Source organism: Sorex fumeus, unplaced genomic scaffold (assembly GCF_029834395.1).
Source record: "Sorex fumeus unplaced genomic scaffold, SorFum_2.1 ptg000128l, whole genome shotgun sequence".
Lineage (NCBI taxonomy): Eukaryota > Metazoa > Chordata > Mammalia > Eulipotyphla > Soricidae > Sorex > Sorex fumeus.
In genome coordinates, this window is record NW_026606185.1 from 762,640 (window position 1) to 892,079 (window position 129,440).

Genomic DNA, 129,440 nt, shown 5'->3' on the forward strand with positions numbered 1-129,440 from the left:
AGGGGAAGGAGAGAGAGGCCAGGGCCCTGGGCTCTGGCTTACCCTGTCGAGATGTGCTTGGAGGTCTCCCCGGGGGGTAGGCATGGAGAGCACAGAACAGTGCCCCACTCCTGTGGGGGCCAGAACTCAGGTGGTGACCCAGCCCTGTGCCCTGCAGGACAGAGGAGTCCTTTCGTTCTGGTCAGTAATAGAAGAAGGCCATTTGGTTTTGTTTTTTCGCTTTTGTTTTATTGGGGCCCCAGCAGTGCTCAGGGATTGCTTACTCCTGGTGGTGCTCAGGGGGTGCCCAGCATCAAACTGGGCTTGGCCGTGTGCAAGGTCAGTGCCTCGATCCCTGGACTATCTTGACAGGTCCAAAGTTGGCTCTCTTAAGGTAGCTCAGCAGTCTGAAGTGTATTCCAAAGGAAGTGCAGCCCCACTACTTACTCCAGAACCTTCTGCTCAACCCCAAAAGAAGCCTCCAGCCACCCCCCATCCTCATGCCCCATCATCAGCCCAACCAGCCTCACCGATGCTCTCTGTCTTGGGGGCCACACCCTGTGATGCTCAGGGATCACTCTGGGCAGTATTCGGGGGACCCTATGGGGTACCAGGATCAAACCCAACATGTAAATCAAGCACCCCATAGTATCTCTCTGCCCCCCAAAACCTTTTCCCAGAACCTTTTTCCCCCTTTTGGGTCACAATCAGCGATGCTCAGGGGTTGCTCCTGGCTCTGCACTCAGGAATTACTCCTGGCGGTGCTTGGGGGACCCTATGGGATGCTGAGGGGGATTGAACCCAGATCAGCTGCATGCAAGGCAAATGCCCTCCCTGCTGTACCATCATTCCACACCCCCCGCCCCATCACCTTTTCAAGTTGTGCTTACATGTCTTTGGAGTCTGGCTTTCATGGTAGCAGCTCCCTTCTCGGGCATTAGCATCTCGTTCCTCATCCTGTCAGACTCTCTGCGGGAACACACTATATTCCGTGCGTCCATTCACAGCTACGTCCTCTTTGCTTTGGCTCAGATCGCAACTGCAGGCCCGAGGCCACCCCTGGGAGCATTCCCTTGGGGGTTGAGTTTTTGTGTGTCTTGGTGTCCAGGCTTCTCTGGGGCGAGACTCTGCCTGGAGCTGTCAGGGTCCTGCATTTCCCTTGCTCAGGAATAGCCAGACTGTTTCCCAGGGGGGCTGGGCCGGGACTGCTTTGTGAAAAGAATATGAAAGACGAAGGAAACACGGTTTAATTAACCCACCCGAGGGTGCCAGAGGGAGAGCACAGCGGGGAGGGCACCAGGAGTAACCCCTGAACATCACTGAGTATGAGTTTTCCCTCCTTGCCAAAAAAAAAAAAAAAAAATCATTAACTCAACTGAGCAAGCCCAGTCTCTGCGCCTGTCAAATCTGCAGACATCAATGCTCTGTCTGTTCTGACCCTTCTCCATTTCCTTGTCTTGACTTTGTTGTTGTAGTTATTTTGTTTGGGCACCACCCCCAGCAATGTTCCTCCTGGCTCTGCACTCAGGAATCACCCCCGGCGGAGCTCAGGAGGACCATATGGGATGCTGGGGATCAAACCCAGGTTGGCTGCATGCAAGACAAGTGCCCTCCCCGCTATTTTACTATTCCAACCCTATTCTTCCATTTCAACACCTTTCCTGAGTTCAGATAAAGGTGTCAGACCCAGGTCCACAAGCCACTCCCCATCACTGTCCCACTGACCCCTTGGGAATCAAGAGTGCAACCATAAAGGCAGCCATTTTAGCCCAGCAGAGGAAGGGGCTGAAAGTGACTGGAGGCTGAGGATCCCAGCATGGGTCGAGAGTCCCTGGGAGTCTCAGGGGAGGTGCTAGGAAGCAGATGTCTGATGTCCCGGCCCCACAGCACCAAGGAGATCGGAGGACCACCACACACCTGCTGTCATCGGATTTCAATTAAAGCCAGGGGCGCCGCTCATCCAGCTGCAGAGAACCCCTGGGTTTATTGGGAATTTAAAGGAATTGAGCACGAGTGGTTGAGGCGGGGGTACAATTCTGCCCAAATTGCCCAAATTGAAAACGTCCTGTGATTCGGAAATCGGAGCCTATTCGCGGGGATCAATACCTGGGAATCAGTGTGTGAATGCCGAGTCTCGATCTCTGACTCTCCCCCGCCCTCTCCCCCATTCCCCCTCACTATGTCTCCCTTCCCTCTCCCTCTCCCCCTTACCCCTCATTTATTTATTTATTTTTTATTAGTGAAACACCACGAGGTACAGTTGTAGACTTACAAACTTTCGTGCTTGGATTTCAGTTATACAATGATTAAGTACCCATCCCTCTACCAGTGCCCATTCTCCATCGCCAGTGATCCCAGTAGCCCTCCTACCCCTCCCCACACCATCCCTCCCCACCCCATCCTGCCTCTGTGGCAGGGCATTCCCTTTTGCTCTCTCTTTCCTTTAGGATGTTGTGGTTTGCAATAGAGGTATTGAGAGGCCATCGTGTTCGGTCTATAGTCTACTTTCAGCACACATCTCACATCCCGAGCGAATCCTGCCTTTTCCCCTAGTATGTACTGCCCTCCCCTCTCTTTCTCCCTTGCCCCTCTTCGTTCTTTCTCCCCCTCTCTGTCTCCCCACTCTCATCCCCCTCCCCCTCCCCTCTGTGTCCGTCTGTGTCTATCTGTCTGTCTGTCTGTGTCTCTCTCTCCCCCCACCTAGCCTGGAGGCAGGTCTCAGAGCCCCAAGGGTCTGTTTTAGGGCTGGAGTGGCACCCGCACGTTCTCACCTTGGGCTGCAGATGTCTGGTCCTGACTTAGCTGTGACCTCTGCCCAGATCTCATCAGGCAGTGCTCCAGGGGTCAACAGGGACTGGGGAGGGGCCCACCCAGCGGTGCTCAAGGTTTACTTCCAGCTCTGCATTCAAGGATCCCTCCTAGCAGGGCTTGGGGAATTATATGGGATCCCGGGGGGGTGGGGGTGGTGAATCTGGGTCATCTGGGTCAGCCATGTGCAAGGCGAGCACCTTCCCTGCCAGCAGCCCTGCAGTCTGAACCTGGCAGTGCTGCTGGTCTGCAGTTCAGTGATTTCCAGTGGCACAAAAGGGGCATGATTCCTAGGGAGCACTACAACTAAAGAGATGTGGGAGCACCACTCCAGCAGGTGCAAACTCTGGCAAGCACTGCAGTGACCCCTATGTGAGCAGGTGAGGCACTCATCTTGCACATGGCTGACCTAATTCACCTCCCCGGGACCCCATTTGATTCCCCAAGCCCTGAAGGGAGGGATCCCTGAACACAGGGCCGGTAGGAAACCTTGAGCACCACTGGGTTTGCTCCATCTCCAAGAAATGCTAAAGAGCTGGTAGGACAGTGCTCAGTACATGTGAGACACCAGGGATTCGAACCCATGACCCAATGCCTGACTATCCCTGTACCTGCACACTTGCGAGGCAGTCATGCGGAGCCCTGGCACGCTTCCCCCAGCCTTATGTCCCCCAAGCACATTTCGCCTGCCCTCTTTCCTTCACACCTCTACTCAATATTCATCCCTGTCTCTCCCGAAGCACCTGCTGGGCTCATCAGCAGGACTCAGATCCAGAGAGGAAGTAGCACAGCCCTTGTGCTCAGACTGCTCACAGATGACTAGGGAAAACAGCCAAGAATGTGCATTGGATTTGCTCCTTCACAGAGGCACCACAAGACCAACTGTTGCCGGACAAACAGCATGGGGCGCCCACGTCTGTTTTCGTGCCCACCGTTTCCACAGGCGGTCACATCCTGCCAGCCTTCAAAGACAAACTCCAGGAGCAAAAAAACAAAGCTCAGGGCTGGAGCAATAACACCCGGGGTCGATTTCCAGCATCCCATAGGGTCCCCTGTGCACCGCCAGGAGTGATTCCTGAGCGCAGAGCCAGAGGAACCCCTGAGCATCGCCAGGTGTGGCCCAAAAAGCAAAAAACAGACAAACAAAAACACAAACAAACAAAAATCTAGAGCTCTAACCAACCCTGGGCTGTTTGGTGCTAACCGACGCCAGGAGCTGTCCATGGTGCTGATCCAGGTGCGCGTGCCCGGCGCTATCCGCTGAAACCGGTGCTGACCTCGGGAGGGCCCGGAGGTGGCGTGACGGCGGGGGCCCTCAGGAGGACAGAGTCCAGCCTCGCCTCTCCCTGCCCGTCCCCAGCTCTCCGGCCTCTGCGCCTGCAGGTGGGGTGGCATCCGCGTGGCACTTCGCCACATGCTTCATTTTCGTAACGACCTTCGTGTCTCCCCTCTCAGTCTCGCTTGTCAGTCTGTGACCATTAAATTCCTCATTAGCAGATGCGATCCGGACGGGCTCATTAAGATGAGGGATGGCCCCAAGGCGCGGCGGGCGGGGGCGGGAGGGTCTCCTTCCGCCTGCTACAGGAATGCACCTCACATTCCGGGCGCCCCTCTCCGGGGCCACCAGGCTCAGACAACCCCTCTGGGCACTTGGGGGCCAGTAGAAGGGGAGTGCTGACCACAGGGGACAGCAGTGGACAGTGATTGACTTACACCCTCCCCCACAAACGTGCCCGCTCAGGACCTGGGGGTTGGCCACTTCTGCTGCAGCTCAAACTCCCGGATGTGATGTTCACAGTCCTTCCCTCTGGGGCCCCTCCAGCCTCCCCTGTTGGCCTCCCTGCATGTCCCCTGGGCTCAGGGAATGGCAGGCAATCCACAGTGGCCTAGTGGGATTGACTCCGACCACTTATGAAAATATCTTGTAAAAAAACTGCATGTTGTTGCCCCAGAGACCACTTCGCCTGGTCAGCAGAGGAGGCATTTATACCACAGGAACCAGCACGTGCTACAGGTGAAGAATCATTTTTGGAAGGGGCCAGAAAGATAGTACAGTGGGTAGCGCCTTGCCTTGCACACACCTGGGTTCGATTGATCTGGGTTCAATCCCCAAGTACCCCAGATGACTTCCCTAGCTTGGCCACCTAAGCACAGAGCCAGGAATAAGCAGCACTGGGTGTGGCCAAACAATTTTAAAAGGGACTATTGTGTGGGGGGTTGGGTTGGGGTGGAGCAAAAGTACACCGGGGAGGGTGTTTGCTTGCATGCAGTCAACTAAGATTCAATCCCCAGCACCCCATAGGGTCCCCGGAGCCCACCAGGAGTGACCCCTGGGTGCAGAGCCAGGAATAAGCCCTGGGCATTGCTAGGTGTGGCCCCCAAAATAAAACAAATAATATTTTTAGAACTGGAGAGAGTTCACCAGACTGTGAGCAGGCTTTGCATGCCAGAGGTCTAGACTGGTGTTGTGATTTGGAGGAGAGAGGAGACTCCCCCTTCTAGCCCCTCCAGCATGACCGTCACTGACACAGGAAGTCTGCCCACATACTCCTCAGCCCCCCAGGTCCCTCCTGGCAGGGGGGAACCAGAGCAGGGGGGATTGTGGAGGACACCATCGTTTGCAGGCAGAGACCTGCCAGGGCCCCGAGAGCTGCCGCCTTTACGTCTCCAGGTGTCCTGCTCATGTCGCGGCCCTCAGCTGACTTCGGGGCTGCAGGGTGGAGCCAGGTGCCTGACCCAGAGTGCAGCGCAGCGGGGAGAGCTATTGATTCCTGCTCCTGTTGCGTGCAAGACCCCCCTCAACATCAGGTTGGCCCCATCCCGTGCCCCCCTGTGCGTTCTCTCCGTCCTCACACCGCAGCCAGTGCCCGGCCCTCCTTGAGCTACAGCACACGTGCCTGTCCCTTCCGCTGCAGATGGATTCTCCTGGGCCCAGATGTAACTTTTCTGGAAATCGTGGGATGCATCTCATGCACTTCCTCACAGAGCAGATGGGGTGCTGGGAGTCAGTTCTGGGAGGGCCAGTGCTGGGGGGTGGTGTCATCGTCTGTCCTGGAGGCGCCTCCTCCTGGGGGCACCAGGCCACTTTCCAGGGGTTCGAGGGGTGCTGCCACCAGCCCAGCCCCCTGCTTCCCTTGGACACCTCTGCCCTGGATGATTTTGGCAGCTCCTGCCTGGCTCAAATGTGGTTCACAGTCAGGGTCACTTGGGTGGGGGACGGAGGGGAGGTCCTAAAACTTTCTGTTTCTCCATTTTTCTAAGGCCAGGAGGACAGGGCAGCCACAGGCAGGGTCACAGACTAAATCCAATTGGCAGAAGAGCCCAGGGAACTTGGGAAGAGAGACAAATGCCCCTCCTCAATTCAGACAGAGTCTCACGGAGCCTCTCAGACAGTCACAGTTTTGAACCCAGATCACCTGGCTCCACCATACCGTGCTGCCTCCTCCAGAAAGACCTCCTGGATTGCCATTGCCCAATCTGACTGCTTCCAGTGTGTTGGAACTGCTTCCAGTTGTGTGTCTCTCCCTCACGGACCAGCATCCTCCATCATGGGCACGACCCCTGAAAGATCCTCCTGACCTGGGCTTGGCCCAGCACTATGTGGTCCCTCAGAGAAAGGCAGGGTTGGCCCTCTATCAGCTAGCCTAAGGGTTCCTTGAGATTCCACAGCTCTTGCCTCAGTTTCCCTGCCTGTCTGGAATCAGGCCCAAGGCTGGCCCACAGCACCTAGCCCACAGAAGAGGGTTACTCCCCACCCAGACATCAGACTGGGAAGCGCCGGGGTGGGGGGAGACTCAGAGCCTGTGGGAACAAGAGGGTTTGGAGGTTCGTCCCCCCCGCCTCCCCCTCAGTGGACTCAGGGCCCTGCTTCAAGCTGGACCTCACCTGGTCACCAGGAGACCAGTGGCCTGGGGGCCTTGAACCTCCCTCCAGAGCCCTCACTCTGGTGCCCGCAGAGGGTTTTCAATGTCCATTGAATGGCCAAGAGGACAGAAGAAAAGAGCAAGCTGGGAAGTCGGGGGGGGGGGGGGGTGGTCCGGCTTGGGCCAGTCCTGCTTCCCTTGGGGCTCCCAGCTCTCTTCCCCCCTTGGGTTCTGGGGAGCATCCCCTGGGTAACTGGAGCAGACACGCTGGGGGGTTGTCTCTTCAGCTGGGGGGGGGGCATTTGCCCTCCAGGCGCCCTGCCAGGAAGGAGGAGCCCCCACACCCCAGCCCACCCCACCCCCATCAGCCTCTCCTGCTGCGGGGGAAGCACCAGACCCTCCCACACAGCTGCCAGCCCCTGTGAGCCAGGTGCAGCGTGGGGAGAGCTTCACCCATCCTATGGCCTTCCTCCCCCTCCTCCCTCCCTCCTCCTTCCTCCCTTCCCTCTTCCTCCTCCTCTTTCCTCCTCCATTCACTCTCCTCTTTTCTCCCTCCACCTTCCACTGTCCATTCTCCTCCCTCCTCCCTCCCTCCCTCTTCCCTCCACCCTCCTCCTCCTTCCCCCGTATCCTCCCTCCTTCTCCCTCCTCCACCACCGTCTTCTGTCCTCCACCTTCCAGCCTCCCTCCTCCCTCCTTCCCTCCTCCATCCACTCTCCTCCCTCCTCCTCCTTCCCCCTGCATCTTTCTTCCTCCCCCTCCTCCCCCCACCCTCCTCAGACCTCCACCCTCCAGCCTCCCTTCTCCATCCTCTTTCCTCCTCCCTCCTTCACCCTCCCCCTACCTTCCAGCCAGCCCTCTCCCCCAGCCCCATCCATCCCACCACCCCATATACCACTCCCTATCAGTGCCTTCCTTCTCCATGAGGTGACCATGAGCACTGAAGGAGGAGCAGACTTTGTGACCAACAGGATCCGTCTGAACCTCTTCCCAGAGGCCTGGCAGGGAGCTGCTCCTGGCAGAGCAATGGCCCAGAAGGGCACCAGCCAGGGCTGGAGCAGGGCGGCAAGGACAGGGGGGAGCTGGGGGTGTCCTCGGTTCCGGGCCAAAGCCCTAAGACTCAGCTAAACCCCCGGCCTGAGTTTGACCTGCAGAGCTTGGGTTCTTTCAGCAGCTTTAGTCTAACAGGAGGCTTTGTGGTCCCAAGGGGCTTCTCCGCATCCTCAGCGCCCCAGGACGATGTTCCAACGGGCCCCCAGGAGGAAGCTACAGAAGAACTGATGGTCAGAGGCTCTGCTCCGTGAGCGCTGGTGCAATTAGATTCCGCGGGGCCCTTATTGCTTTGAGGGAAAACAAATAGAATAAGATGTGGACATTTGTAGAAGGCTTGAGCATAAAATAAAAGTGGAGAATTCAAATAAAATCGACAAATGCGGGTTTGGGGGGAGCCCCCAATTCCCCCCTCCCCCCACCTCCCCACCCCCCGGCAGGGACCTAGGTCCCCGCAGCCTCAGAGGAAACCAGGCGGCGGGGAGGGGGAGAGTGGGAGGGTGGGGGCGGGGGGGGTACTGCTTCTCCAGGGTACAGCTACCCACAGGAGGGAGCCAGGCCTGCAGTTCCCTGTCGCGACCTGGGCCTCCCTCAGAGGCTTGGGGGGACCCAGGTGGGTCCTGGAGACTGTTTCCTCCCTAAAGTACCAGCCCTGCTCCTCTTTGCACCCGTTTGCACCAGTTGATAGGACCCGGAAGCAGCAGGTGCGCTGACCCCATCCACAGGCTGGAGATGGGTGGAGAAGGCGCAGAGCGACAGCGAGGTCGGCTCGAACGGATTCTCGCGCCTACCTAGGCGCGTCCCTTTGGTCGGTGACAAAAGCCGGCGCTGCTGCCCAATACACAGGTCTAATGAAAGCGATAGATCACACGTGGCAGGTCTTCCAGCGGGAACGTGGGCGCCAACGCGGCCGCGGGGAGGCCGAGCTGCACTACTCACAGTGGCCAGGAGGGGGCAGATGCGTTTGCCGTAAAGGGAAAAGCGAAAGCCTAGGTCATTCTGATCCTCTGCGGCCGCCGTACTGGGTTTCCTGCGGGGGGTGAGGGCTTAACTACCCGGAACCGGAAGTCTCGTTCTTTTCCGTTCTTGCCTCTCGCGGTTGGCGGTGAGTGTCTGGCTGCCGCTGCGTGGACAGTGGGGGGTCATCGGGGGCCATCCTCGGCCGGGCACAACGTGAGGGACCGGGACCTGGGTCTGGGGGCGCGGGTACGGGGGCTGGATTGCATCGGGGCGTGTCTTTCTCGGGGAGGCCGTCGGGGAGGGGGCCCCGCACCCATCTCGATCCCCCGACCCGTGTCCCCCGCAGGTGCCGGCCCGGACGTCCCCGCACGCTCGCGATCATGGTGAGTACAGGCCCCCCCCCCCGCGGGGAGGGAGGGTTGGGCGCCCTCCTGGGGGTCCCCGACACTCACGCCCCCTCTCCCGGGACTTGCAGCCACGCAAAATCGAGGAAATCAAGGACTTTCTGCTCACGGCGCGGCGGAAGGACGCCAAGTGTGAGTGGGCTCGTGGGGGTGGCCAGGGGTCCGGGAAGCCACGGGGCCGGGGGCTGCTGGGACACAGGCCTGGGGGGGGGAGGGTCTCAGCCCAGCTTGCCGCGGGACCCCCGGACCCTTTGTCGTTTGCTTGGGGGTCGGAAGGTGCAGTGGGCAGCTGCAGGACTAGCGCCCCTTCCCCGTGGGACCGGGGGTCTCTCGCCTGGGCTCGGGGCATTTGCAGACTGGAGCCTGCAGCTCCTCTGACTGTTGCCTCAGGCCCGTGAGGCTTTTTTTGTACTCACTGCAACCCAAAGTTAGCTTTTTTGTGGGGGACCCACGCAGCGATCCGCAGAGCTTCATCCTGGCCCTGCTCAGGGGCCGCGGTCCTGTGTTTCTGGCCTTAGTGGTTCCCCCTTGCAGCATTTTTCCACGTGTGAGCCACCAGCGACCTGGCTTTCCCTCTGTTCGGTGTCTCCCGCCACCAGCACTTCACCCTCATCTGAACAGAGCTGGGGGGGGCAGCTAGACCGGTGCCTCCTGGCTATGGGGATCGCACTGCCCCGAGGTGGCAGCACCCCATCCCTGTCCACTGCGGATGCCTGGGTCGGCATCCCAGGTCTCACTCACAGCCTTGGCCTCCCGCAGCCGTCAAGATCAAGAAAAATAAGGACAACGTCAAGTTCAAGGTGCGCTGCAGCAAGTACCTGTACACACTCGTCATCACCGACAAAGAGAAGGCCGAGAAGCTGAAGCAGTCGCTGCCCCCAGGTGCGGGCTGGGCCCCTCGTGCCTCCCTCCCGGTGGGGGAGCGGGTGGCTGGGACGTGGTTCTGGAGGTTCCTCTGCACCGGCGCTGGGTTCCCCTGACCTTGGAAGACCTGACCAGTGCCCCACATACAGATTGAGCGTTTCCATTCCCAGACATGGGCTCGGTCCTATAAGCAGGAGCCCCAGCACCTCTGGCTCACACGCGTCTCTCTCTCTCTCCCCAGGTTTGGCGGTGAAAGACTTGAAATGAAGCAGGCGTGCCGGTGAATCTGTATTAAAGATGGAAAATTCCAGACCTGTGCTTTGTCTTTAAGGGGCTGGGGGCCGCGGGACGGGACTAGCAGTAGCCGGGGCAGACAGGCCGATCCCTTCCCGGCCCTTACCTCAAGCTGAGAGAACTGGGTTTCAGCAGGGAGAGGGGTGCCCCGAACATGGAGGGCTGGCAGGAGCTTGGAAACAGCTGCCTAGTGGTGCCAAGGAACCAGCCAGGGCTGGCCGAAGGCTGAGCTACTGATGACTCAGGTATGGAGAAGAGTGTCTGGGCTGGAGTTTGGGGGCAGGAATGGGCCCTGGAGATGGCACAGAGGAAAGGGAACGGCCTGGGCAGGGGCTTCAGAGTGGGAGCAGCCTGGCACTGCAGCCTGTAAGTGACACCTTTCCAGGATGGGGACTGTGGGCTGAGGGTGCCTGATTTCCCAGTCGGGAGAGTGCACAGATAGTGTGGGTGGGCTGGCTGGGGCAGGAGTCCTTTATTGGAGCTGAGGGGACCCCGAGGGACTCTCCCAGCCTAAGACCTGTCTCACCCAGAGGTGCTGGGCGCATCCTGGGGCCCTGGGCTGTCTGAGCAGCAGTCCCACGGGCAGCCACCAGGTGGCACTGTGGCCCAACTGCTCCTGCTGCTCTGGCACCTCTTCAAGGTTCCGGCCAGAGCCCTGCACAGCTGGTTGTCACCCCCGAACTGAAAACAGTTCACCCTCAAGTCAACAGAGCCTGGAGTCCCACTGTTGCCCTGTAGGGGGTTTTCCACAGTGGGAGTGTACCTGGTGCTCTGGTTTGGAGGCCCGCAGGAGGTAAGGGATGGGGAGTAAAACAGGCGGCTCCTGTTCCCCTCATTCAATCTTCAGGATTCCCAGGAAGAGGACTGGTCCCCACAGGGCCCATCTTTGTCCTCCACATAGGAGGACAGCCTTGTACCCTTGGAAGGGCCCTTGGTGTGGGCCCAGCAGGGCAGTCCTAGGACTAGCCAGTTCCCACCCCTCCCAAATCTGCGCCCACTGCCTTGCTGGGGTCTCTGCAGTCCTGCCCGCCCCTCCCTCTGCAGACGCTTCACAGCCGTTGGCAGGGAGAACATGGGCTGTCTGATCAGTGGGCCCACCCCCACTTCCTGTGCAGTGGAGGGTAACGCCCTGGCGGCCCCTGATATGGGAGGACCACACACACACACCAGCAAGGTGACAACCAGGCACTGGGGCATGTCCACATCCTTTGCATGGAGCTGTGCCACAGTGATTACACTGGGAGATGGTCTGGGTGGCAAAGCCACACCCCTTGGCTCTGCAGCCAGCCCAGAAACTTCGAATCTACCTCTTGCCTTTTCTTCCTTCTTGATCTTTTGGAGGGATGTGGGGACATACCCAGTGATGCTCAGGGCTTTTCCTGGCGGTCTCGGGGAACCGTATGTAGTACCCAGCATTGAACCAGGTAACAGCAAGTGCAAGACCAGCACCCTGCCTCTTATTTTACGTTTTTTGCTTTGCAACCACACCCAGCAATGCTCAGATTACTCCTGGCTTTGCACTTAAGAATCACTCCTGATGAGAGAGAAAAGCGCCTGCCATAGACGTGGGTGGGGGCAATGAAGGGAGGGAACCTGGGGACCCTGGTGCTGGGAAATGTACACCGGTGGAGGGGATGGGTGTTGGGAGTACTGTATGACTGAAATCCAATCACAGACGGCTTTGTAATGGGCTGTCTCACTGTGATTCAATAAAGGTTAAAAAAAAAAAGAAATCCTGGCAGTAGTCCAGGGACCCTATGGGTCCAGGGCTGATCAGGCAAATAAGTGCGTCCCTGCTGTGCTGGCCCCACCTCTCTAAATTGAGGTACTTCTATCTTAGAAATCAAAAAATACACAGTAAAGCGCATCCTTTGTTTCTTTCTGAACTCCATGCTTTTTGCCGAGATTCACCAGGGGCTTCTCCCAGCTGGGTGCTCAGGACCATGAGTGGGGTCTGGGGTCACTGTCTCCAGCCCAGCGTCTGATGTCTGTCCCAAGCTGACACCCCCTGCCACAAGGGCAGCATTCCAGCATGCACACATGGCTCCCCCTGGCCCCCAGCGCTTCCCTGCTCTGTCCATTTGTCCTTTGGCACCTGCTGGATTCCTAGGGGGCCCCTGTCCTCTGGCCCCCTGACTGCCCCTGCTCCCAGCCCCCAGGATTGCTGCTGGCAGATGGAGCCTGCCTGTGTCCCCCAGCAGAGAGGACTCAGCAGCAAGTACTCTTCCGGGAAGGACAGCCAGGAAACGCGAAGGCAGAGCCCAGCCTCAGTGCCCTCCTGCCCTGCAGGCTGGGGACTCTCGGTCACAGACTTGCCTCCGCTGTACCGGCCACGTAACAGGACACCACTTCAAGAGGACTAGGGGCGTTTGGCCTACTCTGTCCAGGCCCCACAGGTCTGCAGGCCAGCTCCCCCGGCTGGTGTCCATCCACCCGCCTACCCCTCCCCGCAGAAAACCTAGGCCCCTCTCCCTGGGTGCCTGCACTTCCCCTCCACCTGGGGCTGCCCAAAGCTCAGACCCCTGGATGTCATCTATACTGACCTCAGTGTCTGGGGCCCACACCACCCCCAGCCATGCTCAGGGCTGACTCCTGGCCCTGCACTCAAGAATCGCTCTTGGAAAGGCCCTGGGGACCCTGCAGATTGAACCAGGTGGCCGCATGCAAGGCAAGCAGCCTCCCCCTCACCCACCCCTGCCTTGGTTTCTGGGATCTGCTCTCTGCTTCCACTTTTCTCCAAAGGCCCCTGAGCACAGCTGGTTGTCATCTACATGTGCCCATGGAAGGCAGGGCAGGGCTGGGCTGGGCACCTGGGGAGGGTTGGAGGAAAGTGGGTGGGCTGGGGAGGTAGGGGCGGAAGCTGTGGTTACCGTGTCTCCCTGGCACCTGAGCTGGTGCTCAGCGTGTGGTGGGCAGCCCTCAAGTGTCCCTGCACCATCCTTGCACCCCTCCCCTCTAGACAGTTCAAAGGCCCCTTCCTCCAGGAAGCCCACAAAAGCAAAGAAGAATGGCCGAATTTGCCTCTCTCCATTCCAGAGCCGAGGCAGATGGCGGCGCGCCAGGACAGGGCCTTGTTTTGGTTGCTCCTCTGTTCTTGAGACTCAGTATCGACTGAGCAGAACAGAGAAGGAATGACCCGGTGAGTGAGTGTTGCCCTGGCTGCCCCGTCTGTCCATTTCCCGGCCTCCAAAGCCCCGAACTGCCTCCTCTCCCCCGTGACCCCCAGCATCTCCGCTCACTGCACTCAGTGCTTTTCATCCCTGCTGGAGATTAGTCATTGGCCAACCCAAGAATCCGTGTGCAGACAGACTTAGCACAATGTTGTGTGTCTATTATATTTTAATAAAATGAAAGAAAGGACATCCAAAAAAAAAAAAAGAAAAAAAACAGGTTTAGGGGCTGGAGAAATAGTGCCCCAGGTAAGGTGTTTGCATTACTTGCAGCTGACCCGGGTTCCATCCCCCGAGTCTGGAGTGATCCCTGGGCGCAGAGCCAGGAGTAAGCCCAGAGCAAAACCACACGCCCAAACTCCCAAGGAAAAGGACAAAGGAAACATTTAGAAACATCCTGGACCTGCTTAGCCCTAGGGGCCAGGACAGGTACCAGACAACTACAAAAAGAGTTGCACACACAGAAAACATAGTAAGTGTTCGAGGGGCTGGAGTCGAGTGGGGAGAACGTTTGCCTTGCTCGCAGCCGACCCGGGGTTCAATCCCCGGCACCCCATAGGGTCCCCCTGAGCCCTACCTGGAGTGATGAGTGCAGAGCCAGGGTGTGGCACAAAAAACAAAACACAAAAATAGTTGGCCAGGCAGGAGCGGGCCTGTGGTTGTACGGAACAGGGGCATTAAGGGGGAGTGACGAGCCTTTAGGTAGCGGGACCTGATGGGGCGGAACCAGTCGAGGGCGGGACCCCCCAGCAGGGATAGGGCGGGGGCTTACTGGGCGGGGCCTGCGTGGGGCGGGGCTTGTCGGGTCGGAGAGGGGCGGGGAACAGTGGGCGGGGCCTTGACGGAAGGGCGTGGCAAGGCCGTATCTGTGGGGCGGGCCGTGTCGGAGCGGCCCGGACCGTACCGTGAGGGGCGTGGCCTGTTGGTCCGGGGCGTGGCCGACGGGGCGGGGTGGGGCGGAGCTGTACCCGAGAGACGGGTCCTGTCGGGGAGGTCCGGAGCAGTGAGGGGCGTGGCCTGGCGGGGCGGGGCGGGGCGGGGCGGGGCCGTAGCCGAGGGGCGGGGCCTGCCGGGGCGGCCCGGGCCGGGGTCCAGCAGCCGGCGGCGCGGAACCCGGGCGGGCTCACTCCGGCCGACCATGCCCGCCTCGCGCGTGGAGTACATCGCGCCCTGGTGGGTGGTGTGGCTGCACAGCGTCCCGCACCTCGACCTCCGCCTGCAGCCGGTGGACAGCACCTTCCGGCCCCGCGATGAGAGTTACCAGGAGGTAAGGGGCGCCCCCGCTCCGCCCTCCGCGCCCCTTCCCTCGGGCTCGGCGCTCCGGGCCCCGCCGCCCCCTACCCCCGCCGTACCCCTTCCCGTGCCCCGGGGCCAGTCCTCGCGCCGGCGGGACGACCGCGCTCTCGGGACCGCGCGGGAGAAGTTTGAGCAGGAACCGCGTCGGAGTCCCTTCCTCCTATCCCAGGCCCCCCAGGCCCGGGGTCTCTTCCTGGCGCCCTCCCGCGTGTTCTGCCCGGCCGGGCTCGGCCCGGCCCGGCCGTCCGAGTGTCCGTCTGCTCCGGCAGACTTGGCTTCCGCCCGGGGGTCCGCACCGCGCCCGCACGGACTTTGGCCGGGCCGCCGGCCTTCTCCTTCCGGCTGCCGCTCGGGCCTGTGGGCGGGTAGCAGGGCTGGGGGGCAGCTCCGGTGTCCGCTGTCTCCCGCTGCCCCTGCTGGGGGCATCCCGGGCTTGGCGGTGCGCCCGGGGGACCGGGAGTCTAATAACCGCGAGTGACCTGTCCCCCTACCCCGCCCGGCTAGAGAAGACTCTGGGGCCCCGCTCGCGTCCCCCCTGCTGTCCTGCCCCTTCCTCTCCCGCTTAGCTCCTGGAAGCTAAGCGCTTCCCAGAGTCCGAGCTGTCTGCGAGGCCCCAGGGAATCTTCCGCTCCCAGTGAATGCATGAAAGGCGCAGGCGGATATGGTTCAGACAGCTCTGTGTGTGTGTGTGTGTATGTGTGTGTGTGTGCTTGTGCATGTGTATGTGCGTGCATGTGTGTATGCATCTGTGTGTTTGTGTGTCTGTGTATACTTCTGTGTATATGTGTGCCTGTATGTGTGTGTGCGTGTGTTTGTGTGTGTTTGTGTGTGTTTGTGCATGTGTGCACGTGCATGAGTGTGTCCCAACCGGGTGCACAGAGCCTGGGAGGTGGCGGGAGGGAAGCCCCCCAACCTGCCCCAAGATGACACTTGTCTTGCCACAGCTGGTATCAGAGCCCGCAGGACCTTGTCCAGCCCTGCCCCCTTCTCCCTGGACTCACACCCTGGCCCTGGGGCTGGGTATCCAGGGACTCTGAGCCCCTGCAGCCTTCTCCGCCTGCCTCAGCACCCCGCGGGCAGGGAGGACTTGGCAGTTAGGGCCCAGCAGGGAAGTCTGGCTGGCCGGCTGTTATTTGAGGTGACTCCTGTTTCCGTCAGTTCCCCTGAAGTCTGGCCAGGGGATCTCCTTGTGTCCCCTGTCCCCTGTCCTCCCGGGACAGGCACCTGCTGTCACAGGAAGCCTGACTGGGCCCAGCTGGGCCAGCCGGGGTGGGCAGGAGAGAGGCTAAGTCAGGGCGCCCGGCTTAGCTGCTCTGCAGTCTGCCTGGCAACCCCAGCTTGGGCCCTTGCTGGGTGACCGTGACCCCAAAGCAAGACCCTTCTTGTTTGGTCTTGGTGGTCCGGCACAGTCGCCCGCACTGCCACGCCGTAGTGTCTGTGAACCCCTCCCCAGCGTGCATGTCCTTGGGGTGCAGAGAGGGAGACAGGGACCCCAACACCACAGGGGTCCCCGCCCCACCACGGCTGGGGCCATATCACTGGGGGGCCCAGGCAGGGCTCCAGGATGGATGAGGAAGCCCCATTCATACGTCCCCCCACGCACTGAGTCACGGTCACCAGACTGTCAGCTGCCCGGCATGGCGGGGGCCCCTCCTGCCCCGCTCGCTCACTCTGATGGTGCCCCAGGCTGAGGGGCTCTCGCTGGGGCCCCGCGGCCGTGCTGCCATTGCCCACAGTCACCCCCTGTCCAGTGTCCCTGCCACACACAAGACAGCCACACCCGGAGCTGAATCTGAGGAGGAGCCAGGCTGGCCCTGAGCCCTGAGGTGGGGTTTGGGGGGCTACAGCCCCCCCACCACGCCAGGGGAGGTCCCGATGACGGGAGAGAGTGCCCTGCCATCCTCTGACCGGGCGTCGCGCCCTGGGCATTGATGGGGACACAGGTGGGCACTGCGAGTCAGGGTCAGGAAGCGGGGGGTCTGCAGAGGGGAGAGGCAGCAGCTCCCAAACTGTGAGAGCATCTGGGTCCCTCCTTCTCCTGCTGCATCCTCCTCCCTCCCCTCCCCCTCCTCTCTCTCCTCCCTCTTCCCTGCTTCCTCTCTCCCTGTCTTCTCCCTCCTCCTTTTCCTTCCTCTTCCTTCCTCTCTTCCTCCTCTCCCTCCCCCTCCTCCTCCTCCCCCTGCTCCCTCCTGGCCTTCCTCCTCACCCCCTCCTCCCATCACCACTCCTCTCATCCTCCTCAGCCTCCTCCCCATCCTCCCCTCCTCCCTGTCCTCCCTCCATCCTCCTCATGCTCCTTCCCTCCCCCTCCTCCCACCACCTCCTTGCCATCCTCCTCCTCCCACCTCTTTGCCTCTGCCCCCAGCCCCAGGGAGTCTTCTGGAATAGGTGACCAGCTGGTCCAGGGCAAGATTGGCACTGGGAGAGGTCCAGGAGGCGTAAGGTCAGGGCGGGGATGGTCTGGAGAGATGGACCCCCTCCATCCGACCCAGGGCCCTTCTTGCTGATGGGGAGCAGGGGTGGGGTGGGGGGCTACCTTCAGTGGCATGAGGTCCGGAGAGAGATGACCCTGCACAGCTGGGGCACAGTCAGGGGAGGGTATATGACCCTGGACAGGCCTTCATCAGCCCCTCCCGGGGAGCTGCATCCTTTCCCGGTCCCCACCAGAGCTTCTCTGACTGTGCCTGCACCTGCAGGATAGCGCTCTGGGCGCCTCTGAAGTGCCCCCAACATCCCCGACACTCCCTGCCAAAGTCCCCTTCATCGCTTGGCTTGCTCTCTGCAGCATCTGAAAGGTTCCGCTCCGGCATCCCCAAGGCCCCCACCTCCCCCCACCTCCTCCTCTGCTGACCCTGAGCTCTGGTTCTGCCGGGAAGATTGGAACCCACACACTGTTTCTAGGACTGAATCTCTGTGGAGGATGAGGCTGCTGCCACAGTGTGTCCCCTGGCATTGTGACACTCCATTCTGTGGGGACCTGGGTCTTGGGGTGACCGTCCCGGGACACCTGGCTTCTAGCAGGGCGCCTGCCAGGGAGGCTAGGGCCAGGCTTGGCCTTTGTGTCCTGGTTGGGGACTCCGCTGCTGGCCTCAAGAAAGCAGGGGTGCAGGACAGGTCGCCTGAGGCACCGAGACCCCTCATCCCGTCCATGCCAAGCCCCCTCCAGGCTGTCCTCACCCCACGAACTCCCGGATCTGCCCCCGCCCTGGCATCCGGGGGCATCCCTGAGCTCCCATGGGACAGAGAGGTCCCAGCTCAGCTCGGCCAGTCTTCAGGTTCTCTGAGTGACCACCAGAACACTGGGGTGTCTGGGGGACACCAGGGGGTCGGGGGGTCCGTGGAAGTCCAGGCAAGTGTCTGCTCAGGCCCAGCCCTCCAAGGCCATATGCTGCCCACCTGGCCTCGTGAGGATAGGGGGGGAGAGGGGGGATTCCGGCCTCCTCACCAAGCACCTATTCGGGGACTGTCCAGACCCGGGGCTTTGCTTTGTCCCTCTCAGGACTCAGGAAGGGGACACCGGTGTGTGTCCCACCCGTCCCTCGCCCACCATGGCACCGCCTTCCTGTTTCCGGATGGACCCCCACGCCGCAGGCCTTCCTGGCTTGGCCTGAGCACCCCCCCCCCACTTCCCGGCTGTGTGCATTGGGGAGGCTCAGGCCGTGACCCCATGCAGCCCCTGACCCCGCGCTGGCCACACTCCCTGCAGCCAGACCATGCGGGTCCCCACCCCGGGGTGCCAGCCAGGAACTGGCCCTCCCCCTCACTCTTTCTACACCCGCACCCCCCCCACCCCTGCGGCTCAGCGCCCCAGGACTGGCCTCACCCGGTGCCCAGGCCCCAGGGCTGACTCAGGCCTGTCCCCACAGTCGCTGCTGCTCCTGGGCCTGCTGGTCGCCGTGGGGCTAGGCCTGAACCTGGTCTTCCTGGCCGCCTACCTCATCTGCCAGTGCTGCCGGCGGCCGGCCCAGACGCTCACCACCAAGCGGCACGAGCCCTGCAGTGTCACCTGGACAGCCGTGCTGGTCGGGCTGCTGTGCTGGTGAGTGTCCCCCGCCCGGTCCCAAGTACCACGAGGGGACAAGCAGGGCAGGGGCGTGGGACTTGAGTTTGTATGAGCCCGAAACCTCTGGTGATGGCTTAGCCCGGGAGTGACCGTGATACCCCTTTCTCCTCCAAGCGTCCGCCCCACCCCACAAAAAAATAAAACAAAACCCAAGGGGCGGGGACTGGAGTGGTAACACAGCAGGGAGGGTGTTTACCTTGGACTCGGCCAACCCGGGTTTTATTCCCAGCATCCCATAGGGTCCCCTGAGCACTGCCAGGAGTAATTCCTGAATGCAGAGCCAGGAGTAACCCCTGTGCATCGCTGGGTGTGACCCAAAAAGCAAAACAACCACCACCACAACAAAAAAACCCAGGGGCTCATCAGCTGTAGGGCCTGAGAAGTGAGCCTATCCCCCAGGTGGGTGCACTATCCCCATCTAACCAAGGCGGCCTCACAGGCCTGGGGTGCTGACAAGGGTGAACCCCTCAGGTCCCCGTCCCCAGGCACGCCTGAACCCTACAGGGAGTTCTGTGAGCAAGCGTGCGATCCGGCCCGGATCCCTGAGAAGGAAGTCATAGTCACAGTCATGGGAGTCAGAGCGACAGCAGAGCAGGGAGGGCGTGTTCCTTGCCAGGTTCGATCTCTGGCTCTCCGAAGCCCACCAGGAATAGAGGGCTGAGCACAGAGCCAGGAGTAAGCCCTGAGCACCGCCAGGTGTGGCCCAAATAACAAGAAAGTCATGCTCACAGAGTTCCAAGGACGCGCGTCTGAGCAAACGGAAACTTGTTTTTAGTTGAGTGCCAACAGCAGGTTCTGGCACGGGAGGTCACTTCGTGGGTGACACATCCAGCCGGTCATTCAGTCACGTCCTTTCTGGGGTTTCTGGTGAGATGAGGGTGGAGTTAAGTGGGTCCCGACTGAACCCGAAGAATCCTGATTCACACAGGGAACCCCCAACTGGAGCACATGTCTGCATGTGTTCATGCATGCGTGCATGAGTAATGTTCATGCGTGCATCTGTGTGCTAGTCCTGTGATGCAGTGGGAACTTGCTGGGTCATAGCACAGTGGGGAGGGCTCTTGTGTTGCACGTGGCTCACCTGGGTTCGATCCCCAACACCCCAAAGGGTCCCCTAAACCCACCAGGAGTGATCCCTGAGCTCAGAGCCAGGACTAAGCCCTGAGCGCCACCAGGCGTGGCCCAAAAACAACAAAGAAAGTTCATTTATCTCACACACACTCCAAATTAATTTTCCCCCTTTGGTTTTTGGGCCACATCCAGTGGAGCTTATGGGTAGCTCCTGACTCTGCACTCAGGAATGACTCCTGGCGGGCTTGGGGGACCCTATGGAATGCCAGGGATTGAACCCAGGTTGGCCGGATGCAAAGCAAGCACCTAACCCACTGTACTATCTCTCCAGTTCCCTCGAATTAATGTTTTGGATAAAAACTCAGGAGACTGGGGCTGGAGTGACAGCACAGCGGGGAGGGCATTTGCCTTGCATGTGGCGGACCTGGGTTCAATTCCCAGCATCCCATAGGGTCCCCCAAGCACCGCAAGGGGTAATTCCTGAGTACAGAGCCAGGAGTAACCCCTGTGCATCGCCGGATGTGACCCATAAAGCAAACAAACAAACAAACAAAACACAGGAGGCTATGAAGCCAGTGTCCAGTGACCCCTGAGAACAGGCTGGTGACCTGGGTGAGAGCCAAGACAATTTGCTCCAGCTGGAATGTTGGACCCAAACCAGCGTGTCGGAACTCTGCAGGGATGGAGCGAATGTTCTGCTTTGGGTTAAAGTGGAACAGAAATCCATACGGCACTCTGGGAAGAGGGGAGCGGTCAGCTGCCCTTCTCCCGCAGAAACTCTGGGATATGTGCAGGTCAAGGGCAGAACCGAGGTCAGGGCCAGGAGCCAGCCAGGGTTGTCGCCTCCAGCCGGAAAGACAGGAGTGGCCTGGACACAGGCACCACGCTCAGAGGCCAAGTTTAAGCGCCATGTGGAGCCGTTGGAGGGTGAAGCCAGTGGGTGGACTTGGCCGGCCAAGGGCCTAGAGGTCACTTGGATTTGGGAGCAGAGGTGACCCGAGGGCAGGGGATATTACTGACCTGGGCTGTGGGGTGGGCTTCTGGAGGTGGGTGCACCACAGCTCACGGTGACCTTCAGGCTAAGGGCTGGAACTTACCAGAGGGGCAGGCAGCCTCGGGGAAGGAAGGCAGGGTGCAAGGGAGGCAGCTCTCAGGGAGGACTCTGCCTGCCTTAGCCACCTGGGGAACTGGTGAACCTGGGGGTCTCTGCGTCTCACCCTCCTCAGGACCCCCGCCCAGCTAGCCACCTCCCACCGGTCAGACACCACCACCAGGAATCCTGTTCAGAGCTGGTCAGCGGCCAGGGACAAACTGACCCTGAACTTGAGTCCTTCCCCACTGCCCTCTGCCCATCCCCCAGGCCCGAGTTCCTCCATTCAAGTCCAAAACACCCGCTCCCCAGAGATGCACTTGGGACGGGGGAGGGCACAGCCAGCAGTGCTCAGGGCTGACTCCTGGCTCTATGCTCAGGGATCACTCCTGGTGGGGCTCACGGGACCCTCTGGGGGTGCCGGAGATCAAACCCAGGTCAACTGTGTGCAAGGCCAGCGCTCTTCCCCGCTGTTGTTGTATCTGTCTCTGGTTGTTGTGATTTTATCCACCATCAACAGAGCTGGGAGGTAGCCCAGATGCCCCAGGGGTGTGTGAATGGGGGTATGGGGCCATCTGACAGCAGGTTCCTGTTACTCAGTGCTGGAAAAGGACAGGGAGCCTTAAATGTGGATGCAGGAGCCTTGCTGAGTGAGATCCATGCACCCCACCCCACCCCACTCTGGGTTCGTGCAAAGGGCTCATCTGGAAAAGGGAAGACAGAGTTGTGGGGTGGGGGGTAGGAGAGAAAGCGGCCCCTGTGACCCTGGGTCTCACTGCGGACGACCCCGCAGGTGGGCACTGTTGGCCATGGCACAGCAGGGCATGCTGGGATTGAAGCTTTTCAGGCGGCTCGTAAAAGGTTTGCTCGGAAATCAGGCCAGAGAGGGCCAGAGCAATAGTACAGCCAGTAAGGGGCTTACCTTGCACACAGCCGACCCGGGTTCAATCCCTGGCATCCCGTAGGGTCCCCCGAGCACTGCCAGGAATGATTTCTGAGTGCTAAGACTGGGATAACTCCTGAGCATCACAAGCAAACCAAAAACCAGGCCAGAGGGTGCTTCCATTGCATGTGGCTTCCCCAAGTTTGACCCCCGGCCCTGCTAAGAGTCAGCCCTGAGCACTGTCAGAAAAAATCAGCCCCAGAGAGGACTGGAAAGATAGGACAGAGGTTAAGGCACTGGCCTTGCCCAGGGTCCAGGAGTGATCCCTGAGCACAGAGTCAGGAGGAAGCCCTGAGCACCAGGAAAAAGGAAACAAAGCACAAAACCAAAAGCTTGTCACCTCTCACTTGGTTTGGGTTTGTCTAGCACTGCCGTGGGCGTCGGTTTCTACGGAAACAGCGAGACCAACGACGGGGTGTCCCAGCTGATCTACTCCCTGGAGAACGCCAACCACACCTTGGCCGGCATCGACGAGCTGGTGAGGCTGGTGGGCAGCGGGGCTGGCCGGGCCGGGCTGGGCTGCCAGGGTCCCTGGGAGGGGTGTCGGGAGGCCAGCACTGCACAGTGGCCCCCAAGGGAGTTGGGATGCCCCTGGGCCCAGATCCCAGCTGTCTCAGGAAAATGAAATACCCCCCTTGTGTCTGGGGATCCCTGAAGGTGCACGCCCCACCCCTGAGATTTTTGTGCTTTCCTGTGTGCAGGAGAGTACTGGGGTGTAGGAGAATTGGGGCTTCTCAGGACCCTTCCTCTGCACTCCCCTTGGGAGAGGCAGGGCAGGGATCCCCGCTTCTGTGGCGGCCGACTGGGGGAGCTTCTCCTGTCCTGGCCGTGACCCCTCCAACCTCTTCCCGGGAGCCTGCACTCCACGATTCCCCCAGGAGGGGTGGTCTCTCTGGGCCCGGTGCTGTCCGGAGTCTGTTTTGGTCCTCTGGACCTTGAGGGAACCGATATGGCTAGACATCAGGCGGGCAGCAGGTCACTGGGGATCCCCTCCATCCCAAGGTGAAGGGTTAGTTGCTGGGCCTGTCCAGGGGGTACCTGGAGATCCGACTGTGTCCACACAGCCCCCGGGGCCAAAGTTTCTGCAATTAGGGGTCAGAGTGAAAGGACAGTGGGGAGGGCGCTTACCTTGTATGAGGCCAACCCAGGTTTATCTCCGACACCCCAAAGGGTCCCCCCAGCCCCACCAGGAGTGATCCCTGAAAGCAGAGCCAGGAGTCAGCTCTGAGCACCACCAGGTGTGGCCCCCAAACCAAAAACCAACAAAAATCAAACAAAGGTGTGAGGGCACAGGAGTGTAAGGGGTGCCTGGGGGGGTCTTGGGTCCACACCCAGTGATGCTGGGGCAGGCGGGGGTGGGGGTGGGGGTGGGTGGGCGGGGCTTGTAGCGGGCAAGACTTGTATGTTACATCTCCTTTACTACATCTCCGGCCCCCCCCAACACACGTACACACACACACACACACACCCATAGTTTTTTTTTTTGTTTGGTTTGGTTTGAGGGCCACACTAAGCAGTGCTCAGGACTGACTCCTGGCTCTGTGCTCAGAGATCAGTCCTGCTGGGGCTCAGGGGACCCTATAGGGTGCTGGGAGTCAAACCTCGGCCTGCTGCATGCAAGGCGAGGACCCTCCCCACTGTACTATGACTCCAGTCCCCTTCAGTGCTTTTTTTTTTTTTTTTTTTTTTTTTTGCTTTTTGGGTCACACCCAGCAATGCTCAGGGGTTACTCCTGGCTCTGTACTCAGGAATCACTCCTGGCAGTGCTTGGAGGACCATATGGGATGCTGGGGATCGAACCCAGGTCGGCCGCATGCAAGGCAAACACCCTACCCGCTGTGCTATCGCTCCGGCCCTTCAGTGCTTTTTTAATACCCGTTTGCTCTTTGCTCGAATGTAGGAAGATGAAAAATGTCTCCCAGACACCATTTTATTCCTGGGATTATCATGTAACCAGTGCTCTTTTCCTTTCTCTTTTTTTGAGGGGGGGAGGGGGTGTCAAGGGGCAGGGGGATAATCACACCCAGCAATGCTCAGGGGTTCCTTCTGACTCTGCACTCAGGAATTACTCCTGGCAGTGCTTGGGGGACCCTATGGGATGTCAGGGGTCGAACCCAGGTCAGCTCCATCCAAGGCAAAGGCCCTCCCCTCTGTACCCTCTGTACTATCGCTCCGGCCGCTCCTTTCTTTTTCTTTTTGGTGGGGGGGAGGGGCATGGGGGCACACCCAGCGGTGCTCAGAGCTTATTCCTTCCTGGCTCTGCATCTGTGATCCTGGTCGGGCTCGGCGGTGCTGGGGAACCAACCCTAGCCAGCCTCACGCAAAGTCAGCTCCCTGCCTGCTGTTCTGTGGCTCCAGCCCCTTCCCAGCGGTGTTCTGGAGGGGTGATCCGAGTTACCAGGTTTATTCTGACCTGTTCTGCCACGTGGAAAGCCCCACCTGGCCAAGTCCCTAGGAAATTCTCCTGACCCCCACCCCCACCGGGAAAAAAAAACCACTTTTGTTTATGGTATCACTTAGTCCGGAGCCAGCTTCTGGGGACCAGGAACAAACCCCAGAGCAGAGCCAGCCGAGACACTGGGTACATAAGGCCGAGCAGAACAAAGAAGGCCATTCTGTGCCCCGGAGCCAGCGACTCCTGGCGCAGGACAGACGGCACAGATGCCCCTGCAGCGGGGCACCGCGTCAGCTGCGGACGGTGGATGCATCAACACCTCCCCCCCCAACCCCCCCCCCCGCCCCAGTATGACATGGGCACTGTTTGGGGGGCCGGGACAGCAGATTCCTTTTTTTTTTTTTTTGCTTTTTTTTGGGGGTAACCCGGCAATGCACAGGGGTTACTCCTGGCTCTGCACTCAGAAATTACTCCTGGCGGTGCTCAGGGGACCCTATGGGATGCTGGGAATCGAACCCAGGTCAGCCGCGTGCAAGGCAAATGCCCTCCCTACTATGCTATAGCTCCAGCCACAGATTCCTTCTTCCTGGGGGTGCCCACATGCAAAGCTCATGTTCCCCCTGAGGGGGACCTCTTCAGGGCTCCGGGCTGCATAGACCCTAACTCTGGGCATGTGGGGAGACTCCTTCCAAGAGCATATGAAAAGGCCAGTCGTTAGCACTGGGACAGATGAGCTAAGAGCCCCCAGGGAAGGGCGGGGGTGAAATGAGAAAGAAGTGGGAGTTTGGTTGTTGGTTTCGAGGGACTCTGGGATCACAGTCAGTGATGCTCAGGGCCGACTCCTGACTCTGTGCTCAGGGAACACTCCTGGTGGTGGGCTCAGGGGACCATATGGGATGCCGGGAATCGAACCCAAGTCAGCCACATGCAAGGCAAGCACCCTGCCCACTGCACTATCTCTCTGGCCCCTAAGAAGTAGGAGTTTGGTTTCTGTGAAGGTTAAGACAGGGGCAAAGGGTTGGCCTTGCCTGCGGCTGACCCCAGTTTGATTCTCTCCACTTCCTTGGGTCCCTCACACACTGCAGGAATGAGCCCTGAACGCAGAGCTAGGAGTAGCCCCTGAGCACTGCTTGGTGTGGCCCAGATCCCACCCCCACATACAAAAAGAAAAAAAGACTTTGTTTGTTTGGGGCCACATCTGGCACTGCTCAGGGCTCATTCCTGGCAGGGTTCTGGGACTGTGGGTGGTGCCAGGGACTGAACCCAGGTAAGATGCAAGGCAAGGCGAGCACCCTCCCTGCCATACTATCACTGCAATCCCCAGAGACTGTCACCCATCATAGAAAATTGTTCTCGGGCCAGAGCAATAGTACAGTGGCTAGGGCGCCTGCCTTGCATGTGGCAGACCCAGGTTCGAGCCCCATACCCCATCTTTGGTTCCCTGAGCACCACCAGGAGCAATTCCTGAGTGCAGAGCCAGGAATAAGCCCTGAGCATCACCAGGTGGGGCCCAAAAATGACTTAAAAAAAAAAAAAGAAAAAGAAACTCGCTGTCCCGGGCTCCAGGATCCCAGGCCTGTGGCCCCCCACCCCACTGTGCCCGGAGAGCAGACCAAGCTGGATGGATACCCGAGCATCAGTAGGCAACCGCCTTCCTCTTCCTCTTCCTCTTCCCAGCACACATGCATACCCGCTCTGTGCCGGGCAGGACCCGGTGGGTCTGTGTGCATTTTTATTCCAAGGACCCATTGTTCCGTGTCCCCAGTTCAGGACGCGCTGAGCGCTGGCTGGCCCACAACAAGCCCATTCTCTCTTGTAAGGGACTGGGAGAGGCGACAGTGGACACACAGGGCCGGGCTCCTGCTGGCCCCTTTCATTCCTCACCAGAACAAACGCTTCCTCCAAAGTGTCTGAAGTCGCTGGCTCCACAGCTGCTGCGGGGACTCGGGTGGGGGCGAGGAGCTGCACCCTCTGGGTTGTAGCTTCAGGGGTCACTATGGGAATGCTGCCACTGAGTCAGGGGTCAGGCTCCGCCCCATGCCCAAAGTCCCCTGCTTCTATGAGCCGTGACAAGAACCTGGGGGCCACAGAGAAAGTGCAGTGGGCAGCGTGCTGGCTCTTTGTATGGCCAACCTGACTTTGGTCCCCGGCACCACATAGGGTCCCCCGAGCCCCAGCAGGAGTGATCCCTGAGCACAGAGCCAGAAGTCAACCATAAGCACCACCAGAAGTGCCCCCTCCTCAAAAAAAAAAGTTTTGTAAGAATCTCCAAGGAGGAAGTATAGCATTGGAGACAGGATGAGGGTAAGGCGCTGGCCGTGCACGCAGCCACACAGGGTCACTCCCCGTCATTATGTCGGGTCCCCCCAGCCCAGCCAGGAGTAAGCACAGCCAGGAGTGGCCCTAAAATTAAAAAGATAATAATAATAATCTTCAAGGGAGAAAAATGACTTATCTGGGGCCGGAGCAGTAGTCCAGCGGGGAGGGCGTTTGCCTTGCACCCAGATTCGATCCCCGGCATCCCATAGGGTGCCCCAGGCACTGCCAGGTGTGAGTCCTGAGTGCAGAGCCAGGACTAGCCCTGATTTCTGGGTGTGACCCAAAAGAAAGGAAAATGACTTATCTTGCTGTTACCCTCACTGGGTCTCTCTCCCCTTCTTCCTCTCTCCCTTTCTCTCTCCCTTCCTTTCTCTCTCTCTCTCTCTTCCTCTCTCTCCTTTTATCCCCCTCCCTCTCTCTCCCTCTCTCATTCTCTCTCCCTTTCTCTCTTTCTACTTCTCTCTGCACCCTCTTTCTTTCTCTCTCTCCCTCCCTCCTTTCTCCTTCCCCTCCCCCACCCTGCATCCCTGCTCCCAGCCAGCCTCAGGGTCACTCTCAATAGTGCCTGGGGACCACATGTTTCTGGGGAACAATACATCACACACCCTCATGCCCCTCGCCATCCACCTCCCAGGCCCCCTGATGTCATGGGCTGGGTCCCCAGCCAGGCTGGAGCCCACTGCCCCAGGTCCAGGGGCATGAGCCATGTGGATCCCGGAGGACCTCTGCGGAGAGGCCTCCAGGGCAAAGGTGACCGGTGCCCGGTTAGAGCCTCCCCCGGCCCTTACAGGTTTTCGGCGTCACAAGGGGACTGCGTGGGGACCTGGAGCGGCACCTGGCGCGGCTCAGTGAGATCCTGGCCAGCCGCGGGGACTACCTGCAGACGCTGAGGTTCCTGCGGCAGATGGCCACTGGCATCGAGGCCCAGCTGGCCGTCATCCCCGTGTGGAGGGAGGCCACCGACGCGCTGACCGATGTGGCCCACCAGACTGACCGCGTGGAGTATTACAGGTGCCCGCCGGGGTGGGGCAGGGTAGGAAGCAGCAGTGCAGAGAGAGCCTGGACACTTGGGGTGGGAGGCGAGGGCTGGGGGTATGGGACAGACCCCTGCAGAGAGACAAGACAGAAGCACTGCAAGCCCCAGGGTCCCCGGGTGACAGGGGTGCAGCAGGGAGGGTCCCCTCCATCCCCACCCCCCCAGTCCCACTCATGGTTTTTTTGGGTTTTTTTTTCTTTTTGAGTCACACCTGGCAATGCTCAGGGGTTACTCCTGGCTCATGCACTCAGGAATTACTCCTGGCAGTGCTTGGGGGACCATATGGGATGCTGGGAATCGAACCTGGTCGTACCTATGCCCTCTGATCGTTAGAGGCTTGGCTTTGTTTATTTTTTTGTTCTGGGGCCACACCCGGCAGTGCTCAGGGCTGATCCCTGGCTCTGTGCTCTGGCTCTGACTCCTGGTGGGGCTCAGGGGGCCCTGTGGGGTGCCCAGGATTGAACCCAGGTGGGCCACATGCATGGCAAAAGTCTTACCCATTGTACTATCGCTCCAACCCCAAAGAGGCTTGTTTTTCATTTGCTGTTGTTTTATTTTTTTGTTTGGGGACCGCACTCAACTCAACTTGAGTGTGGTCTGCACTCAGGAATCACACCCAGCAGGGCTCCGGGGACCCTATGGGATGTCGTGAATTAAACCCGGCTTGGCTGTGAGCAAGGCCAGTGCCTTCCCTGCTGTGGCATCTCTCAGACCTAAGAGTTTTGTTTTTTTGCTTGTTTGTTTGTTTGTTTTTTGACTTTTTGAGTCACACCCAGCAGTGCTCAGGGGTTTACTCCTGGCTCTGCACTCAGTAATTACTCCTGGCAGTGCTTGGGGGACCGTACAGGATACTGGGGATCAAACTCAGGTCTGCCACTTGCAAGGCAAACACCCTGCCTGCTGTACTATTGCTCCAACCCCAGAGTCTTGGTTTTTTGTTTTGTTATTGTTGTTGTTGTTTGTGTTTGTTTGTTTGTTTTGCTTTTTGGGTCACACCCAGCGATGCTCAGGCGTTCCTCCTGGCTCTGCACTCAGGAATCACGCCTGGCAGTGCTTGGGGGACCATATGGGATGCTGGGGATCAAACCCGGGTCAGCTGTGTGCAAGGCAGATGCCCTTCCCGCTGTGCTATCGCTCCAGTCCTGAGCCTTGCTTTTTTTTTTTTAAAGCTTTTAGGGTCACATCCGGCCATTCGCAGGGGTTACTCCTGGCTGTGCACTCAGGAATTACTCCTGGTGGTGCTCAGGGGACCCTATGAGATGCTGGGAACAGCGAGTCTTTTTTTTTTAAGGTGGATTTATTCCAGCTGGGTGGGGGGAGCATTTATTTTAGTAGCTAAGTGAGCTCCACCTTGGCCCAGCGGCCCGCCCCGGGGTCCTGGTAAGACTCTGCTCTCTCCCCCACTGTGAGCATCTCCTGGTCCCTCCCAGCATCTCCTGGTACCTCCCGGGTCATCCCTGCAGCCAGAGTAGGTACCCGGGTGCATCTTCCAGCCTGGGGCGCGCTGGACAGATGAGTGTAGATGATTGGATGATTCTAGAGCTCAGGCTCCGCTGAGCAAATGAGCCGGTTGTTCCAAGGCCGACTGAAAAGCAGGGCTTGAGAAAGCAGAGAGTTTTCCCCGAGGCGTGTGGGGGCGGCGCAGGTGGGAGGAACCGCAGGGCCAGCGCCAAGTTCTTGGTTAGAGATGAGGCCTCTGCTCGGCCCCTGGCTCCTCCAGGGGGAAGCGCATCCGCCGGCTCAGCCGCTTCCAGGAACTCCCCGCGAGGCAGGCGGAGACTCAGCGGGGGAGGGGGCTCGGCTAGCTGAGAGGGAGAGAAGATGAAATAAGAGACTTTGGGGAGCCTTTGGCAGTGAGGCAGGGGGTTCCAGGGGGCCCGGGAGGGGCCCAGCTGCCGTGCAAGTGTGCAAGTGTGAGACCCTGGGTTCGATTCCTGACACTGCAAAGAAAATATAGCTAGGGCCTGGAGCAATAGCACAACGGGGAAGGTGTTTGCCTTGCATGCGGCCAACCCGGGTTCAATTCACAGCATCCCATAGGGTCCCCCAAGCACGGTGAGGAGTAATTCCTGAGTGCAAAACCAGGAGTGACCCCTGAGTATTATCGGGTGTGACCCCAAAAAGCAAAAAAAAAATAGAAAATATAGCTAGCCCAGGGCAGGTGGGGAAGCCCTTGCCCGGTAGAACCATCTTCGGGATGACCCTCCTGACGCCACATACAAGCTTCCAGTACCAGTAGGTGTGGCTCAAACAGAAGCAAAAAAAAAAAAAATAGAGTGTCAGGAATGGCCCAGACCTGTGGCTAATAATGACTCACAAGATCTGAGAAAGTTCTAGAAGGGACAGCAGGCTGTGGGAACCAGGGCCCTGACCCAACTCAGGGTGCAGGAATAATTTTATTATTTTGTTTGTGGGGGGGTCACACCGCGAGGTGCTCAGGGGTTGCTCCTGGCTCTGAGCTCAGGAATCAATCCTGGCCGTGCTCAGGTACCAGGGATTGAACCCGTGCCAGCAAGGCAAGCACCCCCCCCCCCCCCCACCGTGGCCACTGCAGGAAGCATCTGGCCGACCCAGTATGGGCAGCCTCTGACTCTTGATATTTAATCCAGGGCTGGAGCGATAGTCCAGTGGGGAGGGCGCTGGCCTTGCAGCAGCCACCTTGGTTCGATTCCCAGGACCCCATATGGTGCCCCTGAGCCCAGAGCCAGGAGGAAGCCCTGAGCATCACCGGATGTGGCCCCAAAACAAAACCAGTAACAACAACAACAGCAGTAGCAAATCGGTCCAGGGGCCCAGAGCTCATGTACAGGGGGTGGACACTGGCCTTGAGAGGGGCCCAGGGGCTGTGACCCTGATTTGCATCCCAGGCACCAACCCTGACTGGCCCCCTGAGCACCACCAGGTGTGGCCTCCCCAATAAAAGAAAGAAAACGTTTTAAATTAAGCCAAGCGAATTCCAATTAGATACGCATTTGCCCATGAGCCAGAGAGATTGCACCGTGGGAAGGCTGCTTGTCTTGCTCGCAGTGACCCCAGTTTGACCCAAGGGAGGAGGGAAGGAAGAAAGGAAGGAAAAAGGGAGGGAGAGAAGGGAGGGAGAAAGAAGGAAGGACGGAAGGGAGGGAGGGAGGAAGGAAGGAAGGAGAGGAATGAAGGAAGGATGGAAGGGAGGAAAGAGGGGAAGGAAGGAAGCAAGGAAGGGAGGGAGGGAGGAAGAAGGAAGGAAGGACGGAAGGAGGAAGAAAGGAAAGAGTGGAAGGAAGGCAGGAAGGAAGAAAGGAGGAAGAAAAGAGGGGAAGGAGGGGAGGAGGAAGAGGGAGCTGAGAAGGGACCTTCAGAGCACTGGACTCTGGCCTAAGGGGCAGCTCCCCTGCCCATGCTGAAGTTGGGGTGATTCCCTGTACCTGCTTCATGGCTCCCCATCCGGGCGGGGTGGGTGGGCACATGTGGGGCGTCTGCGGCTCAGCTCCGCCTGCCCCCCAGGTGGCTCTCCTACCTTCTGCTCTTCATGCTGGACTTGGCCATCTGCCTCCTCGCCTGCCTGGGCCTGGCCAAGCGCTCCAAGTGGCTCCTGGCCTCGTGAGTAGCCCCCCTGCCCGACAGGGTTGTGCGCGGGGGCTGGGGTGGGGGGAGTCACAGGGTACCTTGGGAGGTGGGGGACGGGGACAACCTGAGGTTACCCTCCACCCCCAACCTAGTTCCCAGCCAGGTGCAGACACCCAGACCCCAGCAAGGCCCAAGCTTTCCCCCCACCTCTTGGTGCCGGGAACAGCCGCTTGAGGGTCACATCCTGAACCTCCAGGCCCATTCCAAACCCCCAGACCCATCCCAACCCCCGAGGCCCATCCTGAACCCCTGGCCCATTTTGAACCCCCAGACCCATCCCAACCCCCCCCAAGCCCATCCTGAACCCCAGGCCCACTGGATTCCCCATTTCTCTCAGGGCCACTGCAAGAGTTTGGGTCTGTGGAGGGGGGCGATCAGGGTCACAGTTGCAGGGGGTGACCTGACCCCACCTCGGCTGCTGTCCCCCAGGATGCTGGGTTGTGGGGTGCTGACCCTGCTCCTCTGCTGGACATCGCTGGCTGTGGACACCGCGGCAGCAGTGGTGAGTCGGGGCGTGAGGTCCAGGACAGGAACATCTGTCTGTCGCTGCGTCCGTGCGTCTGGAGCCCCCAGGAGGGCTGGAATCCGCCCTGGATCTCCCAATGGGAGGGGTTGGGAGAACCCCTTGGCATTTAGGGGTCACCTCCCCTGTCTGCTGGCCATGCCCAGCCCCTGCTTGGAGGGACAGGCCTGGGGGAGCTCTGACTGCTCAGAAATGGGGTGCCCTAGGAGAGCACCTGATTCTTCCTCAGACTCACCCTGAGGTGTGAGCATAGGTTGGGCACCTGTTCAGTCATTCATTCATTCATTCATTCATTCATTCTCAGTGGCCGTGAGGCGCTCAGTAGTGTGTGGTTTTCTCATCATGTAGCTGCGGCCACCAAGGGAAGAATTATGGGGGCTGGAGCCATAGCACAGTGGGGAGGGTGTTGGCCTTGCATGCAGCCGACCCAGGTTCGATCCCCAGCATCCCACAGGGTCCCCCGAGCACTGCCAGGAGTAATTCCTGCGTGCAGAGGCAGGAGTAACCCCTGAGCATCGCCGGGTGTGACCCAAAAAGAAAAAAAAAGAGGGAAGAATTAGGGGTGGCTTCTGGCCAGTGCTTGTGAATCTGTATGATGGGGGTGCACAGCATACGGGGAGGGGAGTGGGTCGGGGAGCCCCCAGCAGATTGAGACCCATACACGAACGCCGTGGCTCACGTCTGTCCTTCCCGATCTACCTGGGAGCTCAGCTTTTTGAGGCTTATTTTTGTGGTTTTGTTTTGGGGGCCACACCTGGTGCTGCTCAGGGCTTCCTTCCGGTGCTGGCTCAGGGGCCACTCCCGGCTATGCTCGGGGGACCCCATTTGGAACTGGGGGTGGCACCCTGGTTGGCGGGCTGCAAGGCAGGTGCCCTATGTGCTGTACCACTCCTCCCACCCCATGTGCAGGAACCATTTCTGTGGTGGGGAAACCCAAGGGTGCAGGGGGGGCAGCACCCAGGGCCACTCCCCATGGTGCTGGGAAGGTCATGTGGTGCCGGCCATCACACACGAGGCCTGAGCTCCAGACCTTGAGGCACCTCGCATGGAGCTGGGGATAAAGGAAGTGGGTCTGCTGCAGTGGGGGCTGGCTGGTCCCTGACCCAGGGTGGAGTAGGATGGGGCACACTCGGAACACGCCCAGATGCCTGGAAGCTGGAGGCATGGCTGCTGGCCGGGGGCTGCCGACACCCCGTATGACCCACTGCCGCTTGAGGGGGCAGGGGTGGGGGCAAGGGCAAAGGCGGGGGCAGCCCACACAGCCCCTCAGAGCCCCTCATGCCCCCGGGAGCTGCAGGAAACATGGATGGTCCATCACAGGGGCTGACCGGGTGTGGGTGTGGGGGCGCCCGTGAATGGGCCTTTGATGGGGCTGTGGGGAGGGGGAGGGGGGCGCTTTTGTGCCTGGCTGCTCTACCCTCGGACCCTCCCTGCCCCCAGAAAGGGGTTCCTAGGGCGAGAGCTTTACCACGGAGACTCTTCTGAGAGTTTGGGGGTAGGGGTAGAGTCATGCCCTGGGGCTCCGTGACCCCAGCCAGGTTGGATGCCTCCCTCTGCCCAGGGATCCTTAGGGCCAAGGCAGAGTGACGGGTCAGGAGCGATAACACAGTGGGGAGGGAGGGCGTTTCCCTTGCACACGGCCAACCCAGGTTTGATGATCCCCAGCATCCCATAGGGTCCCCCGAGCACCGCCAGGAATAATTCCTGAGTGCAGAGCCAGGAGTAACCCCTGAGCATTGCCAGGTGTGACCCAAAGAGCAAAAAAAAAAAAAAAAGTCAGGGCAAGTGTCCAGGGGAGGGATAGTGGAGGGGAGGTTTCTGACACACAGAGGGAGCCCCTGGGGGGTGGGCGGCTGGGCGGGGGGGGCTTCTGGGGTGCCCCCTGACCCGGCTTGCAGTGCCCTTTTCTGACAGTGGCCTCTGGGTGGGTTTCTGGAAACCCCCAGCCCGGCTCCTCCAGCTCTGTACCAAAGAGTCCGTACCCACCTGCCTGGCCGGGCATACGTGGGCGAGTCCCCGGAGGCCAGGGGTCCCCTGGGCAGCAGCCTGGGATGCTGCCCACTCATGGCCGGGATATGAGAGTCCCAGGTCCCTTCGGACTATCTCTTCTGCTCTCAGCAGCTGCCGAGGGCTACACCAGCACCACCTGGTCTGGCAGGCAGCTTCCCCCCTCCACACACAGGCCCCTGGCCACCCCCTTGCTCCCCATCCCTGGCCCGGGGCAGAAGGTGGGGGGGGCGATGAGGGCAGTCAGCATTGGGTCTCAGACTTATTGGGGTTAACCAGAGACAGAGATTCCCCCTCTCACACACAGACTTCCTCATACCTGCTCAGACCCAGACTCCTTCCCTCCTCTCCCGTGACCCACCCGGCTCTGATGGGTGGGTCCCTGGGGGGGCGGGGGGGGGGGAAGCAGCCCCTGGGGCAGGTTGTGGTCGGGCCGGAGAGTGAGAGTGTGTAGGTGCAGATGTGTATGTGGAGGGGTGTGGGTGCAGGTCTGTGTGCATGCACGTGGGTGCAGGTGCAATGTGGGTGTGGGTACAAGTGTATGTGTGTGTGGGGGGGGGTGTGGGGTAGGGGCTCATACGGGTATGGGTGCAGGTGTGAATGCAGATGTGTGGGGGTGCAGGTGTGTGTGCGTGTGCATGAGGGTGCAGCTGTGAATGTGCGTGCAGGGAGGGTGTAGATGTGTGTGCGTGGGCATGATTCTCTGGTGTGCATGTCGGCGTGACACGCACACACACCTGCCCCCAAGCCTGTCTAGGCCCTGCCCCAGATCCCTCCAGAGAGGTGGGGCTGCACAATGGTTAGCGCCACGCAGAGCCCACTCTCCGCGGTAGGGCAGCCGTGGACACCCGGTGCTGAACCCCCGATATTCCAACTCACCTGCACCCCTCTCCCTGGCTCAGGCCACCAGTGACTTGTGCGTGGCTCCCGACACCTTCATCTTGAACATCACCGAAGGACACCTCAGTACAGGTAACCCCGTCCCTGCCTCCCACCGGGCCTCTGCGCGGCTTCCCAGCCCTGCCTGACTGAGCCTGGTCCTTGCCTTGCAGAGGTGACCCGCTACTACCTGTACTGCAGCCCCAGCTCCAGCAGCCCCTTCCAGCAGGTACAGTGCCTGGGCCAGCCTGACCCCTGGGGCCGGGGGTGGGAAGCAGGGACAGGTGGTCCTCCCAAAGGGGCCACGCACTTAGAGGCTCTGGGTCAGCATAGACCCACGTGCCTTGTGCAGAGGCTGGGATGCACCCCGTGTTCTGCGCTTGGCATCAGTTCTCTGAGGGGCACAGGCCGGTGGCTCCTGGACATCCCCACTGACTGGGCCACGCCCGTCCTGCACAGGCACTGACCATCTTCCAGCGCTCACTGACCACCATGCAGAACCAGGTGGCCGGCCTGCTCAAGTTCGCCCTCCCCTTCTTCCCCACAGCAGAGGTAGGTGCCAAGCCAAGGGTGCCCCCGCCGGAAGGCCCTGCCACAGAGCCCGGAAAGTTCCAGAACTTTCCTTCCTTCTCCCCAGAGGAGTTGAGCCCCTCCCTTTGGCTCTCGAGGTCTCGCTGCGGGAGCTGAGCTGCTGTTGGGGTTCCATCCGTGCCCACCCCCCATTCTCTGCCTCTCTGTCTCCCCTTCCTGCTTCAGGACGACCTGCTGGCCATCCAGTTCCTGCTGAACTCCACTGAGGCTAGCCTCCACCAGCTGACCGCCCTGCTGGACTGCCGCGGACTCTACAAGGTGCTGAGGGCTCTGAGGGGGGCAGGGGAGCTCATTTTCCTGTGGGAAGCAGGAGGGTCATGACCTGGGCTGGACAGTGGTGGCTAGACCACAGGAAATGGGAGAGGGATCTTCTCTTGTGGTTCTAGAGGCTGAGGCAGAAGGCTCTGGGGAAGGTGCCAGGAGGTGGGGGGCAGGGGTAGGGGACGCAGGAGGGTCAGATGAAGTTGCTGTTGGGCACAGGGGACCCGGCTCCCATGAGCAGGCCACGTCCTGTAACCTAGATTCCCGGCCATCTGGTCTACCTGACTGCATGTGCTCCTGCCTGCCCCCTTACTCCCTCCAGGAGTTTCCCTGAAGCCCCTCCCCAGGAGTAAGCCCGTGGGCAGGGGGGCCTGTGCCCACATACCTGGGCTTTGGGGGAGTCGCCGTGATGATGGTGGCAGGCCCTGAGCTCCTGTTCTGGGTCTTTGGAGCCGGTGTCACCCAGCACTCAACCCCCTCTGGACAGGCCATGTCAGTTATTTCAAGGGGCCCGTGTGTGTGTGTGGGTGGATGGACAGGCAGACAGATGGATGACTAGCAGCGGGTAGGTGGATGGGTGATAGAAAGTAAACAGCACGCAGGCAGGAAACGCGCAGGTGTGCCTAGGTGGTCTGTGCCTAGGTGTCTGTTTTCTGACCTGGCAAGACCAGGCAGTGAGTTTTGTTTTCCTGTTTTTGTTTTTGTGGTTTGTTTCTGTTTGTTGGTTTGGTTTTGGTTTTGTTTTGGATTCTACCCGGCCATGCTCAGGGCTTACTCCTGGCTCAGTGCTCAGGGATCATTTCTGAAGGGTACGGGGAACCATATGCTGAGCCAGGGATCAAACCTGGGTCACCATGTGCAAGAGTCCTGCTCACTGTGCTGTTGCTCGGGTCCGAGTGCCAGATGCAGCCTGAGCCATGCCCCTTTCTCACCCCACAGCTGTCCCCGTGGAGACTCGAACTTCCTCCCTGCTCCCCCACTTCCTCTGTCCCCTTCCTGCCTACGACCCATGACCCTTATAGAACTGGATCTGACTGGGACTGGAGCCATAGTACAGTGGGGAGGGCGTTTGCCTTGCATTCACCTGACCCGGGTTTGATTCCCAGCATCCCTCATGGTCCCTGAGCACTGCCAGGAGTGATTCCCTAGTGCAGAGCCAGCAGTCAGCCCTGAGCACCATGGGGCAAAAAGTAAAGTAACAGCAAAAACCCTGGATTGGTCCTTTGCACCCTCCACCCCTCTGCGCGTAGGCTCAGCACGCCCTCTGCCCAACTTCTCCTGGGCCTCACTCACCCCCACTCTACCCTCCTCTCACTAGTGGCTGCCCTAAAGGATCCCCAGATTCTTTTTTTTTTCTTTTTGGGCTGTAATGGTAGCACAGCAGGTAGGGCGTTTGCCTTGCACGCAGCTGACCCGGGTTCGATTCCTCCGTCCCTCTCAGAGAGCCCAGCAAGCTACTGAGAGTATCCCGCCCTCACGGCAGAGCCTGCCAAGTTCCCCGTAGCGTATTTAATATGCCAAAGACAGTAACAACAAGTCTCACAATGGAGACGTTACTGGTGCCCGCTCAAGCAAATCGATGAACAGTGGGAGTGCAGTGCAGTGCTTTTTGGGTCACAGCCGGCGATACTCAGGGGTTACTCCTAGCTCTGCACTCAGGAATTACTCCTGGCGGTGCTCGGGGGACCCTATGGGATGCCAGGGATTTAACCTGGGTCAGCCTGCCCACTGTGCTATTACTCTGGCCCCCCTTGACTGTGTCTGGGGAGGGGTCGCCGTGCCCCTCGTCCCCCGCCACAGCCCTGTGCCTCCCCTCCCCCCAGGACTACCAGGACGCGCTGGTGGGTGTGTGCTACGACGGCATCGAGGGTCTGCTGTGTCTTGGCCTCTTCTCCCTGCTGGCCGCCCTGGCCTTCTCCGCCATGACCTGCACAGGGCCCCGGGCCTGGGCCAGCTTCGCTTCCAGGTGGGCTGCCTAGCAGGGAGGGGATGCGTCTGTGGTCTGTGGGGTGCAGGGTGGGGCAAGCGCCAGGGTCTGCTCCGAGACCAGCGCGGGAAAGAGGGGTCAGAGGGCCTCACGCCGTCTTTCTGCGAAGGCTTCCCTGAGAGTTCAAAAATACCACCCCACAGGAGGGTCTGGAGTTCCGGGACAGGAGGTGAGAGCTGTTATGCCCACAAATGCAAGACTCGCGTGTCCTTCCTGCATGGGAGAGGTGGGAAGGGATGACCCTGGGAGCATTGGGAAGGAGCCACGGTAGCCGAGCAGGATGGTGTGCATGTAGTCAGCATGGAGGGCTGCCTGGAGTAGGTGGCCACAAAGCTGGACACAGGCAGAGAGATCTGTGTTGAGGTGGAGCTGAGGCCCAGATTTTCGCCCCTGGAGATTCATCTGCCCTGGAGGAGCTCAGAGGAAAGATGGGGAGGACGGCCAGGCCCCCACAGGCCTGCCTCAAGCCATGTATCCCTTTGTGACTTGGTCTCTCCAGGGACCGTGACTATGATGACATCGACGAGGACGATCCCTTCAACCCCCAGGCCCGGCACATGGCTGCCCACAGCCCGCCTCGGAGGCCTCTTCACAGCTTCTGCAGTTACAGCAGCGGCCTAGGCAGCCAGACCAGCCTGCATCCCCCTACGCAGACCATCTCCAACGCGCCCGTGTCTGAATACATGTACGGCGGGACCCCCACCCCCAGGCCTGGTCCCCAGCCCTGGGCAGCAGGTCTGGGGGATTCCAGGGCTGGGCGGAGGAAGACGCTGGTCCCCAAGCCCACCCCTGCCTCCAGAGCCTGCTTGGAGGAGGGCAGGGACCCCAAGTGAATTTGGGAGGGGCTTATGCCTCGAGCCTGCCCAGTGGTCACTAGCTCCCACCCCACGGCAGTACCTGCCCCCCTTCCTGCCCACCCGCCCCCACCTGAGCCCCCCTCTCCCCCGCAGGAACCAGGCGGCGCTCTTCGGAGGGAACCCTCGCTACGAGAACGTTCCGCTCATCCGACGGGGCTCACCCCCTCCCACGGTAACCTGGACCTCCAGGGCCAAGTCCTGGCTGTACTCCTGGTCTGGGAAATAATCCCAGATGGACCCGCCTTCCCGGGACTGCCCTGTCTCCCCAGGAGAAAAATGAAACCGCTTTATTTTTTTTTTTTTACTGATCGGATACGCGTCAAGTCCATCTGTGAGCACTTGGCAGGCGTGTGCAGAATCCTTGGCCAAGGGGGCCGGGAGATAACACAGGGCTCAAGGCGCCTGTCTTGCGCGCGACCGCCCCAAGTTGAATCCCATAGCATGACGGGAGGGGGGGGGTCCCCTGAGCTCCGCCAGGAATGATGTCTGAGCACTGAGCCGGGAGTAGCTCCTGAACACCATCAGGCCTGACCCTCCCCACCCCCGCCAGACCTGTAGCAAAGCCCCCCCCAACCCCAGTAGCAGTAGACACGCCCAGCTCTGGCCTGTCCTCAGCCTGGGTACCCCCCACACTCTCCCAGATCTGCCTGGGGATGTGGGGCTGGTGTCAGTGTTGGTTCCCCACTGTGAAGAGGATGGGTGAGTTTCCCGGGGGCTCCATTCCTGGGCTTTTGGGGGCAAACTCTTGTGTGGCCTTTATTGGGCTCAATTCATATCATCTCCAGACAGAGGACCCGGCCACGACCCTGCTTCTAGCAACACACCAAGGGGATGCAGGAGCTCAGACCCCTCCCCCTTTTTCTCCTGGACAACTTTGTTCCCCATTATGTGAGGTCTGGGGGAACACCGGGGTTGTTCTCCAAGCAGTCTGGTGCAGAGAGGGTTGGTGCCCCCCCCAGGAGGCTGAGCAGGCCAGAGGAGAGGAATCTATCTCAGCTGGAGAAGCCCAGAGCCCCCCAGAGATCAGACAGGACCAAGCTACGGGAACAGTCGAGGTGCAGACTCTAGTGCCCAGTGCTTGGGTTCAAATCCCGGCTTAGAACAACCTGTGTGGCCTTGGACGAGCATTTCCGCTGCGTGCCTAGGTTTCCCCAGCTGCAGAAAGGTGCACAGCCCACTGACCTCCAAGCGGCTGTGAGCCCCCCGCGAGAGTGGGTCTGGCTATGTGCAACCGGGAGCACTGTGAGAGTGAGCAGCTAGCTCTTCCTTCCCACCCCCCTAGCTTTTGTTCTCATGCTCGGTGCGCCCCACTTTCTCCCCGGGGGGTAGCTGCAGCAGGAAGTGGGGGTCTGTGGTGGGAGTGGGCAGGCAAGTTCGTGGCTGGGTCCCTCTGCTTCCATGGGACTGTCCAGCTGGTGAGTGACAAGCCGTGGAGAGCTCAGGACATGGGATTCAGACCTGGGCATCGTTTGCACCCATGGGCCCTTGCGTGTCTATTGTGTGCCCGGACCCCACGCCCCTTCACCTTGTCTGTGGGGAAGAAGACTCCGGACAGTTAGTAAGTGCCACTTGGGACTTCGGAGGCGGGACAGGAGCCTTCCTGCTGCCCCTCAGTACCTGAGGAGCTCCCGCAGAAAGGGGATGTTGGAGCCAGCCCTTGGGTGCAATGGGGTGGGGGGGGGTCTCACCTGATGTGATTTTGCCACCTGGGATATGTGGCCACTTCCCGGGGCATTCCTGGTGTCTGGGGGGTTGGGTCCCCCTGGAATCCAGTGGGTGGAGGCGAGGGGTGCTGAGAAACATTCTGTAGTACGAAGGCTACTTTTCGACACAGGCGTCAGCCCCAAATGTCCAGAGTGTCTCAGGGAAGAAGCTGACCTCCGCTGTCCCCGCCACAACCCTGCCACTCTGAGTGGTGGCCAAGACGCCCACCTGCTGTCCCGTGAGAACCAGCACCAGTCGGAGCTGGGCCTTGCCCACTGGGGACAGAGAGAAGGCAGCCCAGCTGCCAGGGGTCCCGGGAAGGCTGACCGATGTCAGGATTCATCTGAGCGTGACGGAATGTGGAGGGTTTGGCCGTGAAGGAGGAGAGAATCGCTCTGGGCATGCATTTCCCAGCGGAAATGGCTTCCGGATGCCCGTCTGTGCGGAAGATGCAGCCCTGCCGGAGAGAAGGAAGACGAGAGGAGGCGCAGACTCACCTTCCGTCCGGAGCAGGGCATCTGCCAGACACCCCAATGGCTTTGCCATCCCTGTGTCTCGCCCTAGGGACAGCTGTCCACCCTGTCCATCAAGACCCAGCATGGACAGTGAGCCCACCCCCTGCACGCCGGCTCTAACGCCCACATTCGACGTGTGTGGTCTCTCCCCGTGGCTCTGTCGGGACCACAGCTGTTCCGCCGAAGCGTGCCCCCTGCCCTGCCCCCCCCCCCCACACACACACAGCATCGGAAATAGCAACTCCCCCGGCTGCCCCTCCACTCCCCCCCCACCCCCCCCCCACTCGCCTTCAAGGAATCTCCCTCCCCCTCCCGCACCGTGTCCCAGACTCTGTATGGCCCTGAGTGACCCTGAGCCAGTGGGAAGGCACCGGAACTTCAGGCCACGAAAGGGCCACCCCCCCTAGTGCCCAGGGAAGGCGCCTGGGATGTTCTGAGCATCTCCAGCCCTCCTGTGTGACCTTCAACTTCAGGCCGGGGGGGGGGGGGGGGCCTGCCCAGGGGAGTGTATGCAGCCCTGGGGGGACTTGTCCTGTGCCTAGTGGGCTGTGGAATTTGATTGTCCATCTCGCACTGGCAGCAGGTGTGCATGGACCAAAGCTGCTGGTCTGGACACACCCCAGCACCCCCTACCCTCCCCAGGGTACTTCGCCCACCCAGCTGGATCTTCTTGGGGTCGGGGGATTGTTCCTGGGAGTCAGAACTGTCCCCCGATCCTCATGAGAAAGCCTCACCCAATAGCTCCCGACCCCGGCTGGTAGCCTCTGGGCCCCACTCCTGCCTGGAGATTGGATTCTGGCTCCCTCAGGCCAACACTGGGGATGGGCCGGCAATAGCGCCCCCCAGAGGGACCCGTGTGAAGGCTCCAACCCGCTCCCTGGGCTGCTGAAGCAGAGGAGAAATTCCCAGCTGGTGTGGGGTCTTTCCCGATCCTGGTCGCTGATCGGGCCTGGCCTTGAACTACCCCGTAGCTGTTTGGCTGTTTGTCTTGCGTGACCAAACTTGAGGTCGCCTGTGGAGAGACTCAACCTGCTTTATTTATTTATTTTGCTTTTTGGGTCACACCTGACGATGCTCTGAGGTTACTCTGTGCTCTGCACTCAGGAATTACTCCTGGTGGTGCTTAAGGGACCCTATGGGATGCCAGGGATTGAACCCGGGTCAGCCGCATGCAAGCCAAATACCACCACCCCCTCCCCCCACAAGGGCTGTCCTATCACTCCGGCCCAAAAGCGGATTTCTTGACTCCTCCCAGGCCCTTTGGCATGAGGGGAGACAGGCTTGGAACAGTGGCGGACCCCCTGAGTCACAGTGCGTGTTGGGAATCTGGGTGTCTGGCCTGTGTCGAGGGGGAGGGCTCAGCCCACCCCCCAATCAGTGCATCCTCTGTGCCATGCGCATCTGGGCACTGTCCCAGCGTTAACTGCTGTAGCCGTGGCACTGTGGCAGAGGGAGCATGGTGGCAGGGGCATGGGCGTCTGCACCCGGACCTCCAGGCTGCTCGGACCCCCTGTCACCCAGGCCCCCGTGCAGCCAGGGACTGAGTCTTCCCCCACCACAATGCCCAGCCTGGCTCCCACTCTGACCGTCCCCTCCTCTGCCCGCAGTACTCTCCCAGCATGCGACCTGCCTACCTGTCTGTGGCCGAGGAGCAGCACCTGCGACACTTCGGGAGCGATTTTCCAGCCTAGCGCCCGTTGGGGCGTCGTGCCTCGCCATCCGCCCTTCCACCACGTGCGGCTTCGGCCACGACACGTCAGGAAGAAGCCGAGAGCATCGGGGCCTCATGCAGACTGCCAGGGCTGAAGACACGGGGGGACCGTCTGGGGCTTGGGGAGAATCAGCCCCACAGATGCAAGTCTCTCCTGCCCACCTGGCCCACAGGTTCCCCCCACCGGGCACCAAGCTGTTTCCCCCTGGAAGCTGGACATCAGGGCAGCTCACGCCTTTGTGCCCCCCCCCATTCTGGGAGGCATGGCAGGGAGCGGGGTGCCGCTCAGACCCCTGTGGGTGGACGAGGGGGCTCAGCGGAGATGCGCGTGTGGAGATGGAAGCTGACCTGTCCAGTGAGTCTCCCAGGGCCGGCGGATCATCCTGAGAACAGCGGGGGCAACCGAGGGCTCCGCCACCATCTGACTTGGCAATGCCACCCTCGGCAGGAACATGGGCCACCGGCAACCCGCAGTTGCAGCCACTCTTGCCCCAGCCCTGCAGCTGGGCATGTGCTGCGGCCACCCAAGACTCAGGTATCCATAGACACTTTGGTCACCAATTTAACTCCAGCTGTTTTTTCCCTTTTCGCAGTGTTTTTCAATATTTTAATTATCCAAAGAATTGGCCCTCTCGCTCCATCTGGTTTTCACACCCAGCTTGGCTTTCTGTCTTGGGCTGGTAAGAACAGACCCTTAACCGAGTCGAGTAAGCCAGAGACCAGAGGGGCAAACCCCCAGTTCCTGGGGAGAGGCCCCACAGCAAGGACAGATCGAGAAGGAAGAACTGAGAGACTGGGGCTGGAGCGATAGCACAGCGGGGAGGAAATTTGCCTTGCATGCAGCTGACCCGGGTTCGATTCCCAGCATCCCATATGGTCCCCCAAGCACTGCCAGGAGTAATTCCTGAGTGCAGAGCCAGGAGTTACCCCTGTACATCGCCGGGTATCACTCAAAAAGCAAAAAAAAAAGAACAACTGAGAGACCCCTGGGCCATGGCCACTTTCATTGACCAGCCCCATCTCGTGTCTCTGGGCAGGTGTGCCCTCGGAGGTGTGGGCACGCCATCACTCCCAGGCTCCCCGGAACACACTGCACCTCTCGCCCACTGGCAAGTTCCTGGGCAGCGGGAGGTGGTGAGGAGACCCGCCCCCCCAGGGTTGGGGTCTTTGGTGCTTTCAGCCTCCCGCCGACTCGGGCACGGAGCCCACACTCCAACTCCCCATAGGTGGGGACGCTGACCCCTCCAGGCCGCACAAGCACATCTACACGTCTCGTGGCCCGCTGCACTCAGGGCAGGTTTTGCTTCCTAACACCAAGTCCTGGGCTACTGGTGCGATCCTAACGCCTGTCAAGCACATCGCACCCCAGGTGCAGGAATAAACCCTTTGCCTCGTCCCTGCCCAGCTCTGCCTCTGAGAGTTGTGGGGGGGAGTGGGGCAGGGGCCCCCAGCTGGGCTCTGTCAGTGGAGACTGGCAGCCAGGGAGGGACTTAGCAGGCCTCTGGCGGGGTCTCTAGTGCCCTCCTCCCCTTCAGCCCCGCCATCTTTTTTATTTTTATCTTCTCACACCTGGAGGTGCTCAGGCTTTACTCCTGGCTCAGTGCTCCTGCCTCTGGGGCTCTGGGCTCACTCCTGGCAGGCCTGGGGAGGTCCTAGGAATTGAACCCAGGTCAGCGGTGTGCAACAAGAAACCCACCCCCTGTCCATCTCTCTGGCCTCCTACACGCCATCTTCAGACTAAAGACAGGCCTTCCTTCCGCCGTAGTCATTTAAAAGTTAATAAATGCAGCTTAATAGAACAAACTAGCAATTCTGTTTCCCCAAGGGTTGAAAGCAGGACCTTTTTGTTTACTTGGGGGCTGTGACCTTGGCTGTCTGTTAAGGGGGATGGGGGGTAGTCACTCCCAGCTTGGAGCTATGCAGTGCCCAGAGAGCAGAGCCAGGGCCACGTGCAAAGGCCCTCCGGCTCTAAAGCAGCGTCTTGGAGAAGTATGTGTACGCCAGCATTATTCCCAGGCAAAGGTGGAGGCGAGGGAGGGCTGGAGAGAGAGCAACACTCCCCACACAGGCACGAACTTTCGCACAGTTCCTGGAAGCATCTCCTGGAGGGATCCCCGAACCCACAACCCCCCAAAAGACTAAAGGCAACTTAGACCACTCAGCAGTGGGACGATCAGTGAACTGATTGAGTCTCTCCATATGTACTCGGGAACATTCTTCGGTCTCACAAAGGAAGAACATGCATGATGGGCTGCCATGTGGGGGGACCTAATGGTGTCGTGCTCAGCACATCAGCCGACCGCTGACAAGTACCAGGCCAGTTTGTGGACACGTGGTCTTCAGTAGCCGAACACAGGCACACAGAAAAGGGGGTGCGGGGGAGGGGAGCGGCACATGGGTGGGAAGAGTTTCAGTTTTGCAAGAGGAAAGTGATTTGGAGTTGATGACTCTGATGGTTGTGCAAGACCATGAATGTCTTCATTTCCCCCAACTGCCCACTTAAAAAAATGTCAAGGTGGCCAACTTTATGTTTGTTAGGTATAGTTTGCCACTTTTTTTTGCTTTTTTTTTTTTTTTTTGCTTTTTGGGTCACATCAGGCAGTGCTCAGGAGTTAGTCCTGGCTCTGCACTCAGGGATCACTCCTGGTGATGCTCAGGGGACCATATGAGGTGCTGGGGATTGAACCCGGGTTGGCACGTGTAAGGCAAATGCCTACCTGCTTTTTTTTTTTTTAAATGAAGGGAAAGTGGGCCAGAGTGATAGTACAGCAGCTAAGCCTTACACATGGCTGACCCTGGTTCCATCCCCCACATCCCATATGGTCCCCCAAGCCCCATCAAAAATGACTCCTGAGGGGCTGGAGCGATAGCACAGCAAGTAAGGCGCTTGCCTTGCACACGGCCGACCCGGGTTCGGTTCCCAGCATTTCATATGGTCCCCTGAGCACCGCCAGGAGTAATTCCTGAGTGCAGAGCCAGAAGTAACCCCTGTGCATCACCAGGTGTGACCCAAAAAGAAAAAAAAAGGAAGGACTCCTGAGCACTGCCGGGTGTGGCCCAAGAACCAAAATAATGATAAATAGGGGCTGGAGTTATAGTACAGTGGGTAGGACGTTTGCCTTGCATGCGGCTGACCCAGGTTCAATCCCCAGTGTCCCATATGGTCCCCGGAGCACCACCAGGAGTAATTCCTGAGTGCAGATCTAGGAGTAACCCCTGTGCATCACCAGGTGTGACCCAAAAGAGAAAAAAAGATAAATAAATGGGGGAAGGGGGAAGTGTGACGGGCAGCATAGCAATTTTATGTCGGGAGGCTGGAAGAGGCTCCAGGTCAGGGAGCCGCTGTGGATACAGAATTTCAACTGTCAAGGCTGGAGCAAGATGAGATAGTCCAGAGGGAATAGCGTTTGCGGTGCACGTGGCAGACCCAGGTTCCATCCTGAGACCCACTAGGGCTCCCCCCAAGCACCACCAGAAGTAATTCCTGAATGCAGAGCCAGGAGTAACCCCTGAGCACTGCTAGGTGTGAGCCAAAAACTAAAACAAAAGAAAGCAATTCCAGTTGTCAGCTCTGCCAAGAAAACAACAATCTTTTGTTACTATTTCCCACTCCCCCCCACCCGCCACCCCTCACTCCCGCTGGACTGGCTGTGCGTGCTCCTAATTCTATGACTTCATGCAGGCTCCAGGGCGGCTGAGGGGGGTCCTGCCAAGGGGTGACGCCACCATTGTGCCCTTGGCATTGGCAGCTTGCAGGTCTGCACGGGGGTGGGGCGAGGAGAGCGTGAGAAGTGTGGGAAAATGCTGCTTCCAGCCTTCCCATGGCCCCCTGCTGAGCCGTGTGCATGCAGGGACCGAGCAGGGGGCGGAGGGTGAAGGGGGTCTCTGATTGCAGAACCACCCAGTGTGTTGGCCCTTCTGGAGCCCTTATCTGCATCCAATTCGCCTCTGCGGGGGGGGGGGGGGGGGGCGTTGTCGGGAGCAACTGTCTCCTCCCCCCCCCTTGTCCCTCTCCTTCATCCCTTTAGTGCCCACCCCAGGGCTCCCCCATTCAGATGCGAGTATCTTTTGGAGGTTGGGCAGCGTGGCCCCCGCATGAAACCTTTTATATCTGCTCTCCCCAAAAGATCAGGACACATTGCCTGAGATGTTGGGGGGGGTACATCTACTTCCTCCCATTTTACTGGTTCCCCCAAAATCCCTAGGAAGTTTCCAGGCATCTGAGACCCCTCCGCACCAACCAGGACTGACCCTCACTTCCCACCCCTGTCAAACTGTCCCCCCACACCCACACACACGCCTTCCTTCCAAGACAACTACCCCTCCCTGGCTCACCCATGACCCCCCCCCCCATCCCTCGCCAATCTGGAATGTTCTCCCACGCCTTCCCTCTTCAACTCTCAGCCATTTCTCAATCTCGGGTTCCACCCACAAACTCTGAACCCACACATTCCCTCCCCTGCCCCTGGCCAAATCCCTAGCTGGACACCTCCTCCTGAGCTCAGGCTGGCCTGCTGCCCTGAGGTAGAGGGGACGTTGACCTTGCTCTAGGCAGCTGCTCCGCCGTGGGCACCAGACTGGGCAGCCCCCTGAGGTCCAGTGTACTTCTAAGTACTTCTGCTGTGATGAGAACTGGGTCTTAGGAAAGGAAGGTCACCTGCCCAAGCGGCCACCATCAGGCGGTAACCCGTCTTCTAGCCCCCGGTAGCCATCGTTAGTTTAAATAATGATTCATTCATTGCCTTGTGTTTAGGAGACTCTCATGCTTCAATGGACACAAGTTTGCAAAGTGCCAACCGCCAGGGAAGTTACAGGATCGCCTTGCCGCCAATCTCCAGACTTCATTTTTTTCCGGGGCGGGGGGAGGGGGGTGGAGGGGGACACCCGGCAGTGCTCAGGGCTGCCTTCTGGGGGGCCTCCTGGTCAGCTGGGTTCCAGGCCACTTTTCCAGGAGTTTTAATGCAGCGTTGTCAGACTTGAGGATGTTCAGACAATGCGCAGGACATGAACAGGGGCAAGAAAATGGCCAAAGGCTATTCCTGATGGCAAGCAAGTAGCTGTACCTTTTTTTGTTTTGTTTTTTGTTTTTGTTTTTTTTGGGGGGGTCACACCCCGCGATGCTCAGAGGTTGCTCCTGGCTCTGCACTCAGGAATCACTCCTGGTGGTGTTCAGGGGACCCCTATGGGATGCCGAGGATCGGGCCCACCTCGGACAAGACTTTCCCCAACTCTTCACCCATCGGGGCCTTGGACTCCCTGACCGTGTGTCCCTGGGCCTCTGGCTAGCCGGCGCGGGCCCGACGGGCTCCGGGGTCACGTGCCGCGGTCGGCCCCGCCCCCGCCGTTCCCGGCCCGGCGGGGGTTGCTAGGCGACGAGCAGACGCCGTTGGAGCCGCCCTGGAGCCGCCGAGCCCGGCTTCGGCGCTTTCCCGCGTCTCAGCCAAGGTAAGAGCGGGCTTCGGGGTCCGGCGGCAGCACGGAGACCGCGGGGGCCGCGCCCCCGACGGGGGTCCATCAGCTCCCGGACGGGGCGTCCTCCTGGGCGAGCGCCCGGGGGTGGCCACTTCGCCGTGCTCCCGGCCGCCCCTCGATGCTGCCCCGTCCCCACTCACAGGCGCCTGCACATTCTCCGTGCTCTGCCTCCAGCAGGGAAGCGGGAGAGCACCCTGAACGCTGTGTTCGCTGCCCCAAGGGAGGTCAGCCTGGGATGGGCTGGCGACTGGCCCCCGGCGCTTTCTACGGAGATGGAGGCACCCAGACAGGTCTTCCTACGGACCTCATTTTTTTCTTTTTGTTAGTTTATTTATTTATGGGTTTGGGGCCACCCCTGGCGATGCTCAGTAGTTACTCCTGGTTCTGCACTCAGGAATTAATTACTCATAACGGTGCTCTGGGGACTCAATGGGATGCTAGGGATTAAACCAGGTCTGCCCCATGCCAGGCAAACGCCCTCCCCGCTATATTCTCATTCCAATCCATTGTTTATTTTGGGGGGGGGGCACATAGGGAGGTGCTCAGGGCTTATTCCTTGCTCTGTGCTCAGGGGTTACTCCTGGCAGGCTTGGGGAATCAGATGGGATGCCAGGGATCGAACCTAGGTCAGCTGTGTACAAGGCAAGTGCCCTACCCGCTGTGCTGTCACTCTCGTCCCAGGAATACGTCTTTGATTTGTTTTCGGGCCACACCTGGCAATGCTCTAGCACAGTGGGTAAGGCGTTTGCCTTGCATGCGGCCAACATGGCCGACCCGAGTTCGATTCCTTTGCCCGTCTCAGAGAGCCCGGCAAGCTACCAAGAGTATTCCGCCTGCACGGCAAAGCCTGGCAAGCTCCCCATGAAGTATTCAATATGCAAAAAAACAGTCACAAGTCTCACAATTTGTTGTGAGACGTTACTGGTGCCCACTCAAGCAAATTGAGTGGGAGGACAGTGACAGTGCTACCCGGCAATGCTCAGGGCTGATTCCTGGCTGTGTGATCAGGGATGACTCCCGTATGGGATGTTGGGGATCAAGCCTGAGCTGGCCACATACCATGCGAGTGCCCTCCCCACTGTCCTATTGCTCTGGTTCTGGGAATGCCTCTTTTTGAAGGTGACTCCATGAGGACCCCAAATTCCAGAAGGTTCACAGAGACACAGGTAGGAGGGTCACAAGCCTCCCCTCCCCCTGCCTCCATCTGCCCTGCCAGGGACTCCGCTAGTCTCGAGATAGGGGTTACCAGGGCTGGAGCATTAGCACAGTGGGTAGGGCATTTGTCTTGCACACAGCCAACTCGGGTTCGATTCCCAGCATCCCACATGGTCCTCTGAGCACCGCCAGGATTAATTCCTGAGTGCAGCGCCAGAAGTAACGCCGGGTGTGACCCAAAAAGAAAAAAAAATCAGATTACCCTGTTCCCCCAAGAATGCCTCCTAACACTACCCTGGGGTTCCTCGTGGCTCTGCTCGGCCCCAGCACTCTCGGAAACCCTCTTTGTTCACTGTGGGTTCTGCTTCCCCCATTCCAGCGCTCCCCCGCAGACAGGGAGGGGGGCCTTGATCCTTTGGGGTCTGACCGCCCACCGTCAGATGTACCATCTGGGGTCCCGTGCTCCCTTGAGACGCCTGGGTCTCCAGCTTCCCACGGGGTTGGGCAGGGTGCTGATCTCCCCACAAGCACCCAGAGGGCGGCGGGGTGTTCGGCCTCCTCTGAAGGGTGCCCCGCAGGCAGTCTGGAGTGCTCAGGCTTTGCTGGGGTCCCCGCGGGACTTGTCTCGCCGGGTGGGGAGTGACATGACCCCAGCTCAGCCCTGACCTGGTGATTCATCTTGGTGACCCCGCTGGTGTGTGGGAACAGTCTGTGCATGTCCTGGGGCAGGGGGCTCACTTCCTGTTTCCTGAAATGCCTTGTCAGTTGCTGCCTTTGGGGGGAGTTTCGGTCATACTTGATGGTGCTCAGGAGCTACTCTGGGCTCTGTGCTCAGGATTACCCCCAGCCATGCTCGGGGAACCATACAGTGCTGTTAATGGAATGGGAAGTTGGCCACTTATTTCCTGTACTATCTCTTTCTGGAGCATGGGGTGTCACACCCCATTACAGGGCTGATTGCTGACTCTGCACTCAGGAAACACTCCTGGCAGTGCTCGGGGACCCTATGGGATGTGCAGGATCGAACCCACGTACAAGGCAAACCCCTCCCTACTGTATTATGGCTCCAGCCCTGATTTTTTTTTTAAACCCATATTCATACTCCTGGGCTAGAGCCATAGCACAGTGCGTAGGGCTTTTGCCTTACATGCAGCCAACACAGCCGACCAGAGTTCGATTCTTCTGCCCCTCTCGGAGAGCCCAGCAAGCTACCGAGAGTATCTCACCTGCATAGCAAAGCCTAGCAAGCTACCCGTGACGTACTCGATATGCCAAACACAGTAACAAGTCTCACAATGTTACTGGGCTCGCTCGAGCAAATCGATGAACAATGGGAGGACGGTGACAGTGACATTCATACTCCTAACCCAACTGCTAATCTGAAGCCTCCCTGGAGCCCTCTCCAGGTGTGTGTGTGGGGCGGGGAGGGGTTACAGGATGCCTCACCTCAGCTCTGCCCGCAGTGCTTGGTGCCATGGAGATCGTATACGTGTACCTGAAGAAGCGCAGCGAGTTCGGGAAGCAATGCAACTTCTCGGACCGCCAGGCGGAACTGAACATCGACATTCCGCCCAACCCCGAGCTGGCCGAGCAGTTCGTGGAGCGAAACCCCATCGACACAGGCATCCAGTGCTCCACCAGCATGTCCGAACACGAGGTGTGCGGCTGGGCTGGTGGCCGGGCACATCATAGGACCCGGGGCCCCTACTGGCCTGGACGCAGGTCATGTGGACTAGGCAGACGCAGAGCGTGTGAGCACAGGGTCCCCCTGAGCTCCACCCTGGGAGAGGCAGAGGACCAGCACAGCCCTGCCCAGCACCCCTGCCCATACCGGGAGATTAGGGGCTCCTGCTCAGACCCCCTCCCCATGGGTCCTTGGGGGTGCCAGGGGAACAAAGCCCAGTCAGCTGCATGCAGAGCAAGCATCTTCCCTGCTGTGCCGTCTCTAAGGCTTCCCACCCGTCAATTGTTTTCTTGGTTTAGACTTTCTGTCCACTTAGCACAACTGAAAAATATATAGGGCCAGGACAGCAGGGAGGGCATTTGCCTTGCATGAGGTCAACCTGAGTTTGATCCCTGGCATCCCATAGGGTTCCCCACACACCACCAGGAGGCTAGGAGTGATCCCTGGGCGCAGAGCCACGAGTAACCCCTGAGCATCGCTGGGTGCGGCCAAAAAAAATTTGTTTTGGTCAAAATAAATTTTCTTTTTGTTTTTTGGAGTCACACCTGGTGATGGCACAGGGATTACTCCTGGCTCTGCACTCAGGAATTACTCCTGGCGGTGCTCGGGACACCGTATGGGATGTGGGGAATCAAACCTGGTCGGCCGCGTGCAAAGCAAATGTCCTATCTGCTCTACTCTCACTCCAGCCCCTGTAATATATATATATATATATATATATATTTTTTTTTTTTTTTTTGCTCGGAGTAATAGTCCAATGGGTAAAGTGCGTGTCTGGCATGCAGCTGACCCGATTTCGGTCCTCAGCATCCTATGGGTTTCCTGGATTCCCTCCAGGAGCGATCCCTGAGATCCTCCAGGCATGCCCAAGACCCCAAAAACAAACCAAAAAGAAAGAAAATGAAAAGAAGGCAAGGCCTTGAAGTGGGTCTGTGTTGGCCTCCCAGAGCCTTGGCCTGCCTGACCTTGCGACCTTGTGGGGTTGCGGGGGGAGGGGGCTGTCCCGAGCCCTTTCTTTAGCATATGGCCAAGAGGTGAGCCCCCCTGTCACGGGCTCAGCCAGTCCAGCCCGCATTTCCACGGGCAGACACTCCAAAGCGGGTGACACGCGGTGACTCTCCAGTGACCAGCGCCCCCTGCCGGAGGCTCAGAGTAACGCATCGTGGGAAGGGCGCCACCGAACCCTGACCGCACCTGCGATCAGCCCAGACCAGCTGTCTCGTCCATGTGGCTCTCTCTTCAGGCCAACACCGATCGGTTCGAGATGGAGACGCGGGGGATCAATCACGTCGAGGGGGGATGGCCCAAAGATGTGAACCCCCAGGAGTTGGAGCAGACCATTCGCTTCCGGAAGAAGGTGGAAAAGGATGAGAATTACATCAACGCCATCGTGCAGCTGGGCACGGTGAGGGCAGGTGGGCACGGTGAGGGCAGCTGGGCACAATGAGGGGCCTCCCAGGGGGCGGCGGGGAGGACACAAAAGAAGGTCCGAAAGGAGTGTCTCTGGGGATGCAGAGAGGAACAGGGCTGGACAGTTTTCCTTAGAAACCTGAAAGTGGGAAGAGACCCTGAGGGCCATGGACCCCAGAGGACAGTCCCCGCCACCACCGAGACTTGAACACAGGGGCCATCCAGCCCCTTCAGACCAGGCCCACCGGAAGTTGCAGGGAAGAAACTGACATATTTCCAGTGCCCAGTGGTACATGAGGGGACAGAGACAAACTCAGGGTCACCACAGAGATGCTGGGGGTGTGGGAGGCTGGAGAGATAGCACAGCAGGGAGGGCGTTTGTCTTGCACAACGCAGCTGACCCACATTCCAACCTCGGCATCCCATAAAGTCCCCTGAGCACCGCCAGGAGTGATTCCTGAGTGCAGATCCAGGAGTAACCCCTGAGCATGGCAGGGTGTGGCCCCCAACCAAAAGCAAAAAAGGAGTGGTTTTTTTGCCAACGATTTCAGTGGGGACCAACATCAGTTCTGGAGGTGAAGCGGGGTTGGGTTTGGGTATAGAGCAGGAACACACAACCCACATACACCCAGGCACTCACTTTCCATGGGGGCATTAGGACACCTTATGGGATGCCGGGGATCCAACCAGGGTTGGCCGTGTGCTCGGTAAACGCTCTCTCTGCTGTACTGTCGCTTCCGCCTCCGCCCGTGGTTTCTTGTCCTTCCCACACACTGTCTCAGCCCTGGTCAGACTGATGGAAGCCCCCCTGCCCCGCCCACTGTGTCCCTCAGATCATGGAGCACTGTATCAAACAGAACAACTCCATCGACATCTACCAGGAGTACTTTGACGATGAGGACCCGGCGGAGGTGATGGAGGAGGCCCCTTCAGCTAAGACCATCAATGTCTTCAGGTGCCTCCACAGGGAGGCAGGTGGCACCCCCTCTGGGCAGGCACTTCCAGAAGCGACAGCTCTGGCTGTCTTCCCCAGTCGCTGGGGACTGGGATGGGGGTTCAGGGGAGTACAGGGAGCCGGGCCAGGAAGGGACAGAGCATGAGGTACCCAGCCAGCACAGGCTGGAGCACAGGCTTTGCATGCAGGAGGTCCAACTTTGACCCCTATCACTGCTTGGTCCCTCAGATACCAGCAGGAGCAACACCCCTGAGCACAGAGCCAGGAGTAACCACTGATCACCACTGGCTGTGCTCAGGAAGGAAGGAAGGAGGGGAAGAAAGGAAGCGGGTGGAGGGTTAGTACAGTGTAGAGGGTGTTTGCCTTGCATGCGGCTGACCCAGGTTTGATCCCCAGCATGCCCTATGGTCCTCCGAGCACTGCCAGGAGTGATCCCTGAACACAGAGCCCCTGGAGTAAGCCCTGAGCATCAACTGGTGTGGTTCTTCCCCGCAAAAAAAGAAGAAAGGAAGATAAATAAGACTTTGGGGGAACCCTGCATTCAGTCTTCTGTTCTCTGGCTGCCCCCTAAAGGGATCCCCAGGAAATCAAGCGGCCTGCCACACACCTGTCCTGGCACCCTGATGGCAGCCGGAAGCTGGCGGTGGCGTATTCCTGCCTGAATTTCCAACGGGCACCCCAGGGCATGAGCAATGAGTCCTACATCTGGGACCTGGGTGAGAGGCAGGGCCAAGGGCGGGGCTTCAGGATAAGGGGCGGGGCAGGGGTGGGGCCGGGCTGGGTTGGTGGGCGGGGCTACATGTCCCATCTCCTCCTGCCCCCCGCCCCAGACCCTAGTCTGATCACACAGCTAACAGCCACTCAGAGACCCCCCCTCAGGGCAAGGCGGCCAATTGGGCCTCCGGAGTGGCGGCCTGGAGAAAGAGCTTCCAGAACAATCTCCCTGCCACCCCACCCTACACCTACAGAAGGGTGCGACTGTGTGACTTTGTCCTTTTCTTTCCAGTTCTGGCGGGAAGACAGGTGGACGGATAGATGAATGGGTTGACGGACAGGCCGACAAATGGAGAGATGATGGATGAATGGGTAGATGACAGCTAGATGATAGATTAAAGATGAGCAGATGGATGGAGGGTTTGCACATGGTGATAGATGATTATCAGTGAGGGTAGTAGTTTAGTAGTTGACGAATGGGTGGGCAAGTGGACAGATGGGCGGACGGATGGACAGGAGGCAGACAGGTAAACGATGGCGAAGATGCTCAGGTTCTAGGCAGTGACAGATGGTGGACGTCGACGGCTGATGGACGGTATGTGACAGCTAAGCGTAGGATGCAGAGAGACTAATTAGATCATGGGCAAACTGCTCCCCCTGCCTGTTTCTCCCGCTTTGCAGACAACCCCAACAGGCCTGAGATGACCCTGAAGCCGGCCTCCCCTCTGGTCACCTTGGAGTACAACCCCAAAGATTCCCACGTGCTGCTGGGGGGCTGCTACAACGGGCAGATTGGTGAGGGGACATCCAGACCCTACCCCTGGAGCCGAACCCCTCACGACAGTCCAGCTCCTGGGCACTCCCCCACCCCTGGCCCTCCGCTGTGTGGCCAGTGGCAAGAGTCACCGTGGTCCTGAATGTGCTTCAAACAAAACAGAAAAACCAAAACAAAGGGGCCAGAGAGATAATACGGTGGGCAGGGTGATGATCTGGCGTGCAGACCCCCAGTTCAATCCCAGACATCTCATGGCGTCTTCACGAGGAGTGATCCTTGAGCACAGAGCCAGGAGTAAGTAAGCCATGAGCACCTCTGGGTGTGGTCCCCAAACAAACAAACAAAGAAAACAAAATTAGCTGCAGAGAGAAAGTTCAGGAGGTCTCCTTGGCTCACCTCTGTCTGAACTGTGGACATTCTGACTTTAGGGCAAATTTCCTCATCCTGGGAAAATGATTCTCGTCACTGCTTGGGGCCTTCTGCTCGGGAAAAGACCATGCACTCTCTCTTCATTCCCTTTAGCTTCCTGAATAAACCTGTTTGGCAGAAAGAAAGTGAAGGAGACAAGAGGCCGAGTGAGGGGCTGGAGCCATAACACAGCGGGTAGGGCGTTTGCTTTGCACACAGCCGACCTGGGTTCGATTCCCAGCATCCCATATGGTCCCCTGAGCACTGCCAGGAGTAATTCCTGAGTGCAGAACCAGGAGTAACCCCTGTGCAGTGTCGGGTGTGACCCAAAAAGCAAAAAAAAAAAAAAAAAAAGCCGAGTGAACTCAAGTTGCATTTCCTGCAGCGTCATCTAAGCCAGCCTGGGGGTCCAAGGGTGAAGGGGCCAGGATATGGCAGGGGGGCAGGGAGGGGGACTCCAACTCAGCAGACAAAGCTGATATAGAAATTGAGCCACACCCTTGGTACGGAGCAAGCGGAAGCGTTGCCCCTCTCTGGTGTGTCAGGACAAGCTGGCAAGAAGCTGCCACGAATTCTGGTTTGTTGTTTTGGGACTCTTGCTGCATTCAGGGCTTACTCCCGGCTCTGTGCTCAGGGGACCATCTGGGGTGCCAGGAATCGAACCGGGGTCGGCTGTGTGCAAGGCCAGTGCCTTTCGCCCTGGTTGGCATCTCTCCAGCTCCAGCATAAGCATGAATTTCTCCCGTGTTCTGTGGGAGCCCCCAGGCTCTCTGCTCTTTTGGGGCTTTTCCTGAGTGCTGTTGCAAAAGTCACCAATGGAAACACTTTCAATGATCAGTTCTGCCACATTCTGTTTCTTCCCAGTCTCTTTGCCTTTTTTGAACTTCTCCAGTTAGTCATTTGTTTGTGACAACCCCGGAGAGTCGGAGTCGCTTTGGGTTCGTAAAGGTGACGGTGAAGCCCCTATTTCATTTATGATGTTTTTGGGGGGAAGGGGGTCACACCCAAAAACGCTCAGGGGCTACTCCTGGCTCTGCACTCAGGGATTACTTCTGGTGGTGCTCAGGGGACCATATGGGATGCCGGGGATCGAACCTGGGTCAGCCACATGCAAGGCAAAAGCCCTCCCCACCGCTGTACCATTGCTCTGGCCCCTGATTTCTGACTGTTTCTTTTTCCCTTGCTCAGGGGTTACTCCTGGCTCTGCATTCAGGAATTACAATTACTACTGGTGTTGCTCAGGTGGACCATATGGGATGCCGGGGATCAAACCCAGGTTGACTGCATGCAAGGCAAACACCCTCCCCACTGTGCTCCCCTCCACTCTGGCTGGCCCTTCTGACTTTGTTCCTGGTCCTTCACACTCTTGCTGGCTTTTCTGATTCTCTCTCTCTCTCTCTCTCTCTCTCTCTCTCTCTCTCTCTCTCTCTCTCGCTCACTTTTGTTAGGAGCAAGGCATGTTTTGATGTGACTGTCTTTCAACTCATCCTACTCTGGAAGTACTGAGTTCTTACATGTGCAGATTCAGGGTTTTATTCCCTCAAAGCTGGAAGCTTGGGGCTGGAGTGATAGCACAGCGGGTAGGGCGTTTGCCTTGCATGTGGCAACCTGGGTTCGATTCCCAGCATCCCATATAGTCCCCTGAGCACTGCCAGGGGTAATTCCTGAGTGCAGAGCCAGGAATAACCCCTGTGCATTGCTGGGTGTGACCCAAAAAGAAAAATAAAAGAAAGCTGGAAGCTCCTGTTACCTGTTCGCCCTGGGCCCCTCTCTTTCCCCTCTCATCCTACGACTTCTGTGGGGGGTGCACCCCTCTGCTCTCTGAAACTTTGCTTCCCCTCCTTCATTTGCTTTTCTTTCTCAGCCTGGATCATCTGCAGTGGCCTGTCACCATGCTCAGTCACTTCTGCCCTCTCAGCTACCTGCCGAGTTTGTGCTCTTGAATTTTCATTTCAGTTCCTGTACATTTTCCAACTGAGAGTTGCTTTGGTCTTCCTCTTAAAAAGAATCCCAGTGGACCGTCTTTGTTCTTGTTTGTTTAATTTTGTTTGGGGGGGCCACACCCGACGTTGTCAGGGGTTACTCCTGGCTTTGTGCTCAGGAATTACTCCTGATGGGGCTTGGGGGACCATAGGAGAAGCGCAGGATTGAACCCACGGTACTAGCTCTCCATATAGGTATTGTCTTGAACCAACATTACTTGCGGCCAGAGTGATAGTACGAGGGGAGGCATTGGCCTTGCATGCCTCTGAACTGGGTTCAATCCCCAATACCCCATATGGTCCCCTGAGCCCTGCCAGGAGTGATCCCTGAACTCAGAACCAGGAAAAAGTCCTGAGCACTGGCCAGGAGTGGCCCCCAAACAAAAACAAACAAAAAACCAACATTCCTCAGAAAAATAAGGGCAAGCATCTGTTTACAGACATTTGCCCGTCTATGCTAATTTAACCTGGCTGAACTTTTTTTTTGCTTTTTTGGGGGTTCACACCCGGCAACGCACAGGTGTTACTCCTGGCTTTGCACTCAGGACTTACTCCTGGCAGTGCTCAGGGGACCACATGGGATGCTGGGAATCGAACCGGGTTGGCCGCGCGCAAGGCAAACGCCCTACCTGCTCTGCTATTGCTCCAGCCCCATCCAGGCTGAACTTTTACAGGCGGGCAGGGAACTAAAGTGCCTGATGGGGGCAAGATTTTCTAAAGTGGATTATCACAGGGGGATTTTTCTCTCATTCGGAGAAATCAGGGTCCCCCAGGGAAGTAGCTTTCCACTTTCCGTGTTAAAGGTCCCATAAACCACCCATCCGGCCTTTCTCAGTCTGTCTGACTGGACCACCCCCCACCCAAAGTTCAAAGTCCCCTCTCCCCAATAGCACCCAGAGGAGAGCAGAGATTTGTTCTAAGTCTGTGCTCAGGACCACCCCCTGGCGGAGGTCAGGGAATTTTGGTTTTGTTTTGTTTTGGGGTCACACCTGGCGGTGCTCACTCACCGGTTACTCCTGGCTCTTGGCTCATGCATTACTTCTGGCGGTGCTGGGGCGGTGGGGGTGGGCTGGGGCCATATAAAATACAGGGAATCAAACTCAGTCGGCCACGTGTGCAAAGCAAATACCCTCCCCGCTGGGCTATTGTTCCGGCCTCAGGGGATCATTTTTGGTGATTTGCACCTGGGAGGCGTGCTCACAGCTGTGCCTGCATTGGGGATTTTCTCAGGAGCATTTCAGAGTTTCCAAGACTCCCTGGACGCCCTCCTCCAGCTCTGCCCGTCAGCTATCTGCTTAGCCTTTTGTTTTTATTTTCTTCTGGGGCCACACTCAACAGTGCTCAGGGGTACTCTTGGCACTCTTTGGGGGACAAAATGGGGTGCTTGGCACTGAATCTGGGTAAACCTCCTGCAAGGCAAGGGCCCTACCCACTGTACTACTATCTGGCCTCAGCCTACTGTTTTTGTTTGGGTTTGGGACCATACCCAGCAGTGCTCAGGGCTTACTCTTGGCTCTGTGCTCAGGGCTCACTTGTAGTTCTACACTATGGGATGCCGGGGATTGAACCCACGGTGGCAGCTGTGGAGGGAGAGGAGGGGAGGACCCAAGTCACCTCTGCGAGGAAGATTTGTCCCTGGGACTTGGGCCAGAGCTGTCATACAGTGGGGAAGACTCTTGCCTGGCTTTAATCCCTGACACTCCATATGGCCCCCCTGAACCCCACCAGGAGTGATTTCTGAGCACAGAGGTAGGAGTCAGCCCTGAGCAGAAATAGGGATGTCCTCATGGGCACTTGGGGTCCAGGTAAAGTTTCCTGTTTCCTTTCCCTGAGAGGCAGCCAACAGAGGAGCAGATGATGAACGAAGCTGAGTTTCTGCAGCAGTGAAGCTCATCCTCTGTTGGGGAGGGTTTTCTTCCTCTGCCAGGCTCCTCATGCTCCATCTTGGCTCTTCCTCCAGGAAGCCTTCCCCGACTGCCACAGAGGTTCTCTGATGGGCCAAACTTGCAGGTCCCCTTCCTGTCCCTCAACACCTGTGCCTGGCCCAGTGACTTCCCCAGGGCTAGTATGGTGGTCAAGGTTCAGCGGAATGAAGCAAGTGTCTACTCGGGAGGCTTTTTAGAGGATCAGGGAACCGGGGGGGGGGGTGGGGGGGGGGGAGCAGCGGGAAGCTCTGTTTGGGCGAATCCAACCTTGATGCTGAACACCAACACACCAACACGTTTGCACCAGGGTGGGGTCCCCCGTTCCCCCTTGAGCGGCCCACCCATCTCGCCCCCCAGCCTGCTGGGACACGCGGAAGGGCAGCCTGGTGGCAGAGCTGTCCACGATCGAGTTCAGCCACCGCGACCCCGTGTACGGCTCCATCTGGCTGCAGTCCAAGACAGGCACCGAATGCTTCTCGGCGTCCACTGACGGGCAGGTACCGGGAGGGTCGGGGCTGGGGCGGAGCCCGGGAAGGGGCGGGGCCTCAGGGACCGGGGCGGGGCCTCGGAGAGGGAGGGGCCTCGGGTGAGGGGCGGGGCTCAGGAACAGGGGCGGGGCCTCAGGGGCAGGGCAGGGGGCCAGGCTTCAGGGGCAGGGCAGGGGTTCCCCACTGCACCTACCCGCAAACGTTGCTTTTACGTTTCACTTTTTGGGAGCATGGAGGAGCACACCCAGAGGGGCTCAGGGCTGACTCCTGGCTCTGTGCTCAGGGACCAGAGGGGGTGCCGGGAATCGAACCCAGGCTGGCTGTGTTCAAGGCAAATGCTCTCCTGTCGTCCGAGCCCCCCTCCTCAGTAGTGACCATCCCCACCGCCACACAGTGACCATCACCCCGACAGTGACCATCCCCCCAACCCACACACAGCGTCCACCCCCAATCACATACAACATCATCCCCAACCCAACATACACGCTCCCTGCCTTCTGTGCCCAGGGCTGGCCCTGCACAGTGAGGGGTGTGGACAGGTCAAAGCCAGGAGAACACCCCCGTTCCGGGGCCTGCGCCTCCAGGTGGCCGGTCCCTGCAGGTCATGTGGTGGGACATCCGGAAGCTGAGTGAGCCCACCGAGGTGGTGATCATGGACATCACCCGGAAGGAGATGCTGGAAAACGCCCTGGGGGCCATCTCGCTGGAATTCGAGTCAGCACTGGTGAGTGTCCTTCCGTGTCCTCCCCTGGGTGGCCTGTGGCCCAGAGAGCCGGGGCAGGCCAAGGCCAGTGCAGAGGACGCTGATGTCCTCCAGGGGGCGCTGTGGACCAGCCCCCGTGGTGGTCATGCCCCCTCTCCAGTAGGGAGCAGCCCAGCCTCCTGGGCATGGCCCCTTTGCTCCTTCTCGCTGGTTCCTGGGGAAAAACAAGACAAGGGTCCAGAAAAGCCCCTTCTGTGAAAGAGGCCGCCAGGGCCAGCAGCGGGAGCCCAGGCCTCTGTTTGGGAAGGTCCCTGGGCTGGTGGTTTGTTTTGGGGCAAGAGGGGGAGGGGGAGGAGAGGAAGTGATGTCAGGAGACTCAGGGTCCAGCCGGAGGAGAACCCAGAGAGGGGGGATTTGGGGAACGCCCCAGCGGAGCCGGCTACTGTCCCGGAGCCCCTACCCCCAGAAAAGAGACCAGAGTCGAAAAAGAGCAATTCCGAATTGAGTCGTGATGTGAGTGTCCGAGGGAAGCTTCTGGAAGCAGAAAATAATGTGCAGTCCATGGTGCCAGGCTTGGCTGGCCCCTGGATTGCATCTTGCCAGCTGGACCTGGTTTCCCCCTTGGACGGTCACCAGGTCACATGGGCTCCCGCAGGCTGGCAGGAATCGGGGAGGGTGTGCGGGTGTGGGGAGGAAAGGCCTGAGTCCCTCTGTCCCTCATTTTTCTCGGGGATGGGAGCCTCATCAGTGCCTCGCTTGAGTGGGGAAACGGCAGCCTGGGTCTGCGGGGAGTCTGTCACCCCCGGGGACTGCAGAGGCACCTGGAAAACGCCTCTCCCGCTCAGGGAGCCCCTCCCCAGCCCCCCAGTTCTGCACGGCCCCTGTGGGCTTGGTCCTGCCAGGACCCTGGCAGGACTGGTGTGGCTGGAAGCCAAGCTGAAGGACATAGAGTGGACAGAGCCTTGTATGGCAGAGGGAGGCCACACTTGGGAATGGGGTGAGCACTGGGCAGAGAGTCTACAAATGTGAACAGAGCACCTACCAGCTGGGGAGCGTCAGGGTATCAAGAGGTCAAGGATCACACAGGCCGCAGGGGACAGAGGACCAGCCACGGCCTACAGAGCCTCATAGCTTGGCTGCTGGCAATACCTGAGCTCCAGGCATAGAGAACCCCACATGAGCCTGGTTTCCTTGTGGCCTCTTGGGTGCTGTGGATTCCCCCAGGCCAGTGAAGAGACTCTCAGGGTACAGGGGCGACAGGGGGGAGCCGCAGCGTCGGCCCTCGAGCGGCTTCTCCTAAACAGTGGGGTCTGAAAAGGGGGAGGGCTGGAGTGATAGCACAGCGGGGAGGGCGTTTGCCTTGCACGCAGCCGACCCAGGTTCGATTCCCAGCATCCCCTATGGTCCCCTGAGCTACCGCTAGGAGTGATTCCTGAGTGCATGAGCCAGGAGTAACCCCTGTACGTCACTGGGTACAACCCAAAAAGAAAAAAAAAAGGAAAGAAAAAGGGGGGGCAGCCCAAGATGGGCTTCCCTGGGGCCCCGGCCCGGCTTCTGCCTCGCGCCTCCCCTTGCCCTGCCCGCCAAGCTCCGCAGAGCTTCCGCTTGATGGAGGCCCCGGCCCGTGTTCGTCCCCTCCACAGCCCACCAAGTTCATGGTGGGCACAGAGCAGGGCATCGTCATCTCCTGCAACCGCAAGGCCAAGACGGCGGGCGAGAAGATCGTGTGCACCTTCTCGGGCCACCACGGCCCCATTTATGCGCTCCAGAGGAACCCCTTCTACCCCAAGAACTTCCTGACGGTTGGCGACTGGACGGCTCGCATATGGTCGGAAGACAGCCGAGAGTCATCCATCATGTGGACGAAGTAAGGGGGGTGGGGGGCGGGCGAGGGGCGGGTGGCCCTCCGAGTGGCTGTCCCTCCTGCAGAGCCGCACTCCTGCCCTGACGCCCCCCACCGAGGCCAGGTTGGGGCATGCAGAGATCCTCGCCCTCACACTGTCCAGGCCCCTGATGGTCTCGGTCACCACCGTGAGTCTGTGTTTAGAGGCCTGAAGGCCAGGCCAGGAGCAGGTGATGCTGAGAAGCCCCAGGAGGGAATGGAGCTCGCCAGGACCACCTTGGCTTTAGTTCCTGGGCTGAGATGTCCCGAACCAGGGCAGACCGGGTGCTGTTTCTGGTCTGGTTTGGTTTGGGGGCCACACCTGGTGGTGCTCAGAACTTATTCCTGGCTCTGCGCTTGGGGCTCACTCCTGGCAGGGCCGGGAGGCAGCTCTGGGGTGCCAGGGATTGAACTCAGGTTGGCCGCATGCAAGGCAACGCCTCCAACTGCCCTGTCCCCTCCAGCCCGATAACCTCATTAACTCTGCTGGGGGGTTCCTGCAATTCCCTTTGTCGAGTCTCACATCTGGGGGCTCCCAACATCTGGCTGGTATATGGATTAGCTGTGGAGAGGTCCCTGGCCAGTGAGTGGATGGGGCCAGACCTGGAAGGTTGTTGGAGCTTCTAGTGAGCTCTAGAGGGTCATGGGTGGGCAAGGAGGGAGAATGTTTGCCTCCTGTGAGACCTCCTGTGAGGCCCTGACTACCCCCGACAGGTACCACATGGCTTACCTCACGGATGGCACCTGGAGCCCTGTGAGGCCGGCCGTGTTCTTCACCACCAAGATGGATGGGACCCTGGACATTTGGGACTTTGTGTTCAAGCATTGCGACCCGGCGCTCAGCCTGAAGGTCCTGCAGCCACCCAGCCCCCAGGCATCGGGGTCTCCCAGGGCCCTGTACAACGGGGAGGGCGTTTGCCTTGCACATGGCCAACCCGGGTTCCATCCCCGGCACCCCATAGAGTCCCCTAAGCCCCACCAGCAGTGGTCCCTGAGCACAGAGCCAGGAGTCATCCCTGAGCACCATTGAGTGTGGCCCCCCCCCAAGAAAGAACAGGAAGAAAAGTCAATGCATGCCCCCCCACCACTTCCTTCAGCACCCTCATACAGGATTCCTGACAGCTGAGCTGATCGATTGATCCATTGATCGATGATCGTTGTATCTCAGTAACTCAGCTGCACTCAGGCTGTCGTTTCTTACGGCCAGTGCTGTGCCACTGCTGGGCTTGGGGAGGATGGACGTGGGGTGGGCAGGGGTGCAGTAAGGCTGGGGGAACCCCTGGAAGGACCTTGACAACCAGGCTAAGGGTTTGTGCTGGGTCCTGCGGGCCAGGGGCAGGGCCAGGCCCTCGGTCCAGGAGGGGTCACACCGGCCCCTCCGCAGGTGAGCGACGAGCCCCTTTACTGCCTCCGGGTGCAAGACAACGGGACCTTCATCGCCTGTGGCTCCCAACTAGGGACCACCACGCTGCTGGAGGTGTCCCCCGGACTCTCCACCATGCAGAAGAACGAGCGGAACATGGCTTCCTCCGTGAGTGCTGGAGTGTGCAGGGCTGGGGGCCTCCCTGCCAAGCCGCGGGCATGCAGCCAAGGCACAGCCCTGCCCTGGGGCTCAGCCTTTCAACCCCAAACCCACATGTTTCCGCTGCTCAGGGATTGCTCCTGCCTCTGTGCTCAGGGTTCACCCCCAGTTCTATGTTCAGAGCTCACTCCTGGCTCTGTGCTCAGGGATCTCTCCTGGAGGAGATCAGGGTCCCACCCATCCATGGACCCCGCTCAGTGCAGCTGGTTCCAGCTGCTTCTGTTTCATAGAATCCGCCAAAACAAGGCGGAGAAGAAAGATGGGCTGCCCCCAGCCCCCCACCCCCACAGCTGACCTGCCTGGAAGGGCACGTGTAGAATGGAGACTCCAAGGAAAAACCTCTGGGCTCTGGCTGAGACAGAATTCCACCCTTGAGCCGGCCCGGGGCTGCCACATGCTGCTGTTCCAGAATTTTCTGCACTCTGCAGACTTGGAGTTGCTGGTGGTGGGTGGGCAGGGAGAATCCCTGTTCCCACCTCCCACCTCTCTGGGGAGATGCTTGGAGCAGAGCTGGAGGGGACACTGCACCCAGAGCCCCCCCGGCCCCTACTCTGGCTCTCTCTGAATCCCGGAGCACGGCCCAGATCTTGTTGTTGTTTCGGGGCCACACCTGATGGTGCTCAGGGCTGACTCCTGGCTCTGTGCTCAGGGCTGACTCCTGGCTCTGTGCTTGTGGACCATGCCTGGCAGGGCTCGGGGACCCTCTGGGATGCCGGGTATTCACCCCGAGTGGGCGGCGTGCCAGGCGAGTGCCTCCCCGCTGTGCTCTCGCTCGGGCCCAACTAGATCTTCGAGCGGGAGACGAGACGTGAGAAGATCCTGGAGGCGCGGCACCGGGAGATGCGGCTGAAGGAGAAGGGCCGCGCCGAGGGCCGGGACGAGGAGCTGCGGGACACCGAGCTGTCGGGTACCATGGACGAGCTAGTGGCCAAGGCGGAGGAGGAGTTCTTCGACATCATCTTCTCGGAGCTGAGGAAGAAGGAGGCGGAGGCCTTGAAGAACAAGCAAACGCCTGTAGGGGTCCGGGGCGCAGGGGTGCAGGGGTGAGGGATGGGGGGATGTCAGGAGCGTGGGGGAGACATGGGGGATCTGGGGCATGGGGGGAGCGCTGGGGAGTGTGGGGGGACTTGGGAGGGGTCCAGGAGGAGCAGGGGGGATGTAGGGGGTATGGGAGGTCCAGGGTGTTAGGGGGACATGAGGGGCCTGGGGCATGGGTGGGGAGCCAGGGAGCAGGGGTGTGGGGGTCAGAGTGCAGGGGGACAGGGGACATGGGAGGGGCGGGGTGCGGGTAGGGGTCCTGGGCGCCTGGCTGCCACCCGCCTGCTGATCTTTAGGTCTGTCTCAGAGCCCGAGCCAGGCTCTGCTGGGGCTTCCGGGCCCCTTGCCCTGTTAAGCTCTGGGGCCTGGGGCAGGTGCCCCCCGCCGACACGACTGTGTTTTGTCCTGGTAGACGCTGGCTCATGTGGAGGAGGAGCAGGACATGCAGAGCGATGGCGAGGGGGCCTCCGAGGGCGAGGGGGTGAGCCCCCTGGGGGAGACCAACGAAGCCGAGGAGCCTTAGCCTGGCAGGCGGCGGCCGCGGCCGGCACCCCGTGCCCGGGAGCCCCCTCCCCGCCCCTGGCACCACCTGGCTTCCCCAGTGGAGGGCTGAGTCCTCTCCCCGGTCTATGTATGTTTATTGGGTTTTTGGGTTTATTTTCTGGGGAGCCACACCCAGCGGTGCTCAGGGCTGACTCCTGGCTCCATGCTCAGGAGTCGCTTCTGGAGGGGCTCTGACTTGACGTGGTGCCGGGACCCCGGGTCAGCCTGTGGAAGGCCAGTGCCCTAACCACTGTGCTATCTCTCTGGCCTCCTGTTCGATTTTTTTGTTTTTGTTTTTTTGGGGGGCTACACCTGGTGCTGAAGCCAGGCGGGGCTGAGACCAAACCTGGAGGAAGCCTAAAGTCCAGCTCTTAGAGCCACCTCAGACCCTGGGACCCTCCCTCTAAATGCAACTGGACAGAGCCAAGACCGGAGTGGGCCATGGCGGGAGGGCGGGGCAGCCCTACCCATCCCTGGCACGCCTTGGGCTGCCCAGGTCTCTCAGCCCTGGACCACTTCTCCAGGACCCCCCTCCGCCCTTTTCCCTTCGTCCCTCTCAGAGTGCCCACAGGCCCAGGGCAGGGTGCCAAGGCACCTCCCGCTTCTGTCCATTGTCTCCGGGGAGTTTCCGTGGGGGGCGGGCACTGTAGCGTGGGCCCCAAGCTGCTGCCAACGCTTCTCCCTGGGCAGACATGGCACATTAAACACCAAATTGCCTTGCCAGGTTGTCATTCTCTTTGCTAAGATTTCTCCTGTCGTTCTTTACAAAAACAAAACACACACACACACACACACACGAAAAAAAACAACAACAAAACAACAAACTCAAGCTGGAACCATAGAACAGTGAGTAGGGCGTTTGCCTTGCATACAGCCGACCGGGGTTCAACCCCCGGCATCCCATATGGTCCCCTGTGCACCATCTGGAGTAATTCCTGAGTGCAGAGCCAGAGTAATCCCTGTGCATTGCCGGGTATGACCCAAAAAGAAAAAAAAATCCCCCCAAAAACAAAAAAAAAAAAAGATGGGGGCTGCAGAGATAGCAGCTGGTGAAGGCACACGCCTGGAGATGTTGCAGACCCGGGTTCGACCCCCCAGTACCTCATAGAGTCCCCTGAGCTCACCAGGAGTAATTCCAGAGCATAGCGCCAGGAGTAGCCTCTGAGCTTTGTTGGGCGCTGCCCCCAAACCCAGAATAACAGCAAAGCCAGCAGGGGTGGAGTGATGGCACAGTGGCTGGGCGTTTGCCTGGCACGTGACCAACCCTGATTCCATTCCCCCGCATCCCATATGGTCCCCGAGCACCGCCAGAAGCCGTTTCCAAGACCAGAGCCAGGAGTGACCCTTGAGTATCCTTGGGTGTTGCCCAGAAACATAAAGCAACAAGAACAAAACCAAGAGTAAGCCCTGAGCATTGCTGCATGTGGCCCCAAAACCAAAAAGAGGAAAACAAAAACTCCTGAATCTCACCAGAGCGGGAGCCAGGGCCAGCCACACCTCTGTTGACCACAGGCAAAATATAATACGCGGACCCCGGTCCCAGCACCCGATAAGATCTCCGGGGCTCCACTTCCCGAGCCCTTGATCTTGGCAATTGCCCCAGGAGGAGTCATACCACCCTCTTCATTCCCTGGGGACAGGGGCGGCAAGGGGGACACGGAGGGAGGGAGGAAGGGAGGGAGGCAGGGGGCTGCTCACATCTGGGGTGTCGGGGAGCAGAGCCCATGGGAACTGGTGGGTTTGCACCCCCAGGGCTAGCCCCTGCGCTGCTGTGTGACCACCAGGAGCCATGAGGGCAGCAGTTTCAGCTGGTGGCAGGGACTGTCCCTGTGTCTGTCTGGGGGCTCATGATGGCCTTGGTGATGCTGCTAGTGTCCAGTGGGCTGAGGCCAGATGCCTGGGATGGACAGATGGATGGCGCTCAGGACAAAGATGACCCGGGCCCCAGTGCCAGCTACTGACCAGTGGATGCCCCACTTAGAACCTGAATTCCAAAGGAGCCTCCCAGGAGAGGTTGGCACGGGTGCTGGGGGCATCCCTTAGCGAGTTGCTGGAGTGCAGAGCTCTCAGAGTGTCAGGAGGGGGTCTTTGCCGGATTTCAGGGAAAGTGATCTGAGCCCCGTGGAGAGGGCCCATCTCTGCCCAACCCCACAGTGACCCCTTTACCCCCTCACCGGCCTCAACGGAAATGGAGACCCCACTCTCTCTGGGGGAGCAGAGCCCAGCCGCGCTGCTCCTGGAATAGTGGGGGGCTGATGGGCCCGTGGGGGATGAGGCACACTCCCCCCAGCTGTGGGGAGGACCATCCTGAGTGCCCGCAGCACAGCTGAGCCTGGGTCACGGCTGTGTTCATGTGTGCCCGTGTGTGCGTGTGCATCTGTGTGTATGCGTGTCACCTGTGAGGCATCTCTGCCCCATGTGTGTCACCTGTGTGTGCACATGTGCACGTGTATGTACATTTTCGCAGCACACCTGTGTCTATGTATCCATGTGTGTGTCACCTGCACGCACACATGTATATGTATAATACGCATGTGCATATGCATGCATGCATGTACATCTGTGTGCATCTGTGCCACTCGTGTATGTGTGTGTGCACGTGTATGCCTCTTTTGAACATGTGATTTTATGTGTTCACATGTGCACCATGTGTGTGCTTCTACCAGAGTGTCGGGAAAGGGGGATTCCAGGCAGCAGCAACATACACACTCACAACTTCTCACACACACACATATACACATACTCGTACACACATACAGACACACAAACACACATACTCATGCACACATACACCACACACACGTTCACACATTCACACTCACACGCTCACACACACACACATACACATACGAAAGAGGCTGCTGGCACCATTTGTACAAGTCTAGGGAGATCGAGGTGAGCATGGGCCCTGCAGGAGGGTGGCGATGGCCACCTCTCCCCCGAGATCCTTTCCCAAGCTCTCCTGGGTGCTGCAGGGTGGGGGGCACCGTGGGGCGCCACTCTCTGCATCCTCGCTACCGGTGTCGGGGCTCCTGGGGGCAGAGATGCAGAATGGGCTCAGGCTTAGGCAGAGCCCCCCCCGCCCCCCACCCCCGCCAGGAGTCCAGGCCCATGAGGAGTCACGTGACCTCTGATCCCTGATCTCTCCGGCATCTGAACCCCAGCCCGAGCAGCCTCCGGGAGCAGAGCCTCAATGGGCGCTGTGTTCACCCACCAAGCTCCTTCCTCCCACGTCGGGCTTCATTTGTCTCCCTGAAGCTGCTACAAAGCCCAGTGACAAGGCTGCCACCCTGCTCTGCACCGGTCCCCAGCCCTCTGCGGGGAGGGAACGCTCCTGCCCATGCCTCAGCCAGCCATGACATTCACAGGCTGTCACGAACCTGAGCTCTTGCTCCAGGACCCCCGCTTGGAACCCCCCCACCCCCAGTGCAGCCCCTGCATGGGGGCCGGGAGCTGCAGGTGCGGGGGAGGGGAGTCGAGGGGGAACAAAGCCTCGTGGGGGCCCCAGCGTCCCTTCCCGGCACCCCACAGAGTCCCCTGAGCACAGCCAGGAGTGACCCCTGAGCACAGAGCCAGGAGTCAGCCCTGAGTACCGCCAGAGAGTGGGTCTAAAACCAAAAGGAAATCTGACCGGCCGTGGCAGGAGCAGCTCCCAAAAAAAAAAACAGCCGGAGCCCAGGAGCGAGCTGGAGAAGAGACAGGAGGGACGTGCCTGAGTCCACTCGTGGCTGGAGCTTTGGAAATCGGGGAGGCAGGGGGCTCTCCCACAGGGCGTCCGGCCAGAGGCCCTGAGGTTTCCAGGAGAGATATCAGAATGGAGGCCTGGGGTCTGGCCAGGAGCAAGGAAGAGAAACGGGAGACAGAGGAAATGTGTTAGGGGTTGCTTGCCTTGCGGCCCCTGACCCCAGTTAGACCCCCAGCGCAGCACAGGGTACCCTGAGCGCGGCCAGAGCCAGGAGCAAGCCCCAAGCACCATGGGGTGAGTCTCCAAGACAAGGAAGGAAGAAACATCTTCCTTCTGTTTCTGGTAGCTTTGATTCACCCCCTTTTACCAGCTCCCTCTGGCTCCGCTAGCAACACACCTTTGCTACCTCAAGTTCAAAATTTATGTATATGGGGGCCGGAGTGATAGTCCAGTGAGGAGGGTATTTGCCTGGCATACCGCAAACTCGGTTTCGATCCCCAGCATCCCATTTAGTCCCCCGAGCACTGCCAGGACTTGAGTGCAGAGTGCAGTTAAGCCCTGAGCATTGCCGGGTATGACCCAAAAAAGCCAAAACAACAACAAAATTAACCTACAGTGCCAGCACTGTAGCTGTGAGCCTGAGCACTGGATTCCTATAACAAGCGCCCAAATGGGGAGGCAGGCTGGGCACTGGGAGGGAACCCGGGACGCTGGCAGGGGGAAGTGGACACTGGTGGTGGGACAGGGCCTGGAACATCATACTCCTGAAACCCAGCTATGAATAGCACTGTAGCACTGTCCTCCTGTTGTTCATCGATTTGCTTGAGCAGGCACCAGTAACGTCTCCATTGTGAGACTTGTTACCGTGTTTGGCATATCGAATACTCCACGGGGAGCTTGCCAGGCTCTGCCGTGCGGGCAGGATACTCTCAGTTGTGAGCTGGGCTCTTCGAGAGGGACAGGAATCGAACCCGGGTTGGCCACATGCAAGGCAAATGCCCTCCCGCTGTGTTATCGCTGCTGTCCACCGTTCAGCTATGAATAACTATAGAAATCATAGTTACATGATTATATAAATCATAGTACATTTTTGTTGGTGGTGGTTGGTTGACTGGTTTTGTTTTGGGGCCACACCCTGCAATGCTCAGGGGTTACTCCCGGCTCTGCACTCAGGGATCACTCCTGGGGGTGCTTGGGGGACTCTATGGGATGCCGGGGATCGAACCAGGGTCGGCTGCGTGTAAGACAAGCACCCACCTGGGGAAGGCTCTAGTCTATGGTGCCTTCATCTTTAGTAAAAAAATAAATTGAAGAAAGGGGTAGCAATAAAAGCATTCGACAGGGGCCGGAGCGATAGCACAGCGGGTAGGGCGTTTGCCTTGCATGCGGCCAACCCGGGTTCAAATCCCATATGGTCCCCTGAGCACCACCAGGAGTAATTCCTGAATGCAGAGCCAGGAGTAACCACTGTGCATTTCAGGGTGTGACCCAAAAAAGGTAAAAAGGTAAAGGCCCTCCCGTTGATCGTCGATTTGCTCGAGCGGGCCCAGTAACGTCTCCATTGGAGACTTTGTTGTTACTGTGTCTGGCATATCGAATACTCTCGGTAGCTTGCCGGGCTCTCCGAGAGGGGCGGAGGAATCGAACTCGGGTCGGCCTTGTTGGCCGCGTGTAAGGCGAACGCCCTACCCCTGTACTATCGCTCCAGCCCCAAAAAAGAAAAAAAAAAAGAGGGGCTGGAGCGATAGCACGGCAGGTAGGGCGTTTGCCTTGCACGCAGCCAACATGGCCGACCCGGGTTCGATTCCCAGCATCCCATATGGTCCCCCAAGCACCTCCAGGAGTAATTCCTGAGTGCATGAGCCAGGAGTAACTCCTGAGCATCCCCAGGTGTGACCCAAAAAGCAAAAAAAAAAAAAAAAAAAAAAGAGAGAAGCATTTGACAATAAATGTCAGAAGTAAACAAACCCCATGGAAATGGGGCAAAGAACAGGGCCAGAGAAATAGCACAGTGGGGGGACACTAGTATTATACGGCTGACCCAGCTTTGAGCCCTGGCACCCAGCACTCCATAGTGTCCCCTGAACCCACCCGGAGTGATCCCTGAGTGCAGAGCCAGGAGTGAGCCCTGAGCACCGCCAAGTATGACACACATACCCCCAAAAAAAGAAAAGAAAAGAAAAATGAGGGATAGGGCAGTTAATGGGGTTCAAATGGATGTCTTGGTGGGTTCAGAAAGGCTGGGAGGGCCTTCTAGAAGGACTTCAACCTCAGAACTACTGGATACTTGTGGGGAATACCCATTTGCACACCAGCCAGTCACAGGGTTCCCAGGGAGAGAGCAGAAAAAAGGCCGGTTTCGTCTTGGTGGCTGGGCTTCTCCCTTTCATCTGCCTCCTGCCCTGGTTATTAATAGCGCCACAAACAACGCAGGTTCCTGGAGCAGCTGGGGCAGCGGGTCCCAGGGCACAGCTGGCATCATGCTGTCTCTCTGGCCCTGCGCCAGGCCGTCTACGCCGGCCCTGGGGACCTGAGGTCTTCCTCCCCAGCTCCCGCCTGGGCAAAGCCCCCTCCCCCTGGCTTCGGATGGCGCAGGCCCTGCCTGGCTAAGCTTCCAAGGGACAGGAGACGAGAAAGAGGGAACATGGACCAAGGGAGGGGTCCGCGTTCCCCGAGGGGAACCCAGGATCTCCGCGTTGGGAGCAAAGCGGGAACCCAATCCTGCCTCCCGGGGGACCAGGAGAAACCTTTCCATTGCGCTCAACTCCGGGATGGGGCATCGCTGGTCCCTTCGCTCGCTCCCTCCAGGGGGTCTGGCTCCAGCAAACCCCAGGGGACGCCCTGGACCCCCCAGCTGGGCTTTGCCTAGAGGCCCGTTTGCTCGCAGGGCCCTAGGAAGTAGCCCATCTGCGACACCCTAAAAGTCATAGGGTGCTCCCCTCCCTGCGGGTTGGGGGCTGCGCTGGGCCCAGGGACCCTTCTGCTCCCTGTCCCGTGCAACAGCGGGTGGGCGCAGGCCCCCAGAGTCAGAGACACGTGACCGCTGCCCTGGAGACACGGACAGACTGGCAAGACAGACGGACTGGAGGGGTCCGGGCCGCAGGTGCGCCTGAAGCGCAGGGCGCACGTCGCCGCGAGCTGGGGGCGCGAGCGGGGGGCGCGGGGGGGGCTGCAGGGTGGCCAAACGGACGCTGGGCGGGCACCGGCGGGGGCCGGGCGGACTCGGGGCGGCGCAGGCTCGGGGGGCGGCGCGGAGGCGGCGGCGGCGCCCGCGGACCCTCCCCCGGCCCCGCCCCCGGTCAGCGCCCTGGGCCGCCCGCGCGTCGTTGGTTTCGGGTTGTCAGGCAGCGCCCGGCAGTGGGGGCGAGGCTGGGCCATGCCTGCGCTCGCGGCCTGAGCCTCTGAGCCCGCCGCCAGCATGAAGGACAGCGGGGACCCCAAGGACCAGCAGCTGATGGTGAGAAGCCCCCGCCCCACTCCGCTGCGCCCCGAGCACGGGCCCGGCTCCCCCCACCCCCCAAAGGCACTCGGGGACAGGGGCTGGGACTGTCGCGGCCACTTGCCCCAAGACCTGGAAAGTTAGTGTCGCTTCGACCCCACCCCGTCTCCCTCCACCCCTCAGTGGAGCCTCGCGACCCTAAATTTTGTGCAAATGGGTGTCTGAGGAGGTCCTCCACACAAGGAGGATGCAGAGGCCATCTGGGGGCCCGGAAGGAAGGTGAGCGTTTCCAGGGTACCCCCGGGCACTCGGGTGTGTGTGTGTGGTCACAGGTGGGCTGACCCCAGAGATGGGAGAGGCTGCCGGCGGGCTTACAGGTCAGTCCTGTGCACCAGAGCTGGGGGTTGGGAGGAGAAAGATTAAAAAGAGATAAGGGGGGGCATCAGGATAAAGACTGAATTTTAATCACGGGTGGTGCTCCCTCAAAGTGATGGGGAGGACTTGGTGTTCTCCCGCACCGCAGCTCCCTCCCGGCTGCCGAACTTCTGAGACTGGGTGGGCTTAGTCCCCAGCAGGTGTGCAGGGACGTCATGGGAAGCCTGCAGCCCCCGAGATGTCTCAAGTCCCCCCAGGAAATCTGGGCTCTGGCCTCAGGCTGTTTATTTTATTTTGGCAGTGCTGGGGGCTCACCCCCTGTTCTGCACTCAGGGATCACTTCTGGTGGGGCTCAGGGGACCCTTTGGGGTGCAGGAGCCGAATGGAACCTGACTGGCCCTGTGGAAGGCCAGTGCCCAGGTGGCACTATCCAGCGGGGTCTCTCAGATTTTCTTGGCATGCAGGCTAGGTGTCCCTCAAGGTCGCAGGTGTTTGAGGAGGTGGGACAGGGGTCTGACAGGAAGTGGGGGGCCCTCTGCAGGGGGTCATCAGCACTACTCAACCAGCTCAGCAGCAAATTCCCCTACAGCATCCGAGGAAACTCCCTCCAAAGGTACCACTGCTGGGACGGGAGCGATATCACAGTACGGAGGGCTCTGGCCTAGCACGTGGCCAACCCGGGGTTCAATCCCCAGCATCCCATAGGGTCCCCCAAGCACTGCAGAAGTGATTCCTGAGTGCAGAGCCAGGAGTAACCCCTGAGCACCGCTGGGTGTGACCCCCCAAAAAAACCCACAAAACTAGTTACCACATAGTTCTTTTCGGGGAAGACCACCACCATCTCTCCCTGGAGGGACAGGATCCCCCTTCCCCCGCCGCCCTGTGTGGCCAGGCTGCGCCCTGCCTGGCGGGCTGCCCATCATGCTCCTGGACAGCGAGTCCTTGGCAGGCAGTGCCCAGAGCACTGTTCAGAGCCCAGGGAAGCCGGGCTCAGTGGTGGCGAGATGCAGCGGTACTCAGCCCTGTGCGTCCCTGAGTGTCTCCCTGAGATCCCCCTGCCTCAGGGGTCCACACCTGCTCTCCTGGACCGGAGTGCCGCCTCCGATAAAGGAGTCCTTGGGTCAGAGACAGACCCAGTGAGATGCTTTGTGAAGGGGACGATTCCGGCTCCACAGAGGGGCCCCTTTGAGCCCGGCCAGGAGCCCTGCAATGAACGAGTGAATGAACGAATGAAGGAATGAATGAATGAAGGGGATTGCTCCCAGGAGGGATCCACTGCCCTCGCCGGCTCATCCTGGTGCTCTGCCTCCCTCCCAGGTGGCGCTCCGGGTCCGGCCCATCAGCATGGCGGAGCTGGAGGAAGGAGCCACCCTCATTGCCCACAAAGTGGACGAGCAGGTAGGAAGAGCCTGGGCGCGCAGGGCAGGGGCCAGCTTCCTGCTCCCCGACTCCGGGCAGAAAGGGCCCTGTGGTTTGCAGGGCCTCCGCCCTCTGGCCACTAGATCCTTGGCCCAGTCCTTGATGACATCGGCAAGGGAGCCAGGGATCTTCTTCTAGGAAGGCCTCCCAGATTGATCCATGGAGAGCCATTTCCCAGGCCTGGGTGGGTGGACCCTGGTCACCTTCTCCCTCCACAGACGTCCCCTAAGAATGTCCCACACCTGCCAGGGTCCGTGACATGAGCCGCCCGCCTCACGCCAGCTGTCTTCAGAGCCATTCCCACTGACTGCCTGTCTCAGTGTGTGGCCCATGTTTGCCCTTGGCCTTGCTGTCCACTCTCTGGTCAGCATGATGAGTGGACAGGCCCCTGCCCCCTTCCACAGCAGAAGCTGTCCCAGGCCCTCTCAGCCACGGGAATGGGAGCACAAACAAAGGGGACTGTGAGCCAAGCAGGGCCGACAGGCTGCGATGCAGGCCTGGGAGCAAGCAGAGCTGAGCTAGGCCTGAGGCTGGGGACGCAGCTCAAGGTGTAGAGCACTTGCTTTGGATGTGTGAAGCCCGAGTTTCATCCCCAGCAAGGCACGGCTCCCAGAGGACCTGGGCGTGGCCAGATAGCATCTGGTGTGGTCCTGGGTGCCAAGCCTCACCAGGTGTGGCCCCTACAACAAATATAAAAAGGAAAGAAACCACAAGTCCAGAGCTGAGAAGGGCTGAGCAGGAAATGTTGGCTGGGAGGCCGCATGTGCAAAGGCCCTGGGGTGGGACTGCCTCTTGAAAGGGAGCGGGCCAGGGTGTGATGGGGCTGGGCCAGGAGGCTAGCCACCCTCTAGACCCCGACAGGATGTCTGTTTGGAAGGGCAGGCGGGGACTTGGGGGGCGGGGGCTTCTGTACTACCCAGTGGTTAGACCTCTGAAGGATTCTGTGCGTGACCAGCGGCATGTGTCTGGGGCTGCTGTTCCCAGCGTCTCCTGCGGGCTGGGCAGCAGGATGTGCTGGGTGGGTCTGAGGAGTTGGGGGCTCCTATGTGACACCCAGAAAGACTCTAAGGAATTCCCGTGGGCCCTGCCAGGCCAGATGGACTCAGGAAAGAGGAGATGCCTCTGGCAGCGGGAAGCCTGGTTTGTCACGGCCTGTCACAGCCTGTCATGGGCTCCGGGTGGGCAATGCCCAGCAGAGGGAGATCAGGGTCCTCCAGAGGGATTGAGCCTTTGGGGTCTCCAGGGCATCGCCCCAGAGGGTCTTAGGCCGGGGGACCCAGTCCCTGAGAGCTGGATACTCGGGGCAGCTGAGCTAGCTCTGGAGGAGAAACCCCTTTCCCGGCCACCCACACCCTGTTGGCTGGACTTGTCCTCAAGACTCTTGTGTCTCTGGGGCCGGAGCTATAGTACAGCGGGTAGGGCGTTTGCCTGGCAAGCAGCCAGCCCAGTTTCGATTCCCAGCATCCCATATGGTCCCCGGAGCACCACCAGGAGTGAGTGATTCCTGAGTGCATGAGCCAGGAGTAACCCCTGAGCATCGGCTGGGTGTGACCCAAAAAGAAAAAAAAAGACTCTTACATCTCAATGGGGACAGTGGGGCTCCCTGCGGCTCTGAGCTGCCCTCGAACCCCTCCGCACCCCAGGCGCTGACCTGGAGGAGGGGTTTGGGGGTGCCTGGAGGGAAAGGTGGCAGCCCCCCTCCTGCCTCTCTCCTCTGTCCAGTGGTGGATGAGCCCCTGAATGCTCAGCCCTGCTGGGCTCAGGGGTTCTGGGGCAGGGGACAAGCTCCAGAACAAAGAGCTTCTTCGTTTCCTCCACGAACCCCCAGCCCTCCCCCCACCCCGACGGTTTATCTACAGGGGTGACAACACCCGATAATCTGATAATCCTGTAATTTGCTACAAGTCCCCTCCCTCACTACACACACACACACACACACACACAACAAGGCCCAGCGCAGGGGTGAGGCAGGGAGGGTGGGGAGGGTGGAGGGAAAGAGGAGGAGGAGGCTGGATGTAGGGAAGGAAAGAGGCCTGGGGACCCCTCAGGACAGGCTGCACGGCTGCTCCCCTCCCTGGCAGAACCCGCTTCCGCCTGCCCACCACTTCCCTGCAGTCACTGTTTTCTGGCTGAGACTCACTCTGAACCGTAGCCTGGAGGTGCTGGGGGTTACGGGGGTCCCCGTGACACCAACAGGAGGCGGGGGTGGTGGGGAGGGAGAAATGGGGTCAAAGGTGACACTGCCAGAAATCAGAGGCCATGGCTGGGCCGGTGCTCCTGGAGCCCACCCCAAAGAAAGGCCCACCGGGAGGACCGGGTGAGGGGCATAGAGCCCTCTCCACCTCTACACAGCAGCCCAGGGGTCTTCGCCGCGCCCCGCTGACCACCTGCCAGCTCTGGAGTCACCTTGAGTTTCCCAGAAGCAGAATCCTGCCAAGTGGGGTCCTTCGGGACAGGCCCCTTTTCTGCTTGCAGAGCGGGGGCTGCTGCCCCCACCTTTGCAAGGTGTTTCTCCCCTCTCCTCCTCCTCCTCCTCCTCCTCCTCCTCCTCCTCCTCCTCTTCCTCCCTCCCTCCCTCCCTCCCTCCCTCCCTCCCTCCATTCCTCCCTCCCTGCCTCCCTCTCTCCCTATCTCCCTTCAGCCTATTCATCCTGGAGACAACGAGATGGAGCCTTTCCTTTTTGGGGGGTCACACCCTGCGATGCTCAGGGGTTCCTCTTGACTCTGCACTCAGGAATTACTCCTGGCGGTGCTTGGGGGACCCTATGGGATGCCGGGGGGCTCAAACCTGGGTTGGTCATGTGCAAGGCAAATGCCCTCCCCGCTGTGCTATCGCTCAGGCCCCGGGATGGAGCCTTTTTAGTGACCAAACAATTATTTTCCTTATTATAGTTTTTGTTTTAGGGGACCACACCCAGCAGGAGGGGTTACTCCTATCTCTGCACTCAGGGATCACTCCTGGTGGTGCTCAGGGATGCTGGGGATTGAAACCAGGTCAGCCACATGCAAGGCAAGCACCCCCCCACCCGCCCCTGCTGTACTATTGCTCTGGCCCCTCTTAGCACACTCCTCTCTTGCTTCCTTTATAATAAGGATCCAGGGTATCACAGTTCCACCATGGAAGCTGTTAACCGGCTGTGTATGTTTTACATGAGACTCTGGACAACAGTTGACTACATTTGTGGGAGTCGGAAGTTAAACTTGGGTCAAGGAGATGGCTCCAACGGCTGGAGTGCAGGCTTTGCATGTGGGAACCCCAGGTTGAATCCCTGCAACCCTGTGGTCCCCAGGCACTGCCGGGAGTGACCCCTTTCCAAAGAAATATTTCTGGTTGTGACTCGGAGATTCCAGGGATGTGACTCAGAGGTCAAATGCATATGGTAGATCTGGATTCAGTCCCCAGCACCTCCAAAAAAGCAAAACAAAATATGAGTTACCTTGCACTCAAAAGTTATAGCTTTGGGGCCCAAAAGTAAAGCTGGTAGGGCATTTGCCTTGCACATGGCCATCCTGGGTCCATTCCCCGTAATTCCAAATACCACCAGGAGTAATTTCCGAGTGCAGAGCTCGGAGTAACCCTTGAGTATCACTGGGTATGACCCAAACAGCCAAAACACACACACACACATACACACACACACACACACACACACACACACACGCTTGTAGTTTTGATTGCCCAGGAAGTCAGTGCCCCCAAACATTGCATTGTTCAAGGGTCAAGTACATGATGTCTGCAGGGCTTATCCCCCACTGTAGCAGGTGTCAGACCCGAGCTCCTTCTGGGGCTGAGTATCCTGCCTGTGTGATGTCCGACGGGCTGTTTGCCCATTCCTGTGGCTGGGCATTGTCGTTGCTTCCCAGTTTTTGGCACTTGTGAAAAATGCTGCTGAGACCCAGTGCTCCAGCCCTTGGCGTCTGGGCGGGGGTCAGGCAGGTGTGTTGTCTGGTTGGGCTGTGGATCGGGCAGCGCCTGGGAATCTGCATTTCAGTAGTTGCTGCGGCAGGAGCTGTGATGAAGGGGTCTGAGCACCGCCGTCCCCCCGTGGCATGCCCCAGGCTGATCCGAGGGCAGTTGGCCAGAACCTCAGTGAGGTGTGACTCTGTCCCAAGTATCCCATGGGCCTTTAAGAGCTCAGCAGGGGTAGACACTGAAGCTCCTGGGTCTCAAACCCCCTTCTGGTAGCATTATGTCCCGGACAGTCTATTTCCAGCTAAAAACGTGACCTGCCAGGAATTCTCCTTCTTAGGAACATATGAATAACCACCCCCCCCCCAAGCGGCCCTATGGTGTGAGAGTCATCTGACTTCAGGTTTGGAGTTTGCTCAGATATGGAAGGGGCTGACCCCGGGCTGGAGAGGAAGTGACCTCGCTGGGCTGGCACCTTTCTGGGTTCAGATTCACCCAGGGGCATCCTGAGTAGGTAGGGAATAATCTCCTCTCCCAGGGCTGCCACCCTGTGGGGCCTCTTAGGTTTACGACTGGGAAAAAATATGTGAGCCCAGGACGGGAACGATGATACAGCAGGGAGGGTGTTTGCCTTGAGGCTCGACCTCCTGGCAGCCCCTGTGAGCCCTGCCAGGAGTGATCCCTGAGTCCAGAGCCAGGAGTAAGTCCTATTTTTACTTTTTTGGGGTTTTTGTTTTTGGCTTTTTGGGTCATACCCAGAGATGCACAGGGGTTACTCCTGGTTCATGCACTCAGGAATTACTCCTGGCTGTGCTCAGGGGACCATATGGGATGCTGGGAATCAAACCCAGGTCGGGATGCTTGCAAGACAAATGCCCTACCCACTGTGCTATCACTCCAGCCCCAGTCCTATTTTTACTTTTGAGCCTCCAATGCGGCACTGTTGGAAAGGACAAGTAAGGAGAGGCTGCTAAAATCTCAGGGCTAGGACGAATGGAGACATTACTGGAACCCGCTTGAGCAAATCGATTAACAACGGGATAACAGTGATACAGTGATACAGTGACAGAGTGTTTGGGTATGACCCAAAAAGCCAAAACACACATACACACACACACATACACACACACACACACGCACACACATTTGTAGTTTTGATTGCCCCGGAGGTCAGTGCCCCCAAACATTGAGTTGTTCGAGGGTCAAATCCATGATGTCTACAAGGCTTATCCCCCACTGCAGCAAACATGAGATCCGAGCTCCTTCCGGGGTCCGAGTATCCTGCCAGGATAATTTCTCACCACACCAGGCAGTGCTCAGGGATCACTCCTGGTGGGCTCAGGGAACCTGGTGCTGGGAATCAAGCAAGACAAGCGCCCTGCCTGCTGTTCTATTATTGCTGTGGCCCCCAGGAGTAAGTTCTGAGCCCTGCTGGGTGTACTCCCAAAAGAAACCAAAAATACAAGACCCAGAGAGGTGATATGGTTTCCCCACGGTCACACAGCCGCGTGGAACCTGGCACCCCTTTCCCCAGTGATCTTTGATGTCAGTCTGGGAGGATCCAGGAAGAATGAACATAACTCTATAACTCCGAGGCTCTCGATGGGGGGTGGTTTTGCTCCCTAGGAGACACTGACTTGGTGGGGAGGGCCAGGGTTGCTGGTAACAATGGACTGGACACAGCGGCCAGGGCGCCAGGGTTGAGAAACTTGGGGTTGGTCTGGGCGTCGGCAGCTGATCAAAGTCCCGCGGCCCAGCAGTGACCCAGCAGGCGGAAGCGCGACCTGCTTTGTCCGGGGAATTTCTCACCTAGGAGATGTGCAGAGTCGGCTCCTGGCAGAGACGCTCCCAGCCGGGCCCCAGATGCAGCTTGTCTGGCCCCAAGCTGGACAGAGGCAAAAGTCTGCACGGACCCCAGCTGTGGGGAGGCTGAAGCGGCCGAGAGGGGTCTCTGCTGGGGGGAGGTCTCTGCTGAGGCGGCAGCCTGGGGCCCGGGGACCAAGCTCCCCCACCAGGATGCCCGTCGCCCCCGTCTAGCGGGGCCAGGATTGGGGCTTTGTGAGGAAGGAGGTGCTGCTAGTGTACCCCAAGGGTCCTGAGAGGTTGAGGGAGGCTGATTGAGGCCCAAATGATCCCTGTCCCCAGCGCCATATGGTCCCCTCCGTGCTGAGGATTGTGCCGGGACAGCAGAAAGAAAGGGCGTTTCTGGGGCTGGAATGATAGCACAGCGGGGAGGGCGTTTGCCTTGCACTCGGCCGACCCGGATTCGATTCCCAGCATCCCGTATGGTCCCCTGAGCACCGCCAGGAGTAATTCCTGAGTACGTGAGCCAGGAGGAACCCTGTGCATCGCCAGCTGTAACCCAAAAAGAAAAAGAAAGAAAGAAAGAAAGAAAGAAAGAAAGAAAGAAAGAAAGAAAGAGTGTATGGAGAAAACTCATTGACTTAAAAATGATTCTTGAGGGGCTGGAGCAATAAGACAGCAGGTAGGGCATTTGCCTTGCATGCAGCTGACCTGGGTTCGATTCCCAGCATCCCGTATCGTCCCCCGAGCACCGCCAGGAATAATTTCTGAGTGCAGAGCCAGGAGTAACCCCTGTGCATTGTTGGGTGTGATCCCCCCCAAAAAAGGGGGGTGTTTCCAGACTGGAGTTGGACAGCAGAAGGGCTGGTCCCTCCCAGGACGCCCTGCTCCCGGCTCTCCCGGGCCTGCAGGCTGCCGGACCCCTCCTCTGGTGTCTGCCCCCTGGGCCTGGGCCCTGCTTCTTCCTCTCCCTGGATTGGTGAAGATCCCCCTGTCACTGCTCATCCCATGTCCCCGGGAGGCTGGCGGGGGAGGGTACCAGGAATTGAACTCAGGGCCTCGCACACACTGGACAATTCGTACCACTCCATGAGCCACGGGAGAAGCCCAGGAGTGGAAATTTCCCAATGCCCCCAACCCACCCACCCCCAGGCCCTGTGATTTTGAGTGGTCCCAAGCCCCAGCCCCTCACCTCATGGCCTGGATCTCAAGCGCTATCCTCCTCCCTCCTCCCCTCTTTCAAACTCAGGGATGCACCACCTCTTCCAGGAAGCCCTCCTAGAACAGTGGGCATGCTGGGCCAGGAGCCTTGGTGTGCCCTCGACCTAGCGGGCACCTGTTTCTAAGCAGACCTGAGTCACAGGTCGCAGGAGGGAAGCAGAGCTTGTTTTTCTCTACCCAAGGCTTTGCTTAACCCAGGGTGTGCAGCGTGTGCTCTGAATAGGCCGGGGTTCCCTGGGCTGCTGCCATGTACCCCCCAGCATTCCTCCCCCCCCCCATCCTCAGCGGCTCACACTCCCCTCACCTGGCCGAGGGGCACAAGGACAGTGTTGTCTGTGCAGTGGACAGGGCGGGGTGGGCCGGGCAGATGGAGACAAAGCCTCCTTTAAGAGGGTCCTTAAAGGACCACAATGAGCTGATTCAGGAACCCGAATATCAAAGGAATGAAATGCTGTGCCCAGAGGTCATGGGGAGGTGATCAGGGGGTGATGGGTGCCCCCGCACCCTCCCTGCCTCCTCTGCCTGCGGCCCTGCCTGGTCCACGGACTCCGTGAGTTTGTTTCCTGGGCCCCGGAGACCACAACCATGGCACGGGGCCTCTGCTCATTTTCTTTATCCTTTGTGTTTTGGGCGTCACACCCAGCGGTGCTGAGGGCCCAGTCCTGCTCTGCACTCGGGGCTCATTGCTGGTGGGGCTCGGGGATTGCACCTGGGCTGGCCACATGCCAGGCCAGTATCCTCCCCAAGATGCACTGCTCGACCTGATTCTCCTTTTCTCTGCGCTGGGCTCTGAAGTTGACCAGGGCTCAGCCTGAATTGATGGCTGGAGACTCCTGGGCACCCCAGGGTCAGAAGGATGCACCCCACACTAGCCTACAGTGGCCCAGCGGCCTCGGTTCGGCCGAGAGGGCACCTGAGTCAGCGGCCAGGGAGCCCACTTGGAGTTGCCCCCACCTTTGACTCCCCTGGTCCTCTCTGACTGGAAGGGATCAGATGGGATCAGATGGGACCAGGTGAGATCAGACGAGACTTCCGCATGCAGCTAAGAGGTCTCTGGGCCTGGGCTTCCAGTCCTGACTCAGTGGGTGCACTCAGGGGGACCCTTGGCGAGCAGATCCCTCTGCATTCTGGTGACTGCCCGTGCCTGTTCTCTCCTCAAGCCCTCTGGTGGGGTGGAGGGGGGCTGCCACCATCCTGGCCCCCTGCCCACCAGGAAGGACAGGGGCAGGGGGCAGGAGCGCTGGGCAGGACACCCCTGGGCATGACTTTGGTCTTCAACGTCTGCATCTGGGAATTAGAATCATATCTTCATCAAACAGGGTTTTGATTTCTATTTTATATTTCTATAAAAACAAATACCAGGGGCTGGAGCAATAGCACAGCAGGGAGGGCATTTGCCTTGCAGGCAGCCGACCCGGGTTCGATCCCTGGCATTCCATCTGGTCCCTGAACACCACCAGGAGTAATTCCTGAGTGCAGAGCCAGGAGTAAGCCCTGAGTATAGCTGGGTGTGACCCAAACTCCCTCTTCCCCCTGTGCAGAAAAATAAAAGGGAGGCGGAGTCTCCCATACAGTCCTCAGGGACCCAGGGGCCTTTCCCTGGGATATAGGGGGCCACATCTCAGTGCTAGGTCCTGAGGGGCCACCGGGGTCGCTCATCAATCTTGAAGACCCTGCGGTGCTGGGGATCAGCCTTGGGTCAGGTGCCTCCTGGCAAACCCCCAACAGCCTGTGCTCGAGAGGGGCTTCCTGCCACACTGGAGGAGGGCGACCTTCCATCCAGTGCCCCCCTACCCTCTGCCCCAGCCTTTACTGGGTGTCCGCAGACCCTGGGGACCCCTCCTGCCTCACAGGGAAGGGCATAGCATGGCCCCTTACCCCCGTCTGTCTGAGTGAGCCCCAGGCCTGGAGAGCAGCACTTAGGATGTCAGGGGGCTCCCGGGGGCAGCAACCAGCTCGGAGCCCCAGCACCCAGGGGCCTCGGGCTGACTGGCCTTGTGGGGGAACCCTGATGGCCCCTCAGTCTGGGAGCAGAGCCCAGGGCACGTCCCGTCCCACCTCAGCCCGCCTTTTCCCAGCACTAGGGTACGCTGGCATCCAGGCCTGCAGGTACCCCGGGGACCCTGTGGCCTGTGGCTGGGGTTGGCGTGGCTTACACCCAGCTCTCCAGGCTGCCTGCACGTGGCCTTGGGCACATCGCTCCTTTGGGGCCCGATTTCTCCATCTGTAAAGTGGGAACAATCCGGGTGTCCAGACCAGCCATCCTGGGACGGGCTCCAGGTTCTGCCACTGGATCCGCCCAAGCGTCCCAGCCGGGCTGGGAGTCCGACTCCGGGCCCACACGGGTCCCCGCAGGGCTGGTGGAGTCCCTAGGGAAGTGTTGGAAGTGTTGGCTGGATGGTTTGCCCCTTGACCTCCCGGCACCTGCTGAGGTCCCACCCTGACAAGGCCTGTGTACCCCCCCACCCCCCAGATGGTGCTTCTCATGGACCCCATGGAGGACCCGGATGATATCCTGCGCGCTCACCGCTCACGGGAGAAGTCCTACCTGTTTGACATGGCCTTCGACTTCACCGCCACGCAGGTGACGCCCGCCTCATCCCTCATGTGTGTCCCGAGCGCTCGGGGGTGCGGGGGGGTCATGGCACATGGAGGGTCTGCAGCCCATCTGGCGCCAAGAGGAGCGACTGTTCAGGAAAGCTGACACCAGGGGCCAGGGGACCCCCGCTGCCCGTCTGCCAGGGCTCCAGGAGCAGCTGAAAAGCGTTCGCAGGGCCCCGGCCCCGAGCCAGAGGCGGGCAGGGGTGTCTCCAGTGTCCCGAGGGCTCCCTCAGGCTGGCACCCCAGGCGAAAGCAGAGACACTTCCCGTTCCCACCTCCCCCCTCCAGGGACAGATGCCGTGGCCACCTGGGAGCTGGGATGGGGCGCGGGGGCTCTGCCCGCCTTGCCAGGGGCCTCGGTCCTGACCTGTCCTGTGCACCTCCCAGGAGATGGTGTACGAGGCCACCACCAAGAGCCTCATCCAAGGTGTCATCTCCGGCTACAACGCCACAGTCTTTGCCTACGGCCCCACAGGTAAGGGTGTGCCGCTGCCGCCCCCAAGTCCCCAGGAGCAGCCCCTCCCCCATCACTAGTGTGATCCCCCAGCAGGGACAGAAACCAGGGACAAGACCGAGGGCCCCACAATTAGAGAGATAGTGCAGGGTGAGGGCTGGAGAGACAGTACAGGGGTCGAGTACTGCCTTGCATGCAGGGGACAATGGTTTGATCCCCAGCACCCCAGAGGGTCCTGAACCCCACCGTGAGTGAGCCATTAGCACAGAGCCAGGAGCCAGCCCTGAGCACAGAGCTAGGAGTCAGCCCTGAGCACAGAGCCATGAGTCAACCCTGAGCACAGAGCCAGGAGCCAGCCCTGAGCACAGAGCCAGAAGCCAGTCCTGAGCACAGAGCCAGGAGTCTGCCCTGAGCACAGAGCTATGAGTCAACCCTGAGCACAGAGCCAGGAGTCATCCCTGAGTGCCACCAGATGTGGGGCTAAGCGCCTCCTCCACGGGTCTCCAACCCCCAGGGCCCAGCCTCAGGCTGGCGCCCTCTGCCCACCTCCCTGAGCCCTTGCCCCCAGCCCTCACCAGCCCATCCTGCCCAGGCTGCGGGAAAACCTATACCATGCTGGGCACCGACCACGACCCGGGCATCTACATACGGACCCTCAATGACCTCTTCCGCGCCATTGAAGACACGAGCGATGACATGGAGTACGAGGTGTCCATGTCCTATCTGGAGGTGAGCCCTGCACTGCCGGCTGAGAGAGGTCAGGCGTCCGGAACGTGGTCACACAGTAGCACGGCCCAGGGGCCAAGCAGGCATCCCTGCACCAAGGAGCTGTGGATGGGGGCCTCCCCGCGCCCCCTGCCGGCCGCCGGCCACACTGCGCGCCCTGCGGCCCGCCCAGCCGCAGCCCACCTGGGTGCTGGGCCAGGTTGCTGTGGGCAGTAGGCAGAGGCCAGCAGAGGTAGCGAGGAGCTGATAATCTCCCGGGTGATTATCACCTCCGGACGGGTGGCGAGGCACTGCTGGGGACGTGTCCACTCGGCTGGACTCCCAGACGCTCTAGGCAACGAGCAGGGCGGGCCGAGGTGAGCTCCGTCCTGGCCCCCTGCAAGGACGGGCTCTGGAGAGGGTCCGGGAGGGCCCCTGTACCTGGGCGGAGCCCCCTGGCATGCCCCGTCCACTTCTATCAGATCTACAACGAGATGATCCGAGACCTGCTCAACCCCGCGCTGGGCTTCCTGGAGCTGCGGGAGGACTCCAAAGGGGTGGTCCAGGTGGCGGGGATCACCGAGGTCTCCACCATCAATGCCAAAGAGGTGGGTCTGGGGCCGCAGGAGGATGCCTGAGGGGCAGGGTACTGCCGCTGCCCATTTTGATTGGGAGACAGGTGCAGTACTTCACTGTGGCCTGCAGGGGGCGCTTGCCCCCCTCGCGCAACTTGGGGAAACTGACCAAACTCACCTCCCCACTTCTAAAATACTGCTCTGGGTGGACTGCAGAGATGGTCAGGGGGTAAGACGCTCGCCTTGCACGTGGCCAGCCCCACTTTGATCCCTGGCACCAGCAGGGTTCCCTAGGCAGCAGCAGGAGTGGTCCAAGCACAGAGCCAGGAGTGAGTCCTGAGCACTGCTGGGCATGGCCCCCAAGCAGGACAAATTAGCACAGAGCCAGGAGTGAGTCCTGAGCGCTGCTGGGCGGGACCCCCAGGAAGGGAAAATGAGCACAGAGGAGTGAGTCCTGAGTGCTGCCGGGCATGACCCCCAAGCAGGGAAAAATGAGCACAGAGGCAGGAGTTGGTCCTGAGCACTGCTGAGCGTGGTCCCCAAGCAGAAAAAATGAGCACAGAGCCAGGAGTCAGTCCTGAGCGCTGCTGGGCAAGGCCCCCAAGAAGGAAAAATGAGCACAGAGCCAGGAGTTGAGTCCTGAGTGCAGCTGGGCGGGGCCCCAAGCAGGGAAAACTGTCTGTGGGGCCAGAGCCGTTGGGCGCTTGCCTGGCCCGTGGCTGACCCGGGTTGCGGCTTCCGGATCCCAGTGGTCCCCAGCAGGAGTGACCCCCCCCATGCCCTGCTGGCGGGGATGGAACTCGGGACCCCGCCCAGCCGCCAGCGCTGTGCCGAGTGCCCCAGCGCCCTCCTGCCGCCCCGCCAGATCATGCAGCTGCTGCTGCGGGGGAACCGGCAGCGCACGCAGGAGCCCACGGCCGCCAACCGCACGTCGTCGCGCTCCCACGCCGTGCTGCAGGTGGCCGTGCGCCAGCGCAGCCGCCTCCGCGACGTCCTGCAGGAGGTGCGGCTCGGCCGCCTCTTCATGATCGACCTGGCGGGCTCCGAGCGCGCGTCCCAGGTGAGCCAGCGCGCACCCCACCCCGCGGGACCAGGGGAGAGGGGCTGAAGGCGAGGGGCGAGGGAGGAGGGGGCAGGGATAAGGGAGGAGGGAGTCGGAGAGGAGGGGTAGGGCTGGGGGAGGAGAGGGAGGAGGGGGAGGGCTGAAGGAAGAGGGAGAGGGCTGAGGAAGGAGGGGGGAGGAGTGGGGTGGGGGAGGAGGGGAGGGAGGAGGGAGGAGGGAGGAGGGGAAGGGGGAAGGAAGGAGGGCAGGGGGAGGGGAGGAGGGGGAGGGCTGAGGGAGGAGGGGAGAAGAGTGGGGAGGAGGGAGGAGGGGGAAGGCTGTGGGAGGAGAGAAAGGAAGGTTTGGGATAAGGGAGGGGGGAGAGGGAGGAGTGGGTGAGGGAGAAGGGTAGGACTGAGAGAGGAGGGGTGAGGGAGGAGGGGGAGGGCTGAAGGAGGAGGAGTGAGAGAGGAGGGGGAAGGGAAGAGTGGGCTGGGGGAGGAGGGGTGGGGGATGAGTGTGGGAGGGAGAAGGAGAGGGGAGTAGTGCAGTGAGGGAGGAGGGTAGGGCTGAGGGAGGAGGAGTGAGGGTTTCTCCAGGGCTGGGGGACTGGGCAGGTTCAAACAGGGAGCTGCGAGGGGGGGTCAGGCACCGCTGATGAGGGCCCAGACACAACCACACCCTCACGCTCACACTCACTCTCACACACACTCATCCCCACTCACGGCCACCCATATACGTGTTCTCACACACGGGCTCCCACACATTCTCCACGCGCTGTACACACAGTTCCTCACAACTCACATTGCCAACCTGTCCGCCCTCACACACACCCATCCCCACATTCTTACACACTCACTTCCTCACAGTCACACATACGCTCTCAGACTATAAATACAGTTTATTCCTTCATGGTCTCACACATATACTGACAGGCTCACACTCACACACACTCATATACTCACACACACACTGATATACTCACATACACATACACACTCATACTAATATACTCACACACTCACACACACATACTCATATACTCACACACACATATATTCACACTCATATATACATTCATACACACACTAATATACTCATGCACTCATATACTCACTCATACATACTTAGACACTCAGACACTCAAAAACTCATACATATAGACATGCACACTCACACTCATACACACATTCATATACTCACACACATGCACGCACTCACATGCCCATACAGTCACACACACACATATACTCACTCATGCACTCACACACACACAGAGTGTATGACTGAGCACCCAGGGGAAGGGAGGGCCGGCCTGGTCAGGGGACAGTACCCTTCCTGCCGCTTCTCCCTGGCAGACGCAGAACCGCGGGCAGCGCATGAAGGAGGGTGCCCACATCAACCGCTCGCTGCTGGCGCTGGGGAACTGCATCAATGCGCTCAGCGACAAGGCCGCCCACAAGTACATCAACTACCGCGACAGCAAGCTCACACGGCTGCTGAAGGTAGGCTGGAGAGGCTCCTGTTCCCAGGACCCAGGGGTGCCCCCAAACCCAGGGCACAGCCGGTAGCCCCCCAAAACGCAGGGTGACGTGCTCAGCCTGAGTGTCAGAGAAGCGGCCACACCTTAGGGCGGCTCCAGCTGTCCCAGACACCACACGGGGGCGCTCACAGCACACGGCCCGACACCTGCATCAGATGGGGTGCTTCAGGAGAGAAGGGACCCCCGTCAGCCCCCGCCAGCCAGGGGCCTGCCCGGTGCTTGGGAGAGGAAAGGCCAGGAGGTGGCCCAGACCCTCCACTCTGAGGAGAAGAAACGGGGGTGGGGGCAGAGAGCAGGGAACAGTATCCAAGGGACGGCCACGGGAGTGCAGGCGTGTGAGTGTGGGCTGTGCGTGTGTGTGTTAGTGCGTTATCATTGTGTGTGTTCACATAGGTGGGCTGTGTACGTGCAAGTGTGTGTGTGTGTGAGTTCAAGCATGTGTGTTTGAGTGCATGAGGGAGTGTGTTTGAATGGGAGTGGGTGTGTGAACATGAGTTGTGTTTGTATGTGTGTGATGTGTGTGCGAGTGTGAGCGTGTGTGTGGGTGTCAGTGTGAGCCTGAGAGGGAGCGTGTTTGGATGTAGGAGCGTAGGCGCATGAGTGTGTGAGTTTGAGACTGTGTGAGTGAGTCCATGAGAGTGAGTGTGTGGGAGCATGTGTGTGTGTAGGGGGGGTGTTTCTGAGTGTGTGCATAAGCGTGAGTGTGAGCGTGAGCATGTTCGTGCGTATCTGAATGAGTATGTGTGTGGGGGGGAGTGTGTGTGTGCTTGTGTAACCACCAGTGTGTGTGTATGTCTGTGAGTGCGAACGTGAGAGGGAGCGGGCAGCCCCAGAGCACCCCCAAGGGGAACCAGAGCTCGGTTCGGGAGCAGGTGGGGGACAGTCCTCGTTGACCTGGCCCCTCGGTCCAGGACTCCCTGGGCGGGAACAGCCGCACGGTGATGATCGCCCACATCAGCCCAGCCAGCAGTGCCTTCGAGGAGTCTCGGAACACACTGACCTACGCGGGCCGGGCCAAGAACATCAGGACCCGGGTGAGGCACCCTCTGCTCTGTCCCCCAGGCCACACGCCCTGGCCAGGGACAGCACCCTGAACTGCTCCCAGACCCAGCCGGTTTGGCATGAGCCTCCTTCCCGGGGTGGGGGTGGGGTCACAAGGGTCTGTACCCTGACCTCCCACTGCCCTGAGGGTCTCCATCTTTCTGCTCCAGCCTGTGACCCCCAGCCTACCCACTTCCGTCTTCTATGAGTGCCTGTCCAAGCCCCTGACCAGCATGGGAGAGGGACCGAGAGGGCCTCTGAACTGCCTCTTGGCTTCACCCTTGGCAGGGGCACAAGTCACTGCTTTGACTGTGTCCCAGGGAAGGAAACCGAGGCCGATGGCAGAAGAGTGACTTCCCTGCTGGCCTGGGGAGTGGGGGTGCTGCTGGGGCTCTGGGAACGAGATCTAAACCCCCATCCCCTATTCAGAAGCCAACTTCCCTGAGTATGGGGCAGGTGGGAGTGGAGCTATCAGTCAGAGAATACTGGAGAACATTCTCCAGGATTCTGTCTACGTCAGGGTGCCAAGCACATCTCCAGTAGATTTCTGGGCAGTGGGGACAGCTGGGCAGAGCTCAGATTACTAAGAACAGGCAGATGCAGGGCAGGGGAAGCTGAGGCAGACCCAGCACTGGGCTGGGGGGGAAGGACGCTGCAATTCCATAGAACTCTTTGGTCCTGCTGGATGGCAGAACATTCCAGAAGGGATGGCAAGTTTGTGGCTGCAAAGGGTTGGAAGGAGATGGCACTTACGGCAGTGGACTGTCGGGACAGAGTAGTGGAGGTTCCTCAGCTCGACAAGCATGTTCAGGAAGGAGCAGACAAAGGCACAGCCCCCCCGGGGACCCGGGGAGGGCCTGCGGGCCACCAGCAGCCCTGGGCACTGGGTGAGCCAGGAAACTGCATTTTCATGCTGGGAAACTGCATTTTCATGCCAGGAAACTGCATTTTCATGCCGGGAAACTGCATTTTCACGCTGGAGCTGGAGAGGCATAGAGGGGCGGCGAGGAAGAGAGGGCTGCTGACAGGAGGCTGGGGTACAAGAGTAGGCAGCCTCCTGGCGGTCAGGACTGACCTGTCCACTCCCATGCGCCCCCCAGGTGAAGCAGAACCTGCTGAACGTGTCCTACCACATCGCACAGTACACCAGCATCATTGCTGACCTGCGCGGGGAGGTCCAGAGGCTCAAGCGCAGGATCGACGAGCAGGGCCGGAGGGGCCAGGCGCGGGGCCGGCCGGAGCGGGCCGACATCTGCCACATTCAGGGTGTGTGTCTGTGCCGGGGGGGGGGGGGTGTAATGAGCGGGGGGAGACACGGGCTGGGGGGACAGGCCCTGTCGTGGGGCTGGTGCTCCGAGCCTCCCCGAGGGCTGAGCTGAAGGTGCGGGGCTGGGAGGCAGGTGGACATGAGGGCCCAGATAGGTCCACTTAGGGCCCCCTTGCTCCCATCACCATGAGGGGCAGGTGCCCGCCACAGTTTTCCCAATAGTAAAAGGCACCTGTGTGTGGCTCTGGTTTGGGGGCCACGCCTGGCAGGACTCAGCGGCCGCTCCTGCACATTGCCCAAGGGTTGTTCCGGGGATCAAACCTTGGCCTCTTGCGTGCAAAGTATGCACACTTGCTTTTTAAGCTGTCTTCCCGGCCTCAAGGGCACTTTTTTGTAGCTACCACAAAGGTATTCTCAGGGTTGGTGGAAGCCCCATTCAACCAAGGGAACTGGAACCACCTTTGGGTTCTGGCTGCAAGAGGGTGGGAGGAGGGGTGGGAATTAGGAGGCCTTCCTAAAGGAGGTGGCTCCTCCGCAAGAAGTCGGGAAAGAAAGGGCAGGAAGGGCCTCACCCAAGGCCTCCGCCTCCTGGTGTGATGCATTCTCCTCCTCTCGCCTCCCCCACCTGCCTTTTTCCTGGGCAGCCGAAGTCCAGCTGCACAGCGGGCAGGGGGAGCAGGCAGAGATGGGGCAGCTGCGGGAGCAGCTCATCAGCGCGTTCCAGGAGCAGATGGACGTGCGCAGGCGCCTGCTGGAGCTGGAGAACCACGCCATGGAGGTGCAGATCGACACATCCCGCCACCTGCTCACCATCGCTGGGTAAGCCCCGCAGGAGGGCCACCCCTACCCCTGCCCCGCCCCGCCCCCTGGGCCTGACACCTCCCCCCGCCCCGCCCCCTGGGCCTGACCCACCCTTGCCGCCCTGGGCCCCCGGACCCGGACAGCTGGGAGCATGAGAAGTCCCGGAGGGCCCTGAAGTGGCGGGAAGAGCAGCGGAAGGAATCCTTCACCAAGGATGACAGCGAAAAGGACTCAGACACGGGAGATGACCAGCCGGACATCCTGGAGCCGCCCGAGGTGGCCGCCGCCCGGGAGAGCATCGCCACGCTGGTGGGCGAACAGAAGAAGCTGCGCAAACAGAAGGTGCCTGGGCTGGGGGCTGCAGCTGGGTTGGGGGGCTCAGGCCACACACACACATGTCCTGGGGGACCTGTAAATCCGCTGCCCATCTGCAGACAAGCCTGGAAAACGGATTAGGCACAGAACAGCCAATAGGATGGAGAGGATGAAATTAGCCCCGCCCCATCAAGAGCCGTGGAGCCAATAGGATGGCGGTCCGCTGGGACTCTGGCTGTACCTGCGCAAACCAAGAAGCTCTTAAGTGTTCGAAGCGCAGGGCTGGTCCAGAGTCTGACCCGAGTGCCTCGCACGTGGTCCACCTGGGTTCGATCCCGCAGGGTCCCCAGGCACTACCAGGAGTGACTCCTGAGTGCAGAGCCAGGAGTAAGCCCTGAGCACCAACGGATGTGTTCCCCTCCCCCTCCCAAAAAAAAACCTGAAACACCCAAAATATCCAGCCAACCAGAAGAGAGGTGAGCTGTAGTTGGAGTGGCAAGAAAGTGGGCATGGGGCATGAATGGCTGAGTCTGGCACCTCACAGGCCCTCCGAGCCCATAGGAGTCATCCCTGAGCACAGACCCAGGAGTAAGCCCTGGGCACTGCTGAGTACGGCTCAAAAACAAACAAAAAACCCCAAATACTCCCCAAAACAATATATCCAAACATGTAGGATGCCTTGCACACCCCCTACCTGGGCTTGCAAGAGCCCTGTCAGGAGTGACCCCTGAGCACAGAGCCAGCAGGAGACACCCTAGTTAGGGGCCAGAAAGATAGTGCAGTGGACCAGGAGCTTGCCTGGTAGGCGGCCGACCCTGGTACCCCATACGGTTCCAGAGTTCGAAGGGGTGATCCCTGAGTGCATAGCCAGGCTAAGCCCTGAGCACCGCCGGGTATGGCCCCCGAACCCAAACCCACCAACAGACCAAAAAAAACAAACCAAAAAGCCCCTATTTGCAAGCGCACGGGCCGGCGTCGGCTGGGGCTGCGCTCTGACCGCGCCCTCGGTGCGTCCGGCCCGTCTGTGCGTGGCAGCTGGCACTGGAGCAGCGCTGCCGGGAGCTGCGCGCGCGCGGCCGCCGCCTGGAGGAGACGCTGCCGCGGCGCATCGGCTCAGAGGAGCAGCGCGAGGTGCTGAGCCTGCTGTGCCGCGTGCACGAGCTGGAGCTGGAGAACACGGAGATGCAGTCGCACGCGCTCCTCCGCGACGGCGCGCTCCGCCACCGCCGCGACGCTGTGCGCCACCTGGAGAGGCACCGCAGCTTGTGCGACCACATCATCCAGGGCCAGCGGCAGGTCATCGACGGTAGGGCCGGCGCGCGGCGGGCAGCCGACCCCAGGGACGCGCGCGGCTGCCCGCGGCCGCCACTGACCCCCCTGCCCCCGCTCTCGCCCCCAGACTACAACCTGGCCGTGCCCCGGCGCCTGCAGCAGCTGTACGAGGTGTACCTGCGCGAGCTGGAGGAGGGCAGCCTGGAGCGGGCCACCATCATGGACCGCGTGGCCTCCGGGGCGCTGCAGGTGGGTCCCGGGCAGGCGCAGGAGCGCAGGGGGCCCCGCTGATGCGGCCACGGGCTGGGCTGGCCTGGATCCCAGGGGAGGGGGCGCTATTTCTGATAGGTCAGTGTCCTCAGCCAACACGAACAGAGACGAGTAAAAGTGAAGGAAATAGAAGAAGTTTATTGGGGTGCGCTCCCGGGTGGACACTTAGAACCTGGAGAGAGGCTTCGAACCTCGAGAGAGGGGGCTTTTAAGTCTTGGGCGGGAGAAAGGAACAAAGACCAGTGGACCAGCTGTGCTTGGCCTGGCCTGTTATCTGGGGGATGGGGGGGGATGCAGCCTAGCTTCCTGCCGCTAGGTGGGCGGTAAGTCCTGTCTTCCTAGCTGGGGACAGGGTACTCCAGAAATGTTGCTGTCTTATCAGCCAGTTGTCATTTGGTCCTGGTGGCCATTTTGTCCTAGCAAACCTCACAATTTCTTTTTTTCTTTCTTTTTATCTTTTGGGGGCAGGAGGGTTTGAGGCCACACCCAACAGGGCTCAGGGCTGACTCCTGGCTCTGTACTCAGGGATCACTCCTGGTGGGGCTCAGGGGACCATATGGGGTGCCTTCCCCCCGTACTATGACTCCAACCCCAGGCCCCATGGTCCTGAGCCTCTGGGGATGGCCAGGCCAGCAGGAAGGTGGGCCGGATCAGAGCCCCCTCTTAAAGCCCTCCTGGCTTCCCAGACCCCCTTCCAGCCCTGGTCACTCTGGTGCCTTTGTCCCTCTTGCCCAGGACCATGTCTTCTCACTGTGCCCTCCCTCCTTCCCCAGGACAGCTTCTTGCCTAAAATTATCCCAGGAGGAAACACACTTACCCCGGAATCGGACCCTGAGAGTGTCAAGATGCCAAGCTCAGAAACCCAGCGCCCCCCGCAGGGCCTCCTGCCCCCCCTTAGCTCAGAAAGGTGAGACCAGACCCCACTCAGGTTGGACCTGTCCCTGAGATGCCCCCAGCTGGAGCTCACTGGGAATTCTGGGGTGAGGCGGCTGGTGGAAGCTGGGGGAGGGGGGGACTGGGGTGGTTTCTCTGCAGAGGGGCCCCTGGGGTGCGGGGTAACCGCCTAGCAAACACTGCCCCCCACCCCCACTCTGCTGCCCACCTCAGCGAAGCTGACCGCGTGTTCAAGGCCAGTCCTCGAGCCTGGCAGCTGAAGGGCCCCTCGGTGCCCACCCCACCCCCCATCCAGATGGGCAGCCTGGTCACCCAGGAGGTGAGCTCAGGGCATGGCAGACTCCCGGGCAGGGAGGGGGCTCCAGGGGCTGACCCTTTCTGAAGGCATGCCCCCCAGTGCCAGCTGAGCCTGTTGGCACAAAACTTTTCTCTGCCCCCCCCCCACAGGGCCCCCTTCAGGACAGCCTGGCCAGTCCCAGCAGCCGCATTAACTCCTCCCCTGACAACGGCAGTGAGAATCTGTCAGCTGTCCCCTTGTCTCGCAAAGGTGTGTCCTGTCAGCCCGGGGTGCCTGGCGTCTCCCCTCCCCTCCCCTTCCCGTACCCTGCACAGCTCAATGTACCAGGCTGGGTTCCACTGTCCCCTTCAGCAAGGCTCCAATGCCCAGAGAATTGGGGTCCCCCTTGGGGTCCCTTTAGCACAGGGATCACAGGTACCTGGGGATACATGTTCCCACATTCTAGCCGAGGCTAAACCCGTGACCCTCACCATGATGGGGAGGGGTGGCGGGCAGGGGCATCAAAGGCTGAGTCAGCTCAGCATCAGGAGCCCTAGAGCGCCACCTGGAGTGGATCCTGAGCATAGCACTGAAAAGAGCCTCCCAGCTCCAATGGGGGCGGCCTGGATTAAAAAAAAAAAAACCAAAATGTTCTGTGGATTCCCTCCTGCCACCTTCTCCCATCCCTGTAGGGCACGTGCCTTGCCCATGGCTGACCCCACAGTTCGATCCCTGGCACCGTTCCTGAGCCCCGCCAGGAGTCAGCCCTGAGCATGGCTGGGGGTAACAAAAGCAAAGCAAAATAAAATAAAGGGTTGGGAGACAGCTCAGGGGGCTGGAGAGCATGCAAGAGCCCCAGACTTGATCCAGGCCTCCTCGAGAACTGCAGGTAGGGACCCCAAGCACTGAGCTGGTAGTAGCCCTCCGTGCTATAGCACAAAAAAGCAGAGAGAGACAGACAGACAGAGACAGAGACAGAGAGAAAAGAAAGAAGCAAAGCTTAGAAATCTTGGCTGGAGACACAGTACCATGGGTAGAGAGCTTGTCTGTGCACACCTGACCCAGGTTCGACCCCCAGCATCCCACATGGTCCCCTGAGCCCCCTCAGGAATGATCCCTGAGTGTAGAGTCAGGAGTCAGCTCTGAGCATCCCTGGGCGTGCCTCCAACCCACTCTTCCAAAAAGGAAATCTTGGGGGCAGAACTATAGGACAGTGGGTAAGACTCTTGCCTTGTACATGACCAATCCGGGTTTAATCCCTGGCACCCTGTAAAGTTCCCCTGAGCCCGGCCAAGAGTAATCTCTGAGCACAGAAGCAGGAGTAAACCCTGAGCTCTGTTGGGTGTGGCTCAAACATCTGCCCTCAAAAAAATAAAGATGCCTCGTTTTTTAAATATCAAGCATGGGATGCTGGGATTGGAACCCAGACATTGGCTCCATCGTGGTTCTGAGTTCAGGCATGGGTGGGGGGTGGTCGGGTGCAGGATGGGAAATATACATGGCCTCAAGCCTGGCCTGGAGGTGTCATCTGTCCCCTGCAGAGAAAAATGCCATCCTGACCGGGACCAAGTGCATCTCGGTGAAGGCCGCCAGGAGGCGCTCGAGGGCGCTGGACCCTGAGGGCCGCCAGCTACTGGTCCCCAAGCCTGAGCGCAGCAGCCTGTCCCTGCACTCCCTGAGTGAGGCTGACGACTCTCAGGCCCCGGCACCGCTGGCCTGCAAGCGGCCACCCAGCCCCACACTGCAGCACGCGGCCAGTGAGGACAACTTGTCTAGCAGCACCAGTGAGGCCCCGCCAAGGGCGGCTGGGCTGGGGGGCGGTGACGGCCTGGGGCTCTGGCTTCGAGGCCAGAAGAAAAGTCTCAGCAAGAAACGGGAGTCATCGCTGGAGGCAAAGAGGAAGCGAAGGTCCCAGCCCTTTGAGGTCATGAGGCAAGGGGTGAGCCAGGAGCGGGAGTCTGTGCCCCTGGGCTGCAGGTGGGGGGTCTGAGGGCTGGTGACCTCCAGATCTTGCTTGGGTCACCTCCGTCCGTTGAGTCCACGGCCAGGCTCAGAGCTAGGTGCATCCCATTTTCTGGTCCTGGTGCTGCAGCCACCTTGCCTCTGTTCTCCTCTGATGCAGATCTCCCGTCCCAAGGCCCACCCCCTGGGACCCCGTGCCACCGACAGCAGCTCCGACCCCAGAATGCCAGTGTGCGGGCACCCAACCCCGGCTCTGCGGCACCTGGGCAAGGCCACGCTGCCCTTGGCCAAAGTCAGACTTCCTCCAGGCCAGAATGCAGGTCAGTACTGGTAGGGACTGGGCCGGGCTTGGCCTGCTGAGGGCGGAGGCCCGTGGAGTGCCCCTTGCTGCTGGAATGTTCCTGGCTGGGATGGATTCTTCCAGAATATTCCTGGGACTTCCATCTTGAGTTTGTGGCTGGCGGGTTGGAGGGAGGGGCTGGGTGAAGGTTCTCCCTGAAACCCGGCTCCTGCCCCTCCCCTCCTGCAGGCCCCGGGGAGGCCTCGCCACTCGTTCCTGCCAGTGCAGCAGCTGGCGCCCCCCGACGTACTGTCCGGGGATCCCACGCGCCCCACGGCACGAGCACCCACGTCAAGGATGGTTGTTTCCGGCGTCACTGAGCGAACCTGCCTGGAACTTGGTCCTCTAGTCCCCCAGACTGAATAGCAGGAAGTGGCAGACAATGGGGCTAGGGGGTTCTTGAGAGCCAAGAACTGGGGGGCACCTGCCCCATGAGGATAGATGTCCTGACCCCCAGCCCTGGAATGGGGCCTGTTGTCAAATCCCTGCAGGGGTCAGGCCAGGCCTCAGATGTGATGGGCTGCAAGTCATCCCATGGACAGGGCTGGGAGTTCCCTGGAGTTGAGTTACCGGGGAGGGGAGGACCAGCAGCTCTTCAGGCTAGGTGCAGGGGGGTCACGGGGAGGCGGGCATCTGGGCTTGCTGTTGGCAACAATTCCCCACAAATACTTTTTAACAATAAAATTCCACTTGGGGGGGCTGGAGCAATAGCACAGAGGGTAGGGCATTTGCCTTACTGGGTTCAATTCCCAGCATCCCATAGGGTCCCCTGAGCACCTCCAGGGGTAATTTCTGAGTGCAGAGCCAGGAGTAACCCCTGTGCATCTCCAGGTATGACCCAAAAAGCAAAAAAAAAAAAAAATCCACTTGGGTCTGGAGGGAGATGTTGGGAAACAGATCCTATACAGATGGTGAGGTGACGAAGAGGATGAGATTCAGCCCACTCCCTTCTCCCCAACACCCAGGGTCTCTCTGCTGGTGGCCTCAAACCAGCCCCAAGGTTTTCCTTCAGACCCGGAGGCCTCCCAAGAAGAGGCGGGTGGACAAGGCCTATTCCTGCCCTGCTCCCCACCCAGTCACCCTTCCCCAGGAGAGACTAGAGACTTGGGAAGGCCCAGAACACAATAAACAGCAACCCCTGTAACTTCCATGCGGTCGGGAGTCTAGAGGACCTTGCTAAACCTCTCAGAATCAAGACACACAAGTTCTGCCCCATTCTTGAATCATCCTTCTCAGACTGACCAACTGGACGCACGACTCCGCCCCGCTCTTAGAATGGGTACCTGGGGGCAGGGTGGAGGGGAAGGCTAAGGAAAGTGCGGGAAGCCCAAATCTATGGAACCCTCCTGACCCCAGACCACAGGCTTCGACCACCTTTGTGCTGCTTCTCTTAAGCACTGGTTTATTCAGCCAAGAACAGTTGTCTAGCAGGCAACACAAATCAGACATCTGGTCTACCACGCTGCCTGCGCGCCTCGGCTCAGCGTCCGCCCACCGCAGGACCCTCCACGGCCCACGCTCCACCCTGCTCCCCGCCGACAGATCTCTAATTCCCATCCAGAGCCCCGCGCCTGACTACTTGGGGGTCCCGATGAGGGTGTGGTAGACGGGTTTGACGATGAGGTGCAGGTGCAAGGCGTTCTCCACCAGGTACTCAGAGTTGCGCCGCTGCAGGTCCGCGTGCGCCAGGAAGTCTCCGGCCTCCTCGCTGCTCTGGTGGAAGCTGTAGGCGTGGCGGACCAGCAGGCGGCCGTGCTGGCGCGCCCCGACCAGCACGGTCTTCTGGAAGCTCACGCCTGCCGCGTCGCCCCCGCTGCTGGCCGGCGTGACCACGAGCCGGGGCCGGCCGTCCTCGGGGCGCGCGGCGGGCAGTGCGGTGCCCGCGGCGTCCGCGTAGACGGGCCGCAGGCTGACGGGCAGCCAGCGCGGGGAGAAGAGCACGTTCCAGGTGACGCGGCGGCCTGAGTCGTGGCCGCTGGGCCCCAGCTGCGTCTGGAAGCTGGTGCTGCGGTCGTCGCGGGCCGGGTTGTGGATGACCCACGGGGCGCCCCAGGCCGGCGCGAGGTAGTTGCGGGGCAGGAAGGCGCTGCCGTTGACGTCGAAGAACTTGGCGTAGTGCAGGGGCGACGCGGCGTGGAACTGGTAGGCCTGCAGCAGGAGGTCGGCCACGGCAGGGCCGTGGCGCGCCAGCGCGGCCGAGTGCGCCTGCAGCTGGAACAGCTGCGCGGGCGGGATCATGGGGTAGCGGATGGCGCGCAGCGCACGCTCGGCCACAGCGGCGGGCGGCCGCGTGCGCCCCAGCCACGCCTCCAGCGCCTGGAACAGCTCCAGCTCATCCTGCAGCACCAGGTCGGAGCGCGGCAGCAGCTGCGCCAGTAGCTCGGGGCTCACGGCGCCCCACTCGGCGCTCGCCACCACAGCCGACAGGTTCCAGGCCAGGAACTGCAGGCAGCTGTCGCGCAGGACCTCGTCGCCAGTGCTCACGGCGTAGTGGTACCAGCCCACCGCCGGGCCTGCGCCGCCCGCCAGGTGCGCGCGCATGTAATCGGCCACGCCCCGCTGCAGCGAGGCCACGCGGTACTTGGTGGCCAGCCGGTGCAGGGGGACGGCCTGCGCCAGCAGCACCGTCAGCTCCCCGCAGTACAGGTACCTGCGGGAGAAGCACGGGGCGGGGCAGGCTCAGACGGGGCGGGCGAGGCCGCCGCTCCTGAGCACCGCTGCTGTCTGTGTCCACGAGCGCTGCGGGGTCGTGGTCAGGGGCGCCTCGGAGCAGAGCACACAGACACACACACACACACACACACACACACACACACACACACACACACACAGAGCTCCAACCTCAGGTCTGCTTTGTCGTTCTGGTATTCGGGTGGCAGCAAGGAAACAGGAGGTATTATAGAGGACTGAACTCGGTGTGGCATGTGGCCACCGGGGCCAACCCCGGTTTGATCCCTGGCACTGCGTAGGGTCCCTTGAGCACCGAATAGCCCTGGGCACCACTCCATGCAGCCCCCAAACCCAAAACCATCTCTCTGCAAAAAACAAAACTAAGGGGCTGGAGTGATAGCACAGCGGGTAGGGCATTTGCTTTGCACGCAGCCAATCCGGGTTCCATTTCCAGTACCCTGTATGGTCCCGCCAGGGGTAATTCCTGAGTGCAGAGCCAGGAGTAACCCCTGTGCATCACCGGGTGTGACCCAAAAAGAAAAAAAAACGAAAAAAACTAAAACCCAGGCTCAAGAGAGTCCAACAGGTAGGGTGCTTGTCTCGCATGTGGCCAACTGGCACCCCCTAGGCTCCTGAGTCTTGGCAGGAATGATCCCTGCGTGCAGAGCTAAGAGAAAGCCCTTGAGCGTTGCTGGGTGTGGCCCCCAAAGAAAAACAAGAACCTCCCCCAGCAAACGTGGTTCCTGCCCCTGTGGGGCTCACAATCCCGCAGCACCCATTTCCTTCCACCTATTTGCTGGACCTGACTCGGATCCCCTGGGGCCTGGAGTCATGGGCGCAGCACAGGGCTTTAGAGAGGATGCAGGGCCCAGGAGGACCAGCTCCCACTCGCCCTCTTGTGCTCCCATCTCCCCAGTGCTCTTCCCCGCCTTACTCTGCATCTCCCCATTTCTGTCTGCCTCCTCCGTGTAGACCCAGCCAGCCCCCATACTTGGGAGGGGTGGGAAGTGGAGTGTGCTGACCACCTGGGATCGCCTGCACCCCTCTTCCCTGTCTCCCTATTCTCTGGCATCTTGGCCCCAGACACCCCTGAGAAGAAGCTTCCTCACACCCCTGCTTCCTGCTAATAGACTTTTTGTTTTTGTTTTGGGAGCCGCACCAAGTGATGCTCATGGCTTACTCCTGGCTCTGCACTCAGGAAATACTTCTGGTGGTGCTCAGGGGACCCTCTGTGGTGTAGAGGATTGAACCCAAATTGGTCGTGTGCAAGGCAAGCGCCCTCCCTACTGTACTATCTCTCCGGCAACCAGCTTCCTGCTAACAGGCATGACAGTTCAAGGTGGAAGACAAAGGGTGGGCTCTGGGGAAGGCTGGTCAAAGGGAGCTGACTCTGGGTGTGGGGAAGTCTCCTTTGGGCCCTTCTGTGCTATCCCTTTTCCTGGAACTCATAAGTCATGGCTGGAATTCTGCAGCCTCTTTGTCTTATGTGGTTGCAACTCAGAGCACAGTGTGAGCAGACCCCCCACCCCCTCCTCCACCCACCACATTCAGGCTGACAAGCCCTGACAGGGTGCAGGAGATGAGACATACAGCTCTGTGTGTGTGTGGGGAGGGGGAGGGGTCCTTTTTTCAGTGTCCTCCAAAACCCGTGATTCCAGCCCAGGCCAGACACCAACCCCCAAATGGGACCTTCAAACACAATGAAACGAACAAAAACGCTGCCCAGGCCCAATTTCAGATTCGAAGCTGACTGTCCAGGGTGGGGCTCAGGAATTTGAAGATTTTCAAAGCTCTCTGGGCTTTGATGTCAGTGTTCGGTCACTGGTGTTACACCAGCTGGCATCGCTGATTACTAACACCACGGACTAGTGTCTCATGGCAGAGCTGGAGTTTACCATGCAGGATGCCTGGATTCCAGCCGGGACACCGCACAGTCCCCAGCATTGCGGGGTGGGACCCCACCTGTAGCCCAAGGCTCCCAGGGCCCCAAGGTGAGCCCCCACCCATAGCCAAAGGCTCTCCGGGCCCCGTGTGTGTGTGTGGGGGGGGGGGGGCATCTCCTCCCCACCTGATGAACTTGTCGAAGACGGCGGCGACGTCCCTGGCCTCCTGCAGCACCACGTCACTCTGGTTGTGCAGAAGCTCCCGGAAGCGCTCGCTCTGCAGCCCGAGCAGCAGGCGGTGGGCGTGGAAGACGCGCACCTCATCGGTGCCCGCTGCCTGCACCCGCAGCACCACGTCGCTGGCGTTGCCCTGGCGCAGCAGCTCCTGCAGGCGCTGCAGCTGCTGCTGCGAGTGGTTGATGGTCGTGCCCGCGGCCTCCCCTCCGACGCCAGCTCGGTGGGCTGCGGCAGGAAGGAGGAGGACGGTCTGTGGGGGGGCGGGGCCAGGGGCCGAGGGGGCGGGGCCGGGCCGGAGGGGCGGGGCCAGGGCGCACCTGCCTTCTAAGAGAACCCCAACCTGCGTAGACCCTGGTGAGGGGGAGCGCTCGGGGCAGGAAGAGGGACATGAGCTGGATGGGCACGTGATTCCCAGGACCACCTCCCCGGGGGCGACGCCCAGGCCACCGGGCAGTTATTGTCCCTGCCCCTCGCACCTGCTGAGAATCTTCCAGAAGGGATTCTGGTCCTCTCCTGAGACTCAGGACATGCTGGGAATGGACAGACCCGCTTGATACAGGCACAGAAGCAAAAGCAGCTCTTGCCGGGGACTAAGCCACAGAGCAAGGGTGGGCGGCCGAGGGGCTGATAGGAAGCCCCCCCCCCCCAGGTCCGGGCCAGAGGGAGCAGGCGAGGCTGTGCCCAGGGCCTGCCCAGAGAAAACCTGGCGGACGGTGAGCAAGGGCGCAAGGAGGCCACAGGCTGATGCAGGGCGGGAGGGGGGCTGTGTCCCTGCCCAGCTGCCCTTGGGGAGGCCTGATCTATGAGGCAGAAGTTCCAGCTGACATGCTAATGGGGCTCTGCTGTCCCTAAAGGTCAGTCCTGCCTTGTCTCACCCCTCCCCCTCGCCCCAAGGCTGGTTATGCCAGAGCCTTGTCATGCGTGAGGCCCCTTTGGTCAGCTGGGGACACGACCTCCGTCACAGACAACCCCCGCCAGCAGCTTTCCCGAGCCTGGAAGGTGTGAGGAAGCACGAGGAATGGGGGCAAGGCAGGCGGCAGGGGGCACAGATGACAACCTGCACGTGCTCAGTACACACGCAGGCACACGCATGTGCGCAACGCTGGTCAGAGAAAAAGGTCACCGTCGCACCCGAAGGATAGGCCAGAGGGGAGGGCGTTTGCCTTGCACGTGGCTGAGCTGGGTTTGATCCCCGACAACCCATATGCCCCCCCCCCCCTGCCAGAAAGGACCTCTGAGCACCACCGGGGGTGGCCCAAAGACCAAGGGAAAAGAAAGAATCGGAAGGTCACTATCACACAGCAGGACGTGTGCACCAGGGGAGGTGGGGGGAGGGGAGGTAGCGCCCCACCTCCCGCAGCTGTTGCTTTGGGGGACCTGAGCGCAGAGGCCGGCCCAGCTGCCCAGCTGCCCTGGACAATGGACAGAATGAATGAATAGAAGGCTTTGGGGGCGCCCTGCTGCCAGCCGCCCCTCCCCCCTCCCCCAGGCTGCCTCCTTGGGAACTGGCCCTAGCAAGGGCTCTGGACGCCCCTGGTCAGCTGGACTCCACCCTCTGGGAGTGGGCTGCTGGCTTGGCCCTCCCCAACCCTCCCCCCTGGCATCGCCCACTTACCCGCTCGAGTGGCCAGGCCCACCAAGGTGAGGGTGGCCCAGAAGCGGCCCCAGGAGCCCAGCCTGGCGTGGCCCAGCCTCCCCATGCTCGTGCCCTGTCCCCGAGTCCTGTGGGGACCGCCAAGCCCAGACCCCCGGCCCCCATCCCTCCTCTTTATATAGGGGCCGCACCTCCCTCCCCCCGCGGCCCTGCCCTGGATTGGTGGAAACCGGCCTGCAGTTGCCCAGGCAACCTCTTAAGCCGGAGAGCAGGCCCAGTGGCTATTGTGCTGCCCAGGCTGGAGGGGACAGATCCGGCACCGCCCCCCTGTCCCCTCCTGGGAAGGTCTTCGCTGTCCCGAGGGCAGGCCGGGCCTCCGGGACCACTGCCCCCCCACCGCCTGCACACTTTCCCTCCTCCCTGCACCCTCCTCCTGGTGCAAAGGGGTGGAGGAGAGGGTGAGGGCTGCACCCTGCCCGCTCGCAGTGGGAGGCTCGCTCCCAGACCCGAAAGGGCTGGGAGTTTCAGGGTCTTGGCACACTCAGGGAGGGTGATGGGCTTTTAGGGCCCCTCGAGACTGTTTTACCCCAGAGTCCAGGGCATCCCCAGGGGAGCAGAGCCAGGCTGGGTGCAGGCGCCTGACCTGGCTCACCAGCCCCAGGCGGGAGTGAGGGAACCACACTGCAGAGACTCTTAATTTTTCGGTGTTGGGGTCACACTCAGCCCCGTGCTCAGGAATCACCCCTGGCAGAACTCAGGGGACCCTCTGGAGTGTCGGGGATGGAACCCCGATAAACTCCATGCAGGGCAAACACCCTCCCTGCAGGCCCCAGGAGGGGTGAGCGGCCAGAGGGGTACGTCCTGCTGAGGCTCAGTGAGACCCGTCCTGCTTTTTGTGGGGGGACCCCTTGAGGCTGGTGAGCTGAAGAGGAGCGTCTGAGAGGATCAGTGCTGTGGCCAGACTTTGATTTGGGGGCTTGTATGTGTGTGTTGGGGGCAGGGGGATATCTGAACTTGCCCTCCCCACCCTCTGGACCCAACTGAGTACATAAAGGACATTGATTTCTGCCCCTAGCTAGCACTCCCTGCCAACACACACGCGCTTGCACACACACACACACACACACACACACACACACACACACTCTTCTGCCCCCAGCTAGCACTCCCTGCTAACACACACACACACACACACACACATACACACACACATTTCTGCCCCCAGCTAGCACTCCCTGCTATCACACACACACACACACACACACACACACACACACACACACACAAGCCAGGCCTGGGGTCTGCCCCTTCCCAGCTGACCAAACAGCCCCTGGGCCCATCCTCTCCAGCTGTCTGCCCTTCCCACCTGCTGGTGGACACCAGGCCCCCAGCCCTCCCTAGCAATCCCCTCCCACAGCAGGCTCAGGGCCCAGGGATGGGGTGGACGCTACCAGCCCCCTGGGGCAGGAACATTCAATGTCAGTGAACTGTGAACTGTGACAGCCAGTGTCAAAGGGAGACCCACACCTGCCTACAGCTCCTCTCCCAGACCCTCAGCAAGCAGGCAGCACAGGGTGTGTTCTCAGCCCCGTGATTGGCGGGGAGGGTATTTTTGCTTGTTTTGTTTTGTTTTTGTTTTTGTTTTTTTCTGGCGGAGGGGTGGGGGGTGGTCAGGGTTTACTATTGTCTCTGTGCTCAGGGATCACTCCTGGTCAGTTGAGAGCTCAGGGGACCAGAGAGGGGCTGGTAATGGAACTCAGGTCAGCCCAGCAAAGCATGTGACGGCCACTGAACTGTGTGTGTTTCATGTCTATTTCACGCTCCTTTCTCCCAAGGGCTCCAGGAGTCCCGCTGCCCCATCTCTCTCAGAGACACTCCCTCCTCCCCTTTCCCAGAGCTGTCTCCAGAGATTTACACACCAGCTTTCCGTTCTCTCTTCTTAGTCCAAGGGTCAGGAGTGCGTGGAGGGTGTGTGTGTGTGGGGTGGGGGGTGGAGGGTCCACCCAAACATCCAGAGCAAGAACAATTGAAAAGGGCAGAGTGCTTTTGTTACAATCAAAGTATTATCATTTGGATACAAGGATACTATCATTTGGATACAGGTAATACTAAGTGAATGATGGTTGGAGGGCTTGCTCCGGTCATGTGCTGAAAGTAGACTATGGACCAAACATGATGGCCACTTACTACCTGTATTGCAAACTGTAACACCCAAAAGGAGAGAGAGAGTAAAAGGAAATGTGTCTGACACAGAAGCAGGATGGGTGGAGGGATGGGGTGGGGGTGGCGGGAGGGATACTGGGATCATTGGTGGTGGAGAATGGGCACTGGTGGAGGGATGGGTACTTGATCATTGTATGACTGAAACATAATCATAAAAGTTTGTAAGTCTGTAACTGTATCTCACAGTGATTCATTAAAAAAAAATTTAGAAATTAAAAAAAAATAAGGATTCAGGTAGAAAACTGAAAATAAATAAATAAATAAAAACCTTGTATTCCTAGCTGTACGGACAAAGACCAGGGTGTTAGAGAGGAAAGGAGGAAGGCAGGTGGGTCCGGGAAAGGGCTGGCTACCTGGAGATGCTGCATCTCCAGAAAGGATGAGCACCCGAGGTACTTAGAGTCCTGTCTGCTGACTTCTCAAATACTGTGGGGTTTTCTTTTCTTTTTATGCTTGTTTTCCTTGGGGCCATACCTGGCTGTGCTCAGGGCTCACTCCTGGCGGTGCTCTGGGGACCCGATGGGATACCGTGTGCAAAGCAAGTGGCCTCCCCATTGGACGACCGCTTCAGTCCTGCCTCAACGGGATAACAAGACCCCCTGCTTGCTTGCTCCCTGCCCGCCAGGAAGCCCTTTTGGGTGAGCCCCCGCCCCCCAGCCTTAGCAGGTCCCAGGAGGGATGTTTGTGAGTGAAGCAGATGGAAGCCAGGACTCACTCCTCGCCCTGGGCCGTCCTTCCACAGCGGATCCGTCACCAGAAATGACCCCGCCGGACGGGGAATCTCAAGTGCTGAAGTAGCCGCCGGAAATTCGCACAAGCTGGGGCAGGGCAAAGAGTTCCTGTACCTGCAGACGGGCCCTGAGGCCCCCGGAGACCCCAGCCCCGTCTGTTCGCGCCCACTGTCCCCTACTCTAGAGTGGCCCTTTCCTGAGTAAATCTTCCCTTGGCACTGAGGTTGGAGACCAGAATCCTGAATGTCCATCTGCAGGGATAGGACAACGGGAGGGCGCTTGCCTTGCACATGGTTGACCCGGGTTGGATTCCCAACACTCCATATGGTGCCCTGAGCACTGCTAGGAGTGATCCCTGAGCTCAGAGCCAGGAGTAAGGCCTAAGCACTGCTGACTGTGGCCCCGAAACCAAGCGGGGGGAAATCCAAAAGAATCTTGAGAGGGCAGGAGAGATAGCACAGTGAGAGAGTGTTTGCCTTGCATGCGGCTGACCCGGTTAGATCCCCGGCATCCCCTACGGTCCCCCGAGCACCGCCAGGAGTGATCACTGAATGCAGAGCCAGGAGTAACCCCTGAGCATTGCCAGGTGTGGCTCAATAAGCCAAAAACACTCCCAAGTCTTGGTTTCAGAGGTCTAGCGTCCTGTCCAAGAAGGCTTCCTTCCCCAAAGTCCTGACTGACTCCCCCCACCGCCCAGTGGCAGTTCGCCATCCTACCTGGCTCCCTCCGCCATGCTGTGTTTCCCACTCGCTCCCACTGCGGCCGCTCGGGTCCCTCCTCCCAAAAGCCCCAGCCCTCAGGGCCACTCCCATCCTGAGCAAGTTTCCGGAGCAGGTTGCCCAAGGAATGACAAATGACCAAGGGACAGGCAGGGAGGGACACGCCTCACTCCAGTGCCAACTGCCCCTTCCAGCGCTGGGGTCAGTGCCCCGATGCCTCGCTTCCCTGGAGCACTGGGATGGGGTGGGGATGAGCCACAGTTATACCGAGTGGGGCTTCTGGAGGTGTCAGGTGTGGGGGCAAACTCTGGTGCAACCCATTGGCTAAAGCATCAACAGCTCCAGCTCCCGCAGAACCTCAAGGTGCAGGAAGCGTGTGGCTGGGGATGCATTTTTTTGTCTGTCTGAGAGTGGGGTCTGCGCCCCCTGATGGGGATCAGCGTGACAGTGTCCCTCTGGTCACCTTGGGTCACCACTGGGCAAAGCTAGTGGACGCTTTGGAGCCTGCAGGGTCAGGATGCCGCCACCAGGGGGCAGCAAGCACTCAGCCGTGCCTGAGGGGTGGGGATGGGGGTTAAGGATGGGGGGAGGGGCGCCGGCACACACACACACACACACACACACACACACACACACACACACACACCACAAACACACACACACACACATACCCCACCCACACACGCGCCAGATGTGGGGCCTATTTAGGGAGCCAAGGAGCCGCTGTGGGGATTGATTCCCGGTTGGCTGCCCTGGTCACCTCCCTCTGCCAAGTGACCGGCTGGTGTTTATTTACCAGCGCCTGATATTCCGGGGAGTGAGGGAGGGGTTCACGATCGGTTTCACCAGGCTCGGAAAAAAACAACAGCTTTGCGGGGGCCCTGGATGACGGTTTCCCAGCGCCCCGAGAAGTCCCTGGGGTCACGGCCACAGCTGCGCAGGACTTCATGTCCTCCTGCCTGGCCAGGGGCCCCTTGGGGACTCTCTCGCCTGCACTGTGCCCCCCCTCCCACTCTGGGAAGGAGCCTCCAACGCTCCTCCATGAGGGTTCCCTGGGGTCTGAGCTGCTCCAGCCTGAGGCCTCACCTGGTCCTGCCCCCAGCCCCCCAGACGCGCCCCCTTCTGTTTGGTACCCAGAGTCAGCTCCGCCTCCCCCCATCATTCTGCCTGTCCCCAGGCCGCCCCCCTAGGGCTGCCCCTCCTGCTCCCCACCCCCGGCCTGACCCCCTGCCCCTGTCCCGGGCACCCTGGGGAATCGGGGTGTGCTGCAGGCGTTTCTACTGTCTAGACTCAATCCCCCCCCCCACTCCAAGTCTCAGCCCCACCCCTTCCTTCCTCCTCCTCCTCCTCCCACTCTGCTTGCACTCAGAGCCCGGGAGGAGCACGGTGGGGCCGGTAGCGCTCACCCAAGCCGGGAGGGGTGGGGGCACCAGGCGATGCTGAGAGGGAGCCTCAGGGGGGCCAAGAAAGCCATAAGATGACCCCAGACTCAGGACCCCGGAGTGTGAGGCTCGAGGCACGAGAGACAGGTGAAGTATCAAGAACTGGGGAATGGGGGCCGGGGAGGGGGTGAGGGGCAGGACAAGGGGGCGGGGCGTGGGCACTGACAGAGATGGGAAGTGAGATGGGGGCACTGGGCCAGAGAGGGGCTGGGGGCTGCAGCAGAAATCACAGACTTGGGGCCAGGGGGGCCGGGCCACAGCCTCTGGGCCCCTGGAGTGCTGAGGAGGGGAGGAGAGGAGGGGAGCTTTCATCTAGAACGCAGGAAGGGGGGCCCTGTGACGTCTTTCCTTAGAGGGGCGTCCACTCCCCCCAACACCCTCCCGCTGCCCGCACGGCTCCTGAGCCCCAGTGCGGAATCTCTCGGCCCTGCGGAGCCTGTGCCGGGCTGCAGGGTGGTGGGGGTCTGGCCAGGGCCTGAAGTGGGTGGAACGGGGAGGGGGGGGCAGGGGAGACTCATGCTTCCCCCTCCGCCCCCGCACACAGCTGGGCAGCCACGCGGGGGTACTCTTGCCCACCCCCAACAGCAGCGGCCTGGGCCCCACGTTCCAAGGCTACTGGCCCGAGATCCCGGAGCAGCGGTCCCCGTGCGTGGCCGGCGTGGCTCCCATCATCTACTACAGCATCCTGCTGAGCCTGGGGCTTCCTGGTGAGGGGCGTGGGGGACGGACCTGGGGGGGATATCTTGGGGTGGGTGACAACGACCCTCTGGGCTGACCCTGAGGTCCCCCCGTCTCAGCCTCCTGGGCTGCCCTTGTGTCCCTAGAGGGGAGCCACAGGGAGGAGCTAAGGATTGGGGTTCTGTCTAGAGAACCCTCCAGAACAGGGCTCCCCTTCTCCCCTCAGCTGTGGGCACTGTCTGGAGAGGGGAGGGGCAGTCCAGAGACACCCCCCCCCCAGCGCAGGGCAAAGCTTTCAGGATCCTCCACACCTCCAGAGAGCAGAGCAGGGGGTGAAGGCAGCAAAGGAGAAAGGGGCTTGGCCTTGGGGTGTCACCTACCTGTGCCTAAGGCAGCCACCCCCGCTGCAAGGGCCTGGTGTCTGTGGGAAGGACCCCAGGATGCCCGGCAGGCTCTGTCCCCACACCAGCCAAGGGCATGGGGGCCAGGGTATGGAGTGGCTGCGGCTGCTCTGAACAGCTCCCACCCAGAGGAATTGGGGGGCCACACCCAGTGATGGTCAGGGATCACTCCTGGAGGTGCCTCTGGGGACCATATGGTATTCTGAGGATGGACCCTGGATTGGCCGTGTGCGAGGCAAGTCCCCTACCCACTGTATTCTTTTGGGCCATCAAGAGGGATTAAGAAAGCCCTAAAGGGCCCGAAGCGACAGTACAGTGGGGAGGGTGTTTGCCTCGCACATAGCAGCAGACCAGGGTTTGATCCCCGGCACCCCATAGGGTCCCCTGAGCACCGCCAGGAGTGATTACTGAGTGCAGAGCCAGGAGTCACTCCCGGGCATTGCAGGAAGTGGCCCCCAAAAAAGCCAAAAAATAATAAAAACAATAAATTTTAAAAAAAAGGCCCCCCTGAAAGTGGGAGTGAGCCCAGCCTGTGGGGCAGCCGTCAAGTTCTCATGTCTGTCACCCTCCGCCCTCTGTGCCCTGCAGTCAACCTCCTGACCGCCGTGGCCCTGGGCCGCCTGGCCGCCAGGACCAGGAAGCCCTCCTACTACTACCTGCTGGCGCTCACGGCCTCGGACATCGTCACGCAGGTGGTCATCGTCTTCGTGGGCTTCCTCCTGCAGGGGGCGGTGCTGGCCCGCCAGGTGCCCCAGGCCATGGTGCGCTCTGCCAACATCCTGGAGTTCGCTGCCAACCACGCCTCGGTGTGGCTGGCCGTGCTGCTCACGGTGGACCGCTACAGCGCCCTGTGCCACCCTCTGCACCACCGCGCCGCCTCGTCCCCAGGCCGGACGCGCCGGGCCATCGGCGTGGTGCTGGGCGCAGCGCTGCTCACGGGCATCCCCTTCTACTGGTGGCTAGACGTGTGGCGGGACGACGACCCCCCCAGCACGCTGGACGAGGTCCTCAAGTGGGCGCACTGCCTCACCGTCTACTTCGTCCCCTGCACCATCTTCCTGGTCACCAACTCGGCCATCGTGTGGCGGCTGCAGCGTCGGGGACGGGGCCGGCTGCAGCCGGGCGTGGGACGGAGCACGGCCATCCTGCTGGGCGTCACCACGCTCTTCACGCTCCTCTGGGCGCCCCGCATCATCGTCATGCTCTACCACCTCTACGTGGCCCCCGTGCACCGGGACTGGAGGGTCCACTTGGCGCTGGACGTGGCCAATATGGTGGCCATGCTCAACACCGCCCTCAACTTCGGCCTCTACTGCTTGGTCAGCAAGACTTTCCGGGCCGCCGTGCGGGGGGTCATCCACGACGCCCACCTGTCCTGCACGCTGGGCGCGCGACTGGAGGGCGCCAGAGGGGCGCCTGTGCTGAAGTCCCCGGGGTCCCCCCAAACCCAAAGACCAGGGTTGTAGGGCGGGGGCTCAGCCTGGCGGCTTAGAGGAGGGAGGTTCCCAGCTGCCTGCATGGACTGGGCATCTGGGCTGTGCCCCTTGATCGGCCCCACCTGGCACTGGGGAGACGCCCAGGCAGAAGGGGAGGCAGTCTGTCCCACGCTCCCCAAAACTTCCCAGCAACTCCTGTGCCTGCTGGATGCAGGTAACATAGACATGTCCGTTGCTATGACCAGTTCTTTGTGAGGAACACTTTACCTTGCGTTTATGAATGTGTAATATATAACTTATGACGGCCAAATTAATGGTGGTGCGATTATTTAATCAGTAAAAAAGGTGGGTGGACAGGTGAGTGATGGGTGGATGGGTAGAAAAGTGGACGGACAGATGGATAAATGGATGGATGATGAGGGTGGATAGATGAGTGGATGGATGGATGGATCAGTGGATGGATCGTGGATGGATGGATGGATCGGTGGATGGCTGGCTGAGTATATGGATGGATGGGTGGATGAATGGGTGGGTGGATGAGCGGTGGATGGATGGATGGATTGGTCAGTGGGTGGATGGGTAGGTCAGTGGCCAGCTGGCTAGCTGACTATGAACTGTTTCTAGCCTGTCCCCCATCGATGTCCACCCAGTTTCTGAGTTAATCACCCTCAAGGCCCCAGTAGAAACACCAGGGTGACAAGAAAACTATCTGCAAAATTCAAGGTCTTTCTTGGGTCACATTGTGAGGTGAGGAAAGCCGGGTTGGGGCGGGCATGGTTGGGTTGTGGTTCTCTCTCTCTCTCTCTTTTTTTTTTTCTTTTTGGGTCAGACCCGGCAATGCACAGGGGTTACTCCTGGCTCTGCACTCAGGAATTACTCCTGGTGATACTCGGGGGACCATATGGGATGCTGGGAATCGAACCCAGGTCGGCCACGTGCAAGGCAAACACCCTACCCACTGTGCTATGGCTCCAGCCCCAGTTCTCTTAAGGCTATTTGAAGCCCCAGCCCCAGCCGACACGACCCCTTGGGTGTCCAGCATCCTGGATGGATTTCCCTTAACTCCCGCCTGAAGCCAGAACCTCCTCAGACCCAGAACAGCCCATTGTTGCCGAGTTGGAGAGAGGAAATAGCTTCTCAGCCGAGCACCGGAACCAGCGCTGGAGGGGGGCACAGCGCACCCTCCCTTGGAAAAGGGCTCCTGCCCCCCTCCCCCAGGAAGGAGGTGGGTGAGTCTGTAGCCCCTTCACAGCCTCCCGGGGAGCTAGGAGAAGAGGCAGCTGGGAGAGACTGGGGGTGGGGGGTGGGGAGAGCCCACCTGCTCCTGGTCTTGGGTAAACACATTAGCCCAGTGGGTTGGGCTGGGCTCTGCTTCCAGGTCAGGCTGAGGTGACCTTTCCCTGAAACGGGAGCTGCAGACCAGCTCCCCCAGCCCCCAGTCCCCACACACCCTCCCTTAATGGGACGGGGAAGGCCAGAGGCAGCTGAGTGTAAAATAAACACTCGGCTCTCCGCCTCTCCCAGCTTTCTCCAGCGCTGGGGAGGAGGACAAGGGGGACAAGGCAGCCCCCGGTCCCTTTCAGCATCCTAAACCCCCCGGATCTCTGACACCCGGTCGGTTGGTCAGCCTGAGCCAGCCCGGAAACACGGGGAGTGGAAAGCCAGGCCAGCCCGGTGCCAGCTGGTTGGGTCCTGATGCAGTCTCCTGTGACCCGTGTTCCCTGCACCCCACGTGCCCCTCGGGGCTGAGAATGAATGAGAGCATGCTGTTCAGATTACCATTTTCCGTTCCGAAAGCGCCAGAATTACAAGGCGCAGCTGGTCCCACCGGGTTCAGAGGAAGCGCAGAGGACGTGCCCCGGTTCTCTCTAGGCGCCTGCCAACTGGGGGTGTGGAGGGGTCCTCCAGGTGGACCGGGCATGTCTGAGGGCAGGAGCGGCCGGTGCCAGCCCCCTGTGGAAAGTGGGGGCAGGGCGTTGGAGTAAGGGCGCTGCTCCAATAACGCGACTAGACAACCCCATTGGTAAGGCCCAGGGGGCTTGGGGGGAGGGAGCTTCCTCCCCCAGCCTGTAAGGAGCTGGCCAGGAAGAACACCTTCCTCGCATGCACGAGGCCCTGGGTTTGATCCCCAGGATCTGCCACTCCCAACACACACACAAAACTAAATGAAACACACACACTGCAGCAGGTCTCCCTGAATTGCCGAGGTCGGATAGTCTGGAGGGAGACAAAATGTGTCTCCAGCCCTGAAGTTCTCCGGGGCCCTAAGTTTACAACAGACAAGGCTTAGAGCAACGCCCCAGAAATGCTTCCGGCGCTTGCCTTTCCACCCGCCACCTCCAGGGGGCGCTTGGAGACTCCGGGTAGGATAGATTGGAAACCCGTAGCTTCGGGGATAATCTACCCGCAGCTTCAAGAATTCCTGCCTCACACAAAGTTTTAGAGCCCAGCTTCCAGTTTTTCTTCACTGTCACTGTCACTGTCCTCCCGTTGTTCATCAATTTGCTCTAGCGGGCCCAGTAACATCTCCATTGTGAGACTTATTGTTATTGTGCTTGGCATATTGAATACGTCACGGGGAGCTTGCCAGGCTTCATTGTGCCGGCGAGATACTCTTGGTAGCTTGCCGGGCTCTCCGAGAGGAGCAAGCGGAGGAATCAAACCCGGCTCGGCCAGGCTGGCTGCGTGCAAGGCGAACGCCCTGCCGCTGTGCTATTGCTCCAGCTCCCAGTTTTTCTTACACGAAGCATTGACTAACAATTCCTTTCTTGCAATTTTGTGATCTCTAATAAAGAGGCTAATGTCACTTTAGTAAGCATGCTGCTGAAATATAAGCAAGAGGCATGTAAGAGCACTTCTGTGTCCCTGGTCTGTATATATATATTTGGTGAGTAGGGGGCTAGCGGTGGGGCCCCCTACTCACCAAATATATATATATATATATATATATATATATATATAGTGTTTAAGAGGCCTGGGGCTCTGTTCGGTGATGCTAGCCAAGTGCCAGGACCTCCAGGGCTGCCTCTGGTGGTGGTAGCAAGTGAGAGGCAGTGCCAGGACTAGAACTTGGGCCTGGCGCATGCAAGACATGGGCCCCTAACCCCTGAGCCCTCTCTCCAGGACCTTTTGTGCATTAGCACCATTAAGCTCTCGAGGGCTTCAAGAAAAGAAGCAGGGTTTGACCGATAGTACAGAGGGCAGGGCACGTGTCTTGCATACGGCTGACCTGGATTTGATCCCTGGCACCTCATATGGTCCCTGAGCCTGCCAGGAGTGATCCCAGAGTGCAGAGTAAGCCCTGAGTACTGCTGGGTGTGACCCAAAGAGAAAAGAGGAGGAGGAAGAAGAGAGGGAGGAGGAGAAAAGGGAGGAGGAAGGAGAAGAAAAGGGAGGAAGTGGAGAAGGAAGAAGGGAGAAAAAAGAAATGGAGGAAGAGAAAGGAGTAGAAAGAGGAGATGAAGGAGGAGGAGAAAGAGGAGGGGAAGGGGAAGGAGGAGGAGAAGGAGAAAGGAAAGGAGGAGGAGGGGAAGAAGGAAGAGGAAGAGGAAGGAGGAGGGAAGTAGGAAGAGGATGAGAAGAAGGAGGAAAGGAAAGAGGAGGAAGAGGAGGAGGGGAAGAAGGAAAAGGAGGAAGGAAGGAGGAGGAAGAGGAGGAGGAGAAGGAGGAGAAGACGCTGACCCTGAGGACAGCATCGAGGCAGGTGCCCTCTGTGGAGATGTCCCGGGCAATGAAATTTCATCTGAAACTACTTCCTTGAGGCAGTTGGCACCAGCTATGACCCAGTGGCTCCACCAGCCTGGCTTTTCCGCATAGATGGGTTCACGCTTGCGCATGGGAACCCCGTAAGCACCGATTACTTCCTGAGGGTACAGATACGTGTTTTCTGCTAGTCGAGAAACGTCTTAACAAACTGTCTCCTCATTTTTCTCTTTCCTTTTAAGTTTTGGTTTGGGGCCTGCCCCGGTGGTTTGCTCCCAGTGCAGTACTGGGTGCTCAGTAGGTGGCCGACAAAGTTTCTGGAGGCTTCTGGGGCCTGTCCAGGGTAGGATCCCCCGCCAGGAAAGCTAGTGCCACTTTCTGAAACAGCTCTGAAGCCCTTCTGCCGGCCAGGCGTGCAGGTGTCTGGGGGTCTGATCCCCTCCTGCCCTGTCCACTCCGTCGTCGGCCCTTCTAGGCTCGAGCAGCAGGGGGCGCTGCAGGACAGGCGGCCGGGGCGGCGGGGCGGGTCCGGGGCGGGGCTTCGAGGTGATTGACGGAAAAGTGAAAGTTATCGCAAAGAGACTGGGCGTGGGGTCCCCGCAGCCTGGAGGGTTTCGTGGGAGAGCCACGTCTGTCTGCCACGCTGGCCGGGAGGGTCCCTGAGGTCCCCCCGCGGGGGTCCGGCGGGCCTCGGGCTCGGAGCCCGCCCCGGGTATTGGTCGGTGTCTGTGGGTGGCACTTACCCACAGGGTCCTAGTTCGCCAGGACCCACCTCTGGGCATCCTGCAGTCCACTGGAGCAGGAACCTTGGCAGCGACCCGCCCTTTCGCCCCCTGCAGGATGGGGATGGGGGGAGGTGATCCTAACCAGGAGGACTAGGGACCCCCACCCTAAATTGTGCAGGTCCGGGGAAGCCTCAGGCAGTGCCCTCCTCCCCGGGGGCTGGGCTGCAGGAAGTCATTTGGGGGTACTTGTGGGTGGCTCAGGACCATTTGGGGAAGAAGGGATGCTAGAGGGTTTGTCCAATGCTACAAGGCTGGATTGCCCCTCTCTACTCAGAAAGCTGGAAAAGGGATCCCCCGGGGACCCCCACTCCCCGCAGCCACCTGCCCGCTCCCCAAAGGGGGAGCAGTGGACAGAGCCCAGCCCCTCCTTTGACTCAGTCTCCTCCTTGGGGTGGCGAGGGTCTCCCTTTTTACAGTCTGTAGCCCCCTCCTCCTCTGGATCTAGCAGTCTGCCCCCCCACACGCCTGCAGGCATGAAAGGGTTAACGGGGCTGGAAGTTTCCTCCTCCCAGACTCCTCCTGGGTGGACTGGCCAAGGCCAGGGGGAGGAGGGGCAGGCGGCCACAGGCTTGGCCTTGGAGCCCCTGATTCACTCAGTGGAGGAGCCGGAGGGTGGGGTGCTCTGAGGAGGAATGGGGCGTGGACAGGGTTAGGGGGGGCCCTGTGAGGACAGAGATTAGGCGACCTGGGGGAGGAGGGTGGGAGAAGCATCTAGCGAGCATCTCCTGGAAGGTGGCAGGAAAGCCTGGTCGGCAGCGTTTCCTGTACACCAAAAAGGCTAGGGGATAAAGATTGAGTCCAGCGGCAGGGGCTGGGGGTGGGGAGGGGGGCGTCCAGGTGCCCAGGGGTGGTGAGTGGTGTGTCCCCTTTGAGATATCAACTTCACCCAGACATCCCTGGGAGGTGCCAGGCAGTGCTGCCCTGGGGGACACTCTGTGGGGGGTTATCGATCCCCTAGGCTGAGCCGGTGGCTGTGTGTTCCGGCCTGGAGAGGGAGGAAGGCCAGGAATTGTGAAGACAGGTCTAGGCTGAGGGAACACACAGAGGCCTCTTCCTCTGCCACAACCCTAGTTCGATCCCCAGCACCCCTTAAGTTCTCCTGCCAGGTGTGGGACAACCTTCCAAAAACAAGAGAGAGAAAGGAAGAAAGAAGGAAGGGAGGAAAGTGAAAGAAAGAAAGAAAGAAAGAAAGAAAGGAAGGAAGGAAGGAAAAAAGAAAGAGAGAGAGAGAGAGAGAGAGAAAGGAAGGGAAGGAAGGGAGGGAGGGAGGAAGGAAGAGAGAAAGTCTTTTCAGTCTGAATGACTGTCAGCCCAGGTATTGTCCCCAGGGGTAGAGACTGCAGAATGGTCCAGTGGGCCTACCCTGGGTTCGAACCCCAGCACCACAGCTTGGCGGTGGAGGGGGAGGTCAGTCCCCTGAGCCCCACAGGAATGATCCCTGAGTGCAGAGAAAACCCTGCGCATGCCCAGTGTGGCCAAAACCAAAACAGGCCAGGTCCAGCACCGATCCTGTTAACCCCCCTGGAGGCCGGGGTGCAGGCATTCCAAGCAGGGTGCCCTCTAGCCTGCAGATATTGCACACCCCTAAGCCAGCATGAGCCCTGAGCCCGCCCAGAAATGTTCCCAGGAATGTGGACCCCCAAGTGTACCAGTCACTGCTGGGATCTCTTACCGTTCCCCTGACCCGTCACCCTTTTAGAACTTTCCGTGCCAGGAACCCTCCTGGAGGCCACCCACCCAAACCCATTCCCACTCTGTGATCTGGGAGCGCTGTTGTGGGGAGACCCTGAGCGCCCAGTCGGTCGCTGGCGCCAAGGATGCGGTCTGTCCTTGAGGGGCTCTTGAGGCCTGGCGGATGCAGCTTCCGGGGAGCTCAGCTGGGCTGGTCCCTCTGCTCCTCTCCCACCTCACCCTGCAATTAACTGTCTCCATGACCCCAGGCAGGAAGACCCTCAGGGTCATGGGGGGGGGCACCAGTCGGCAAGGCGACCTCCCTTCCCTTCATGCTCCACGGAGGCCAGCAAGCACCCCTGCATTTTCTTTTTTCTTTTTGGGTCATACCCGGCGATGCTCAAGGGTTACTCCTGGCTCTGCACTCAGGAATGACTCCTGGTGGTGCTCAGGGGGACCGTATGGGATGCTGGGAATCGAACCTGGGTTGGCCACGTGCAAAGCAAACGCCCTACCCACTGTGCTATCGCTACAGCCCCAAATCCCTGCATTTAGCAGAGAACAGAGAGTGGGAGAATTTTCTAAAGGAAGGGAAGGCCCCCGGGTGATCTAGGGGCCCACAGAGGTGGCAAACAAGTTACCTGGAGTGAATCTCTGAAGGGACAGTTTAGGGGTGCACTTTTTTTTTAGGTGAGAAACAGAGACAAGAACTGGGAAGGATGGGGCTGGAGCGATAGCACAGGGGGGAGGGCGTTTACCTTGCACATGGCCGATCTGGGTTCGATCCCCAGCATCCCATATGGTCCCCTGAGCACCACCAGGAGTAATTTCTGAGTGCAAAGCCAGGAGTAACCCCTGTGCATCACCGGGTGTGACCCAAAAAGCCAAAAAAAAAAGGAGTTAGGGAGATATTTCTCTCGTCCAGGCCCTTTGGGGGTGACTGCTAGAGTTCAGGAGTGGGAGAAGCCAGGGCCAGCTCTGCTTTGACCTGTCACCTGCCCATGGTCCAGGCTCCAGTAGCCTGAGAGCTGCCCAGCACTCTGAGGGGTGACTGGCATTGAGGGGGCCACCCACCCCGGAAGTGCCTGACCCACTGTGACTCCTGTCCCTGCTCCAGGCACACGTTCCCTCGCTGTTTCTCTGGGGACAAGGCTGGAGTTCTACCTTCAGGAAAGCAGGTAGAAATGCCACGAGAGAGAGGGGGGTTCGAGTGACGTCTGTGGACCCCACAGATGGCTCACATGAGTCAGGATGAGAGAGACAGTCACTTTCTCCTGATCCGCCTCTGCCAGCCGGGACCCAGGGTTACTGGGTTCTTGGCTTGCTCACAGAAAGGAATTTCAGGAGTAGACAAACAGTGAGTAAAACAGATTTTATTTGGAGGGCTTTTGAAGGGAAGGAGGAAGAGAAAGTGGGAGAGAGTGGAGAGTAAGAGAGAACAAGTAACGCGCTCAAGAGAGAACGTGGGCTTCTCCAAAGGCGGAGAGAGCCCCTACACATACCCCAGCATTAGACAGGAAAGCATGAAATTCCCCATCTCAAGAGGGAGATGCGGGCGACACATGTGTTAGGGCACTACATGTGCTCGGCCACGTGGGCACAAACAGAATATGAGGTCGGGCAGCAAATGCTTGCCCTTCCTTTGTTCAAGGTGGCTTTTATAGGCTCTTCTCGGGTTGTCTTGGTCCGGAAGTTCTGGAGTCTTCTCAGGGCTGGATCACATTTTAATCAGATTAAGGAAGAGGTTCGAGGGTTTGAGGAACTTCATGGGGAGGGGTCCAGCCTCTTTAGGGTCTGCTGAAGGTCTTATCAGGTCTGTTTTCTGTATCCACAGGGTGGATCAGTCTTAGGATTTTCCTCCCAGAGGTTTTATTGACCTAAGTTTTATTGCCGAGGGCCTTTCCCTGTCTACCTGCCTACATCACTAGGGCCTTTCCCTGTCTACCTGCCTACCTCACTAGGAGCGTCCCTCTGCCCTGCCCCCAAGGCCCCTCTGAAGCCTCTGGGCTGGTGATCTCGGGGAGGCTGGAATAATCTGGGGCTCTCTGCCAATATCATTGAGGCATCGGGGTTCTGACGGCCCCTAAGTCAGGGTGCAGGAGGCCGCCTCCTCCCGGGAGCTGGCCTGGGGTGAAGGCTGGATCTGAGGGTGGAGCCGGGGACTCTGTCCTTGGGAACCGCTCTGGGATTCGGTGACACAGTGGCGGGAGGAGGCGGGAGGAAGTGGGGTGAGATCACCCCAGTGTGTGGTACCCACACTGGCCCCAGGCCCTCTCCAGCCCGTTTCTGCCTCTGGGAAGTGAGGTGCACCCTGAGTAGCCCAGCCCCCCCAGAGTGAGTGTCTGGCCCCCATGAGAGGCAAGAATGAGGCTCTGGGGGTGTCTCTGGGCCTGAGGGGCCACAAGGTGATGGAAAAGGGTCCCCGGAAGACAGTGGGGCTGTTGCTCCCCAAAGTCTCAAGCCCAGCTTCCCGAGACCAGCCCCTCCTCCCATCCCCCCTCCCGCCAGCTCTACCACTTCAAGGTCTGTGTCTCGGGGATGACCCCCGTCCTGGGCTGCAGGAGAGGGCTAGGTAACCACCTGTGGGGTCCCTGCACTCTCTCCTCCGCTTCCTCCTCCCAGAGACACCCAGAACCCAAAGAGAAGAGGAAGTTTTAGGGGTGGGGTGGGGAGGAGGAACGAGAAAATGTGGGGCTTGGGTGGGTCGGGAGGATGTTGGCAGAGGAGGGCGGGTGCAGCGAACCCCCAAGAGGAGGCTCCCCATCAGCTGAGCTGCCCGGCACCCCTTAGGCGGAACCAAAGACAACCCCAGTTTTCACCAAGTGAGGCTCACTGGGGCTCAAGTCCACCTTGCAGACTCTAGCGATGGGAGCCCCAGGCTCCTCCCTGTACCCCGAATTCTTTCTTCCGGTTCAGGAGGGAAGCTGGGGAGTGAGGAGGAAGGCCTGGTACCCCCCAACACGCCAGTTCCGGTTCCTGGGACCCCCTCCCCCCTTGAACTGGATTCTCCCAGGCCTGTCCCAGACATGCTGAAGCCCCCCACTGACATCCCAGCCCTGAGTGCCCGGTGTTTGGGGGGGCAGCTTATTACTACTCAAGAATCCCCTTGGGGCTGGAACTTTCCCTGGGCTTTGGCAGGGTCAACACCTCCTCTGTGCCCTGCACCCGGAAAACTTCAGAGAGAGCTGGATCCGGCTCAGGGCGAGGCGAAGGGCTGTCTGGAGCTGCTTGTACCCACAGCCCCGGGAGAGGCCAGACCACGGCTTTGGGTGAAAAGGGGGTGCAAGAGGGCCACTCTGGGACTCTCCAACATGTGGGGAGGGTGGGGGCACAAGACCCTTAGGGGAGTTTTCTGCTCCTTGGGTCCACCAGCAGCTGTGTGCTAGGAAGGCATTACCTGGGGTCACTTGCTTTCCTGGAGGATGGTTGGGGGACCTGACTTGGCCATGCTGCAAGGAACAAGAGTGGGAAGAAGCAAACCCCAGGAACTTCTAGAAAGTGCTGGAAACTTGGTGAGCACAGCCCTGGGGGGTGGGGGATGGCAGAAGCCAGCAGACAACAGGAGGAGGAGGAAGTGGCGGAGGAGGAGAAGGAGGGGGGGCAGGTTAAGGGGGGCCACAGGAGGCTCAGTGAGTGAGGAGGGGGGAGCCCCGCAGACCCCAAGGCAGGTCATCTGCGGGGAACAGGCTCAAAGCGGCGGCTGGGGCCTGGGCGCCATCTGGGTGGCCAGGAGGTGGCCAGGGAATGCCAGGGCTGCTGCCAAATGCTGCGTGCACCGTGCCCGGGCCTGCCCTGTCCTGTAGGGCTGAAGGTGGGCGGAAGCCTGGAAAATGCCGGGGGCTCCCCTGCAGCAGGAAGTCAGGGGCAGTGGGAGAGGCGGGGAGAGACGACCCCTGGGGAAGCCGGGCTTTGTCAGCTTCTCCTTCGTGGGGGTCTCCAAGGGGCTCCAAAAGGAACTCAGGGGTGGGGTGGGCATTTCCTCTCGGTTCCTGCCTCGACTCTGTGTGTGACAAGAGCTCAGCCAGGGTCCCTGGGCCTAGGGTGAGTGATTCAGTCTGCTTGGATTTTTCTTTCTTTGTGTTTGAGCCACACTTGGTGGGTGCTCAGGGATTACTCCTGGCTCTGTGCTCATGGATTACTGCTGGTGAGGATCGAGGGACCCTATGGGGGTGCCAGGGATTGAGCTTGGGTCACCATGTTGCAAGGCAAGCTCCCTACCTGCTGTACTATTTCTTTGACCCAGATTTTTTTGTCTTTGTTTTTGTTTCTGGGTCACACCTGGAGATGCTCAGGGGTTACTCCTGGCTCTGTGCTCAGGGATCAATCCTGGCGGGTTCAGGGCACCGTATGGGATGCTGAGGATCAAACCCAGGTTGGCCGCATGCTAGACAAGCACTGTCTGATCTCTCCAGCCCTTGGCCAAGATTTTTGTTTCTGCTTTGGGGCAGTGGGCAGTGTGCAGGTAAGACTGCTGGCTCTGCTCTGTGCCTGAGTCAGTCCTGGTAAAGCTCAGGGGAGCATCTGTGACACCAGGGACCAAATCCTGGTCAGTCACGTGCAAGCCAAGGGCTCCCCCGCCATGCTATGGCTCCAGATTCCCTAAGACACGTACACTTATTTTTTTTTCTTTCTTTTTGATATTTGGGCCATACTCGGCGATGATTGGGGGTTACTCCCGCCTCTGAGCTCAGGAATCACAGCTGGCAGTGTTAGGGGGACCCTATGGGATACCGTGGATTAAACCTGGGTTGGCTGTGTACCAGACAAGTGATCTCCCCGCTATGCTATGGCGCCGGCTCCATCTTATAGCATTTTCGTACCTGGTTTGATTCTGATATTGTTGTATCTTCAAAGGAGAGAGTCTGGGCCGTGCCCAGCGGTGCTCTGGAGTTACTCCTGGCTCTGTGCTGACTTCTGGTGGTGCTCAGGGAACTCTGAGTGGGGCCTGGGCTTGGCCATACACAAGGCACAGTGGCTTAGCCTCTGTATTATCATATTATCTCTCCAGATCTACTGCTGAATCTTCTTGACAAAATCAACATCTCTTCTAGCAAGCTTTCATTAAAAAAAAAAATATATATATATATATATATACATTGAATCACAGTGAGATACAGTTACAAGGTTATTCATGATTGTGTTTCAGTTATATAATGTTTCAACACCTGTCACTTCACCAGTGTAAGTACATTTCCCACCACCAATGTCCAATGTCCCCAGTTTCCCTCCCCCCTCCACTGTCTACATCTGTCTGTGGCAGGCTCTCTCTCTCTCTCTCTCTCTCTCTCTCTCTCTCTCTCTCTCTCTCTCTCCCCTCTCTCTCTCTCTCCTTTTGGGCATTGCGGTTTGCAATACAGATACCGAAAGGTTATCATGTATATCTCTTTACCTACTTTCAACACTCAGTTCTTGTCCAGAGTGATCATTTCTATTACTGTCATACTGGTCCCTCTGTACTCTGTATCCTAACTGCCCCCGCCCCCACCCCTCCTCCACACACACCTGTGGCAAGCTTCCAACCACTGACCAGTCCTCCTGGCACTATTTTAGCTGGACTTGGATATTAATCTCATACTATTTTTTTTATATCCCACAAATGAGTGCAGTCATTCTATATCTGTCCCTCTCCTTCTGATTCATTTCACTTAGCTTAACACTCTCCATGTCCATCCCGGCCAGCTGTCCCGTTTAAGACCTACTCTAAGGATGGAAGGACAGTTTAAGGGTTGAGGTGTTTTGTTTGCAAGTGTTAACCCAAGGTCAAGCTCTGGCACTGCCTGGTTCTCCAAGCACCTGCTAGAAGGGACCCCTGAAGCACAGGGCTGGGAATAGAACCTTGAGCACCCCAGGGTGTCACCCCCAAATCCAAATAAATAAAATACGACCTGATATTACTCCCCAAATGTGGAAAGAACGGCACTTTTTCTCTGGATCCCCTGACCTAAATGCCTTGATTTCATTCTGTGGTGAGCACAGTCAGCTGTCCACCAAATCTCTGCTCACCTTTACCCCTAGAGAATGGGTGCCCAAGAGCAGAAACTACATTTCCCAGAGGTCCTTGCAGCCAAGGATGCCCACATGACTGGTTGCCACCAATAGTGTGTGTGTGTGTGTGTGTGTGTGTGTGTGTGTGTGTGTGTGTGTAAGCCACCCTCCTGTGGGTGTTCTAGTAGCCCCCGAATAAACATGTCAGATATTTGTACATGGGGCACTTGGGGTGTGTGTAAGTTACTGCTTTGGGGTTGGGAGGGGCACGTTTCCCAAGCAGTGGTCAGGAGTCCCAAGGACCCCTCTGGTGACTTTGCACTAATAAGCTGTAATTCAGTCCAAGAGTCTGAGGATGCTGGGAGGCTGGGTACCCTTCCCCCACCTCCCAATCTTCTTGGCGAAATCAACATTCCTTCTAGCAATCTCTTTTATTAAAACAATTTTTTAAATAAAAGGGCCCAAACTGGCCATGCTGTGTGTGTGTGTGTGTGTGTGTGTGTGTGTGTGTCTGTGAGGGGGTGATGGGGGTGGTGGGAGGGGGGATGTGCTCCACGGCCTCATTCGACCATGCTGAACCCAGTCTGGCCAGGTGTAAGTTACCTGTAAGTCGCACACACTTGCCGGGGCTGAGCTCCAGGTCCCGGGCCACCCCATGCGGCCACTGTCCTTCCCTGGCTCCGGTCCCCTGCCTGCGCCCGCATCGGGCTGACTCAGCCGAGCCGAGCCGCCTCCATCTGCCGTCCTGGGCCTGGCACGCAGAGAAATGCACATTGATTCGCCCAAACATAGGGCTCTTTTCTTCGCCCGGCCCAGGAGGGGCCGCGGTGTATTTGGAGAGGCGCTGCCGGCCGCCGCCCAGGGCTCCTGGTTACTCTGGGAGGCCGCCAGGCCCCGGGGCTCCGCGGGGGCAGGGGGGAGGGGCGGCCGCGGGGGAGGGGGAGAACTCGAAAGAGGTGACAATTCTCTCGGAAAGCAATTAAGCATTTCTCGAGGCCTCAGGGAGAGCCTCCGCTCTTGGCTCTTGGCTCTTTTTCCCCCAGAGCCGGCTGGCTGGCTGGCTGGGTGTGGTGGAGGAGGGGAACCACAGTTCTGGAACATTCTGCCTGGGGCTGGGGTGAGGCTGAGACTCTGAAGCTTAGCTCTGTGGGCAGGGCAGGGTGCAGGCAGGGGTGCATTGCCGGGGTGCATTGCCTGGGTGCAGGCGGGGATGCATATACTTTTGGCCCTCCTGGTCTTCTGTGCCTGAATTAACTGGGCCTCCTCCTTTTACTGTTTACTGCCAAGGCCAGCGCTGGATGTGCCCTGTAGAAGGGCCCCAAGCCAGCTTGTGGCAGCTGCAGTTACCACAGCCCAGCTCATCCATAGATGGGGGGGTGTCCCGCTCCCCCCCGGGAGGACAGGAGGGTCAGATGCCCCAAGAATCAAGTGACAGCTCCGCAGCCCTGTCCTTCCAGGCAATTTCCCACACAAATTTTCTTTCTGGGTCCATGCAGAAGTACAGCGGGGAGGGCATATGCCTTGCATGTGGCCGACCTAGGTTTGGCCCCCGGCATCCCCTAGGGTCCCCTGAGCACCAACAGGAGTGATTCTTGAGTACAGAGCCAGGGGCGTGGGGAGCAAAGCTGCTCAGTCTTAAGCACCCTAAGAGCGTGGGTGGCGCATGCACAAACCCTCTGACCCGAGGACACCCCTGGGCACGTGTCCGTCCAGCACTGGGCGCTCCGGAAGTGGTGGAGGGGACCCTTCTCTGCCCGCTCACCTGGGGGCAGGGGTGCCAGACAAGGGGGCAGAGCCACCGACAGGCATTCAGACATATGCCCTGGACGTGTGGGCAAGCGGGAGAATTAAGAGTAAGGGCTGGACTGGAGGGGCCCCGTAGAAAGTGCTGGGGCCCGGGGATCTGAGATCCAGGCCAATGGGAAGGAGGGAAAGGAAGAGGTGGGAAGGGGGCTGTGGTTGGTCTCTGCAGGAGGCCAGTCCTGCCCCAACCTCCCACCCGTACCCCCCAATTCAAAGGCCAAGACTTGGTCTCTTTGGAAACTGACCAGCCAGTAAGAAGCAAGCGTGGGAAAGGTGAATACATGACACTTTCTCCTCTTTGGTCACTTAGCTGGAGACATCTTACTACTTTCCTTTCCTTTTCTTTTCTTTTCTTTTCTTTTCCAGGGGGTGGGGTTGATTGGGCCCACCCAGTGATGCTCAGGGTTACTCCTGGCTCTGCACTCAGGAATCACTCCTGGCATTGCTTGGGGGACCATCTAGGATGCCAGGGATCGAACCCAGGTTGGCCACGAGCAAGGCAAGAGCCTTACTCACTGCACTATCTCCCTGGCCCCCTACTTTTCTTTTTAAAAAGAAATTAGTAGGGGCGAGGGTGGGGGCTGTCACACCTGGTAGTGCTCAGGGCCTGTTCCTGGCTTTGTACTCGGGCATCATTCCTGGTACAGCTTGGGGCACTGCATGGGATGCTGGGGTTGGAACCTGGGTCAGTCTCATGCAAAGCCAACATCTTACCCTCTGTCCTATCACTCCAGCTCCTGCACTAGGCAGTGTTTAGGAAACTATTTGTTGCTGGGACTCCGCCCAGGTCCCTGTTTATTTTCTTATTGCTGACTTTTTTTTTTTTTTTTTGCTTTATTTGGGTCAGACCTGGTGATGCTCAGGGGTTACTCCTGGCTTTGCACTCAGGAACCACTCCTGGTGGTGCTCAGGGGACCATACGGGATGCTGGGAATCGAACTTGGGTCGGCCGCGTGCAAGGCAAACGCCCTACCCGCTGTGCTATTGCTCCAGCCCCTTATTGCTGACTTTTGAGAATGCTTTAAAGATTACGGGTATATTGGGGCCGGAGTGATAGGACAGTGGGAAGGGCATGTGCCTTGCAGCTGACCCGGGTTCGATCCCCAGTATCCTATATGGTCCCCTGAGCTCTGCCAGGAGTGATTCCTGAGTGCAGAGCCAGGAGTAACCCCTGAGCATCGCCAGGTGTGGTGCAAAAACAAAAAGTCAAATAAATTAAAAATGATTATGGATATACCTCTTTGACTTTTGGCTGGCCGGGCTGGGGGCACCGTCAAGTTCCAGGGATCAAACCCAAGGCTCCTACTCACAAAGCTCAGCCCTCTGAAGCATCTCTCTGGTCTCAGACAGATTTCTAGCCACACAGCCAGACTTTGCCAGGAGGCACAGCACTTTGGTCGTGAGGTCAAACTCTAAGGTCAGGGAAATGCTGATTTCATGGAAACTCTCCCCAGCCTGTCCAGGCCTCCTGGGAGAACAGACTGCATTTCACCTTAGCAATTTGAAGAATGCAACTTTGCTTCTTAGAAGGGAGGGGGGAATGGGGAAGGTGGGTTGGGCCCTAGTAGTGCTCAGGGGCTACTCACAGGTTGGTGCGGGTGTGGTGGGGGGTGGGGTGGGTGTTACATGTAGTGCTGACCGTCAAACTCAGACCTTTTGGTTTGTATTTTTGCTTTGGGGCCACACCCAGATGTTCTAGGGCTTGCTCCTGGCTCTGCGCTCAGGATCACGCCTGGAGATGCTTGGGCACCCTATGGGGTGCTGGGGATCAAACAAAACTTGGCCATAGGAAAGGCAAGTGCTGGACTATCCCTCCAGCACCAAACTCAGATCTTCTTCATTTATATCCCAGGTTCGGAGGCTGTTGAGCATCTCCATGGCCCCTAATTCACTGAGTGAACTCAGTACTGAGGAAACAGGCTGATGGAGTGCTGAGGAGGGAGGATCCACGTGCTGCGCTGGCCGGGAGGTCCCGGGCAGTCACCCTTGGACTAACACGAGCCAACACCAGCACTGGCTTTTTCCTGCCAGAAATTCCTGATCCCTCAGGAATCTGCTTTTCAAATACCAGGTCCTGATCAGGAGTGATCCCTGAGCACAGCTAGGAGTAGGCCCTGAACACAGCCTGGTGTGGCCCCCAAACCAAATCAAATTGCTGAGTTGCTGGTTTGTTCTGTGCCCATGGCAGGGTCCCTGCCCAGGGCCAGGGCCAGCGTGGTCACATTCAGGGGGTGCCCTTATGTGGCCATGCTGGGGCCCCAGGTACTGAAAGGTGGTTCCTCCCTTCCAGAACCCCCTTCCAGGTCCCCCATATAGGTAGGCTTCTCCCCAGCTTCCTGCCAGAGGGTGGGCACTCGCTGCAGCCAAGAACCTGAATCAGCACGAAACACATTTAAAAATCAATCGTGGGGCAGCCCCTCACCAGTTGCTGGGAGTCGGCTCTGAGGGGGCTGATGATTCAGTAGGCAGAGACCAGTCTGGGCAACTCAATTGCACGTGCCAGAGCAGAGCGGGAGTGGGGGGGCTGTGCGCCCTCACCCTCACCCCTGGCTGAGTGGGGTTACGTGGGCACCCCTGGCTGAGCGGCCCAGGAGCACAGAACTTCCTGCAGCTGGAGGCGCCCGACACCAGACCTCTGCCTGCCAGCCCCAGAATGCGCACGCCGTTGGGTGAGGTCCTGGGATGCCACGAAAGGCGTCACGCTGTATGGGACGGTCCCAGGAGGGCAGTAGCCAGATCCCCAGGGCCTGAAGGGGACCTGGGCACAGGAAGTGGGGGGCTCTGTTACTTGGCCCAGCTGGTCACATAAACAGTAAGGGGGCCGGAGAGGTAGACCAGGGCTTAAGGCGCTTGCTGTGTGTGTGCATGTGTATGTATGAACATGTGTGTATCTCTGACTCTGTGTGTCTGTGTGTGCATGTGTGTCTGTGTGTGCTTGTGTCTGTGTGTGCATGTGTCTATGTGTGCTTGTGTCTGTGTGTGCATGTGTCTGTATGTGTGTCTGTGTATGTGCATGTGTACGTGTCTGCACATGTGTGTATTTCTGTGTTTGTGTCTGTGTGTGCGTGTCTGTGTGTGCATGTGTCTGTGCACGCATGTGTCTGTGTATATGCATGTGTGCATGTCTGCACATGGTTGTATCTCTGTGTGCGTGTGTCTGTGCGTGTCTGTGTATGTGCATATGTGCGTGTCTGCACATGGTTGTATCTGTGTTTTTTTCCTGTGTGTGCATGTTTGTGTGTGAGTGTGTCTGTGTGTGCGCGTGTATTTGTGTATGTGCATGTGTGCATGTGTGCACATGTGTGTATCTCTGTGTTTGTGTCTCTGTGTGTATATGTGCATATGTGTGTTTTTGTATATCTGTGTGTATATGTGGCTGTGGCTGTATTTGTGTGTGTGTGTGTGTGTGTGTGTGTGTGCGCGCACGTGTATGTGGCTGTGTGTGTGGCTGACTCTGGTACAATCCCCAGCACCCGACACCAGACCTTTGCCCACCCCCTCCCTGGCCTGCCCTGCCAGATGTGGCCCCAAAACAAACAAACAAAGATCAAAACTAAAAAGAGTTCAGATAAGTGAGGGCCAGGCACACAGTCCCCCAGCCCCAGCCCCAGCTCCCCCTGTATTCACCTCCTGCCCCGGACATGTGTGGGGTGGGGGAGGATCAGGCCATCTGGGGCCGTTCCTCCAGCACCAGGGGTCCTGTGGCCATTGAGTGCCTGCAGAGGACTTTTATTTTGGTTTGGTTTTAATGGGGTCACAAAAGGCTGCGATGGAGCCCACGGGGCCAGAGGGACAGTCGTGCTTTGTGGGTGGGAGGCCCAGGTGGTCCCGGGCACCGTCTGTGCTCTGAACGCTGCCAGGAACACCCCAAGCACCGGGCCCGAGCCATACACAGTGGGAAGGCGCTTCCCTGGCACGTGGAAGACCCAGCACCCCGCGTGGTCCCCGGTCCCGACGCAGAGGAGGCAGGAGTGGTGGCGGGTCTCTGTTCACGATTCCCAGGTTCTCCAAAATTTTCAAGAATGAGAATATTGAGTAATAAAGATGCTCAGACTCAGAGTTGGAAAGTAGAAAAGTTTACTGGAAAGTCGAGAAAAGAAAAGGAGCTTAACATAGCACTAAGGGAGGAACTTAGTATAGGACTAAGTTAACTTTGGCTCTTTTTGTGGGATTTTATAGGAAAACTAGGACTTAGTGTCACCTAGATGTTAAAGTCAAGTTAAAGATAAGGGCTTTCCTGTAGACCCTTTTTGTTGTTGTTGTTGTTGTTGTTGTTGTTATATTTATTTATTGAATCACTGTGGGAAAAGTTACAAAGCTTTCAAGATTAAGTCTAGGTCATACAATGATCAAACACCTTTCCCTTCACCAGTACAAATTTTTCACCACCAAGAACCCCAATATACCCCCCTCCCACCCCTCCCAATGCCTGTGAGGCAGATGATTTCTACTTAACTCTCTCTCTACTTTGATTACATTCATTATTTTGACAAAAGATGCATCATTATTGCTTAGAATTTCCCCCCAACAATCAGAACTCCTGAAAAGGCATAGTGAAAAAAAAATTTGTTTGTAGATCCTTTTAAATGAAAATTGGCTCTTGGCAAACGGTCCAGAGAATGGAGGATCTAACAGCTCCTGGCCTGGCCATCTGTCTCAGGCATTCCCTGTTATCTCAGCCTCCCTGTGAGCCTAAGCTCTGGGGAAGAATTTTATGATACCCTGTAGCACTGTAGCATCTTCATCGATTTGCTCCAGCAGGCACCAGTAACATCTCCATTTTGAGACTTGTTGTTACTGTGTTTGGCATATCGAATACACCATGGGGAGCTTGCCAGGCTCTGCCGTGCAGGCAGGATACTCTCAGTAGCTTCCCTGGTTCTCCTAGAGGGACGGGGAATACAACCTGGGTTTGGGAGTGTGCAAGGCACTCACTGTGCTATCGCTCCAGCCCTGATTTAATAATGAACAATTGTTAACTCCCAGCTTATCAGAAAAAGTCCAGGGATTTCCAGAATTCCAACAAAAAACAAACAAAAAAATCCACGGGACTGCTGGCAAGGGTAAACTGAGGCCTCCTCTTTCAATTCCTAAGGCAGATCAGGGAGAAAACCTGAGCACCAACCCTCAAACCAGAAAATACAAGAATTTTTGTTTGTTTGGGGGCTACACCTGGCGGTGCTCAGGGGTGTCTCTTGGCTCAACACTCAGATCACCCCTAGAGTAAATTCCCAGGGGAATTTATGGGGTGCTGCCAGATAGATACAAGTGCATTCCGGTCAGCTTTTACAGCACTGTTACTCTTCC

The 129,440-nt window shown here is 59.4% G+C and overlaps 6 protein-coding genes across 7 annotated transcripts; 5 read left to right on the forward strand and 1 right to left on the reverse strand.

Annotated features, from left to right (window-relative positions):
* Nucleotides 1-8,770: 8,770 nt before the first annotated feature.
* Nucleotides 8,771-10,238, forward strand: RPL38 (ribosomal protein L38). 2 transcript variants are annotated; one of them, XM_056138336.1, is made up of 5 exons: nt 8,771-8,805; nt 9,007-9,043; nt 9,136-9,196; nt 9,824-9,946; nt 10,170-10,238. In XM_056138336.1, the coding sequence occupies exons 2-5, from the start codon at nt 9,041-9,043 to the stop codon at nt 10,193-10,195; spliced, it is 213 nt and encodes a 70-aa protein (XP_055994311.1). In that variant the 5' UTR covers nt 8,771-8,805; nt 9,007-9,040; the 3' UTR covers nt 10,196-10,238. The 2 variants fall into 2 exon arrangements, with proteins under 2 accessions (XP_055994311.1, XP_055994313.1); XM_056138338.1 differs by having other exon boundaries at nt 8,792-8,873.
* Nucleotides 10,239-14,475: 4,237 nt separating this feature from the next.
* Nucleotides 14,476-42,283, forward strand: TTYH2 (tweety family member 2). Its single transcript, XM_056138098.1, has 14 exons — nt 14,476-14,659; nt 18,555-18,727; nt 22,222-22,333; nt 27,360-27,580; nt 31,089-31,184; nt 31,641-31,713; nt 34,644-34,713; nt 34,794-34,849; nt 35,080-35,172; nt 35,377-35,469; nt 37,296-37,438; nt 37,959-38,144; nt 38,410-38,488; nt 42,143-42,283. Exons 1-14 carry the CDS (start codon nt 14,531-14,533, stop codon nt 42,224-42,226), a joined length of 1,608 nt encoding a protein of 535 aa, XP_055994073.1. The 5' UTR covers nt 14,476-14,530; the 3' UTR covers nt 42,227-42,283.
* A 5,345-nt stretch (nt 42,284-47,628) lies between these two features.
* On the forward strand, nt 47,629-64,942 carry DNAI2 (dynein axonemal intermediate chain 2). Its single transcript, XM_056138400.1, has 13 exons — nt 47,629-47,691; nt 50,337-50,530; nt 51,801-51,962; nt 52,801-52,922; nt 53,496-53,638; nt 54,318-54,431; nt 59,084-59,223; nt 59,816-59,938; nt 61,561-61,784; nt 62,514-62,649; nt 63,184-63,330; nt 64,168-64,395; nt 64,832-64,942. The coding sequence occupies exons 2-13, from the start codon at nt 50,348-50,350 to the stop codon at nt 64,940-64,942; spliced, it is 1,833 nt and encodes a 610-aa protein (XP_055994375.1). The 5' UTR covers nt 47,629-47,691; nt 50,337-50,347.
* Nucleotides 64,943-72,000: 7,058 nt separating this feature from the next.
* Nucleotides 72,001-96,543, forward strand: KIF19 (kinesin family member 19). The gene is made up of 20 exons (XM_056137939.1): nt 72,001-72,104; nt 73,779-73,859; nt 83,288-83,398; nt 83,803-83,890; nt 84,462-84,598; nt 85,057-85,182; nt 86,015-86,209; nt 87,550-87,696; nt 88,646-88,768; nt 89,876-90,041; nt 90,687-90,861; nt 90,987-91,185; nt 92,194-92,464; nt 92,558-92,679; nt 93,474-93,607; nt 93,808-93,913; nt 94,042-94,141; nt 95,413-95,810; nt 95,994-96,153; nt 96,363-96,543. The coding sequence occupies exons 1-20, from the start codon at nt 72,066-72,068 to the stop codon at nt 96,491-96,493; spliced, it is 3,009 nt and encodes a 1,002-aa protein (XP_055993914.1). The 5' UTR covers nt 72,001-72,065; the 3' UTR covers nt 96,494-96,543.
* Nucleotides 96,544-97,731: 1,188 nt separating this feature from the next.
* Nucleotides 97,732-102,718, reverse strand: BTBD17 (BTB domain containing 17). The gene is made up of 3 exons (XM_056137940.1): nt 102,579-102,718; nt 100,912-101,188; nt 97,732-98,823 (listed from the first exon to the last, which is right to left on the reverse strand). The coding sequence occupies exons 1-3, from the start codon at nt 102,661-102,663 to the stop codon at nt 97,749-97,751; spliced, it is 1,437 nt and encodes a 478-aa protein (XP_055993915.1). The 5' UTR covers nt 102,664-102,718; the 3' UTR covers nt 97,732-97,748.
* A 4,989-nt stretch (nt 102,719-107,707) lies between these two features.
* Nucleotides 107,708-110,217, forward strand: GPR142 (G protein-coupled receptor 142). Its single transcript, XM_056138401.1, has 3 exons — nt 107,708-107,734; nt 108,217-108,379; nt 109,340-110,217. Exons 1-3 carry the CDS (start codon nt 107,708-107,710, stop codon nt 110,215-110,217), a joined length of 1,068 nt encoding a protein of 355 aa, XP_055994376.1.
* Nucleotides 110,218-129,440: the final 19,223 nt, after the last annotated feature.

Coding starts and splice junctions, on each gene's coding strand:
- KIF19 (XM_056137939.1), top strand. CDS start 72,066: ATGAAGGACAGCGGGGACCCCAAGGACCAGCAGCTGATG. Junction 83,399..83,802: donor TCGACTTCACCGCCACGCAG/GTGACGCCCGCC, acceptor TGCACCTCCCAG/GAGATGGTGTACGAGGCCAC. Junction 90,862..90,986: donor CACCTGCTCACCATCGCTGG/GTAAGCCCCGCA, acceptor GGACCCGGACAG/CTGGGAGCATGAGAAGTCCC.
- BTBD17 (XM_056137940.1), bottom strand. CDS start 102,663: ATGGGGAGGCTGGGCCACGCCAGGCTGGGCTCCTGGGGCCGCTTCTGG. Junction 101,189..102,578: donor GGGCCTGGCCACTCGAGCGG/GTAAGTGGGCGA, acceptor TTCCTGCCGCAG/CCCACCGAGCTGGCGTCGGA. Junction 98,824..100,911: donor GTCTTCGACAAGTTCATCAG/GTGGGGAGGAGA, acceptor CTTCTCCCGCAG/GTACCTGTACTGCGGGGAGC.
- TTYH2 (XM_056138098.1), top strand. CDS start 14,531: ATGCCCGCCTCGCGCGTGGAGTACATCGCGCCCTGGTGGGTGGTGTGG. Junction 35,470..37,295: donor ACTGCCGCGGACTCTACAAG/GTGCTGAGGGCT, acceptor CCCTCCCCCCAG/GACTACCAGGACGCGCTGGT. Junction 38,145..38,409: donor GCGCCCGTGTCTGAATACAT/GTACGGCGGGAC, acceptor TCTCCCCCGCAG/GAACCAGGCGGCGCTCTTCG.
- DNAI2 (XM_056138400.1), top strand. CDS start 50,348: ATGGAGATCGTATACGTGTACCTGAAGAAGCGCAGCGAGTTCGGGAAG. Junction 50,531..51,800: donor CCAGCATGTCCGAACACGAG/GTGTGCGGCTGG, acceptor CTCTCTCTTCAG/GCCAACACCGATCGGTTCGA. Junction 59,224..59,815: donor CGGCGTCCACTGACGGGCAG/GTACCGGGAGGG, acceptor CGGTCCCTGCAG/GTCATGTGGTGGGACATCCG.
- RPL38 (XM_056138336.1), top strand. Junction 9,197..9,823: donor GCGGCGGAAGGACGCCAAGT/GTGAGTGGGCTC, acceptor GGCCTCCCGCAG/CCGTCAAGATCAAGAAAAAT. Junction 9,947..10,169: donor GAAGCAGTCGCTGCCCCCAG/GTGCGGGCTGGG, acceptor CTCTCTCCCCAG/GTTTGGCGGTGAAAGACTTG.
- GPR142 (XM_056138401.1), top strand. CDS start 107,708: ATGACCCCAGACTCAGGACCCCGGAGT. Junction 107,735..108,216: donor CAGACTCAGGACCCCGGAGT/GTGAGGCTCGAG, acceptor CCCCGCACACAG/CTGGGCAGCCACGCGGGGGT. Junction 108,380..109,339: donor GCTGAGCCTGGGGCTTCCTG/GTGAGGGGCGTG, acceptor TGTGCCCTGCAG/TCAACCTCCTGACCGCCGTG.